Source organism: Staurois parvus, unplaced genomic scaffold (genome assembly GCF_062004578.1).
Source record: "Staurois parvus isolate SC_StPar_1 unplaced genomic scaffold, SC_StPar_1.0 ptg000021l, whole genome shotgun sequence".
NCBI classification, from domain to species: domain Eukaryota; kingdom Metazoa; phylum Chordata; class Amphibia; order Anura; family Ranidae; genus Staurois; species Staurois parvus.
Window position 1 is genome coordinate 7,768,922 of NW_028317817.1, and position 144,179 is coordinate 7,913,100.

At 41.1% G+C, this 144,179-nt stretch overlaps 1 protein-coding gene across 3 annotated transcripts; it reads right to left on the reverse strand.

Annotated features, from left to right (window-relative positions):
- Positions 1-13,394: 13,394 nt before the first annotated feature.
- CMC1 (C-X9-C motif containing 1) lies at positions 13,395-90,395 on the reverse strand. Of its 3 annotated transcripts, none has more exons than XM_089690811.1 (4): positions 90,239-90,395; positions 72,021-72,113; positions 28,895-28,985; positions 13,395-15,815 (listed from the first exon to the last, which is right to left on the reverse strand). In XM_089690811.1, exons 1-4 carry the CDS (start codon positions 90,255-90,257, stop codon positions 15,695-15,697), a joined length of 324 nt encoding a protein of 107 aa, XP_089546937.1. In that variant the 5' UTR covers positions 90,258-90,395; the 3' UTR covers positions 13,395-15,694. The 3 variants fall into 3 exon arrangements, with proteins under 3 accessions (XP_089546937.1, XP_089546934.1, XP_089546945.1); XM_089690808.1 differs by having other exon boundaries at positions 90,192-90,348; XM_089690819.1 differs by lacking the exon at positions 72,021-72,113 and having other exon boundaries at positions 90,239-90,394.
- Positions 90,396-144,179: the final 53,784 nt, after the last annotated feature.

Sequence of the window (144,179 nt, forward strand, 5' to 3'; positions counted from 1 at the left end):
CCAAGACCCTTTGCCTGATCCCAAACTACGCTCCAGTCACCCATCTCCACAATTGTAGTCTACTTGTCATCACTCACTCCATGTTGGGACAATTTTGCAGGTCGCAACCTGGTACCAGCATACAATAAAATCCATCTCCGCTATCAGGAACTCTGCTGAAGACAGGCTGATGCTAAGGCTTTGCTCCTTGGTAAGCCTACATGACTCACCTAGGGGGGATTGTCGAAACAGTTTTTCGTTAACATTAGAAGACTAGCAAGCTGCCAAGTCAGTGCAGCCAAATGAAGCAGAAAAAGATTAAACACCATCTAAGAGGATGAATTTCACCACAGTGCCTGATGCTACTTGAGTCCGTAAAGGATTGTTTTAAAGAGCATTTACTGCATGATAAGAATGTGTAAATATTTGGATGTCCATAGCCTGGCCACAGATTCATATTAAAGTATACATTCCTAGTTGTACCAGTCAATATAATGTACACAGCAAGGGGTCAAGAGTATATAATGTACTACCGGGTTCATTGCTGGTTAGTAGAAGAAAAGATAACTCAGCATCAGTTGAACAGTGGGAGGAAGAATGCCCCATCATTGGTGTCAATGAGCGGAAGAATGCCTCACTGTTGGTGACATTGGGAGGAAGAATCATACCCCATTGTTGGTGGCAGTAGATAATTATCTGAGACAACACTCCATTCCCCACATGGCTAGGTCTGACCAAACCTGTGTTGGTGCATGTATAGCATCTTAGCTGAGAAATGAAACATTAAATATTTCAGCATCAGCTTGCACTTTGTGCTCTTAATGCTCACTCCACAGTGGTTTATAAAACTGGCAATCCTACTGGCCAAGGGTGGGCACATATTAAAGAGTAGGGAGTAAAAATACAGAGTAGGGAGGCCGGGACAGGAAGAGGCAGTGTGCGCTTTGTGTGGCTCCCTGTGTGTCTGCTCCGGGGCCACAAGTGAACAGGAGGGTCACAGCATGGCTGCCAAGGATCTTTTTTGTTTTTAATGTTATTCCATATACCGCTCTGTGGAATCGAGTACCTGGGAGATAGGAGAAGATATTGGAGGGATCTATCCAAACGTTCCATCCTTTGATGATACCTTATTGGGTGTATAAGGTCACCTACATAGCTGTTTGGCCCAGTGGGTCGCATTAAGGAGGTGAGGGGCCATCTTGGCCATCTGTGGATTGACCACACACTGAGTGGCACTGTGATCACCTCACGGAGTTTGCTGTGATTTTTCACCATCATTGGCATTTATGGACTGCTGCACATAGTATTTACTCTATGAGCACTTAACACCGAATATTTACTGTGCATTCTATGTGTGATATTTCCATTTATCTTATTTGTATTTTAGTATAGGTTGCTAGCGCTGCACTATTTTTTGTAATTCACATATTAAAGCCTGCCCATTAGTATATAGTCTAAATGACAAGCACATATGTTTTGAAAGGACTGGTGTATGGTAAATGGTTCTGTGTACTTATGGGGCTTGATTTTGCTGAAGACAATTAAACTGGTCACTTTTAAGTGAAGTTGAATTTTGTAAGGGAATTTTCCCTAGAACATAGTGAATTAGGTGAAGCTTTGTTGACTGCCATAATCTAATCATATGCAAGCAAAATGCTGTTTTTTTATTTTCCTTGCACATGATTGGTTATTCTTTGCAAAGTTAATTTTCACCACATTCACTAAGCTCTGGGGAAAATTCCCCTGCACAATGAAACTTCTTTTGCAAAGTGAACAGCCTATTTGCCTTTAGTAAATCAACTCCATAAAGTGTTAAGGAATTTGTGCTGTAAATCAGTACTATAAATGCTATTTAGCTAGCTCAGAGTACATCAAATGACGTAGATGTACTGCAGCTCAAAATAAAAACATTACAAAAAAAACACATCCACAACTCACGTCATATTTTTGGATAGTAAAAATGTAAATATATTTTCTTTTACTGGCTAGATGATTTTTCATTGTTCTCCATACTAGATATGAATGTTAGAGTTATTGTTATCCTGTGTAGTTATCAAATACTGATGTTTTCTTTAGTATAAGTGAATGATATTCATAAACCATACATTATTGTTCTATTGATATCTTGTAGCTTTCCATTATCTTGCTCACATCTACAGTCTGTAAATAATGGGAGCCGTATGAGGCACAAACGTATTGTGACCAGTGAACACGGCAGACTCGGGGGATTGCAATCTCCAACAAAGTAATAGAACAGAACTCAATATGCATAAAACAAATCCTGTTCACTAGGCTTTAGCTGATAGAATCAACTACCTGTGTAATAACAAAGCAGAAGAAGCCTTTTCTCTTGTGGCTGCAAATATTCTGCCTCTGATCATTAATGTATCTTTTTTTAATTAATATACTGGCCACAATTTTCAAAGGTAATGAGAAAATAAACCTTGATGGCTCTATGATTAAAGCGTTGTTGTATGTATGACTGCACATGTACAAATTCTCATATTCTTTCAAATATCCTTCACGTACAATCCAGTGGACTAGTTAAAACCTCTTTGTAATATTTATTTGTATCATTATAGAAACTAAGTCTCTTTATTCTGTATGGGAAATTGGATTTTTTTCTGCATGGGCAGAAGCAAGAGTCCTTCCAAGACAGTTTGTAGCTTCTGTGTATCTCCTTCTTGGCTGCACAGTCTGAATCTGTGAGTACCCTTGGCACCTGAGTATGAACTTTGGGAGGTGAGGGGCTAAGGTGAAGAGAAAGGATGGTCTGAACATACCCGAGTTCAGTTCACAGGAGTGTGTCTATGGGAATGTTTGACCATTCTTCCAGAAGCTCATTTGTTTGGTACGGCACTGATGTTGGACGAGAAGACCTGGCTCACAGACTCTGCTCTGATTCATCCCAAAGGTGTTCTATAGGGTTGAGGTCAGGACTCTGTGCAGGCCAGTCAGGTTCCTCTACTCCAAACTTGCTCATCCATGTCTTTGTGGACCTGGCTTTGTGCACTGGTGCGCAGTCATGTTGGAACAGACGGGCCATCCTCAAACTGTTCTTCCAAATTTTGGAGCATGAAATTGTCCAGAATGTCTTGGTTTGCTGACGGCTCAAGAGTTCCCTTCACTGGAACGTTTGAGGCCAAGCCCAACCCCTGAAAAACAACCCCACACCATAATTCCCCCTCCAGCAAACTGTACACTTGGCACAATGCTATCAGGCAAGTGACGTTCTACTGGCACCCACCAAACCCAGACATGTCCATCGGATTACCAGACAGAGAAGCTTGATTCATCACTCCAGAAAACACGTCTCCACTGATCTAGAGTCCAGTCGCGGTGTGCTTTACACCACTGCATCTGAAGCTTTGCATTGCACTTGGTGATGTCAGGCTTGGATGCAGCTGCTCAGCCATGAAGCTCTCTACGCACTGTTGTGCTAATCTGAAGGCCACATGAAGTTTGGAGGTCTTTAACTATTGACTCTGCAGACAGTTGGTGACTTCTGCACACTGTGTGCTTCAGCATGTGCTGACCCCCCTCTGTCATTTTACATGGCCTACCACTTTGTGGCTGAGTTGCTGTTGTTCCCAGTTGCTTCCACTTTGTTATAATACCACAAACAGTTGATCATGGAATATTTAGCAGCAAGGAAATTTCACAGATAGGTGGCAACCTATCACGGTACCACGCTTGAATTCACTGAGCTCCTGAGAGCGACCCATTCTTTCACAAATGTTTGTAGCAGCAGTCTGCATGCCTAGGTGCTTGATTTTATTCACCTGTGGCCATGGAGGTGATTGGAACACCTGAATCCAATGATTTGGAAGGGTGTCCCAATACTTTTGGCAATGTAATGTATAAACAGATGACATAACTAAACATATATTTATTAATACTTTCAATAAATTAATTTTAAATAATAAGAAAACATGCCCTAGATCAGACTAATCAACACAGATATCCAAGCAATATAAAATGTCAGCAGAGCAGAGGACAGGGCATCAGAAGGGCAGAGTACGGGGGTCAGCAGGGCAAGAAGGGTAGAGTACAGGGGGGCAAGAGGGTACAGTACATAGGGGGTAGAAGGGTACAGTACAGGGGGACAGGAGTGTACAGTACAGTGCTTAGGAGGGCACAGTGCAGGAGGGTACATTACATGGGGATAACAGTACATGGGGAGGGTAAGTGGACATAGTACAGGGAGCAGAAGGGTATAGTATAGGGGCAGTAATATATAATACAAATATGGTCTCCTCAAGCACAGCAGTGCAGGGATGCTGCTGTCACAGATTAGAACTATTTTGGCAGGCTAAAATTTACAATCAAAATGACATCTCCCCCTCTGCCTTCCCCTCCACAGTTTCTGGCTCTCTTCTGGCACTAAGGAAGAACCCCTGAGGCGGAGCATCTTACTACTGCTGCTTGAGTGGGCAGGATGTGTATTGCGTCAATCACATGGGATAAATAGGAGAGGAGGGTCAGCAGGGATTGGCGCAGTACATCCTGCTCACACACGCAGCAGCAGTAGTAAGATGCTCCACCTCGGGGTTCCTTAACCCCTGCAAAATAATTGGGGGAGGGGGGGCTTGGTGCCAAGCAGGAGAGGGGGAAAAGAGAGGTATGGGTAGGAGATGGGGGAAGGGTAGAGAAGAACTAGAGTAAAACTAGGGGACCCTGGTCTGTATAAGGATAAAAAAGGGAGAATATGTGCTGGCATGAGGGAAGGAGGAGGAGAAGAAAATAGATGGGGGTCAAGGGGACTGGAGGGGGATGGACATGGGGAATACCGTCGGTTGATAAGTATGATAAAAGCAAATGGGCTAGGTGGGGGAAAGGGAGTGATCTTTATAGTAAAGATACAGTGTTGGGGGGGGGGGTGTAAGGTGGATGATACATTGTTGGGGGGGGGTAAGGTGGGTGATATAGTGTTGGGTGGGTGATTCAGGCTATCTGCAGTGTTTGTGTATACCTCCAGAAAAACAAGCACATGAGGACCGAGGGAAGGGAAGGGGAGGGAGTATTGTCAAGAAACCGTCATGAAGAACAGGATTCTGGCTGGCCACAGGAAGAAGTTGAATAATCAGCAGGGCTTGTAGATCTTGGCAAATCAGCTGGCTGGGAGAAGGAAGCGAGGGTTAAAAAGATCAGAAAGAGAGGCAATGTGACAGGCAGAGATGGATGGAACTGTGTGAGGATGAAAGGAAGCAGGACAGGACAGTGGCTGAGGTGGAAAGGAGGATGCCTGGGAGAGAGAAAACTATAAAGACAGCTGGAGATAGTGAGGGATAATGGACCTGACCTGTAGTAAATGGAAAAGAGCCAGCCAAAGTGAAGGAAACTGTTGGCAGGAAACTGCGAGGAGAAAACCGCAAGGGTCCTCCCTGCACCTAGGGGTGCCCATGCATTAAGATGGCCCTGGCCCTGGGGGAAGTGTAACAACGTAAACATTTTTTTTAATACCATTTTGCGGAGGAGAGATTATTTTAATATTGCTTAAAGTGAAACCTTCAAAATGCCAAAATGCACTATTCCTTGTACCCTGCTTGGGAGATTTCTTAAACCTGCCTGAGAAGCGGCGCATTTCTACGATGTATAAATTACTACAGCGGAAGTGATATTTACAAAGGAAAACATGCCATTTAAGTTGCTGGGAATTTACATTTTCCTGTCAACTTCCTTTAATTTATATAAAAAAAAACGACATGAGGACCCCTCAAAATACATACCAGACCATCATCCAGATATATGCAGCCATCTGGGATAATTAAATTACTAGCCAACAGTTTTTGTTTTATGTCAATTTGCTGTAAGAAAGCCCATGGCCATTCCCCCAAAATCCATACCAGAATCAGACCTGCCGGGCCTTGTATGGATTTTAAGTAGGATCCCCATGGCTTGGGTCTCTACAAAATCCATACCAGACCTTAATCTGAGCACACAGTCTGGCATCATACCAGGCCACATGCCTTCAACTTTGGGGAGGGGGGTGCCATGTTAATAATAAGGACTTCTTCTTCACAACTCTGCCTCAGTGTTTGTGGGGGTGCGAGGGAGATTATCAGAATCTGACAGCCCCCTGTAAGATAAGGAGGCCCCCAGAGGTCTGCCCACCCCTACATGAGTGAATAAGGATAATACGTATGGGTTGTGATAAGGTGCAAGACCCTTATAAAATTTTATGTACATAGACCAAACCCAAGCTGTCTCTCAGCCCCCACTATGTAGGTGTTCTTTTGACTGCTGCTATTCTGTTTTATGGTGACTGCGCAGTTGGGCAGCCAGTCTTGGGTACCTTGTGCACTCCTGGTTACTCCAGTGTCTTGTTATCTGAGATGAACAAGGCTCTTTGGGGTAGGGCCCTCATGGCCAGGCATCTCATCCAGACTATCACACATGTTTTGATTCTGAGATTCTGAAAATCGAATGAATCATCTTGATTTGGCTGTGAAACATATCAAGAATTGTCTCCTCCTCTTCCCTCCCCCTCTCTCTTTGAATACTTGAAGACTCCATCTCTGGGAATGATTGTTACAACTGTACAGTGTCAGCGATTACTTATCTCATATATGACGAAAGATCTGTGATAGATGATGAGGGGAGCGTTGTATTGATGGGGACAATGATATCCTGTCCAAATGGACAAAATCTGTTTTAACCACTTCATAACCGGGCACTTATACCCCCTTTCTGCCCAGGCCAATTTTCAGCTTTCAGCGCTGCCGCACTTTGAATGACAATTGCGCAGTCATGCAACACTGTACCAATATGAAATTTTTATTATTTTTTTTCACACAAATAGAGTTTTCTTTTGTTGGCATTTAATCACCACTGAGTTTTTATTTTTTGCTAAATAAAACAAAAAACACCTGAAACTTTTGAAAAAATAAACACTTTTCTTTATTTCTGTTATACAATTTTGCAAATAAATAACATTTCTTCATAATTTTAGGTCAAAATGTATTCTGCTACATTTCTTTGGTGGAAATAATAATAATAATTGAATTTGTATTTTTTTTACAAATGTTTTTATTTTGTTTTTATTTATTACATTTTTTCTTTTTTTTTGTACTATTTTATTTTTCAGCACACTGTGACCAAAGCAATACAATGTTACCATAGTAACTTCTCTGGGCAAGTGATCAGGATTTTTTTTTTAACATATTATGATTGCTAATACCAATGTATTTCATTGATATTTGCAATCATTGTTACTGAATAAAACTGATTCATTCAGTCTTTTGTTGTGCTTAGCTGTGATTGGGCAAAGCTGATCACATGATACAGATGGGCTGTGATTGACCCTGTCTGTATCATGTGACTGCCTTGACAACATAATTGTATATAATAGATGGCATGACAGGAAGCCATCCATTGTATACAATTGACATGGGATCTGCTGTGATTGGTCACAGCGGTGACATGACACTGGCAACAGGCCGGTGTAGTGATATGTCATCGGCTGTGTCCTGTGGACACAACCGGTGTCAGATCACGCCACTGCGCGGCCCGTGGCTGTGTTAGCGGCTCGTTTTGACAGAACGTCATATGACGCCCAGTCACAAAGGCAAGTGCCCCGTCCGGCCATGAATCTCCTATAGGCTGAGTAGGAAGGTGTTAATGTGTATTAGATTTTTACATATTTTGATTAAACATATGAATAAAGGAAGTGAGGGGTGCATACATACAGAGTTTTTGAGCTTTGGCGGTTTTTATTAGCCAATAGAAAAAAAAATCATCTGTTGCATCATTTGTTGCTAGGTTTTTCTGCTTCAGCTTTTCCTTCAGCTTTGATTTCTTTTTTAATTATTATTATTAATATATTATTTTATTATTATTAATTTAATATTTATTTTATTAATTTACTATTTATTTATTTTTTGCTAGGGTGATGATAATAAAAAATTATAGTATTAAATGAATACATACAGTGAAGAACAGAAGTATTTGAACACCCTGCGATTTTGCAAGTTCTCTGACTTAGAAATCATGGAGGGGTCTGAAATTCACATTATAGGTGCATTCCCACTCTAAGAGACAGAATTAAAAAAAAAATCAGGAAATCACATTGTATGAATTTTAAAGAATGTATTTGTCTTGCACTGCTGAACATAAGTATTTGAACACCTAAGAAAATCAGTGTTAATATCTGGTACAGAAGCCTTTGTTTGCAATTACAGAGGTCAAACGTTTCCTGTAGTTCTTGACCAGGTTTGCACACACTGCAACAGGGATAGATGTCAGATTTCGGGCTGTCGCTGAGCAACATGGAGTTTCAGCTCCCGCCAAAGATGTTCTATTGGATTTAGGTCTGGAGACTGGCTAGGCCACTCCAGAACTTTGATATGCTTCTTACGGAGCCACTCCTTGGTTATCCTGGCTGTGTGCTTCGGGTCGTAGTCATGTTGGAAGACCCAGCCACGACCCATCTTCAATGATCTGACTGAGGGAAGGAGGTTGTTGCTCAAAATCTCACAATAAATGGCCCCATTCATCCTCTCCTTAATACAGTGCAGTCGTCCTGTCCCCTTCGGAGAAAAGCACCCCCAAAGCATGATGTTATCACCCCCATGCTTCACAGTAGGAATGGTGTTCTTGGGGTGAAACTCATCCTTCTTTTTCCTCCAAACACGAGTGAAGTTTAGACCAAAAAGTTCTACTTTGGTCTCATCTGACCACATGACTTTCTCCCATGCCTCCTCTGGATCATCCAGATGGTCATTGGCAAACTTCAGACGTGCCTGGAAATGTGATGACTTGAGCAGGGGAACCTTCCATGCAATGCATGATTTGAAACCATGACGGCGTAGTGTTCTACCGATGGGAACAAAGAGAGCAGTTTGGTTGGTATTTTGAGACCAGGTTAGTGATGTAGCTGGGGGCAGAGTTGTAGATGGCTTTGCAAGGTGTTAGAATTTTGAATTTTGTTAGATGAGCAGAAGCCAATAGAGAGACTTGCAGAGGGGTAACAGACACAGTTGGTAAGGTGGATGAGTCTGTCAGCAGCATTCATGATTGAATGGGGGATAACTTATGTAAAGGTAGTCCAATGAGGAGGACGTTGCGGTAATCGAGGCAAGAGATAACCAGGGAGTGAATTAGAAGCTTTTGGTGTCATTGGTTAGAAAGGGGCATATTTTGGAGATGTTGCACAGGTTGAGGCGGCATGATTTGGACAGCAATTGGATGTGGGGCCGAAAGGAGAGTTCAGAGTCCAGGGTTACCTCTAGCACTCTAACTGATAGTTGTGCCAACAATATTGAAAGAGAAGTCAGGGGAAGGGGTATGTGGAGGAGGAAATAATATGAGCTCAGTTTTGGATTTTATCACAGTATCAATTTCTTTTATTCCCTACCAAGATTTTTGTCTCTCTGGTGGCTATGTTCACTAATTGAGTTTCTATGGGGGCCCACTGCAGCATGGACGCTTCCCCCCGGGGCAACACATATACAGTATGTGCAGCCCCTCTGTAGATGCAGAAAGGCCACAATAAAGTTTATCAATAAGCAAAAAAATAATAATCACAAAAATAAAGTGTTTTCACAGTATTTTCTTGTCAACCAAAGCTGTTGTATGAGGGAAGAGAGACCAGCAGTAACTCTCTGAAACTTGCATACAACAATACATACAAGTGCTTATGAGACATATAGTTCCTATCAGAGCTTTGAGGAGAGATAGTGTGCACGTTCCTGACTATTGGGGGAAATGCTGCATTTAAAAGGTACATTATAGTGATTGTAAAGGTACTTTTTTTTATAAAGAACAAATGTCATATTTACCTGCACTGTGCAGTTTAGCAGAGCAGCCCCAATCCTCCTCTTCTGGGTTCCCCTGCCAGTGCTCTTAACTCCTCCCCCCTTGAGTGTCCCCATAGTAAGCCGCTTACGATGAGAGCACTTATGGGGGCTGGATGCCGAGCTCTGTGTGTCCATCGACACACTTTGCTCAGACCCATCCCAGCTCTCTTTTTAAAGTGCTGTGCTCAGGCGCAGTACTGGATCAAGATCAGGCTCATTGAAGTGCAGACAATGCATTAAGGTAAAAAGCCTTCTGCCTTTACAACCACTTTAAAAGCTTAAGGACCACCCTATAGCAGATATACTGCTACAGGGCGGCACCTGTGTGCAGAATCACGTATATATACGTAATTTTGCATTTCCAGGTAGGGGGCACCAATAAAAACCTGATAGGTGTTCGAATACATCTCCACCCTATCCACCCAGTTCCTATCCAAGCAGCCCTGGATGTTGAGACAGGGAGTGCAGCACTGAAGGAAAGGCTCAAGTGCCAACTGCCAAGGTGTAGACACTGTGAGCAGGAACTTGGAAGTGCTGGTATCTAAAGAATACAGGTACAGCTGATGATGCACTGTGGAAACACCAAGTTCAGTTCCTGGTGGAGTCAGGCCCTGAACCTGATTGAGTGGAAGGACACCAGGACATAAGCAGAATCAGAATCAAGAACAGGCAGAAACTGGCAATAATCTGGCAGCGAGGTACAGAGTAACTAGGCAGAAGTGTGGTCAGTAGTCCAGGCCAGGGTTGGTAGTGGAGGCAGACAGCAAACCTGAGCAGTCAAGGGTACTCCGAAGATAAGGTCATAGAGGAAGCTGGGTCAGTAACAGGATCGAGGATGCACATCAAGATTGGATCACAGAAAATGGGCTGAAGACCATACAGCAAAGAACTCCAAAGACATGCTGGTAGGTTAATTGGCTCCTGTCTAAAAAATTGTCCCTAGTATATGAATGTATGAATATGAGTTAGGGACTGTACCCCCCTTGAGGGTTAGGGACTGATGTGAATGTACTATATATGTAAAGCGCTGTGTAAATTGACAGCGCTATATAAGTACCTGAAATAAATAATAAATAACTAGTTCAGACACTTTCACCCCCTTTCAGCTTTCAGTGCTCACACTTTGAATGCCAGTTACTCAGCCATGCAACACTGTACCCAAATGAACTGTTTACATTTTTTTTGAAACAGAGTTTTCTTTTGGTGGTATTTAATCACCACTTGGTTTTTTATCTTTTGCTATATAAATGAAAAAAGATCAAACATTTTGAAGAAAAAAACAAAACGCATTTTTCTTACAAAATATTGCAAATAAATAATCTTTCTTCATAAATCCAGGCCAAATAGTATTCTACCTTTTTTGGTAAAACAAAAAACCCAAATCGGTATATATAAAAAATATAATTTTTTTTACATTTTTATTTTTTGCATTATTTATTTTTTTACATACCGTCACCCTAACATAAGGACACTGTACTACTTATGGGAGGAGTGATCAGGATTTTTTTTATTACACTGATTGCGTTTGCAGCCATGCTGGCTATAAAAGAAATAAACTTTCATTCTCTCTGGCTGAATTCCTGCAGCCATTGAGAAATACTGCGAGAGTTGATTGGTCACAGATTTCACAATAGTAAATAATTATGCCAGGAAATGACATCTTCTTTACTACTGTGCATGTGACTGCTGAATGGCCAACCCATAGCATCCTAGTAGTGATCCGTGTCCGGAGGAAACAGCAGGCACAGATTGTGCATCTATGGGATCTCAGAGAGCACACACAGGAGGCAAATGGGGGGGGGGAGAAACATCCACCCACATTGGCGTTGTTTCTGTCTGGCTGTTTAATAGGCCGCTTGGTAGCAGTGGTCATCCACGCATGCTCATACGTGTGGACAGTGACAAATGTGCAGTCTTTTATGCTCATAGAAATATGCATTTCTATGCCTACAGCCAAACAGCACATTTTAGCCTGATGGCTGGCACTATTTTTCTGACAGCTTTGGATCAGCATGACAGCCCGCCAACTAGCACTTTCAGCAGAGGTCATCAGTGGCAGCCATCATATTTCACTTAACACTGGTTACATTTAAATGGTCCCATAATTCATTTAGGTTTGCTAATCCAGTTACAAATACCAGGGCCCTGATTGGCTACTCTAGCAGATGCAGAAGTGTGGAAAAAACCCCTATGTGAACAGACCCCCTTTAACTACTATTATCCCATGGATATGCATGCTGTCTTGCATGTTGCTACCTAGTCATTGTCCATCTCCTCCGAGAACTTAAGAGCCAGTCACCAAAATCTGGAGAATTTTGTTCCAAGTAGAAATTGTGCTGCACATATGGTTTGAAATTTCTTTTACTTTTCCCTAATTTGGACTGGGCAGTAGAGCATGAGTTTCTCTTGTTTAACCTGTTCACACCTAAGGGTAAAACCAATCTTAATGCCTAAGCACAATTTTGCAACATTAACATGTGATAGTAAAACCGTACATATCACAACTACTTTGTACATCCAGGTGAATTATACATCGTTTTTTTCAGGAAAAATTGGGCTTTCATTTGGTGGTAAATGGGAATGGATATCTCCTGATTTTCTTTTTTTTTTATTATCAAAGGAAAACTGGCCCAAAATAGTAAAAAAAAATATTTGTTTTAATTTAGCTGTGTGTTTTTTGTTACTACCATAACCTACCACCAAAGAACAACCCAAAATAAATTTTCCAGCTCTTGACGATTGCAGCGAAACCATATATGTGTATGTTATTTGTGCCCGTAGTACAACCCAGAAACAATAGTGCTTTGTTTTTAGTTTACCTAAAACACACTGACACTAATACCAATTAAAAAGAAAAAAAAAAATCCTGACCTTTGACCCTGACCCAAACATTAACCCTGGCACTGAACTAGATCAAATCTTGATCTAGGTATTTTTTCTTTGTTTCATTTTATTTTTTAATATTTATCAAACAAACATATTTTCTCCCCTCTATACCAGGAGTTAGAGAGATACAATGTATCTCTCTCCTCAATTCATAGAGAGAAAAGAAAAACAAAGAGCCGGGCTGTACAGTGACTGTTCACTGTGATAGCCAATCAGAGGCTAGCACAGCGATTATGTGACCCCAGAATTGGGAGTCCTGGGTCCCAATCATTAGAACGCGACCCGGGACTCTCAATGACACCCCGCAAGGTGCGCAAATATGCGGCTCCACGGAAAAAAGCCCAGATCAGTGAGGCTGCATATTTGTGTGATGTCAGTGTCAAGGGGTTAAGAAGTGTACATTTAGCAAGTGCTAGAAAGCAGATTGCTGGCCATTGTTTTTTAGCATTGTTTTGTTTATTTTTAGGGAATTGACTGTATCTTTACACTGTTGTAACAAACTGTTCAGCAGAGCATATACTAAGCTAGGGTCTCATCCATCCACTGAAAGGCCTGAACCATTATCTGTGCATCCCTTTAACATGTCCTCACTGTCTGTGTACTGTGCAGACTGCTGACTTCTGATTCACCTTTGCGTTTCTAATTGTTAATCCCCAGCAAGTCAGGTCTGTACTTCAATGCAGCATCAGTCCTACAACACAATTATATAAATAATACAAAGAGAACCAATAATTGTTTGGAGTCAATATTTATATTTTGTTTACGGTTGCAAGCTGTTTACATTTTTAGATCTTTATTATTAATATACAATCTTTATTTTACATACATTTAGTTTTCTGTTTCAATAGATTTTATTGTATTTTACAAGAAAAAAAAAAAAATGCTTTACAGCAGTGTTGCCCACATAGGGCTGCTGTACATAGTGAGCAAAAAGAGTGATAAAATCCATGACTTGATGACTTGAGTTTTGACACTTACTAAAATTTAGTGAGGCCTATCCTGTCCTTTGGGATAGTTTAATGAAGGATGGGGGGGGGGCAGTGACATTAAGATATGTTCTGTAATGTAATAAAAATAGGTATGGGGTATCAAGAATGAAGGGGGGGGGGGGGGAGAAGGACCAGGTGTGTAAGAAATTTAAGGTGTTCAAATTGATAAGTGTTCCACAAACATTTAGTTTCCTAAAAAAAAAACACATCGGTAACTTTTCCTTTGAAACAGGCTTTATACTTTGGCAAAGCTGTGAAGATTACCCTGGTAAACGTGTATAAAAATGAACATATTTAAAGAAATATATTTAGTCCTAAACATAATATATTTAAGACCATATATTTCCTTTAATGATCCTTTCATCATTATTTCTCACTGGAATGCACGCTCTTTAAAATTGATACATTTCCAGAAGAAGTCTTAGTACAATATTATAAGCTATAAAATTCCTAGTGGAATATTCATAGGGTAGTCCATCATATAATTGTGTATTCAAGAAATAGTTTTAACTACAGTGATATGCTCTGAGATGAAACTCACATATAAAATGGAACCTCAAACTTAAAGCGGAGCTCAATCCAAAAGGGGAAGTTCCGCTTTAAAGACTGGTCCCACATTCCCCTAAGGATTATCACCTTTTGGGAGCGCAGTGCGAGCGGGTACCCGAAATGAACAGGTACCCGCTCCCACTTCCGCTCTGATCACCTAGGCGATTGGAAGCGAAAGTTGTCCCCCCTCCCTCCCTGTAGTCTTCTGAGACACGCGACAGGTCCCAGAAAACTACGGGACCATTCAGAAAGCGCAGCGCTACTTATGCTTGCGCAGTAGGCACCTGGTTGTGAAGCTGCAAGCGGTCACAGCCGGGTGCCCACACTGAAGATGCTGGCACTGGGAACACCAGACGACCGGTGAAACGGACTGCGTGGAGGACACCACAGGATCGAGAGACAGGTGAGTGGCTGTTTTTTTTACAGTGTGACTGGAACTCCGCTTTAACAGCTTTCTGCATTTTAGCTGTGGTTCCAAAGTTATGACATTATCCTGAGACCCCAGAAAAATGTACTGTAACTAAAAAGCAAAACTTTTTTCTATATATTGGATAGAGTAAGGGTTACAACCCCTGACAGCTTTTTTTTTGCCATCTGTGTTCCATAGGGGAGAATTCCCTTCACTTCCTGTCCTATAATCAAAACCGGAAGTGCGAGGAAATCCCTCCAAAGTGAGGGAATCCCAGGGTCTCCAGAACTAATAGTCACACTAGATGTTCCCTCTATTATTGTTCTGATGTCAACCCAAAATTTGGGATTTTCCTTTCATTTTATTTTTTATGAAAATGATAAACAGGACATCCCTCTCCACTCTATCCAAAAGAAAAAAGTTTTGCCCTTTAGCTAAATACCCTATAAAATTCAGGCATATGCTCAGGCAATGCTCATATCTTAAAACGCATGAAGCTTTTTTCTGCATAGGTGTCAATGAAAAAAAGATGCAAAAAGGTTTTATTGTTCATTGTTGGTTACTAACTAAAGCTGACCAGAGATTATTCGTTTTTAATCATTCAGCCAGTGGCCTGAAAGGAAAAAAAAACATACAGAAGCAGGTGGATGTCGAACGGAACAGCTGCACGTTGATTAAACGTCGGTCCATCTATGGCCAGCATTAGGCAGCATACTTTTAAAATATGAAAATGAAATTTGAATAGTGTGAGGCTACTGGGGCATTGGAAATATGTGGCCACTTTTGCTTTATTCATATCAGATTGCCAGGGGTCTCCATAAATGTCCTGGGTACTGGTTTTAAGGTTGTACAACTTTTCTCTAGAAAATCAGAAGTAGTGAAATGTTACTAGTTGTAGATCAGGTATTACTGTACGATATATCAAGGCACAGCTGTACAAACCATGAGATTATTTCACATACAATTTTCCATTATCTTCCTTTTTTTTTATTTCCAAAAAAAGTAAAACTGATACACAGGAATTATGGGATCACCATGTAATTTAGATACACATCATGATAAACAGAAGGGCATTATGGTAAATGTTACATGCTGTCTGGTAACTTCTGTTCTCTTTTTCTGGCAGGAATACCAGTTCTTCTATATTCTTCTCTTTCCTTTAAATATTCTTGCTTACATTCTTCATAAAAAACAGGATCTTTGAAGCTAGGAAATAAATGAAGAATGTTTATGTTTTAGTTTTAAAAAAATGCAATCTATATTAACTAAGCAGATTACAGATACAAATTAAAACCAAGCCACATTTTTACAGGAAACACTGGAAGGCAACATTTTGTATCAATTTTTTTACAGATATTGTATATTTGATGCCTACACATGATATAATTGAATAAAATACTAGAAAATTGTGCCCTTTTAATAATTTATTCAACAAAGAAATAAAAAGATGTAATGATGTACTGTGTTAAAAAAAAAAAATGGGAATTTTTACTTAACTATAAAAATCATATCTTTGAATACAGTATAGGACACAGGAAGTGTACTCATAGACCATGGGTTATATGCCACTACCCTTAGGTGATCGGACACTGGCAAAAGCTTTGCAGTGCACCCTCATAGAACCCTGGGTCTTGAGAACTACTGCCCTGTCCTGTACTCCAAAACATGGAATTTATATGATAACATTCCCATTATCTTAATCACACAGTACAGGACATAGGATGTATACGTCATAGACCACCGAATGTCTGTAAGCAACAAACTGAGGGTTAGGCAACAATAGCAAACAAACTCACAAGGAAACAAGGGTCAATTGAGGCAAAACTCTCAGATGACTGCTTGAAGCACTTTGTATCAGATATTCACATCAGCAGAGGCCTAGAGACTTGCTGAAAACTCCTAGAAACATCAACAGAAGAGGTCCATCACCCAGGGGCTCTAGCAAAAAAAACTGGAGGCTCACAGAGCAAGTGGGATCATATGAGGGGGGGGGGGGGCAGTCACAAGAAATCGTTTGTCAGTGTCCAGTCACCTGAAGGTAGTGGCATACAGTGCCTTGAGAAAGTAATCACATCCCTTGAAATTTTCCACATTTTCTCATGTTACAACCAGAAACGTAAATGTATTTTATTAAGATTTTATGTGATAAACCAACACAAAGTGGCACATAATTGTGAAGTGGAAGGAAAATGATAGATAGTTCAACATTTTTTACAACTAAATATCTGAAAAGCGTGGTGTGCATTTGTATTCAGCCTCCTTTACTCTGATGCCCCTAACTAAAATCTAGTGGAACCAATTGCCTTCAGAAGTCACCTAATTAGTAAATAGAGTCCACCTGTGTGTAATTCAATCTCAATAAATACAGCTGTTCTGTGAAGCCCTCAGGGGTTTGTTAGAGAACATTAGTGAACAAACAGTATCATAAAGGCCAAGGAACACACCAGACAGGTCAGGGATAAAGTTGTGGAGAAGTTTAAAGCAGTGTTAGGTTATGAAAAATATCCCAAGCTTTGAACATCTCACGGAGCTCTGCTTAATCCATCATCTGCAAATGGAAAGAGTGTGGCACAACTGCAAACCTAACAAAGAAATGGTCATCCACCTAAACTGACAGGCCGGGCAAGGAGAGCATTAATCAGAGAAGCAGCCCATGGTAACTCTGGAGGAGCTGCAGAGATCCGCAGCTCAGGTGGGAGAATCTGTCCACAGGACAATTAGTCATGCACTCCACAAAACTGGCCTTTATGGAAGAGTGGCAAGAATACAGCCATTGTTGAAAGAAAGCCATAAGAAGTTCCGTTTGCAGTTTGTGAGAAGCCATGTGGGGGACAGAGCAAACATGTGGAAGAAGGTGCTCTGGTCAGATGACCAAAACTGAACTTTTTGGCTTAAAAGCAAAATGCAATGTGTGGCAGAAAACGTACACTGCACATCACCCTAAACACACCATCCTCACGGTGAAAAATGGTGTTGGCAGCATCATGTTGTGGGGATACTTTTCTTCAGCAGGGACAGAGAAGCTGGTCAGAGTTGATGGGAAGATGGATGGAGCCAAATACAGGGCAATCTTAGAAGAAAACATGTTAGAGTCTGAAAAAGAATTAAGACTCGGCTGAAGGTTCACCTTCCAGCAAGACAACGACCCTAAACATACAGCCAGAGCTACAATGGAATGGTTTAGGCCAAAGCATATTCATGTGTTAGAATGGCCCAGTCAAAGTCCAGACCTAAATCCAATAAAGAATCTGTGGCAAGACCTGAAAACTGCTGTTCAAAGACACTCTCCATCCAATCTGACAGAGCTTGAGCTATTTTGCATAGAATGGGCAAACATTTCACTCTCTAGATGTGTAAAGCTGGTAGAGACATCCCCAAAAAGATTGTAAATCCTGAAATCCTGTTCTGCATGGTTTCCTTGCAATAAAGGATAGGTTTACCTTTTAACAAAAAATAATAAATGCACATTTATTATTTTTTTTATTTCCGGAGCCAATAAAGCATTGCACCAGTGATCATGAGATTGCTAGTGCCATGAAGGTGTCCCTCTGACCTGTCAGTGTATCGGCTTGCTTGTACATCCCATATGGACAAGTGGACACTTCATAACAGAAAGGCTCAATTAACAACCACTGCACTGTGGAGAGCTGTGGTAGTTCATTGAAAACTACAAGCCGACAGCCAGAATGGGAAAAGCCGGGTGGGTGGAGCCAAGCACAGCTGCGTTTTTTTTAAATTGTGACAACTAGTGAGGAGCAGAAGATCCCCCGCTAGCTGTCACAACAGGGAATCGGTGGGTGCAGGGGCAGGTCAGTTCACAACATGTAATAGAGGGTTATTTTCTTATACAGTTCCCCATACCTAAAGCCCACTATCTTAGCATTTGCTCAAATCATCACCGCCAGGGGTTCAATAGCAAGTACAACATATTTAGGGGATAGAGGGCACCCTTGCCTTGTCCCCCTGCTCAGCCTGAAGGTTTATGAGGTCCTGCCTCCCTCCCGGTTGGAAGCAACACACGCGTGGTATAATAATTTGACCCAAGAGATAAGTGTCTCTGAAGCCAAAGCACTGCAGTGTCTGCCAGAGATAGGGGCATTCCATGCAATCGAATGCCTTGCTGGCTTCCAGTGAGGGAAGTGCACAGTCACCCATATTGTCAGCCTGTGTTAGCATGTTCAGAAAAACTCTCCAAATATTAATGGCCATGGACTTTAATGGCATAAAGCCAGATTGGGCAGAGTGTATTATAGTAGCAATTTATTTATTCAGGCGAGTAGAGAATATCTTGACCAAGATTTTAACACCTACTGGTAATAAAGAAATGGGCCTGTATGAACTTGGGTTTGTGGGAGATTTACCAAGTAATAATAATACATTGTTTGCTCTGCTCATAGAATCAGGACGGCAGCCCTTTTATTGGGCGGTCTTTAATATCTTTAGCAATTGTGGAGCTAAGGTGTCAGCATAAAGTTTATAGACCTCAATGGGCAGCCTGTCCTCCCCCAGGCCTTGCAATTTGGGAAAGGAGCAATGGCTGCTACTATCCCCTTCTCCTCGATAGGGGAGTCCAGAGAGCATTTGTGTGCCATTGAGAGTTTTGTGAGTGTAACCTGATCTAAGAAATTCAGGAGCTCAGGCAGAGAAGGCTGTGCCTTAGGCAGGTATAAATCGGTATAAAAACGCACCAGTTCGGTCATGATCAACTCTGGGCAGTTGGTCAATGTGCCATTAGTGGTGCATAATGCAGATAGGAGTCACCCCTTGTTGTAAATGAACAATTTTAGCCAAAAGGCGTCCTGTGTGCTCGCCCTCCTAATAAGCTTGTTTCCTAAAAAATCTTTTCTTCTCCAAAGCAGAGACATGTAATTGTTTGAGCACTTTTTGGGCTTCCAGCCACACCTCCTGGTGTGGTGGAGAAGGGTCAAGAATGTACTGGCACTCCACTTTCCCAACCCATTGGGTAACCTGCTGCTCATATTTCATGGTTGCGGTTTGCACCACTTTGATTTCTGAAATGAAAAGGTCCCTAAAGTAACACTTAAAGGCATCCAAGCAAACTAGAGGGTCCCAAAAACCTGCATGCCAAAAGAATTAATAAGCAATATGGTATTCAACAGCAGCTGGGTCCTGGAATAATTTGAGCCAAAATGGATTAAGTTTCAAAGGAGCTTTAGGTAGGGTGGTATTAGGTCTAGCAGTAAGCCACGCAACCAGGGTAGAGTGATCAGATACCGTTCTAGTAGCATACTGCAGTTTGCAGACATGAGCTACACAGTTGGCAGAGACTAGACAAAGATCTATTCTAGATAGGTACATACAAGTCTTGGAAAAGAAAACTGCCATTCTCTAGGATTTCTACATCTATAAAAGGTCCATCTATCCCACTTCCCTCAAAAATCTGCTCAGGGCGGAAGCCCTAAAGTGGGGGCCTACTGCTGCTGGTGGCTGTTTCTTAGGCTTGAAACACATATACCCATTAAAGTCCCAAAAAAAACATTCCAGGCAGTTCAGATTTATCAAGAAGAAATTGGACTAACAGACTATAGACCACCGTAGCGAAGGTAGGTGGAATATACACAATTGCTAAAAGGTGAAATATCTTACAATTGAGGAAGAAATACAGTGCATCCAGAAAGTATTCACAGCGTTTAACTTTTTCCACATTGTTTATGTGGCAGCCTTATTCCAAAATGGATTAAAATAGATTTTTTTTTTCCCCTCAACATTCTACAAACAATACCCCATAATTACAATGTGAAAGAAGTTTTGAAATCTTTGCAATTTATTAAAAATAAAACAAACAAAAAAAATGTACATAATTATTCACAGCCTTTGCCATGACACTCAAAATTGAGCACTGGTGCATCCTGTTCCCACTGATCATCCTTGAGATGTTTCCACAACTTGATTGGAGTCCACCTGTGGGAAATTCAGTTGATTGGACATGATTAGGCAAAGCATAAACCTGTCTATATAAGATCCCACAGTCAGCAGTGCATGTCAGAGCACAAACCTAGCCATGAAGTCCAAGGAATTGTCCCGTAGACCTCCGAGACAGGATTGTATCAACGCACAGATCATGGGAAGGGTACAAAAAAATGTCTGCAGCATTGAAGGTCCCAATGAGCACAGTAATGTACAGAGACATCCTTGATGAAAACCTGTTCCAGAGCGCTCTGGACCTTAGACTGGAGCGACAGTTCATCTTTCAACAGGACAACGGCCCTAAGCACACAGCCCACATAACAAAGGAGTGGCTATGGGCCAACTCTCTGAATGTCCTGGAGCAGCCCAGCCAGAGCCCAGACTTGAACCCGATTGAACATCTGTGGAGAGATCTGAAAATGGCTGTGCACCGACGCTCCCCATCCAACCTGATGGAGCTTGAGAGGTACTGCAAAGAAGAATGGGAGAAATTGCCCAAAAATAGGTGTGCCAAGCTTGTAGCATCATACTCAAAACGATTTGAGGCTGTAATTGGTGCTAAAGGTGCTTCAACAAAGTATTGAGCAAAGGCTGTGAATACTTATGTACGTGGTTTTTTTTTCATTTGTTATTTTTAATAAACTGCAAAGATTTCAAAACGAACTTCTTTTACGTTGTCATTATGGGGTATTGTTTGTAGAATGTTGAGGAAAAAAATTAATTTAATCCATTTTGCAATAAGGATGTAACATAACAGAATGTGGCAAAAGTTAAGCGCTGTGAATACTTTCTGGATGCACTGTATCTACCCTCAATGTCCACCTTACGCGCCAAGACCTCAAAATTGATTTGGCGGTGTACCAAGAGACTAACTCTGCATGAGTAAGATGTGGACTGAGCGGTAGGCATATCCCACCCAGCAGTAGTTTATACAACGAAGAGCATCATTTGTCAGGTGAGTCTCTTGTAAGCAAATAGCAGGCTGATATTTGTTTAGTACTTAGGTGACCATGGTGCATTTTAAAGGATCACGCAGTCCTCTAACATTTCATGATTACTGGGATATCTCTGCCATATTAAGGCGTCAAAGAAAAAAATATAAGCAAAGTCAGTCACAACAATGCTTAGGTGACAAAGTCCAGTGGAATACAGAGGAATGCCACTCTTAGCAGGGAACCATAGGAGATGAGGTAGACGGTTAGCGGTTTCTGGATGCCAGGTGTGGTAGTGAATGATGTGTACTGGAACCCACAAATGGAGACTGAGTTTGCACATGGGGGCAAAGGCGCTAAAACAAAAATTAACCATGAGCAATGAAATAAGCAGTTCAGCATAAGAGCAAAACAGCCACGTAGTGGCAAAGAGAAAGCGGTATATTCCTTCCGATGGCATCTGGGGTGCAGCAATCTCCAACAGAAGGGCTACAAAGCATGCCAAATGAGGCACAGTAGGATGCCAACTCTCCATACAATCTTCGGAGCATGGCTAAAATGACACTCAAAGTACAGTAGGTAGAACCGGCAATGGAAACTAGAGTCAAAAATTATCCAAAAGACCAATAAAAGACATTGGATCCGGAGGTATTATTTGTGACTTCATGCCTCCACAGACTGAGAGGGTTGAGCTCGTAGTATCCAGCCAGGAAGATTCATTAGCGACTGTCTCAAAAAAAAGGGTCAGCCCAAAGGCAGTAATCTGCAGCCAAGCCGGGTATAGCATTGTGTATGAGAGGTGGAGGCACTGGAGTCGTTTTTTGACTTCTGAGAAAGTGGCGCATTGGCGCTGTACCTCAGCTAAGTAATCAGGGTAAAAGGATACCTTTGTCCCATTGTAGAGGATGTCTTGGTACTCTCTTGACAAACGGAGAATAATTTCACGTTCCCGGTAGTTTAGTAGCCTAGCTAGGAAGGGTTTTGGAGGGTGACCGGGCTGGAGAGGGCGAGTTGGGGTTCTGTGGGTCCTTTCAACAGCAAAAAGTGGAGTAAAAAACAAACAGCTGAATCAGCCATTGCTCAATAAAGTCAGTTGGGTCTTTACCTTTAATGCGTTCTGGTAGGCCAACAATTCTTACATTGTGGCGATTCTCAAAATCTTCATTGCGCAGGTTTAGCTTTGGCCAGCTGTGAGGTGGCACAGGACTCCAGGACTAATGGTGGAAGCTTGTCCGCTAGATCAGGGGTCTCCAAACTATGGCCCACCAGGTCTTGAGGAACTGCAAATGCCATGAGGCCTTGCAAGACTGACAGCCACATGCAAGACTCCCAGAGGCAGATGCATGATGGGACTTGAAATACTTCAACAGCTGGAGGGCCATAGTTTGGAGACCCCTGTTCTAGATCACTGACCTGGCTATCCATGGCTGCGGTGCGCTCATGGATCTTCTGCAAATACTGTCTTAGCAGGGAGACTTCAACCCTCAACCCGGCTACTTCATCTTGTACTGACTATACAGAAGCAGTACAACTTTGCACTGCTGTAAGTATATCAGTGAGGGTGGGTTGAGGAGCATATTCTCAGTTCTGGCGCTGGGAGACAAAAGCAGCAGTGTAGTAGTGTCCCGGACCCCTTGGAAAGTGTCTCACAAAGGTGAAAGCAGGTAAAAGTGCCAGTAGCAGGATCGATTAACAGATTAGTGTTCAGAGCTCCCTGAGACATGTCCACTCACATGCCCGTCTAGGCAACGCCCCCCAACTCAGTTTTTTTATTCATCAGCCCACAGCACCTTGTCCCAAAAGGCCTGGTCTTTGTTTATATGTTTAATAGCAAACTATAGTCTTGCTATAATGCTCTTTTGGGACAGCAAAAGATTTTCTCTGGCACACTTCCAATGTGATTTAAATTGGTACCATTTCTTTCTGATCGCACATGCATGCACTTTGACATCAACTCATGCAAGAGTTACCTTCAGATCCCCTTTTACGGTCAGCTCTTGGGCTGAATTTGCTGGACTGATCAGAACTTGACAAGTCAGTGGTAATTTATAATCTATGCTACTTATACAATATTTTCCTTACAGTGGAATTAATTGATTTAAAAAAATTTGCCAATATTTTTAATTCCATTGCTAGATTCACAGACAAACACAACCTTTTTTCTGAAAGTCTATAAGAGCTATTTGAAACTCGACATGATTTGAAATTACACGTCACTAGCAAAAAGAACACCAGAACCTAGATATATGAGGTTTAAATTCCTCCTGTGTACTTCCTAAGGGAGTTCTGATCACTGACATCTAATATGAAACTTTTGATTTCAATTGCATGGATTTGAAGTAGAGTTATATTGTACTTACTTTTTCTAGGTGACAAATCTGCATTTTTAATAATTTTAATTATTGAAATGAATGCATCATGTCTATCATGTTTGTAGGCATGGTTTGTATTAAGATCTAATGTCTGCTGGTTTGAATAGGTGGAAAAAAGTCAACAATTTCCATGGGGTATACATACATTTTTACACGACTAAATACTGTTTTGTAAATATATTCTATAATCACATTTATTTTACCATGTTTCACGTAAAGGTATGCGGTCATTAGAAAATTCTTGTTGAACGATATCCTAACCAAAGGACAAAAATATAATATATTGCATTGCAGCATGCCAGTTCTTAGATGTGGTGGCTGCATTCCTCTTAATTATTTGGGGCTTATACCTTTTCCAGCAAGTACAGAAAATTCCTGCTGATCTTGCCAGAAAAGTGATGCCCTTGTCACTTCCTGTATTTTCTGCCTTCCAAGTTGTCTTCTGTAAACTACTAATAACCATCTCATTATGTAATGAGGATGAATAGAGGACAATTGGATTTTTTTCTGCATACTTACCTGTAAAATCCATTTCTTGGAGTACACCACGGTACACAGAGCAAGCTATTCATGACAGTTAGAGTTATATGACACTTATAGGTGAATGGACACTGGCTGACAAATCAGAGAGGAAGTCCTCCCCTATATAACCCCTCCTACACAGGAAGTACTTCAGTTTTTGTAGCAAGCAATGAAATTCCAGAAAGAGGGGAGGGACCTCTGTGTCATACATCACTGGACAAAAACCAGGCTATTCATGACTATGTGGGACGTTCTAAAGCAATAAAGAAGTTTTGAGGGGAGGGTGACAACATGATGGCCACTCCCAATAATCCCTCAGGACCTACTCAGCCATTTGTAATACACTGTGGCCAAAGGCAGAATCCACCACAGCTCTGACATCCACCTGGTAGAACCTTGTGAATGTATGGACCTAAAACCATGTAGCGGCCTTGCAAAATTGAGCAACTGACGCCTGATGGCGGATAACCAAAAAAGCCCCCACAATCCTGGTAGGGTGGGACTTAAACCTTCAAACCATAGGCTTGAATGATTAACTGGCGGATCCAATCAAAAATAGTTGTCCTGGATGCCACCTGCCCTTTCTGGGCCCTTTTGGCAGTACAAACCCGGATTCCTGACCTGTGCCCCCAACTAAAGTAAATCCTAACCCCTCGAAGTACAACCAAAGTATGCAGCGCTCTCTCCCCTGCCGACTGTGGACTAGGAAAAAATAAAGGCAAGACACTGTCCAGATATAAGTGAAAAACAAAAAAGCATTCTAAGCACGAAAATGGATGAGGACACAACATCACCCTATCACGATGCCAAGAACAGCTCCTTACATGAAAGGGCCACCAGCTTTGATACTCTTCCTGCCGAAGTGATAGCAGCCATAGTAACCACCTTCCTAAACAAAGGATTACGTTTCTTTAACTGGTTCCAAAGGTGGCCTCCGCAAGCACAGCCAAAGTCACAAGGACACAAGGGCGGCCTGGGAGACGGGACCATCTGTGTTACACTCTGCAAGTTTCAATCAAAGAGTGAGAACAACGGTCTCTGGGAAAAAAATTAATATAGACAAAATCTGACCTTAAAAATGGTACTCAAAGTACATTTCATTTCCCCTCCCAATTGGAAAAAGGATAAAACAAAAAAAAAAAACCCTTACAATTGCCAACTTCTGTGGGTGCAACTTCCTGGCCTCCCACCAGGCAAACAAGATTTCCAGGTCCTGTAATGGAAGAGCCCTGACACCGGATTTCTAGCACTCAAAATACAGAAAAAACAGGACCCAAGACCCCCTGATCTAACCAGAATTGGGTTTAAAAAGCCAAGCCTTCAATCCTAGAACTCATATACAGGATATAATACTGGACCCAAGACAATAGGTCTTGGCGGACTGAAGTGTCCCTTGCCAGATACACTATGTCAGTGTATCAAGCCCTCCCGGGCTAGGCTGGGCTACCACTATTAGTGTTACCTCCTCCCGAACCCTGCACAAAAGACACAGCAATAGTTGAATCATGGGAAAGCATAGATTAAGGGGAACTGGTCCCTAAGGTGTTACTAGTGCATCTACCCTTATTGTCAGTGGGACTCTCGACATGGGCACAACCTGTCTAACCTTTTGTAGAACCTGGAAGTCAGTAGATCCACATTCAGAGTTCCCTAACTCTGGCAGATTGCTGAGAACATCTCGGGATGCAGAGACCATTCTCCCAGCATCAGCCGCTGACCTCTGGGGAATGCCCCCCTGCCAGTTTCCTATACCTGGAATATGTACTGTCTACAGCACATGCTGTTCTGCCCCAGACAGAATGTGGTTCACCTTTTCCTCAACCGCATGACTTCTGACGCTGCACTGGTGCCGTGGCATTGTTGGGTTGACCCTGACCACAACCAGTGCCAAGGGTTCATCCAATAATCCAGCGCAAGGCGTACTGCCTGAAGTTCCACACATTGATGGACAGTATTTCCTCCTGTGGAGACAAAAGTCCCCTGAACTGTGGCCACCTTTAAATCAGCCCCCCAACCAGGGAGACTAGCATCAATTATCAGTTACTATCTTCCATATTACTGGAAAGGAAATTACCCCTTCTCCAGATACTGAACAAACAACCATCAATTCGGACTCAGCAAAACCCCGAGGACAAAGGCCTCTGGCAATCCAATGCTTGAACCTTCATGACCAGATAGATAGAATGTTCCTCTACAAAAGACCTGGAGTGGAACCGCACAAGGGAAACAGCTTCAAATGTAGATATCATCTCCTCATGCAGAGATGTACCGAAGGATACCCATTACTTCTTACATTTCGCTTTAAGCTTGAAACCGACTGCTCCCCGAGCAAAAGGAACATTAAAGTAATATGACATTGATACCACGCTGTGTCCTCAGCAAGCCCAACACCAGGGCTAGGAGCTTTGCAAACACTCAGAGGGCTGTGGCCAGTCCAAAGGGCAGTGCTCCACAACAATAAAATGGTGATTCTCTATTGCAATCACAGAACCCCTGAAGGGATTAAAAACTGGCACAGGAAGAAATACGTCATTAGAATTAGGGACACCCGAAATCTCTTGCAGAAAAGCCGCCACTTATTGGACCGATCCTATCCGAAACAGAAGAACGTCTAGACTTATGTCTAGTGCATCAAGATCTAAGATAGACCTCACACCCGTTTCAATTTCAAACGTTCCTGACATATGTTTTCATTACAGCATGTTTGGCTTTAGATAGGCACTGGAAAAACCCAACTCTTCCATCTTTACTTGAGGTCATACAAATCTTAACCTATCTTCTGTATGAAATTTTACCATCTTCTGTATGAATTCCTAAAGCTCATCTAACCACATCTAAACTTCTCCAAACCTGGAATCCCTGGCTTCAAGACTCTAGATGTATATCTTTATTTTGAATACCTCTCATTGAATTATCCCCCTCTGTTAACACCTTTCACAGAATAGGTTACCCACTCTCATGATGTGCACTCATGATCTCCTCTTTATTCTCAAACTTTACTTACTCCTGCTATCTATAGGAATCAGAAAATATGGGGACAGCTTCTGGTTTTGCTATCTATACATACCATACCTTCTTTAGGGGTCCACTCTGGAGACCTATATTTCTATAGTTTGCAACTTTTAAGATATTACTTATCCATCAGTATGCTCAGTGGAGCCATGGTGAGGCCTGTACTAGGTTTAATGCTCACCATGGCACCACATATTCTCATACCTTGTTGATGCATTCCTTAACAGAAAACGCTGTATTATTGTACCTGACAAATCCCATTTCATTGGATTGTGCTTATTTCTGTCTTTATCTCTTTATTAAAAAAATAATAAAGTTAAAAAAAAAATGAGAGTGAAGTGTCAAGTTAGATTTGAAGGATTTCACTGCTTTTCTTGTGAAATTGAGAATGAATTGCTCCACCATGTCTGCAGCTTCAGAAATCAGGGCAGGCTTTAGGTGCATTGCAGTGGGCTGATTCACTTGCTGTATTTTCAGTCAGTAAAATAAAATGGTGGGGAGATCCCAGCAATATCTTTTGGCACAAAGGAACAATAAGTAAGACAATGTTATGTCACACTCGCCCTAGTGATTTCTCCTACAACCTGGAACAGACATTGCAGGAATAATGGCAGCTTTACAGCAGGGAATTCATCAAGCAATAACCCAGCAATATAAAAATCATGTGACTATACATGACTTTTACAAGAAATCTGTCAGGAAGTGAAAAAACTTATAAGAGAAGACTTAGAAAGAAGCATCTATTTTCTGATCCTGGTTTGCATACTAGTTCCTCAATTACCTAGTGAGTCTCAATATATTCAGCTTTACTACCTTAAAACTAGAGGGCAGCTAGCAAGATGCAACGTCCTAGTAACATTTGTAACATACATGTCTAGGGAAACTCCTGCCAGTAAACTCTCCCACGATTGTCTGGAGCAAAGAGAAACACCCACTACTCCTGGGTAAGGGAGAATGCAACTCTCTCTCCTTTATTCCACTATGCAGCAGTGGAATCCTAAGTGTTTTTCGTGCATCTGTGGGTGAACAGACTAGGTAAAGGACAAAAAGGAAGGGAATTATAAGCAGCAGGGGAAAAGGGGATGGAATTTTAATGATCCTTTGTCCATGCAAGATTGCACTTTAAAGATGCTTTAGCTATTCACAGCCATAGCTACACTACCAATTAAATGCGCTATTTGGGCAAAAACATCCAAACATAAGCATAAGATTCCCCTGCAGCCCAGCTACTTAAAATGAGTTGGGGTTTTCTTGCAAAAAAAATCCTGTTTTCATTTTGAAGATGTCACTTTTCATTTGAAAGGCTCTTACACAGTGTCTACCGTGTAATCAGGAAATAATTTTACTTTGCTCTCCTCTTCTTCTCTATTAGGAAAGTAAAGTAGGCTGACTCTGTCCTATTGATGTGCTGTAATTGAAGCCTAGAAGACACTACCACACGTGTATCTGATAGCAGGGCAGTCATTCTTCAAACCAACAAAACACTTGAGTGGTGAAAGGAAAGGAAAATACCACTTACTGCTTTGTGAGACACTCCTTCAGTGCTGCATTTTCATCTCGACATTTTACCACCATGAGAAAACCACTTTCTTGACAGCATTTTGTGAAAGCTAAAGATAAAAAAACCACAATAAATAGTTGGTTCATATCTGATAAATCTCCATTGCTTGTCACGCCTTTCCAATCTGAAGTGGTTAAAATGTTGCATCTGGTATTAAACCTCAGAACAAGAGGACTACACTGGGATATGTTCTGTCATACATAAAGCATAAGGTGAAGATAAGTCTTTTCTTTCACCACTTCAAAAAGCTATTGTAAACACAGCACTGATCATAAACTGAATATAATCACGGAACAAAAGTGGAGCAGATGCCCACAGAAACCAAGTAAAATCAAATATAAAACAAAAAGTTTAAACATTTTTAAGGTTAGCAAAGCAACTAATTTCAAACACTAAAATGATCAAAGTTCCCCTTTAAGTAGAATGGGGGACAGGTAAAACCTATTTAATAGAATGGGCAAAACTGTTTCAGCTAAATGGGGAAAAGTTTTAACACCTGGCAAGTTTATTTTCGATTTGTGTTCCTGCTGGTAAGATTCTCTTTGCTTCTTATCCCATTGACAACGGTCAGGAAATAAGGTTAAAATGTCCATTGTGGTACAGTTAGTTGCCACTTTCAGCTCAATGCTGTCTCTAGCCAGATGCTGGTCAGAACATGCATGTAACAAGTAATGCCAGAGATCCAGACCTGCGTACTTGTTTTAGGCCAGTGATGCACAAAGTCAAATAACTAGTGCTACAGCCAAAGGACTAGCATTTTCAGAAGGAGGCTAGCAATTATAGATTTCCATAAGACTAATAATCTTGTTAGAATGTACAGATCATTCATGAGTTACAGCATTCCAAGCAAAATGGCATTCTGTGGAGGGGTGTGGTCCAGCGATGGTGGCTTAAAGAAGGTTCCCCATGAAGCTCTGGACCAACATGCAGCCATATTCGCCTGTTAACAGTACTGACGAAGCGACAGGGATTCTGCCTGCCAGAACATTGCTGACTTTTTTTCCAAGGCTCATGTGCCTCAGTAGACAGCAGAGAACAAACAATAATAGTGTAACTGCAACTCAGAATATATGGAGTGCTCCTCTGGCACCGGCAGATACTGAAGGTTTCCAATCCCCAAGGGAACAATGTCTATGCCCATATATTCAACACATAGTCTACTGACAAGGTAATAAATTCCCAAGTTGCCTCACAAATAAGGGAAGCTTGACTCTCCCCTTTGAACACTAAAATTTTAATCGACCCTCAAATGTTTGAAAACAAAAAAAAAAGCATCTGGCCCCAGCAGGTTCACCTTACTCTATTAACACTCGAATACACTTATACCAAACTTCCTCAGTACCTAGAACTCACTTTTAAATGGGAACACATTGCTCACCAACTTTCTGGGGGCTCATATTTCTTTCATCCCTAAAAAAGACAAATATGCCTCTCATTGTGCTACCTATTGCCCAATTTCAATGCTGAACACAGATCACCTCAGCTTATTTCATCGATGCCAAAAAAAAACCTTAGACTGGGAATTCCCAAAGCTAACCCTGAAGATAAATGGTCTTGGAGATATGAGAAAGCGGCTTAATGCCATCTACTCTCAACTCTTTTTTTTTTTTTTTTTTTTTAATACCAGAGTCACTCCTGCATTATATTAGAGTAAACCACATTAATGTGTTACTAAACCCACAACAGTAAAATCAGTCTGTGTAAGCTCCACGAGCAGGGCCCTCATATTCCTTCTGTACTGAAACGTATTGTAATTGTACTGTCTCCCTTATATTGTAAAGCGCTGCGCAAACTGTTGGCGCTATATAAATCCTGTATAGTAATAATATATGCAGTAAAGCATGCTCGATATACTCACTATGGAACCCAAGGGGTTAATCCTCCGCACTGTGTAAAAATGCTGTTTGATCCTGACTTCTCTGATCCTCCCCTTCTTTCAGTACACCCCTCTTATCTCCTAAGACATATGTTGTGGAGACATTCTGTACATGCTCAGTTGGTGTGTATTGCTAGAGAGGGGTTTTTTTCTTGGGAGAGCTCATGTGATCAGCACAGGGCCAATCAGCACTGTCCAGACAGAGGCCATCTTCCTAGAGCAGAAAGAAAACTACTACTACAAGCTTTAACCAGTGCTCTGCTGGACTCAAGACTGCTTGTCACGGCGTGCCTGCTCCTCTGTAGGAATCCCTCCACCCCCATCCTGGTGCCTGTGTCCACTCACACACCCCCCTTCTCATCCTGTAGCGGCCTTTGAAGTTGAGCCACACAGGATGAGAAGTGTCAGGTCTCCCCCCTGCCACTGTCACTTCCTCCCATCCTGCGCAGCCGAATGGAAGATGACCCCCCCGTGGCGGCATTCACACCTCTCCGGCCATACAGGTTCTGGAGCAGGGCCGCTGCACACCCCCCGGCGGGAGCAGCGCGGGCACGAAGTTTCCCGCGCCGAAGACAAAGGCCGCGCTCTCGAGAGTGCAGCCCGTGTCAAGGGGGCATGCCTCGTTAACCCAACGCTGGGCCGTCCATTGCCGGGGCAACCGGGAAGTGTCCTGCGCCGGCTCAAGAAGGCCGGCGCGTGAACCCGGCGGGTGCGTGTGTGCTCAATCCCTGCTCGGGACAGAGTGCTGTGCGGGGTCTGCGCTGAGGCCAGACCCCACAGCCAAGAACCTGCCGAGCCCCTGCAAGCCTGCTGTGTCCCTACCTGTTGAAGCCTGCTGTGTCCCTACCTGCTGAAGCCTGTGTCCCTACCTGCACAAGCCTGCTGTGTCCCTGTCTGCTGATCGCTGGTCGTCCCTGGAACGCCGAGTGCCGTGAGGTTCCCTGTCTGCTGATCACTGGTCATGCCTGGAACGCCCAGTGCCGTGAGGTTCCCTCTCTGCTGATCGCTGGTCGTCCCTGGAACGCCAAGTGCCCTGAAGTTCCCTGTCTGCTGATCGCTGGTCATCCCTGGAACGCCGAGTGCCGTGAGGTTCCCTGTCTGCTGATCGCTGGTCATCCCTGGAACGCCGAATGCCGCGAGGTTCCCTGTCTGCTGATCGCTGGTCGTCCCTGGAACGCCGATTGCCGTGAGGGTCCCTGTCTGCTGATTGCTGGTCGTCCCTGAAACGCCGAGTGCTGTGAGGTTCCCTGTCTGTTGATCGCTGGTCGTCCCTGGAACGCCGAGTGCCGTTAGGTTCCATGTCTGCTGATCGCTGGTCGTCCCTGGAATGCTGAGTGCCATGAGGTTCCCTGTCTGCTGATCGCTTTGTCCCTGGAAAGCTGAGCCCTGCGAGGATCTCGGTCCGCTAACCGCTGCTGTCCCTGGAGAGCTGAGCCCTGCGAGGATCTCGGTCCGCTGACCGCTGCTGTCCCTGGAAAGCTGACCGCTGTGAGGGCCGCTGTCCATTGTGGAGTGTCCCTGGAAGCTGTCTGTTGCTGAGTGTCCCTACAAGCCGCCTGCTGCTGAGTGTCTGCAAGCCGCCTCCCGTGAGTGTCCCTACAAGCCGCCCGCTGCTGCGTGTCTGGAAGCCACCTACCGTGAGTGTCCCTACAAGCCGCATGTTGCGGAGTGTCCTGGACTGCCCCTATGGTGGGCCCAGATAACCCTTGCCTGAACTGCCCCTATTGTGTACCCAGATTACCCTCACCTGAACTGCCCCTATTGTGTGCCCAGATTACTGCTACCTGGACTGCCCCCGAGTGCTCGGGCCATTGCTACCTAGAGTGCCCTATCGTGGGCCGGATTACAATTATGTTGGGCTCCTCCCCTCTCTTGCCCTTTTTGGGTACCTGGAAGCTACCTTCCTGCCCTGATTGAGTGCCTTCCACAGTTCAATAAAGCTTTGTGTGTTTACCATCTTCTTTGTGTGTTCTGTCCTGCCTACCCTTCCGTCCAACTGCTATATACTGCTGATGAGAATGAGGTATTTAACAGTTTATATTTTCTAAAATAATTGCACATCCATGTTCTGTGTATTGTGGGAGACCAGATATAGTGAATGCAGGGTGCTGGGTTTAGCAACACTTTAAGGGTATAGAAACTTCCAAACACCACTTTAAAGTCTGCGCTTAGACAGATGACCTCTTTTTCTCACTGAGAAACCTGGAGAGCTCTACCCCAAATCTCATAAGCTAGATACATACTCAGTTCTCCCCAACTAAACAATTTATGTATTGAGAACTGAAGCTCCAAATATCAACACTGCCAGCCACAGAACAAATAACATTAAAGTAAACCTTTTTGCAATCAGTAAAAATCAAATTCTGACAATACCTTTGGACATCTTGACTGAAGTGCATCTCCTATTTACTGCTGCTCATGCCAAAACTAAAAGGTGGACTTGGCTTTCCTGATCCTACCAAAAGCCATCAAGCAGTACACTTATCCAGAGTACTAGACTAGTGCAAACATACTTTATTTAAATGCTGGGTAGAACTGGAACAGGATGAACTTGCAGTTCCTCTCCCTGCTTTACCTTGACTATAGAGGAATGTCCCCACTTTGGACAAACATCACCTGCTTTTAGGGGCCACATTATTCACTATCAAAATGTAGAGTATTATTGCACCAGGTAAATCAGCCATCTTCCATGGTTCCTGTACTTGGACAGCATTTACACAAGGTGTACAGGATACACAACTATATCCCTAACTGGTTCAGTTTCAAAGCCTTCCTGGCAACAGGGGGGCTGGCGTTCAATGTCAAATATAACAAACCTTACCAATCTCTCGATAAAGCTCTGGCAAACAATACAGGTTAAACATTTTCTCACCACTTTGGAACCCAGGAATGTCTTCACTAACATCCAAACATCTTTTGAATCACATTGCCTAGATCAAAATTAATTGCAACATACCCCGTCCACTCACAGCTTTCTTTCTAAATGTAATTTAGGGACCTGGATTGCACTTTCACCAAGGAACAAAGAGATCATACTCTGTTCTTCGCACCAAATCATCCATCTCCTGCAGAGTCCAGGAAAACAGATATAAAGCACCCCTTAAACACACAGCACACCTAACACAACATAGCACCCCTAACATAATACAGCGCCCCTAAAACATAGCACCCCTAACACAACACGGCGCCCCTAAAATAACAGCAGACCTAACACAACACAGTGCCCTTAACACAGCACCCCTAAAACACACAGCACACTTAACACAACACAGCTCCGCTAACACAGAGCCCCTAACACGACACAGCGCCCCTAACACAGCACCCTTTAAAACAACAGAGCCCCTTTTAATGCAAGACTTCCCCTGGTACCTTAGGCAGGGCAGAGACACTAATCCTTCTGGGGTGTCCTCTCCTGGGCCTCTGGCCCGACACTGGTGTCGGCCTCATGGTGGGCTAGGTGTGGGGGGCGGGAGCTGCCTAGGTTGTTGTGTTGGCAGGTGGGCGATTGCTTGCCTTGCTGGTGTGGGCGGGCTCACGCTTTCTCTCTCGAGCTGCAGAGAATGGAGGTCTTTGCATATTGACTGGCTGGGTGGTTGCCGGCTCCTGCCCCTTGGACTTGATCTGCAGCTTCTCACGCTCCACCCACCAAAGGGCGGTCCTGTCCAGACCGTAGCCATGCCACTGCTGGGTGTCCTCTTCTGGGCCTCCCACCTGGCCGCCCGTGTCGTCCTTATGGTGGGTGGGGTGTGGGGGCGGGAGCTGGTCATTGCCTGGCTTGTTGGTGTCTTCCGCTCTCTGTGGCTCGAGGCGGGGGGCAGGAGTCTTTTCATGTTGGCGGGCCAGGCGGTCGCCCACTTGTCATGGTAACTTCCGCAGGTCCCACCCCTCAGTCCCGATCTACAGATCCTCGCACCCCGCCTGCTGTGGGGATGGCGTCGGTGGCTGGGTGGGGGGACCTGACGGAGGTGTGGCTGCAGTCCGGATAAGACTGTCCCTCCGTCCGGTTCCAGACCGTGGTCTGCCATTTAGTGACCACTGGTCTAGAGGAAAGAGGGGAGACATGATTGAAACCTTTAAATTAATCAAGAGGATGAATAAGGTTCAGCAGGGCAGTATTTTCAACAGGAAATCAAAATCAATAACATTGGGAAATTACCTTAAGCTAACTGGAGGAAAGTTCAAAACTAATCTCAGAAAGTATTATTTTACTGAAAGAGTATTTGATGCTTGGAATAAACTTTCAGCAGAAGTAGTGAGCCAGTCAACAGTACATAGCTTCAAACATGCTTGGGACGAGCATAGATCTATAAAAGCGAACGAAAAAAAAAATAAAATAAAAAAAGACAAAAACTCTTACATTGTAAGCTCCAAGGATCAGGGTCCTCCTAATCCTCTTGTACTGAAGCTGTATTGTCTCCCGTTATATTGTAAAGCACTGAGCAAACTGTTGGCGCTATATAAATATTTTATAATAATAATAATAATAATAATAAAACAAAAAAGGGGCGGACTCGATGGACCACTCGTTCTTTTTCTGCCGTCACTTTTCTAGGCTTCTACAGTCACATGGTTGACAACAAAGATCCTTATTCTGGTGATAATGCTTTGTGAATTGAGACTGGTCTTCAAAATGTGAAAAAATACAACTTCTTACCAAGTTAAATTAACTCCTTAACAGTGACAAAATCCACAGAATTCTGTAGCTGAAGAAAGCTTGTTCTATTAAATGAAACCTAAAAGATTTTACTAACAGAACCTTTATACTTTTGATATTCTTCAATGATATATGTAAGAGATGCAAAATACAAATATAGGATGCAATTAAATGGAAGGACCAATACATTCTGCATGATGGCACAAGCTGAATTTATAGCTTCTGAAATTAGTTTACACATGACTAGGGCTTCTAATACAACGTTATAGCTTTGTGATCAACAAATTAATCCTTCTTGTAAGCATTTTCTCACTCACTGACCAAATCGGATCTTCAAGTCTCGCCACGGCTGGCCTGCAGCCACATACTGTTTGTAAGGTCTTTTTCGTTTATTTAGCACAAGGATTTAATTAGAATCTTTCCTTTCATATCAGATAATAACTGCACTCTTATTTGTTTCGATTGATGCAGGCCTTTTACTTTTTTTTTTTTTCTTTGTAATGTTAGATTGGGCGTACTATGTGTCACATTATTTTACTTAAACATTTATTAACATGCTTGCTGATACAAAAGCATATACAGTATACTGTATTTTTTTGTATAGTGCATTTTTTGGACACAGCTGGCCACAGATCGCAGTAAAGGGCCAATCACAGCGACCCTTTACCATGTGATCAGCTGTGTCCAATCACACTGGTCACAAACAGAAATGCCGGTTATCGACATTTCATTTCCTCACGCGTTGTATCTGTGTGATGGAAGGAGAGTCGATCTCTGGCCAGTCTGACCGTACTTTGTTTACACTGATAATGAGGCCACTTATCACCAGTACCCAGATTATCAGTGCAGCCTCATCACATCAGTGCAGATTATTAGTGAACATCAGTGCAGATTATCAGTGCCCATCAGTCCATGTTATCAGCGACCATCAAAGCAGCCTCATCAGTGTCTCCTCATCAGTGCAGCCTCAGTGGCCATCACTGCACACTCATCAGTGCCCATCAGTTCACATAAGTGCAGCTTCAATAGAGCACATCAGTGAAGAAGCAAAATTACTTATTTGCAAAGTTTTATAACAGAAGCTAAGAAAAACTTTTTTTTTTTCAAAATTACTATTTTTTAGTTTGTTCAGCAAAAAACAAACCTCAGTGATGATTAAATTCCACCAAAAGAGAACTTTATTTGTGTGAAAAAAAATTATAAAAATGTCATATGTGTACAGTGTTGCATGACGCAGCAATGGTCATTTAAAGTGCAACTGCGCTGGAAGTTGAACATTGGCCTTAGCAGGAAGGGAAAGTGCCTGGTATTGAAGTGGTTAAAAAAAAAACCTACGTGAGCATTTTTAACATGGAAATAGCAACTACTAGCTGTGTACTGTCAGTGTAGACTGGTTTGCCATTTGGTAATTTTAGAACTGGCCATTCAGATATTGCAAGGGTTGTGACTGTGGTACACAATTAAAGGGGCCCTAGAATCAGGCAAGCTTGTTCAACAATGTGAGAGAAGTCAGTTGTGAATAATAAAGCAGATACAGTACCTTGAAAAAGTATTCATACCCCTTGAAATTTTCCACATTTTGTCTTGTTAAAACCAAAAACGTACTATATTTTATGTGATAGACCAACACAAAGTGGCACATAATTGTAAAGTGGAAAATGATAAATTGTTTTCAAAAATGTTTACAAAGAAATATTTGAAATGTTTGGTGTGCATTTGTATTCAGCCCCCTTTTCTCTGATATCCCTAACTAAAATCTAGTGGAACCAATTGCCTTCAGACGTCACCTAATTAGTAAATAGAGTCCACCTGTGTGTAATTTAATCTCAGTATAAATACAGCTGTTCTGTGAAGCCCTCAGAGGTTTGTTAGAGAACATTAGTAAACAAACAGCATCGTGAAGGCCAAGGAACACACCAGACAGGTCAGGAATAAAGTTGTGGAAAAAGATTAAAGCAGGGTTAGGCTATAAAAAAAAATATCCCAAGCTTTGAACATCTCACGGAGCACTAATCAATCCTTCATACAAAAATGGAAAGAGTATGGCACAACTGCAAACCTACCAAGACATGGCTGTCCACCTAAACTGACAGGATGGGCAAGGAGAGCATTATTCAGAGAAGCAGCCAAGAGGTCCATGGTAACTCTGGAGATGCAGAGATCCACAGCTCAGGTGGGAGAATCTGTCCACAGGAAAACTATTAGTCATGCACTCCACAAATCTGACCTTTATAGAAGAGTGGCACGAAGAAAGCCATTGTTGAAAGAAAGCCATAAGATGTCTCGTTTTTAGTTTGCGAGAAGCCATGTAGGGGACAAAGGAAATATGTGGAAGAAGGTGCACATGAGACCAGAATTGAACTATGAGTGGCGGAACACTAACACTGCACATCACCCTGAACACACCATCCCCACCTGGTCGCAGCATCATGTTGTGAGGAAACTTTTCTTCAACAGGAACAGATAAACTGGTCAGAGTTGATGGAAAGATAGATGGAGCCAAATACAGGGCAATCTTAGAATAAAACATGTTCAAGTCTAAAAAAGACTTCCAGCAGGACAACGACCCTAAACATACAGCTTTTCTTCAGCATGGACAAGGAAGCTGGTCAGAGTTGATGGAAAGATGGATGGAGCCAAACTTTTCAGATATTTATTTGTAAAAAAAATGTGAAAACCATTTAGCATTTTCCTTCCATTTCACAATTATGTGCCAATTACGGTCTATCACATAAAATCCCAATAAAATACATTTATGTTTTTGGTTGTAGCCTGTCAAAATGTGGAAAATGCCAAGGAGTATGAATACTTTAAGGTACTGTAAGTAGGCATCCTGCAACTGCTCTTTTGACCAGACCCACTTTTTACCCATTGTACACTGTCTTTGTGACTCCACAATAGAGCTCTTCCTGTTCCTAAGCCATGTCCCCTGATGCCATCATCCATGTTATCTAGTAATCAGAAGCAGTGCAATTGCAGTGAATGCCCAATAGATGGCTCCTTACTTAACACAATGATGTGAATACAGAACACACAACTCTCTACTTTTTTAGTTCAGGGCCATATTAAGTGACTTTAAAGTATAACTAAAGGCAAAACGTTTATTTTGTTTTGAATAGAGTGAAGAGGGATTAAACACATGCCATTTTGTTTTTGCTGCCTGTGCCCCCATTAGGGAGGTTCATCCTATTTTTCATATTTACCATTATCATTGAAAGTGAAAGTAAAAGAAAATCCCAAATGTTGTGTTGTCCCTAGAACAGTAATCTTCCAATGAGGACACTAGTTCCATTGACCCTGGTGACAACCAGGGAATCCCTCAGTTTGGTGGGATTTTCTCTCACTTCCTGTTTTGGATATGGGACAGAAAAAAATGTTCAAACTATTTTTTATCTTTTTTTATATTACTTACATTTTATACAAAAATAATACAAACTTAATTCATTGTGGGTTCTTGAAAGTCACAGTGCAGCAGCAGCTGCTCCCTCTGTGACTGTGCCTGCCTAAAAGACTCTCTATATAGCTTCATATGAACAGTGTGTATTCTGAGTGTTCGCTATTCAGCTCTGTAAATAGGAAAGCAAAGCAGTTGAGAGTGGTTTTCAAAACATATAAAAGGGAGCCTAGAGTTGCTCCACCTGCACACTAGCAATAATATATATAAAAAAAAAAAAATCATTAGGGGCCATACACACGCATGCAAGGAATCCCACTGAACTAATACTATGCATCTGCTATGCACTTTGGCTAAAGTGAATTATACACAAGAAATACAAAACAAATGAAAAAAAACAAAACAGACACGGTGTCAGATGCTTGGTTTAGCAATATACATTTTTGCAATGAAAAATGTCCAATGCAAGAAAGAAAAAAAACAAACATTTTTGCATATAAACGGTTAATACAAAAATACATTTATTTATATATATATATATATATATATATATATATAAATATATATCACATTAAGAATGAAAACGAAAAGGATGGATGGATATAAAGTCCTCTCACATACAGTATACAAGTACTATAATAAAAAGTACAGTACACATTCTTGAGCTGTAGTCTAGTGAAGTTATGATGTGAGGTCCCTACTGGAAAATGACTGCTGAACTGCTTTCAGTAAAAAAATAATTTCTCTTGACGCTTCTGAAGGCTGCTTTTATTTAGCAAAGCCATCGGGAGGTCCCTCTCACTTGTTAAGTCACCAGTCTTGTTTGGTTAAAAGGTGCGATATCCCAGGAAGAGACCCTTAGATAAGGCAGCAAGCTTGCTTCAGAATGGTGATAAAAACAGCCCTACTTCAAGAAGAGCGGCAGAATCATTGTCAGGTGATAAAATGAACCCTTATGCTATGGAGCTACAGACTCTATGCTTATACCCATAAATAAAACAAGGCTGCAGGTTTTATCCATATTAATTTCTCCTCATAAATCAATGCAAATTGCCATAGTTCAGTCACACATTTTTAATTGCATTAGCTCTTTACTACTTTATCTTCTAACCAACAGAATTAGGTTAGAATATTGCAGACAATTATATTTAGAGTGCATCTGCCATTTCGGTATAAAACAGGTGCTACTTTTATTTTTTTCATTTATGAAGCTTTTTTTTTTTAAGGTGATATTAAAAACACCATTTTAGCAAAGCATGTTACCAGTTCTGGGACCTACCTACAAGATAATTATTTGACTCCTTGAGGTTCATTTATAAAAAAAAACTGCTGTGTGAATGTGTCAGCATGCACACAAAATTTGCTAAAATTATTTTAACATGCAAAATTGTATTTTCTAATATTTAAGTTGACGAATGTAACATTCTCAGCATTCAACCCTAAGTGAAAACAGTCTGAAACATTCACCAAATAGTGAATATCCTAAAACAACATGCTAAGGAACTGCTGACCAGAAGAAAAAATATGTTGATAAATTGAATCTAGGGACATCATCAAAATGTTGAGTGTTTAATCAAAGGCACCACGTGTGGTGGCGGGAGGCCAAAAATTCTGAGGTTTTGAACTAGTTTTCCCTGTAACTTTGATAAAGCTCAAAAAATCCCTTCAAGGAGCCCTGCAGGGGGTTGCTGCCCCCAACATCCCGAGGTGAGCAAGAAAAAGTCGTACAGGTTTCTGACTGCTAGATTAGCTGTAGCTATGAGTCAGTGATCCCCTTGGACTTGGTCAAGAACAAAAGTTGACTGGATCACAGTGAATTATAGGTTTGTCTAGTATTTTAATAAGTCATAGACCAAATGTTTAGCAAACAATTTGATATCTGTATTAATGAGAGATATGGGTCTGTAATTTTGGGACTTTTTGTGGGTCTTTCCCCGGTTTAGGTATAGTCGTTATGGTTCATTGTAGCATCTCTTTGGGTATAGTACCCTTTGAGGCTGCGTCATTGAAAAGGGTGGTTAGATGTCGGGAGAGGATATTAGCAAATTGTTTATAGAATTCGTTAGTATACCCATCGCTATCTGGTGACTTGTGGAGTGGTAGGGAACGAAACACAGATTCAATTTCGGTGGCAGTAAATGGGTCAGAGATGCCTCGTAACTGTTCTGCGCACATAGTTGGGAGTTTAATTGATTTTAGAAAGGCTTGTATACCCTCTGTGGAGGGTTGGGGGGTGTTGCGGTCATCTTGAAGATTATATAGAGTTTCGTAGAAGTCCGCAAATGCGTTTGCAATATCTAGGGGGTTAAAGTTTTATTGGAGCTTGGATGCTGGACTGTTCTGATTTTTGTTTTAATGCGTTGGTGTTTGATTGATGTAGCAAGGATTGAAGTTGCCTTATTATTTAGAGAGTAGTATGTGGCTTTTACTTTCTTTAAGTTCAGGTCATACTTATAGAGGAGGAGAGATCAAAGTTTTTCTTTTGTTTTAAGGAAGTCCGCAGAGTTTTGCTCAGAAGGATTTTGTTTAAGTCTTCTTTTGTTTTTATGGCGTCTAAGAGTTCATCAATCTGGCGTCTTCTCCGAGTTGAGATGATAGTTTGATGAGAACTCCTTGTATAAAGGCTTTGTATGTGGCCCAAAGTGTGCTGACAGAAATTTCAGGAGTAGTATTTGTTTCGAAGAAGAGATCATGAGCATCTGCTATGATCTTTTTGTGGTTAGGATCTGACAGGAGGGTAGAGTTAAGCCTCCACGGTTTAGGAAGGGAGGTTCTGTTTTGGAGAGGTAAAGTGATGCTGACTGGCGCATGATCTGAGCAGGTTATGGAACCTATAGAGGAAGAAGAGATACGCTGTAGGGTCCATTTGTCTGTGAGGAAAAAGTCTATTCTAGAGTATGACAGTTGGGATGGGGAGTAATAATAGTACCTTCTCGGTGCCGTGCTGGCATCTCCATATGTCTTATAGGTCAATTTCATGCAGGAATTGGTTGATACTTTGTTTAGAGGATCATTTACTAGAGGTGGTACATCTCCTGCAATATTGAAGTCTCCTCCTATTATCAGTTGTCCTTGACTATTGACAGTAATAGTTTGTGGAAACGGAGTTGGTCTGAGTTAGGACTATATAAGTTAACCAGCGTAATAGGGACATCTTCCATCTTGCCCACTAGAATGTGGAAGCGTTCGCTTGGATCTGCATATTCTTCAGGGAGTAGAAATTGAAGGGAATCTTTGATGGCTGTCATGACTCCGTTTATTTTTTTATGGCGAGAGGCTAGGAATTTTGTAGATACATTTTTGATGTTAAGGGTTGTTTTAGATATTGCAAAGTGAGTCTCTTGCATGAAGACGACGTTGGCTTTCTGTGTAGCAATTTCTTTGCTTAGAAATGATCTCTTAAAAGGGGGAATTGAGTCCCGTGGCATTGATTGATAGGATATTAATCATTTGTGTAGTGAGGAGTGATGGTGCAGGCGTGAAGGCGCCTGTGGTTGCATAGGTAGTTTAAGGCTATATTAAGGCTGTTTGTGATCAGGAACGTGTTAGTGCAGAAGGGTAAGGAGGAGCGCCTGAGTGGGCCATTAGGTGTGTGAGACCATGGCGAGGCTCTGGCAGTTCGAGATTTTGAGCTTGAGGATCTTTGTATATGGTATGCAGGATTAGCATGGAGTATCAGCGACTGGTGGTGGTAGATGATTTGAACAAAGGAACAGGTAACTAAAAACCTCTTGCAAGAAACATGGGTAGTTTGAAAAACTACTGTCAAACTGGGGCAATGGAGAACAAAAAGGAACCGGAAGGTATCGCCAGATATCAGCCAAACTTGTATGGCTGGCATACACTGGAAGGGAGAATAACAATATAAGAGCCAAAACTCTGCAGCTGTAGGTTTATGAGGGATTGGTCAGGATCTGACTGTTGGTAGGGGAATGCTTATGTCCAGTCCCCCTCCATTTGTTGGTGGTGCTGCTGATTAGAGTGTGGTCGGCGATCTTCCACTTGGAGCATATTCCACTCTTTTAGAAGGTGTATGACATCCTCTAGGCCTCTGATGATGAAGGATCTTCCTTGATGTTTAATAATGAGTTAAGTGGGGAATCCCCATTGGTAGCCAATACCATGGTTTCTCAGATTTTAGGTGATAGAGACCAGCTTCTTCCGAGTGAGAAGGGTTTCTTTAGATAAGTCAGAGAAGAGCTTGATACCTGCGTAAGGAGTAGGGAGTACTGTGGGATTTCTTGCAGCTAACATAAGCTTTTCTTTGATTTGGTAAAAGTGAACTCTGATTAGAACGTCTCACGGGGTTGAAGCTGGTAGGAATGACGATTTGGGAATTCTGTGTGCTCTGTCAACCGCGGCTTCCGTGGGTGTAATAGCTGGGATTAGGCGCTTCATAAGTTGTTGGATAAATGGTAGAAGAGCTTCTTAAGTGACAGTTTCTGGGATCCCACAAATTTTTATATTATTTCTCCTCAAGCGGTCTTCTAGGTCCGTTATTTTATATTTCAGCATGTTAATCTCAGACTCTTGGTCAGCGTAGGCATCTACCACAGTATTGTGTGCTGTGAACATGGCAGACATCTTGTTCTCAATATGATGTATGCTTTTGGCGTGGTCAGATATAGCGTTAGAGATGGGGGCTACCACATTAGTTATATGCTATTATCATTGTAACAAACACTACACAGCAATATGTTTCATTGCTAATTCAGAGACCAGTTGGTCAGAAGCTGGGAATTCTTCTATGGCAGATTGATTTTGTAGTGTAGGAGAAAATAAGGTATCTGACTGATGGAAATCATTTAATAGGGGATCTTCAATCCTGGGCCTAGATTTAGCAGGGCTTCTGGATGTAGGAGAGTGTGGATGTGAAGACTCACCAGGGTCCCCGTCGTATAGTGGAACGCTCAGCCTGGGATCTGGAGTGTATGAGCTGGATTCTGCAGCAGGGATGGAGCACCTATGTAGGGATGAGCCGGCGCCATCTTGACCATGTGTGTCCTGGGCCAGGTAGTCCGTGAGCCACTGGGGGATCACGGGAGACTTCCATCTCCTCGGCATGGTAAGTGCGGGTGTCAGGGAGGTAATCCCCTTATTTATGGGTGATTATGTCCCATTTGTCGGGTTGGGTGCTGCTATGATTGCAGAGTGGCAGCAAAGCTCAGCTACGGAGCGGCCATCTTGGGTTCTGGCAGCGCATGCACCCCATTTTTTCGCATTTACTGTCTATGGTTCCAGCCTGTGGTCCCTGAAGCACCCATCAATATTGAACAACCATCTTCAGGAATGTGAGCATTGGGAATACTGTGATTAGCTTCAGGCCTAGGTACTCCAATCTGCGAGAAGGATCCATCTGACTTCAAAAGACTGAGGATACAACCAAAGCTTTGCAAAGTCTGCACTGTTTGATGGATGTTGGCTGACAGGGATAGGGAGGACTGCTCCTTTTGCTCCTTTAACATGAGAGCAGAACTAAGACTGGGGCAGGCACCTTGGGTGAAAACACGAAAGGCTCTAGAAAGGCTAAAGGGGAGGGTAACAAATTGAGAATGCTGATCGCCCACTATAAAAAAACGCAGTTAACGCTGAGGAGGAGGAGGAGGAGGAAAGATGGGAATGTGCAAATAATCATCTCAAATGTGTACTGATGCCATAACATCCTCTGGAAGGAGAGGCAATGAGCATCCTGGCAATTTCAATGCTGAATTTTTGCACCCGTAGAAACAAAATTAGGAGGAAAGATGGGAATGTGCAAATAATCATCTCAAAATGTGTACTGATGCCATAACATCATCTGGAAGGAGAGGCAATGAGCATCCTGGCAATTTCAATGCTCAATTTTTGCACCCGTAGAAACAAAATTAAGAGTCTTCAGGTTCAGAATGGGCTTGACTCCCTAATTTGGTTTGCGAACTGTAAGAAGGTTTTAGCAGAAGCCTTGAAAGTGTTCTTCTGTTGGTACAGGGAATGACACCTTGACACAAGATGTGTTCACCGTAATGGAGAGAAACGTAAGTTTAAAAGCTTGATGTGGGGAGGAGGCAGAGCGCAAAACTGCAGTTTATAGACCCAGAAATGATACTCTACACTCAAGCGATGGCTCAATAAAAGTGTCAATTGTAAATAACAGAGATAAGTCTATGAGGTGTCATGCACCTTGTTGGACTTAACCCATAGTAAGCAAGCAAATTTTGCACAGTGTCTAAATTCTTGAAGTTCAGCTTTATGACTGCACTGACATGATCTACCCCCGCTACCCAATTTTTCAGAAAACTTCCTTAATAGGATATTTCTGAGCAAAGCGTTTTGGAGTAAAAATCTTCTCTGAATGAGGCCACGTACTGCCAGCTAATCAGGCCCACACTGTGGGAATTGTCACCTTGTATTGTGAATGGTTGCAGATGGAAAAAATGCACTTTCATTAACAAAAACACTCTGGCTATTGTACTTGTCCAAGATAGTCTAGTGTAGTACCTGGATTGTGCTGTTGTCAGTTTGTGCATGAAATCTCTGCAATCATTCAGCATACAATTTGACAGTTTCCACTCTCCCCATTCCCCTGGACTGTGTGGACTAAAAAGAAGACAAGGCGCTGCAGAATTGAAAGGGAGTGTGGCTTAAAGGTGTTTGCAATTTACCCCCATAGGAAAGCTCATATTCTTAGGCTTTTTATTGATTGATGGATTTTAATGGAGACAAGTTCTATGTGCACAGGAACCCCTGGGGGCATTTAACAAGCTTTCCTTTTTTATTCTTGTGATAGTTCCACTTTCTGCTTAAACTTGTGCTCCTGCCTACCCCATACTCCAAGGGGGGGTTTCGGAGATTCTCAGGCACCCTGGGCATTAATGTTTGAAGGGCTCCAGCTCTGTACTCACTACTGAAGCTCTGACAGACCCCCATCCTGGCTCTGTCCTACACATTGGCCATACCCCCACAGGCATTTTTGGAAAAAAGACTCTGCCACTGGCAGTCCATTGCCCTCGGTCTGTAAAAACACCCTGTAGCTAATGCTACCTAATGCACTACATGCAAAGCAGAGCACCTACAGCAGGATCCAGTGTATTCTTGCAACCTTACAGGCTGGCTACATTTCTTCTATACTTCTATCTAGCCCCAGTGGCTATAATGTAGACAGGGAGAACAATCATTAGAAACAGAAAAGCTCCGTAGGAAAGAGAGAGAAAAAAACACCACACAAACACCACATCTACACCCTTCACAGTCTCATCAAGGACCATGTCCACAATGCAAAACATGGAAAGATATTTTCCTATTTTGTGGACTTTAAGAAAACCTTTGACTCTGCGGCACCCAGGTCTGTTCCTCAAACTACTGGAAAGTGGAATAAGAGGAAAAGCATATGATGGCATTAAAAGTTCATATACTGAGCACAGATGCAGCATAAGATGGTTGGGAAAAGAACAGAGCGCTTCCAACAGACTCGTGGAATCAGACACGGCTACAGCCTAAGTCCAACCCTCTTCAACATCTACATAAAGGAACTGGGCTGCAGCTCTAGAATCCTCCCTAGCACATAGACTGACTTCTGAGGTGAAGTTCACTGAGGTGAAGTTCCTGCTGTATGCGGGTGAACTCTTACTACTGTCATCAACAGAGAGAGGCCTACAAGACAGCTTGGAAGTGCTAAAGAAATACAGTGCTACATGGGCACTACCCAAATCAAAGAAAACATCATGGTTTTCCAAAGGAAGAACACAAAAACAAAGAGCCCTTCCTTTACATTAGACAACTGCACTCTTGGTGAAACAAACAGCTACACATACCTTGGCCTAGAAATGAACCAATCAGGTGGTTTCCAGCCAGCCATAGTGGCTTTAAGAGACAAAGCATGCAGAGCTTTATGTAACATCAGGAGACAGCTGTACCACCTAAAACTACCAGTAAAAGTCTGGCTTAGATTCTTTGACAGCATCTTCACTCCAATCCTATATGGCAGTAAAGTTTGGGGTCCTCTCACTTACCCAGACCAATCCAAATGGGACTCTAGCCCACCAGAAATATTTCATCTAGAATTCTGCAAGCACCTTATCCAAGTCCATTGAAGCACCTCCAACAGTTCTTGCCGATCTGAGCTGGGAAGTACAGAAGAGGGCGCTATCATACTGGGATCACCTACAAAACAGCAGTCCTAACTCATACCACCTCAAGACCCTAATGACCAATAAGGAGCAGACGAAGCCACGTGGCCTGCAACAACTCATCAGCGCCATGTCTATCCCAAACACCGAACAACCTGGACCGACAAAATCTCAAATAAAAAACATAATGAATGATTCCAAAAAAAAATATGTTGGGGAATTGAGAAATGAAAAACTCCAAGAAACTGTTTACCAGTCACTGCAGAGACTACAAACTGGCCTCATACCTGGAGGTGCTACATGACCCCAAAGACAGACTCTAAGCCTGTACAGGCTGAGCACCCACAGCCTGGAAATCAAATCAGGATGGCACAGACAGACCTACAAGCCCAGGGAGAGTAGACTGTTCCAGCAATGCGACAAGGGGGACCTGGAGGATGAAAACGACTCCCTGCTACAGTGCCCCAATTACTCATCAGTGAGGGACACTCACTTCCAGAGACTCTCTGCTCTCATCCCGGAATTCAATTCATTAGAAGAGAAGAGGAAACTTCAAATTCAACTCTGAGAAGAGGAGCCAATGGTGAAATACAGAGAAATCTCTCACTGGAGGAAGAGGAGAAAGAAAACGTCTAACTTTACCTACATCACTGAATGTTTTCGGCCTTGAGTTCTCCTTTTAATCAGTTATGAAACAGTTTAGCGCAACCTAGTTTTTTTACTGCAACTTGTTTCTATCGCTTCACCTTACTGGTTTTATACTTTCGTAGCAGTGCTATCTTTATTTACTGCTTAAGGGTGTAGGAGTTACTTCTGTTATCTGATAGCTACACTTGCCAGTAAGCCATGTCATGTTTCGCATCATAAGAAATGTTCTAAGTTACAAGCAATGTATTCAACAGCCACTGAGATATAGCAGCAAGGCTGAAACTTGTTAAAAAACATAACTACAGACATCAGCATAACTTTGCTAGCATTGCCCTGGCTGCGGCTCAAAAATCTTTACAATTTTTCTACTTAGTAGCTGGCCCTACTGAGGTGTCATCTCACCATGTATATTATCACAACACTTAAGATATTGTGATCACACTCTTCAAATAAATGAAAGTGTTTGCCATGAATAGGGAGGGCTACTTTTATTTATTTATTTTCTGTATGCTCAACACTTTGCAATGATATGATTTGCAGGCGTTAAAACAAAGAGCAGCTGAGGTGGAGGACTGTGCTAAGTGCATAGGAGCACTGAGAAGGATGCAGCGTCATTGCAAGCTGCCAGCAGGGTACAACGTGTTAAAAAGGTTAATTTTCTTTTTCTTGGAAGCCTAAAGTGACTTAGAAAATCAAGACAAATGCTGTCCAAATACAGCTGTTAATGCTGACTGTTAATAAAAAGGTCCTGTTTTATAAGGCTCTGCAAACTGCAGTAACCCCTAGCAACCAAAATGCATATTTCAAACACAATAAATTAAAATATGGTAGGGATGAGATAAAATGTGATTCTGTGTTAACTAGTTGATACCCAGGTGCTATTTTAAAATGCTGCTGAAGTTGCAAGTCTTCGTTTTAGAACTAAACTACACCCCGGTCACACCGCTGCAATTTAAAAATCGCACGATTTGTGTGCAATTTCAGTGCAATTTCTGAAGACTATTACTATTTGTGAAGATTTTTAACAATTTTTTGCAATTTACAGAGCGATTTCCATTCTGCAGAAAAAGTAATGCAAGAACTACTACGCAGAGACACGTACATGTTAAGACACTGACATTCACATTCATTAGATGCGATTTCAATTTGCAAATCCCACCAGTATGACCGGTCACTAAATATACACTGACCAGCCACTTATTAGGTAGACCTGTTCGATTGCTTAGTAACACAAATTGCTAATCAGCCAATCACATGACAACTCAATGCATTTAGGCATCTAGATGTGCTGAAGATCAAACTGAGCATCACAATGGGCAAGAAAGGGGATTTAGGTGACTTGGAACGTGGCATGGTTGTTGGTGCTAGACAGGCTGGTCTGAGTATTTCAAAAACTGCTGATCTACTCGGATTTTCACATACAACCATCTCTAGGGTTTACAGAGAATGGTTCGAAAAAGAGAAAATATCCAGTGAACGGCAGTTGTGTGGACAAATATGCCTTGTTGATGTCAGAGGAGAATGGGCAAACTGGATTGAGATGATAGAAAGGCAACAGTAACTCATGTCAATACAGACCAAAATCTCTGAAGAATGTTTCCAACACCTTACTGAACCTATGCCACAAAGAATTAGGGATGTTCTGAAGGCAAAAGAGGGGCCAACTTGGTACTAGCAAGGTGTACCTAATAAAGTGGCCAGTGAGTGTATATGAGAGTTGCTAAACCTGGCAAAGGAATTGTATTTCTTAAAATCCTGATATTCACACAGCTCTGCCACACAACCATGTGGATGAACAGCGAAGGTGCACAAGCAGGCTGAGTAGGACATCTGTTTGCTCATTCTGCTCTTTTCTATCAACAGGTTCCTTATCCAAACAATTGCATGCAGTGCACCTAACTGGCTACCAGTCCTGCCTCTCCCTCTTCCAGTCAGCGTGCTGCTGTAGAAAGGATAACAGGAGACTAATACTAAATAAAATTCAGGAACTTACATTAGCTTTAAAAATAAAGTAGGTCCCTCCTAACCCTTTTGCCTTGAATAGTACTGTAACTATACTATCTCCCTTTACTTTGTAAAATGTTATGAAAACTGCTGCCACTATTTAAATCCTGTATAACAAAGGTATAATAATGCATACGAAGTGGCATTAATATGTGTCTTTAAAGGCTAAGTTCACCTTTAAAAAAAAAATAAAAAAAAAATGAATGCACCTTTTTGTAGATAACAGAGCACTGCACCTGATTAACAGAGCATGGCTCCTGCAGACTCTCAGGATAGCTGCCTGCACGTACCTCGTAGGGGCAGGCAGTTACTCAAAGATCAATGAACATGAACTACCAGCACCCTCTTAGTTCATTGAGAACTAAAAGCAGTAAGCTGTAATGGCTGATGGTACTTGCAAGCTATTCATTCGCAGGAAACTGTATGAATGATGGGGCCGTGCTGTTTTCAAACAGTGACAGTGGGTGTGGGGAGAAGATCCCCTGCCCGCTGTCACAGCAAGGGGGAGGGGGGAATCACAGGTGCAGATGCTGGACCATGTTATATGTTTCAACATAAAAACAGGAACTTATCCTTTATTATGTACCTTGAAATCAACCTGAAAATTTGGACTAATTTTAAAGGCTGCATGGAATTCCAGCAGATAAGATGCTGGTACTGAATAAAAGTCCAAGGCCCAATGCTCAGCACAGGAGCTGAAACCATTAACGTCTGGACTCACTATCTACTACTCTACAGACCACTGTAATAAAAAAAAATATGAATAAAGTGCTTCCAATATTGTGGTTAGAAGTGACAGGCAAATTTCCCTGCTCACATGAAACAGCATTACTCCACAAATGTATTTTATTTTAGCAAAAACAAGTCTCAAAAACTCACAAAATGTTAAAATTGCTAATGCAAAAAAACATTAAAGGCATAAAAACAGTATTGTGGTACTTGTGTTGATATCCTTGCTGTGCCCTAAGGTTTATTATTGCTTGAATACATGACCCTGTTTTGATGTTTCATATGCATTTTAAATTCATGTATGTAAAAGGTTAATAAAGCGGTTTAACTTTTTGGATCATGAAGTGAAACACAGAAGGGAACTTCAATTGTGCACTTATTAATGTCAATAATCTGTTTTCACTGCATACAAATGCAACCAGGGTTGTATTAAAAATAGTATAGAAGCAGCAAAGCAAAATCTAAAATGCTAGGTTGGCTCCAGCACCATGTATTTGGCTTTGTTAAAGGCTAATACAAGAGTTTATTATTTGAACCACATCTTACAGTATATCAGCATGCGGGATTTGCTTTTTTAATTGGAGTATTATAATTTTTGTCTGGCCTTCATTTAAATAACTGGTCTGCCTATCGAGTAATGTTATATGTTATTCAGTGAACTCAATTACTATAGTTTGAATCTTATAACTTTATGGAATCAGTCTTTAACCACTAGCCTACAGGGCACTTATACCCCCTTCCTGTCCAGGCCAATTTCCAGCTTTCAGCGCTGTCACACTTTGAATGACAATTGCGTGGTCATGCAACACTGTACCCATATGAAATTTATCATTGTTTTTGTGACAGATAGAGCTTTATTTTGGTGGTATTTAATCACCTCTGGGTTTTTTATTTTTTCTTAAACAAACCAAAAACCACTGAAAACTTTGAAAAAAAACCCTTTTTTTCTTAGTTTTTGTTATAAAATTTTGTAAATAAGTGATTTTTCTCCTTCACTGATGTGCGCCAATGAGGCTGCATGATGGACACTGATGAGGAGGCACCGGTATGTGGCACTGATGGGCATTGACAGGCATCATTGATGGGCACTGAAAGGCAGCACTGATATATGGCACTGACTGGCACTGCTAGGCAGCACTGACTGGCACTGATATGCGGCACTGGCTGGCACTGATTGGCAGCACTGATAGGTGGCACTGATTGGCATTGATAGGTGGCAATGACTGGCACTGATGGGTGGCACTGAAAGGCAGCTCAGATGGGCACTGATATGTGGCATGGATGTGCACTGGTAGGCACTGAAATGTGGCATTGATGTGCAATGGTAGGCACTGATATGTGGCATTGATGTGGCACTGATGGGCACTGGCAAGTGGCATGGATGAGCACTGATGGACACTGACAGGTGGCACTGCTGGGGCTACACTGATCATCAGTGCCCTGATGATCAGTGTACATGTCCCCTCCAAGGAATGCCGATTACCGGCTCCCCTCTCCTCACAAGCTGTGAGTGTGACAGCTCGTGAGGAGAGAAATGCCGATAACCGGCATTTCCCTGTTTACATGCGATCAGTTGTGATTGGACACAGCTGATTACATGACCGAGCCGACATCTTCAGCTCATACCGTGGATCGGTGATCCACTGTGTCTGAGGGACACAGCGCACTGCAGATCGCTGCGCATGCACGGTGAGAATGGGAGGACGTCATATGACGTCCTCCCAGAACGAGAGAACCACCTTGCGCCCGTCATTGGACTATATGGCGGGCGGGAGGCAGTTAAAAAGACCAAGAGGGTTAAAGGATAAGTTCACCTTTTGACAAAAAATAATAATTACACTTTTTTTGCAGGCAGACCTGTCAGTATATCTGCTTGCCTGTATGGGATATACGGGCAGGCAGATATTCTGATAGGAGGAGTCAATGAACTACCACAGCACCCTACAGTGCCATGGTAGTTCATTGAGAACTACAAGCTGACAGCCGTTAAGTCTGTCAGGACTTGTAGTTCATTCATTCACATAACTCTGTGAATGAATGACGTGGCTGTGTGGGCAGAGCTCCACACGGCCGCGCTGTTTTTAAAAAGTGACAGCTAGTGCAGGGAACTTCTCCTTGAACTTAGCAGCTGCAGCATAGGGTACATGTTACATGTTGCACCCTAAAAACGGATGGAGATATAACTTGTTCGCAAAGGTGAACTTATGCTTTAACGTAGATCATTAAGTGGTCATAAAAGTAACACAATTTTAATATTAACAGCTACAAAATTGTATTTTTGCCTTTTCCTTTGTCATCAGTTGAGGTACATGTTTTTATAGGCATCTGCAAGCTAAATTTGCCTGGTTTATGAATTCTACATAAGATGTTTACTCTAGTGGTGTGGTTTCTATAGAAGGATGGGTGGGGAATGCAAACTTACTGAGAAAAAAATTGTAAATATAAATGAGAAACTTATATAAAGTAGATGTAATAAACAGTAATTGTTTAGTAACAGCCAGAGAGCAGAAAGTTGTATTTTTAGCAATAAAATTTGCTCTCATATACGGTATGTGGAGTTGTAAAGAAGCTAAGGCAGATTCCAAAAACCCATTTCGTCACAAAGCTAGCATGCCTTTAATTTTGTGCCAGATCAAGGTTGATTAGTTTGCTATGATGCAGCCTACAATGTGCAAGTGCTCAGAGAATCTTTAGCGGGTGCATGTAATGAGCCAGGAAGTTGAGAAGATGAGCTTGAGAATGAGATTACACACTGCCGTGTATTGTTCTATGCTGGGTGCGTGAGCTACTTGGAATTGTCATAGTAATGCACAAACCAGCCTGGCCTAGACTGATCATGGTTCAGTTAACATCAGTGAATATCTAAGACCTCAGACTCAATTAATTCTCACCTGATTAGGATCAGTCTGATATTCCAACTAAATCAAGTCTCCAGTCAAGTAGAAATCAATATTTCTGATTTTACTTTTAAATCACACTTATAAATAATAAAACCTCTGCCTCTTCGGTTAGATGCAAGGCATTTGTCTTTGTTTTTTTATTAATTCTACTGCTATGGCATGCATGACAATTGATTAGAAGGAATTATTATAATTTGAGCAGGAGTATATAGAAGAATGAGATTAATTTAAATATTGTCAGAAGAAACAATATAATTAAAAGGGAACTAAAGTTGAAAGCAATTGCTAACAGGCAGGCTCTTTACTGCAGGAGAGACAAGCTGTGCTTCTTCTGCAATAAAATACACTCACTTGCCTATTCGCAATCCTCTGTAGAATGTATGCTGCATGCGAAGCTCAGCTTATGTTCGAGCACAGTGCCTATATCCCAGGATGCGCATGAGCAAAAGTGAAGTCATCCCATACTTGCCAATCAAGATGGCTGAAGGCCGACACCTGGAAGAAGCCAGGAAGATGTCAGCAAGGAACTTTGCCGGTGTCAGACCATTGGAACAGATGGAACTATTTTCTACAGATAGTTGCAAAGTGTTATATAGGGGTGTGATGTCTAGATCAGTTAGATAATACGTCTCTCCAGGGTATCATCCCATGTACATATAAGATTAAAAAAAAATATAGAGTTGAGACTTTAGATATACAACTGGTAGCCAATATAAAATACCAAATTTACTCTATATATAACAAAGCACAATTTTTATTCCAAACATTCAGTTACAAATTCACACATTTAACAAAAGTTTAATAGAATACCAATTCCAAAAGACAAATTATTCTTGATGGCTGTCATATGTCCTTTTAGTGGTCAACTCGGTTGGTGGGTACCACCGCTTTTTCAAGACCAATGGTGGTTGCTTTGAGACAAGAAATTAAACAAAATATAATAGGGTTAAATTCTAAAGAGAAAAACAAAAAAGTGGATTATAAAAAAAACTTGCAACAAAGTGTGTATATATTACCCCCTCAAGAAGGGTCCTGAAGAAGCGGGGGGACCCACAAAACGTGTTGACTACTATAAGGACGTATGACAGCAAATAATAATTTGTCTTTTGAAATTGGTATTTTGTTAAACTCATGTTAAATGTGTGAATTTTCAACTGAATGTTTGTAATAAAAATTATGCTTTTTTTTTTATATAAAGTAAATTTGGTCTCTGATATTGGCTACCAGTGGTATATCTAAAGTCCCAACTCTATATTTTAACTATTTTTTTACCTTAGGTCTGCTTTAAAAATATGTGTAGGTGGGGTGACATTGTCTTATCAACTCCTACACTTTCAGGGTTTTGAAAAACAAATTATTGGTTTTGCCTACAGTGTACAGGTATTTTATGAGAGATATGTAGCCATCATTATACAAATTTTAGTTTCAGTTGGGCATTCAAAACAGATTCCTACACAGATTAATTTAGGAGTCAAAAGTAAAGCAACCAGCAACCAAATAAAGTTTATCTTGGAGGTTGGAGGAACCTGTCTGATGGTTTCCATTCTGCCAACAGAAGTATCAGTGTATCACCAGTTTAAAGAGGTTGTAAACCTCAAACATGAAAAGTGAACAAAGCACATCCCTGTATAGTGTGTGCTATCCTGAATCCAAAGCACCAAGTCTAAACCTGCTCTGATCCCTCTGTTACGAGTCACTAACCCAAAACGTCAGCCTGCACCCCCCCCGCCCCCCCAGTACTTAGGTGACTCATAGATTCAGCTCTGTGTTTTCCTCTAAGAGCCTGTTAGAGGGGGGGTCTGTCCCTTCAATCAGCTATCAGATTTCACAGAGCGCTATGCTCTAGCTGCGCAGTGTGTGACATCAGATTCCCACATCTTGCTTTCTGCTGCTGAAAGATGCTGCATAGAATGTGTGTTTTGGAAGGCTGTAGAGAAGAGTCTGCAGATAAACATGTACAATTTATGTTTAAGGATTTGTTTCAGCTCTGTGCATCACCTGAGGCTTGTTACTTCATTGGGTATATAAGGATTTACAACCACTTTAACAGACCTTGATCAGACTGCAGATTTCTAAAAATTGCAGGTTGAGCTACCATCTCATTACTAAGGGCTATTGATGTGTTTTCGATGTGTTCCCATAGACTTACAATGGAAGGGTCTTTTCGATGTGCTTTTGAAAAACTGGAATTATAACCTGTCAGGTTTTTATTGCTGTCTGTTCCCGTTATGAAGATTCACCCTATTTGTTCTGTTTACTATTATAATTGAAAGTGAAAGTAAAGGAAAATCCAGAATTTTGGGTTGTCCCCAAAAAAGTAATTGAGGGGAAATCTTCCAATGGGGACATTCGTTCTGGTGACCTGGGGGTCCCCAATAAATTCCCTTAATTTGCAGGAATTTCCTCTCACTTCAGGTTTTGCTATGGGAAAGGAAGTGAAGGTTAATCTCCCCAATGGAACAAAGATGGCAAAAAAAAATCTGACAGGGGTTATAACCATCCTCTGGAACTCACTACCCCAATCCATCAGACTGTCATCTACCCTCCTCACCTTTAGGTGCACCCTGAAAACCCATCTCTTCAGGGAAGCCTACCCTGCCCTCACCTAACAGCCGATCTACTCCACTCCTCCTACCACTCCATCCCCCACAGCCATTTCCTCCTGTACCACTATCCCCTCCCTCCTAGATTGTAAGCTCAAAGGAGCAGGGCCCTCGAACCCCTCGTGTATTGTATTGTTACTGTATTGTCTCATGTAATGTCCCCCACTATAATGTACAGCGCTGAGCAAACTTTTTGGCACTATATAAATACTGTATAATAATAATAATCCCTTGCTCTATCCAAAATGAAAAAAAAGTTTTACCTATAGTTCTACTTTAATGGGGAACAGTTTTCATGTGCTTTTGTAACCCTGGAACAGCATGGCAAAAGCACACCAGTGTGAAAGGTGCCTAAATACAGAAAAAGTGACAGCTGGTACATTCTGTGGCATAATGGACAACATTGCTTATAAATTAAACTATATACTACTCTACCTTTTGAATATTAAACAAATAAAAAAAAATGACAAACATATATACCCAACCTATTACACTATAAACTCTGGTAATACATTCTTAAATAATAGGTTCAAAGGGCTGTGAATATCATAAGCTGGAAGAAAAAACCCTTCCTGCGTGAGCGCTATTAAGAATGATCATAATCATTACCCAACAGTCAGTTATTAACACCTAAGCACCTAAACCAGTTCCTCCTACTACTGAGCTTATAACTTCATATTTTTATCTTCACAAGGAAACAAACTTTGAAACACACTGAACCCAATGGGCTCCCATGCTGGGTTGTGCATGGAAAAAAGTTAAGAGGCTTCAATCGCTTCAGTAGCCTCAAATCTACTTAGAGGGTAAAAATGATGAAATCATTTAAACACAGAGTGGAGGGTTTTTCCACCTACTTCATATATTTAACTGAATGATCTCTTATGGCCATAATTTAGACTTTCTTTTATATAAGCTGGGCAAATAGCATAGACAAGATAAATTCACAGGTTCACTATTTAAAAAGGTTGTTAAGTATCTCTGTTTGGCACAGTTGCACGCCATAATACACAGCTGAGAAGCAAGCTTTTTCTGCAAAGTCCCTTTCAAATTCTAGGCACCGTCTGGTCCTTTATAGAAACAATGAATACTTTCAAAGCCAGCGTTTTTGAATTTCTAGGTAATAAGAAAAGCACATACAGTAAGATCATTATGAGAGATTATCAAGTGAAGTGTGCTACTTGTGAAATGCAAGTCTGCCATTGAATGATCTATAAAACCAAGCTGGTCAAAGGTACACTGAATGATATTTACTTAGCACAACAGAAATTGACTTATGTTAATATACAAGTGCTAGGCTCCACAATAATAGGCCAAATTCATTTTTCTTTAATGTGGTATAATTAAATAATATTAACGATTAAAAAAAAAAATCAGAAAGCTGAACTCCAGGGAAAACTGCTAGCCACTAACCCCACAGCTATACATATATGGGAGCTTTTACTTGCCAAACAATCTGAATTTTTGTCTCTCCAATTTTAAAATTTACACAGACTTATTACATAGCACAATCCTGTCTGGCACTCTCTCTGCGTCTGCTAAAATGGACCTGAATACTAAAAGTAAATATCTGCAATATTATGGGGACATTTTGAAGTGGTACATTTGGCAAAGAGTGCTTTCATACGGCTCTGCTGAAAAAACACATTAAAAAAGCATATGCTTTTTTTTTGTGTTTTCGATGCAATTTCTGGATGGCACGCACTTTGAAACATAGACCTGGGACTCAAAAACACTCCAAAAGTTCAAACGTGGAGCATTTTTGATGTGTTTTCTATTTATTTCAATGAGGAGCTACATTTTTGGTAGTTTTGAAAAGAGCACAAAAGATGCAGCATGCAGGATTTTTGAAAACACAGTGCATCTGCAGTGCAGCAGTGTGAAGAGCCCCATAGGATTTCAGGAGAAATATTTTTGTGTTTTTCTTAGATTTTTATAAAGGCAACACAACAAAATTGCATCAGTGTGAAAGGGCCCTAATGGTACCTTGAAAAATATCTTTTTTTCCAAATTTCCAAATGAAAGAGAACTATGCACTACCTAGTATATGAGGGTGCCTAGGCACTCCCTGAACCTACATCCAAATAGCTATATCTGCATTGCAGGATCTAAGGCACTGGTCCTCTCACTGTTAGACTAACGTCACTACTGTGCTGCTCATTGTTTTACTTGCAGGAGACGCTGACATCAGGAAGCAAAGCACGGTGGAAGACTGCCTCAACACAGCGCAGAAAAGAGCATGGTAAGTCAGTAGTGGGAAAAGATCAGCAGAAGGTAGAACAGTGTTCTATGCCCTCTGCCTGCTTTTTCTGAGGGGGCACTGCTTCACAAGTTCAGCTTCTCCTTAAAGCTCAACTTCAGACAGTTCTTTTCCATTACCAACATTTTTCATTTGTATTAAAAGCAATAAATGCAATTTCTATGCTACTAGTGCCTGTGTATGGCCAGCTAATACCCTGAAAAAGAAGTAGCTGTGAAGTTAAGGCAGGCTATCAGACATGCTGTGCACAGAGAGGAGATATGTGTGGTTTCCTCCTGCCACTTTCTAGTGATGTGTGCCTGCTGGGAACCTACATCTACCATAATTCCCACCTATATGTGGGCTGAACAAGAGAAAACCAGATGATTCCCCTCTCTATGCTAAACAGCATGGATGAAGGAATATCCACAGCCAGCTATTGTATTCAGTAGTTGTAGGACCAATGGTTGCATGGATACCTAAACAATGGCTGCATCTAATTTGATGCAGTCACTGTTTGGACAATATTTTTTTTTTATTCAGCTCAGTCGATTTTAAAATACCTTTCGTCAAGCAGGGTAGTGTTTGCAGGGCCACTGATGGCTGGGCTTTCAGCCAATTCAGAAAGAGTCAGACAAAATTTGAGCATTAGTATAACATTAGTATGCAAGATTAGTTTAGTACTAAACATATATGTAGCACAGTGATATTGAGGATCACATACAATCATGTGATGAAATGCTACCATCAACACTTGTTTTACTACTGGGCACTTTTCTTACAAAAAAAGGACATTTCCATAACAAAAGTAAGTAATAGTAAAAGTAAAACATATGCAGTAGTGACATTACTTGTGAGGATATACTTTCAGGATGGATATAATGGTGATTGTTGGCTGAAGAAAAGTGCAGTTCTCTGTAAGTACACATTAATACATAAGGTCCAATCACATCAGCCTGGTACACTTGGTGCATTAAAACATGCACGTGTTGTGTTGCACATTAGCATGTTCTGTGTTAGAGCAGCCCATCCTTTTGGGCACATACACGAAGTGGGGCCATACAAGCTGGATCGCCTTGTCGGGCTTTTAGGTGGGAGTTTTTCCATCTGCTCCTTATGGAGAGTTTCCAGATATGCTAGTCTAGTTCCATTTGTAGCTAATGAAGAAGTGGATGTAATCCAGGAAACACATTGAGCTGTGTTTTGACAAGAATATATGACTTCTATATATGGGAAGAGTCACGCTCCCGGAAAGTCGAACTTACAGTCAGGTCCATAAATATTGGGACATTGACAGAATTCTAACATTTTTGGCTCTATACACCACCGCAATGGATTTGAAATGAAACAAACTACATGTGCTTTAACTGCAGACTGTCAGCTTTAATTTGAGGGTATTTACATCCAAATCAGGTGAACGGTGTAGGAATTACAACAGTTTGCATACGTGCCTCCCACTTGTTAAGGGACCAAAAGTAATGGGACAGAATAATAATCATAAATCAAACTTTCACTTTTTAATACTTGGTTGCAAATCCTTTGCAGTCAATTACGGCCTGAAGTGTGGAACGCATAGACATCACCAGACGCTGGGTTTCATCCCTGGTGATGCTCTGCCAGGCCTCTACTGCAACTGTCTTCAGTTCCTGCTTGTTCTTGGGGCATTTTCCCTTCAGTTTTGTCTTCAGCAAGTGAAATGCATGCTCAGTGGGATAAAGGTCAGGTGATTGACTTGACCATTGCATAACATTCCACTTCTTTCCCTTAAAAAACTCTTTGGTTGCTTTTGCAGTCTGCTTTGGGTCATTGTCCATCTGCACTGTGAAGCGGCGTCCAATGAGTTGTGAAGCATTTGGCTGAATATGAGCAGATAATATTCCCGAAACACTTCAGAATTCATCCTGCTGCTTTTGTCAGCAGTCACATCATCAATAAATACAAGAGAACCAGTTCCATTGGCAGCCATACATGCCCACGCCATGACACTACCACCACCATGCTTCACTGATGAGGTGGTATGCTTAGGATCATGAGCAGTTCCTTTCCTTCTCCATACTCTTCTTTTCCCATCACTTTGGTACAAGTTGATGTTGGTCTCATCTGTCCATAGGATGTTGTTCCAGAACTGTGAAGGCTTTTTTAGATGTCGTTTGGCAAACTCTAATCTGGCCTTCCTGTTTTTGAAGCTCACCAATGGTTTCCATCTTGTGGTGAACCCTCTGTATTCACTCTGGTGAAGTCTTCTCTTGATTGTTGACTTTGACACACATACACCGACCTCCTGGAGAGTGTTCTTGATCTGGCCAACTGTTGTGAAGGGTGTTTTCTTCACCAGGGAAAGAATTCTTCGCTCATCCACCACAGTTGTTTTCCGTGGTCTTCCGGGTCTTTTGGTGTTGCTGAGCTCACCGGTGCGTTCCTTCTTTTTAAGAATGTTCCAAACAGTTGTTTTGGCCACGCCTAATGTTTTTGCTATCTCTCTGATGGGTTTGTTTTGTTTTTTCAGCCTAATGATGGCTTGCTTCACTGATAGTGACAGCTCTTTGGATCTCATCTTGAGAGTTGACGGCAACAGATTCCAAATGCAAATAGCACACTTGAAATGAACTCTGGACCTTTTATCTGCTCATTGTAATTGGGATAATGAGGGAATAACACACACCTGGCCATGGAACAGCTGAGAAGCCAATTGTCCCATTACTTTTGGTCCCTTAACAAGTGGGAGGCACATATGCAAACTGTTGTAATTCCTACACCGTTCACCTGATTTGGATGTAAATACCCTCAAATTAAAACTGACAGTCTGCAGTTAAAGCACATCTTGTTTGTTTCATTTCAAATCCATTGTGGTGGTGTATAGAGCCAAAAATGTTAGAATTGTGTTGATGTCCCAATAATTATGGACCTGACTGTATGTAATGCTGTTAAAAAAAGTGATTATAATTTAATCTTTGTTGTATTTGCTGACAAATTTTAGGATTGTGGATAACAACTTTAAATTTTAATGGAGGTTTAAGTTGTGCCTTAAAAATGCCACCAAACATGCCCAATTTTTATTAATTAGGGGTGTGGCACATACATGCCTTTTGCTTTAGCTCTATACATTTGAATTGGCTGCACAATGGTACCACAAGATATCATTCATACAGCATATTCTGCAGCATTCCGCAATGTACATCTGTCAGCAAGGTGCATTGGGGCACCTCAATGCACAAACACATGTAATGTGCATTGCCATGTGTTCCCACAATGCAATACTTTAAATGAGCCCTTAGATTTTCTGAACTGCATGATTTGACGACACTAAACGTCCCAGATGTCCACCGGCTTGAGCTATTCTTAAATATTTTGCATAAAAACGAATATAGCAAAAGTTACCTATAACCCCTTGGAGTATCAGGAAATTATTGTGTTAAGGTATAGCCAGGAATTCTGGAGTTCTTGAGAGATAAGCCAGTGTGCTATTGAGTCTAGAAGTATCCACCCATAACTCAATTTCAGATTTAGATATGTTTGGGCTTTAAAATAATTCAGAAAGCACTGTGACATGCAAAATGCAATCTAGCCCTTTGTTAGTTTTTTTGCTGCCGATTATTATAAGGTTAAAGTTATTATCCTATCTACGTAAACCCAGCTCACAAGATAAAAATTAAAAAAAGAAAACTGCTCTTTATTATACAGTATACTGATCCAGAACACAAATACATTATTTTTGTAATGTCATTTTGAAGGCATAAGCATGTTTGGTAAAAAGAAAACCTGTCAGCTTGCTGAAATTGATATTCATTAGGGTACTTTTACCTGAATAGGGAACATTTGGGCTTTCTGGTCTTTATCATAGCCCCAGCTGGTTATGGTAGAAGGTTAAGACTTTACCACATTCTGTTCAATTCTGTTTCCTAATTAGTCCTATGAATCTATAGTTGTGAGCACCAAGTGTCCATGCTCAAAAGAAACTAATTAATGCAAGCAAATTAGATCAACTCCAAAGATCCAACAGCCAAACTCTTAGTTAAATGCTCCTTGTTAATAGGAAGTGTAGCTGTCAATAACTGCTGTTGGTGGCTTTAATGAGGCCTGCTTCTTTCATTGAAAGTCATTTCATGTCTCTTTGTCCTTGTAAAAGCTGCTCCTTCCCCTTAAAAACACCCTACATAGTAATGGTGGTGCTAGTGTGCTCTCTCTCTCCCTCTCTTAATTCTGCTGATAAGCTGGGTTGAGATGACATTGAAAATCAAATGGAATAAAAGTTCACTCCCAAATTATATTTTACATGCTGCAGTAAAAGTCTTGCACTGAATCCGCGTGTTCATTCGAAAGACAGATACAAATCTTCTTTGTATCATTTATGTTTATTTTTTTACTTTAGGTTTCCTATATAAAAAGGAGAGAGACAAATTCTAATATTAAATCAGTCACATATAGATACATTTACATATAGGTGTTTGGGGGGGGGTCTACTTATTTATATTCAACTACAATGTGTTAGTTATCTGGAAAGAAAAACACGAACAAGTAATTCAAGATGCAATATACGGGAGTAATTATCTTCACATAAAATACTGTGGAGCAGGTTCAGACAGCAGTGAAAGAAAAGGCTTAACTTAATTTTATACTGAAATTAAGATTTTATTGAAATGTGTTTAGAGTACTAGCAATTAACACCATCCCAGAAAAATAAATGAATGAGAATAATCACCATGATCAAGAGATACTGGTAGCTTAAGGTTTATGCAAATCTCTTTTTCCTGTACATGTCAAGGCTAGGTTTCACCCGCTCCCTGCTTATCCCTAGTGCATCCTTTAAAAATATTAAAGTGACCTTAATGCTAAAAAGAAAAGAAAATCTTGCAACGGAGCATAATTCTTATTACGCCTACCATCCCTCCCTCCAATCTTGGGCCAGTAGTATCTTCAGCATTCAACAATGTCAGGTGTGGGATGCCTGCATCCCCTGCTCCATGCACTGGTTCCATATGACAGCAGCCATGTAAACCAAGATTTAGAAGAGCTCAGAAGACTGGTTGTAGATGAATGGTTTCCTGTGTGGTGCATTTGCAGGGACAACCCTTTTGAATATTTTTTTCTCTGTACATTTTAGACTAAGGTTTAATTATTGATCAGGGCACGTGACAAAGCAGAATTTATTATTGGGTACATTGAAGTATTCTTGGAACTCCTGTCCTCATTGCTACAAGCATTACCACGAAGGGAAGTCTATTTTTAAATTATGTTTATATACTGTATAGCATTACAATATTATTTGAATTCAGCATATTTAAATATGTTACACCAACATCATTGATGTAATTATCATTGTTGTTCTTCAACATTGAGCTCTCTGTGGAATCCTTATTTGCTAACAACTATACATATGAGTATTTATTTTTATTGAATTCAAGCAATAAAGCAATTCAGAGGGCCTAGCTATACAATTTCATCAGGTGCCAGCCTCAGTTTACCTCTTTGAAAGGTCACTACCCTTGAAGCCAGTTGGTTTTAAGTCACTACAAGCCTGGATGTTTGATATCATTGAACCTAAAACTCCATAAATTGTGCAGAACAATAAGATACAACCACAAATGACGCTAGATGAAACTCACCAGATGCTAACTTCTAATATGTTGGTACATACATTTTACAATAACTTTATTGTAGAGTTTATTGTTACTAGAAAATAACCATAAATATGTTTTCTAGAGAAAGACAAAGGAATAAAAGGTAGAACTGTACAAAGACATACTAGTACCTGATGAGTAAAGCAACAAAGAAATATGCCCTAGGTATCATGAAATACATTTGACAAACTGATTCACTTAGACACAACCTACCCATACTTTAAGGTTCTAAAGCCGCCAAGTATCTCACACTTCTCTCGTTACACCATCTCTCATAATAGACCATAACTATTCCCCTCAACTTATTCCCATCAAATGTCATTTTCATTTGTCCTTGGGCCCTACAAATGTATGGTGAGGAGCTAGAAACGAGCCTAGTTCTTCGCATATGGGTCTTTTCTTGTCACTTGAAAATGTCCTAGTCTTAACCTACTGCAACCCTTGAGGGACACAGTGCTCCTTACTGGTGAAGTATTGTTGAACAAGCACATGTTACTGAAACCATGCTTGACACTGGCCAGCCTTTGAAGAAGGGAGGCCTGAAGTTATGTTGTGGCCAATCATTTCTACTAAATATCATTGTGTGCCCAGAGGAGAAGTACTATGAGGAAACCTGGGTGTTGTCAACAACCTTTATTCTTATACCTACCAAAGACAGTAATTTTTGTTAAGGTGTATCACAACAGTTTTAAGCACATTTTTTAAAATACTTGGTCATATAAAGCAAAAAGGCAAGCGTGCTACAAAGTAAGAATTTGTCGTATACTAAAGACTTAATGTGGCATTAAACCCAAAAGTAAACATTATATTGCAGCTTACCCATTCTTTGATGTTATGGCTGCAATAGGTTTCTTTTTTAGGGCTCTCTTTCTTTTTTCATCTGGAGATCCAGCCAGTAAGTCTGTTTTTCAACAGAACAGGCTGTCCTGCAAATATATCAGTTAGGGGGTTGAGACAAACCATTTACCACTGACAGGGGTGCTTACAATGACTGGCTTTGATTTATTCATGCAAAAACCTTTTTCCCAAAAGAAAAAAAAATATGCTGTAACTGCAGTGTGTTGGAGCTTGGCTTCCATTTGTTACTGTATCCAAATCTGCTAGTGCATCTAACACGCCTCTCTCCGCAGGATGAGAATACTGCTCTCCAAAAGGTTCTCCTGTGCTCCTTCATCCAGAGTGAGGACGCTCTAAAACAGGAGCTGTGTTACTGGCTAGGTCACCAAGTGAAAACAGAGGGAAAAAAGCCTAAAAATTAAACCTAATGAAGCCACTGCATCTAAGCATTGGCAAGCTGCAAATATATATTAGTTTTAGTTTTGTGTTTAATACTGCATTAAGAGTCAAATTTCAAATATGATAAAACCACAAGCTGAAAAAAATCAAGAAAATCACACTATGTACTCAATTACCTATTCTTCAATATGTCCCTGTTATGATCTGCTAATTTCTCCACCTAACAAACTACAAGATAGAGAAAAAGTTGTTCAGCTCAGTGGAGATCATTTCGGTAGACATGCTCTTAGGAGTGGTCCCTGACTATTTTCTCACTTAGAAGACTGTGTTCTCATATATGACCCCTACATTTAACAGTAATTTGGAATTAGTATTATTATATAGGATTTATACAGTTAGGTCCATATATATTTGGACACAGGCACAATTTTAGTTTCTTTCAGGTATTTACCAAAACATATTCAAGCTATAGTTATACAATGAATATGGGCTGAAAGTGCACACTCTCAGGTTTAATTTGAGGGTATGTACATCCAAACTGGAAGGGTTTAGGAATTACAGCTCTTAATAGCAGCCATCCCCCCTTTTTCAAGTAGTAATTGGACAATTGAATAAAAAGCTGTTTCATGGCCAGGTGTGGGCTACTCCTTCGTTATTTCTTAATCAATTAAGCAGGTAAAAGGTCTGGAGTTGATTCTAATTGTGGTATTTAGATTTGGAATCTATTGCTGTGAATCTACATCATGTATTCAAAGGAGCTGTCCATGCAAGTGAAACAGGCCATTTTAAGGCTTCAAAAAATGAAACAAATCCATCAGAGAGATAGCAGCAACATTAGGAGTGGCCAAATCAACAGTTTGGTACATTCGGAAGAAAGAACGTACTAGTGAGCTCAGCAACATAAAAAAACATGGATGTCCACAGAAGACAACAGGGTGGATGATTGCAGGATCCTCTCTATGCTAAAGAAAAACCCATTCACAATATCCAGACAAGTGAAGGGCACTCTCCAGGAGGTGGGCGTATCATTGTCAAAGTCTACAATCAACAGAAGACTTCACAAGAGCAAATACAGAGGGTTCACCACAAGATGCGAACCATTCATAAGCCTGAAGAATAGAAAAGCCAGATTAGACTTTGCTAAAAAAAATCTAAAAAAGCCAGACCAGTTCTAGAAAAGTATTCTTTGGATGGATGAAACTAAGAATAATCTGTACCAGAATGATGGGAAGAAAAAGTGTGGAGAAGGCTTGGAACAGTTCATGATCCAAAGCACACAAAGTAATCAGTAAAACATGGTGGAGGCCGTGTGATGGCATGGGCATGAATGGCTACCAGTGGCACTGGGTCATTGGTGTTTATTGATGATGTGGCAGAAGACAGAAGCAGCCGGATGAATTCTGCAGTGTTTAGAGATATGCTGTCAGCCCAGATTCAGCCAAATGCACCAAAGTTGATTGGACGTGCTTCAAAGTACAGATGGACAATGATCCAAAACACACTGCAAAAGCAACCCAGGAGCTTTTGAAGGAAAAAAAGTGGAATATTCTGCAATGACCAAGTCAATCACCTGATCAATCAACCGAACTGAGCATGCATTTCACTTGCTGAAAGCAAATCTAAAAGCAGAAAGACCCACAAAAAAAGAACAATTGAAGACAGCTGCAGTTAGAGCCTGGCAAAGCATCAGAAAGGAGGAAACCCAGTCTTTGGTAATGTCAATGAGTTCCAGACTTCAGGCAGTCATTGCCAGTAAAGGATTCTCAACAAAATATTAAAAATGAACATTTTACTTATGATATTCATTTGTCCAATTATATTTGAGCCCCTGAAAATGGAGGAACTGTGTATAAAAACGGTTGCAGTTCCTAAAATTTGTACTTGATATTTATGCTCAACCCCTTGAATAAAAGCTGAAAGTCTGCACTTCAAATTCAGTTGGATTGTTTTGTTTTAATTTATTCTGGCGGCATACAGAGCCAAAAGTATGAAAATTGTGCCCGTGTCCAAATATATAGAGCCAACAGTTTGAGCAGTGCTTTACAATATAAAGGGGGACAGAACAGCCACAATATAGTTCAATACAAAAGGGTTAAGAGAGCCCTGCACCTGAGAGCTTACAATCCAATAGGGAGGAGTTGCTGGAACAAAAGATAATAACTGTGAGGGAAGAACTGGTGGGAGAAATAAAAGATTCAGTTGTTAGCAAAAGGCAAGATAGGCTTCCCTGAAGAGATGGGTTTTTAGGGATCACCTAAAAGTGGACAAAGTAGGAGATAGGAAAAGGGTCCAGTGGACAGGTGGTAAGGCGGGTTTCTGAGATAGGTTTGGCAACCTATCCTGTATTAAGGAGAATTAAAAGAGGAAGGTGCTGAATGTGGTTTTGTACAGGGCATGTGAAGTGGGAATAGATATCTGTGCAGTGGAGATGCCCCCACAAATCACATCTTGTTTTTGAAGTGATTGGCAATCTACTGAGCAGTAAGTGAGTTACTGGGTGGAGGTTGAGGTGGTGAACAAAGCAGAGAGTTAACCACTTGCCCTCCAGAGGATTTACTCCCCTTACTGACTAGGGCATTTTTTGCGATATGGAGAAGCGTTACATTAACTGACAATTGCGCAGTCATGCAATGCTGCACCCAAATGAAATGTATGTCTTTTTTCCCCCACAAAAAGAGCTTTCTTTCGGTGGTATTTCATCGCCTCTGCGGTTTTTATTTTTTGCGATATAAACAAAAAAAGTCTGACAATTTTGGAAAAAAAAAAAAAATTTTTTTGACAATTTGCTATAAAAACTTTTCAATAAAAAAATGAAAAAAAAAAATCAAATTGCATCATAAATTTAGGCCAAAATGTATTCTGCTACATGTCTTTGCTTAAACAAATCCCAATAAATGTAAATTAATTGGTGTACGTGAAAGTTATAACATCTACAAATGGCGGTATATATACACTGGAATTTTTTTTCTTTTTTTTATACTAGTAACGGCGGCGATCAGCGACTTACAGCCGGACTGCGGAGGGCATTCTGACACTGGGGGGGAACGGACTGTCACTGACATCCCAATGACAATAATACAGTGATCAGTGCTAATAAACTGACACTGTACTAATGACACTGGGCAGAAATGGGTAAACATCTGGGACGATCAAAGGGTTAACTGTGTGCTGTTTTACTAACTGTGCTGAGTGTGTTGTACTGTGTAAGCATTCTGCTTTGTATTGCTCTGCTATGCAGGGTAGTAATAAGAGTGATGAAGAAGGGCTGTTTAGCAGCATGGAGGGCATTGTGTTTTCCTGGTTCCTTAACCAAAAAAAAAGTGATTTTTTTTTGCACTAGGTACTCCTCAATACCCACTAAAGGAAAAATTACACACACAGTTTTCCAAATGGCTGTGGAAACAGGAAGGGGAGGGCAAGCAGCGCTTTCCTTCATAGCCACAGTCTTCCACTCCAGCAGTGTCAGAAGATCACAGCTGTGGAGAGTATCAAGCATCGCTGATGGAAAGAATAATATACTTACCAACAGGACCTGGGATACTCTTCATTAGTGGTACTATATTGGACTGGTGCTGTATGACCAAAACATTTTTCTCAATAGACTTCAGCTTTAAATGCTGGATGACCTTCCTATTGTTTATTTGATAAATATATTTATGTGGGTTAATATACATTTTCTTCCAAGCTGAAGAGACATAAGGACGGGAGTGGGAAAAAAAGGTATAAGTAAGGAGCCAGGCAGTCCATACTAGGTGCCAACAAGACACTTTTGATGAGCGAAGTGAGCATGTATTCAGTAGAATAGTTCTAATCTAAATGTTTAAGTGACTAAACGTTTGACTTATATGCATAAATCCATTAAAACAACCAAAAGTAGTCATGCAGTATATAACAGTATGTCTTGGGAGTATTTCTTTAGTTCTTCCACCATCCGCTTTTACTGCAATATTCATCTCCTCCACTGTGTTTTTGTCTACTGCTAGATGTCCTCATTTTAAAGGCTAGCGTTATTCAACCCACATCCTTAAAGTGGTTGTAAAGGCTGAAGGGTTTTTACCTTCATGCATGAAGGTGAAAACCTTCTGTGTGTTGCTCCCCCACAGCCCCCCTAATACTTACCTGAGCCCCCTTCCAAACCAGCGCTGTGCACAGGAGCCTCAGCTCTCTCAGGTCTCTCTCTCCTCATTGGCTGAGACACACAGTGCCGCCTCTGGAGCAAGCACGTACCAGTGCTCCCTTGGCAAGCGGCTTGCTATGGGGGCACGAGTGCTGGCGGGTGAGCTTAGAAGAGGAGGATCGGGGCTCCTCTGTGCAAAACCATTGCACAGACCAGATAAGTATGACATTTTTTTATTTATTTATTTTTTTTAATTCGAGCCCTTGTTATCACTTTAGGTCATCCCAGAACCCACTCCAGAATATGACTGAACAGTAAAAGGAGAAGCAGCACAACTCTTCTCTGCCTTATCTTCCTATCAGCGTCTTGAGCTGATTGACTACTTATAGTGCTTCTTCCTCCCACACTGCGGTACCACTGAAAAAGGGCTACTAAAAGCCAATACCAGGTCAAATAAAGGTGCTTGCATTTCAAAAATAAATATATGGTGAAGGATTACAGAGCTGCACTAAAACATATGTCTTTTGTATCTGTGCAGAGTTAAATTATATAAAGCAGTCTCAAATTAAGACAGCTAAACCAAATGACTGGACAGAATTTTTCACGGTGGCCACACCTCGTCCATCTAAAAAGCATACATGATCGGGAACCTCTATTATCTCATAAATCTGATCCCTGCCCAAAGTTACAAAGTCATCAGTGAGATGAAAAGTCTGATTGGTTACCTGAACTGTCAGTGTGGAGATGCCTATAGCACCACTTATCAGTAAAGCTTTTTCAGAGCAGCAAAGAAAGATTAAATGAAAAAATGTGGTGCGCTCAGGGGTTAAAATTTCGAGTCCAGACCTACTAGCCAGGCACAAACCTTACTCGTGTCCCCCAAGGCGGTGGAGAGCGAGCCTCGTGTCCCCCAAGGCGGTGTACAGCGGGCCTCGTGTCCCCCAAGGCGGTGTACAGCGGGCCTCGTGTCCCCCAAGGCGGTGTACAGCGGGCCTCGTGTCCCCCAAGGCGGTGTACAGCGGGCCTCGTGTCCCCCACGGCGGTTGAGAGCGGGCCTCGTGTCCCCCACGGCGGTTGAGAGCGGGCCTCGTGTCCCCCACGGCGGTTGAGAGCGGGCCTCGTGTCCCCCACGGCGGTTGAGAGCGGGCCTCGTGTCCCCCACGGCGGTTGAGAGCGGGCCTCGTGTCCCCCACGGCGGTTGAGAGGGTGTCTCTCCTCAGCGTAGGAGAGCGGACCTCTCCTGCACGTGCGCATTTGGCGAGGGGCTTTTTCAAGCCCTGCACTATCTCATCATAAATATAACTATAAGCTTTAGAAACACAAAGTGACAGTCCAAGAAAATTTCAATAATAAATGTCCAATCCAGTATATGTTGTGTTATCATCCAGCAATAATAAACAACGTGCTCGACGTGTGACCCCCCCACTCCCTGCTCACCTTCACCCTGAAGAAGTCTTGTGATCTGTGATGAAACCTGTTGGGTGGAGCCCGGTGATGTCATATCCGGTTATGCCCAAACCGGCACGAGTGATGTAAAGAACCATTTTGATTGATGGCTGTGAAATGCTTTTGATTCATTACTTTTGTGAGTGCATTTTTTTATTTGAATAAAGTGTTCATATTTTATGGGATTGTACTATGATCTATTCCCTTTATTTTGATCATATACACTTTAATTCCACTGGATATCCGAGAGCATGTTCCCTTAAAGGGCCAGAACTAATGAAGCAGCTACTAAGGATCGGCAGTGGATAACCAGAATTTGGTTTCATCCCTAATGTATGACCTATTTGTTAGGGGAGAAGGTGAGTGCATGGTGCACCTACCCAGTGATGGGAAACACCACAATATAGTATGCATGGTGGAGTAATGCTTTTATGTTCACTATAATTCGGAGTTACATATAATTTGTTTCATGTGAGTGGATACCGTAACACGTTTAATTTTTGGTTATATAAAAAGGTGTTGCACTATGGTATGTTTTTGTTTTATTTTGCACGGATCTGGAGTTTAAAGAAGCATAATACGTGGAAGGAATACATCACGGATTAGAAATTTGGAGACACATTATTATTATTATTATACAGGATTTATATAGCGCCAACAGTTTGCACAGCGCTTTACAAAATAAAGGTAGACATTACAGTTACAATACAATTTGGTAACAGAGGGCCCTGCTTGTTAGAGCTTACAATCTAGGAGGAAGGGTTGAGTGATACAAAAAGGTAATAGTTTTGGAGTTGATGGAGGAAATAAATGGCGGTTTACTAGGTAGAAGCAGGATAGACTTCTTTAAATAGAAAGGTTTTCCTTATAAAGCGAGTTTTTGTCCTATTATAATCTATAGGTCAATGGTGAAGGTGAGCAGGGAGTGGGATCACAAGTCAAGCACGGTGTTGATTATTGCTGGATCATAGCATAACATATACTGGATTGGACGTTTATTATTGAAATTTTCTTGGACTGTCACTTTGGGTTTCTAAAGCTTCTAGTTCTATTTATGATGAGATAGCGCACCACATTTTTTTCATTTATGTAATTTTGAGTGCGAGTACACCATAGTAGTGAGTGCAGCAATCTTCTTCCCTGATATTATTACTATAGTTGGAACATAGCAGCGCATAGGTCTTTACCATTTGCATTGTTCAAACAACAAAGATTGAAAACCCTGTAATCGCAAACCAGATTCCGCTAAAATGAAGCGGGGGGGGAGCACGGTAAGCACCACCAAAAGCTGTTTCCAACTTTTGAACTTACATGCAGAGTTATATCATCTAATCTGATATTGGTAAATTTGAAAAAAAATGCGTGATCCAAAAAGCTTTTCTTAAAAAAGAAAAAGAAATGCCATACAGTCAAGAACAGTATGACACTCATACTGGGACATGCAGTTCTGGGAGTTGCAGCATAGATAGTTCGGCTAACTGTAACATAGCCCCATTGCATTGTCTTTTTCAGTATTACCTTCTACTTGTTCAGCACATAGCACTTTGGATTTCTCTCTCATTAGCTTTGGAATAAGCACATCTTCTTCTACATGCCGCAGATGTGGTTCCTCTGCAATGAGATAAAAGCACTTATAGAGGCAACAAAGTACTTGTACATATAGGATACAGAACTAAAAGAAATCCAGAAACTAGCAAGTCAAAGCTTAACATTTTTCATTACTCTTCCATTGCGTAGGAATTAATTTTCACCTTCTTTACTGACTGAATTTGTTAGGCTTTACTTTGCTTTAAGACTCTACTGATGAAATGTGCTAGCAAAGAATAATGATATACTGCTCACATCATAAATACCTAGTGGCTAAATAACTCTGAAACAAGATTCACCTATGGATTTTGAATATAAATTAGCCATAAAACATGGCTGCAGTTAAACTGGCCTTATCAGAAAAGAAAGAAAGGTTTTAAATATACTTTACTTCTACTTATTTACTAGGTAATCATTTTTACTAAAATTTCCATAAATATTCAGTGGAAATATGGTGATTAGTTATTATGCAGAGCCTGATTAATAACAACTGAAGTATTTATAATGAACATTGTGTTTCATATTAACTGTTCTATTAAAAAAAATGAAATACCATTACTATATTTCATATATTTAAAGTTAATCTAATGTCAGATAACACACAATCATGCACACAGAATAACGGTTCAATCAGTTATTTTTAACATGATGGACAGAAAAATGTACACCATTACCTACCAGTATGGGTCATTTCATGATTTCCCCCCAGCAACTATCACTGAGAGGTTGCTCATGCAACCCTTAACCCTTTCACGTCAGCCCTTTAAGGGGTTTCTGATGTCGGGAGGCAGGTTTGGAGTCATGTGACCGCCGTGATTGGCTGTCACGGCAGTCACATGATCGGAAAAGTCCCAATCGCAAGGAGAGATCAGAACCTTTTCAAGGGACGCCGAAACATGCTAGGAGGGTGCACCCTCAGCAGGTTTGTTTACAAATGGTACGCAAATATGCGGTCGCTCGGAGTCAAGGCCCAGCTGCTGAGAGGCCGGAATGAAGAGGTTAAAAACCACAGTCTTAGTGTAATTGTAAACGTCCCTAATTATAGAGCGAGAATACAGTCCTACTGTGGAGGAATCACAAAAGATGTAAGTAATGGTACACTTTTTTTCTCTACAACAACCATGACATTTGTTTAAAGTGATACTAAACACACACTGTTTAATTTACATTATCCCTGAGCTTTCTGTATGTGGATGAAGGCACTGTAATTATTTTAATTAAAAAAACAAACAAACAACTAAGTACCTTTTTCCTGATCAACATACAGCTGTCACATGACTCAGCTCTTTCCCAGCCTGTCTGCAGGGAAACATAAGCAGGAGGAGCCTCCAGTCCTCTGCTGCTGGTCACAAGTTAAAAAAAAAATAGCCTCAGGGATACAGAGTAAAAATTAATAAATATCAATAAACTGTTTTGAATCATCAAATATATATTTTTGAAATAAAATCTTTATTATTTTGTGGAAATAGCATGGTGAGGGCGGATTTCTGCCAGTCACAGGCTGTGTCACCCCCCCCCCCCCCCCAGCCTGTGTCTTCGGATAAGAGGGAGGTGAAGCAACCATTAATCTACATGTAATACCCCGTCCCCATTGTGTTTAGCTGGTTAGTGGACATGAAGAAGGAGGAGGAGGGAGGGAGTGGGCTGTCATTTACCACTGTGCATATGCCCACATATGTGACTCCATAGTCACATAGGCTGCTCAGATGTGATCGGGAGCAAATGTTCAGCATAGAAACTCACTGAAAACTGAGCGTGTGCAAAGTTGCCTCTATAGCTGCAAAATTTCTAGCTAAATTGGGGACAGGAACAGAAGTTGGCAAAAAAGAGCAGCAGGATCAACCAAATATTTTGCAGAATACAGAAAATAATCTCATAGTGACTGAATGAGTATGAACAGCATGTAATGCAGCATTTGATAGTTTTTTATGATATGGGTTTAGTGACACTGTAAGGGGAGAATAACCATCTATAATCCTTAGGATCTGGAAGAAATGGTTTTCAGGTAAATACCATGCAAATCTCTTCTGCTGAAAACTCTGCAGAGGACAAGGAAACTATTTTGGCTGAATGGGCTTTAAACATTTTCTTGCCTATGGCCACATACACTGACGTTCTAAGAAGAATATCCTTTGAGTTCCCACTGTTATTAGTAACTGGAAGGACATGGAGGACATAGTGGTAAGGGGGCTTTAAATCTCTCTGCTTAGCTTTTTTATGCAGGTGCAAAGAGCAATCTTTCAAGTGGAACTTCACTCTCTCAATCAACATTGACTATTTTAAAAACTTATCCTGCTAGCATTAGTAAATAGAGTATATCATATGAACTTGTTTTACATTTTTTTTCTAACATCTTTTTCAGTTTCCAGGCTTAGATACATTTTGTCAAACATCCCAGGAGTCTTTAGGAGGGGAGGAGGGGTTTTCTCAGCTAAGTACACTCTCTTGCCTGCATGCCTGAGCTAAGGGCAGATCGATTCCATGACGTAAACACTACATGAATCATCTACTCTTACTCAAGCCTGCCACAGCCAGAAATACTAGGGGGTGATTTTCAAAGTGATTTCTCAATAAAATAAAGCATGGAGACATAGATGGATGGGGGAGTTTGTAATTAATTAAAATCGCATTTTTGGTTTGTGGTGCTCAGAAGCAGTGTGATTCTGCTTTCAGTAATGGCTGTTCTGTAAACAAAAGAGCAGATTTTGGAAGATGGGCGGATGTATAGGTAATTTTATTAAATATTCTCTAATGGTTTGATATAGGGGTCAGGTTTGTTGACACATACCCTCTTGAGCATGAAGAAATGCAGGCAAAACCATGAAAGGGTGGCAAGGAGTATGCCAAAAGTTTATGATTAAAGATGGCACAAACAACCAGAAGTTGTGGATAATCACATTAAAAAATTTGGCACAATTTGGATCAATTCTAAGTTTATGTGAACCGGTTTCAACTATTTTAGTTTTCACAGACTCCTTCAAGGTCAGTCTACATAACTAGTCAATGGTTTTTTGCAAAGCTGTCAAAGGCAGACAGTCCGCAAGTCCAAAGGAAATAAGAAATGTTACAGTTTAGAGATAGAATAGAAAATGATGACTTAATTAACACATAACTTTAACAAGTAAGTTTACCCTGGCTTAGTTACAAGGTGACCCAGATCCATTAATTTCCGTAGAGTGCGGAGTCAGCACAGCCCATCGAATCTAACGTTGCTCAAATTCATTCCTATATTGCAACCTATTTATGACTTGCATGCTTTAAAACCTGTGCCTGTGAAAATGAGGATTAAACAACTGTACAAGTAGAAAGTGTTGATTAGAGAAAGTCAGATGATGCTAATGAAATTTAACTTTAAAGCCCAATTACACAATGTAAGGAAAACCATATTTTCCAGATAGTGGATCCCACGCAGAATACAGTATGCTGCTATAAGTTAATGTGTCTATGTAAGCATTAGCAACTATAATAAAAAGAACAAAAATATATTTCCATACTCATGATAACATATACAATTATTTGTGTTGCCATATATTTGCTAACAAGGGTTATCTAGATTTGATCCTCCCCAGAACTAGTATGTCATGGGGAGCCCTTGATACACAGTGAGACTAAAATACAAAGCCTGGCCCAAGGAAAACTGCAGCAAACAACTATTAACTTAAAAAAACTTCAAATATTGAACTGACCCTACTGAAAAGGCTTTCCTTTTTTATGCTTAACTATTTGGCATCCAAAAAGTTTGAATGTTGAAACTTGAGTCAGGAGTCTTGATGGAAGAGTCCCTCTCACTTCCTATTATTTTTCAAGTGAACTATGCTGAAAATTAAATAAGGGTCATTGAGCATCCGCTCATATGCACTGATCACTTGGGTCTAAATAGAGAAATAAACAGGTTGAGAAATTACGCATGCGCAAGTCAGTAATGGTCTCGTGCTAGACTGCACTATCTAAGATGTAAACTGAGAATTTAAAGTCCATTTCCGGGCTAAAAAAAAAGAAAAAAAGAAAAGAAAAAAGTTAACTGCTAATTTTTGTCTAGGAGAGAGGAGAATAGATTTACTAACCTAATCCTCCAATCCTATCAGCACAAGACTGGTCTGGCAGAAACACGTTCCAAGCAGTCTTAAGCTGAGTACTGTTCCTGACGTCATCAAGCTTAGAGCAGGCTCCACAGACCAGGAACAATCCACTGCTGGACTGTGGAGGAGAGCTGTTTTCCTGTGGAATGAAAGACCAGGTGCATATAAACGTTCTCCTCACCCCTAGACAAAACAAGCAGTTGACCCGAGCAGTGTGGTGCATTGGAAAACTTTATTTTTTTTGCCCGGAGATAGGCTTTCACACTAACATACAGCAGTTCGGCTCCACAAGATCCCCGATTCCACCATCAAGCCTCTCATGTTCTGGTATCATGTCCAGTGTCTCTACAGTGAAGTCCAAGCCTGCCCACTTATCATTGAAAGAAGCCCTGGCTAGTGCCAATGCCGTGATAGCCACAGCAAGCCTGCAACATGATATGCAGGCTGGGACAAACGTGAAAGATTAAAATCCTTCTTTAGATGGGATCCCCCCTATTCTATCTATGCAGACTAAAGATGCAGGAAATTCTATATAACACCGTAAAGGCAACATCACGGAAGATGACAGAAAAAAAAACCTGTGAAATCTGTGAACTGTGCTACCACACTCAACAAATATTGTACTGGATGGCCATGACATACACATTAATTCCCTCAAATCAGAAATTCAAACACCCCAGTATAAGAGGCATCTTGGGCCTCCTGGTTGATTTGAATGCCAAGACCATGGCACTATTTAAACCAGTATTAAACTCAAAAGCAAACATTTATTTTATTGCAGCTGAGCAATTTTATATGTGATGTATTCGCTTTATTTTTGGTTATTCTACTTCTATTTTCCCCTGGTGATTCAGCCAGCAACTGTGCTGTTTTTCAGAAGTTCAAAACACTCCAGCTGAATGTATCAGCTTACATGGATGAGACCTTCCATTTACCACTGGCAGGGGTGATTAAAATGATCAGGTTTTATTTATTCATATAATACCAAAAGGAAAAATGTTTGATGCAACTGATCATAACATGTTGTCTGGAATTTGTCTTCAATTTGTTATTTATATTCAAAGTGTTAACTGAGTTTGGCTTCAATTTATTTATATTCAAATCTGCTAATACATTTAACACTTCCATCCCCCCAGACTGACAATGCTGTCTGTGTCCTGGCTAGAGATGTAAAATTTCCAGAAATTTTGAAGCCATGAAAAAACAATCATTTTGTGGTTTGAAAAAAAGTCATGTCTGGCTTTTGAGCAGTGCGTTCCGGTTCAGGTGCGGATTACAAACTATTGACTTCTATAGGAACCGTTTCTAAACCACATATGTGTGAACAGGATAATCCTGAGAGCTAATCCTGTCCTGAACCTGATGTAAACCTGACATGAACTGGTGAACAACTATTGTATCAATTAGCTGTGAAACCTGAGCTTCAATCCACACCACACATGTAAGAATCAGCTCTTAGGCTTGAAAAAAAAGTACAGCCTATTCAGTAAAAAAACTAAAATTGCTTTTTAAAATTTTAGTTTTTCTTACAAATAGAATAACAAGAACCGTATGTGTTAAGAACATTTCTACTATGCAGACCAGGTAACCACTTACTTTCCCTCATAATTTAAGAGTTTCCTGCCAATATGCATTTTCAGTTATTGGCAATGCTGATCCTGAAGCATATATTGCTCTTGCAAGAGCTTGATCAATTTTGTGGACTTGTGGTGCTCTCTTCCAGCTCCTGTCAGCCAATCTTCAAAAGGTAAATATACAGAGTGGCACCCACACTGCAGATCTTCACTGCTTTTTATTATGCAACAGTAAAAATTTCCAAACTATGTCCCTAACATTAACGTGTTTCATCCCCATATGGGCCTCAGTCATGACTAAGGCCCATACAGGTCTGAAATGCGTAAGCATTTGGGACAGCATTTTGTAACTTTTTACTGTGAGATAATAAAAAGTATTAAAGATCTGCAGCATGAGTGCTGCTTTCTATATTTACCTTGCTAGTTTAAAGGTACCTATTGAAGCCTAAAATTCATATCAATATTGAGGTATTTTGCTTCTATAGGGATAGTGCCATAGGGTGTCTGGACACAGGTGTGGGGGGAGTCCCCTCAACCCTGATAGAGCCGTTGCCCGCAAAATAGAGCTTAGCTACTGTTGTTCATGTAATTTTCTTCCTCTTGTGGAAAGTTGCTCAGGTAGAACTATATATTTTAGATGGGCCAGTTTCAGAGATAAATCTAGTCCTATTCATTGGATCTGCTTCATATGTAGGGAAAATTGTCTTTGCTCTGGCGTGGCCTTAAGGGCCGCATACTTGAGGTTCCACAGAAGATCCAACTTCACCCCCAAGGAGGCTCCCTTTGTCAAGGCTTGTTTTATTATATTACAAGATTTGGTTGTCCAGATATGTTAGCTTCCACTTCTACAAATGATCATCCCCCAGCCCCCCTCCCCATTAGGGAATGGTAAATTTTGAGCCCACCTGTTACGGTCTCCTGTCTGGAATCCAGATTGAGCCGACAGCAGGCTAAAGTCTGGCATCTCTTAGCTGGTTCAGACTGTGGAGGGATCCCAACTTTAATGTCAGGGTCCACCCAGAAGCCTGACTGTCAGATGGCTCAGCCTCTCTGAACGATTGAGAGCTTGAGGCAGCCACTTCCGCCCCTTCCACAGCAGCTCCAGTGAGTGCTGGAGGGGCATAGCAAAAAGGTGGTGACTAACAGTCACCACTCTCGGCTCTCAAACTGAGCAAAAAGCGGTCTTTTATGACTCGGTTCTTGCTCTTGGAGGCGGTAGAAGACAGATGCAAAATTGGATCGATGCTGTATCCACCTAATTGAGTTTTTTAAAACCCATACTTCTCTTTTAAACCTTCTTTTCTGACTGATAAAACTTACCAACATTTAGGAATTTGTTTTAACCCCTCCCCTTGGTTAACTGACATTGCCAAGTCAAGGACATTTCTCACAGCACCAATTTCAGCTGAGTGCTCACTTTCAGGGGTGCCTTCAGGTCCATGTCATGTGTTCTGCTCCTTTTTTCTCTCTTTTGTCCTCTACTTTCTGGTCTTTCCCTTCCCAGATTCATGTTTTCCCTATCCCCTTTCTCTTCCCCATATACGGATACCTGTTCCAAAAAGGAAGTAAATCCTTGGTGCACAACATGCAGGGCACATGTGGCTCAGCAGCCCTCTGTGTCCACCCCGTGGGTTGTTGAGCACCAAGTAGATAACAGTGGCAGCAGGGTGCTGGGTGTTGAAATGTTCTCTGTGTTCCAGCACCTACATTTAAAAAGACAGTACTGTGGATAGAATTATCTTTGCCCACAGTACAAGTAAAGTCCGGGCCTGGGGAAAGAGCAGCATGGAGTGTGTGATCATGTAAGGGGGATGGGGGTTGCACTTTCACTGTCAGGGCCAGCAATGCAGGGAGGAGGTGGTGGTGTTAAATTGCACTGTCACTGACCACTAACTGCAGGGGGGTGGGGGATGGAAATGGGGGAGTAAATTTTCACTGCAACTGACTCCCAGTGCGAGGAGGGGGATGGGGGTTAACTTTCACTGCCATTAACCACCAATGCAGGAGTTCAATTTCAGTGACCACAAATACAGGGGCGGGGAGGGGGTTAACTTTCAATGCCAGTGACCACCAATGTGGGGGAGTTACATTTCACTTCCATGACCACCATTGCAAGGGGAGGATGGGGTGGTTAACTTCCATTGCCACTGAGCACCAATGTAGGGGGGAGGGTACATTTCACTGCCAGTGACCACCAGTGTGTGTGTTTTAATTGTAAAGTTACATCCAAACACATAATTTCCCCTAACAAAGAAAAAAATTGAGGCCCCCCTCCCCCACAAGTGCAAATGTAAAAACACATGCTGGGGCACCAACGCATGACAACATTGATTGCAATACACATTACATATCACTGCGCATGTCAGAATGAGGGCAATAATTCTAGCCCAAGACACCCTCCATAACATTATACTGATGTCCTATAAGGGGCTTTAAAAGTGTCGCCTATAGAAAATATAGAGTATTGAAGTTCGTTGCCATTTCACGTGTGCACGTAAATTTAATGTTTGACATGTTGCATATCTATTTACTCAGGGCAACTTCATCTTTTATATTTTACAAAAAGATAGGGTAATTTATTGCTTTTTTGTGCCCTAAAATTTTGTGTATTTTTTACTGAAATTTTGCCGTAATATCAGTAATATCATGCGACATAAAAAATTTAAACTGACACTACTTTATTCTCTAGGGTCTCTGCTTTCAGAAAATATATACTGTTTGGGAGGTTTGTGTAATCTTCAAACCTAAAATGAGTTTTTAAACTTCTACAAAAAACACAAAAACGGATCTGGCAGCAAAAGGGATAAAGGATACACTTCCATTCCCCGATGAGCACCCAATTGGTGCTCATTACACTGCAAGGTCTCTCCCCTCCCTGCTAGTCCCGGGTGCAGTTCTAGAGAGAGACGGGGGGGGGGGGGGAGATAAACAGCGCAATGTATTAAATGTATTAAAATATTAATAATTTCAAGTTGCCATAAAGCCCCTTTTGATTTTAAAAGCCCCAGACATTCCTAAAAGCACCTCAGATTTAAAAATGTTTTTTTTTGGTTAAAATTTATTTTTTTTATCTGGACAAGCAGATTGTCATGAGGGACAAGTAGACTGGGACCTCAATTTAGTCCATGGAAAAGTAGTTTTTTAAAAAAGAAATTCCACACCCCTGCTGGAGAAACATCTATAAGATCATTTATGTTCTATTCACTGACTTGTAGGTATGAGGCAGCAATTCTCTTAAAATTAAAAATTCTCCATAGACACCAATTTCTTCTCTTCAAAAGCGAGATATGATTTTGTTTTCAAATTTCCGAGAATGGTTTCCCCAGGTTTTGGCTTTTATTCCAAAATTCCAAAATAGAGCAGCCTCCTCTCTAAAAGGTAATTTGACTTGTGAAGAGAAAATTCTGTTTTTTTTTTTTAATGTACTACTCAGTATAACATCAGATATTTTTTCTCTTTTATCTGCCAACACATTCAAACCTAAAGACATTTCACCAGTCTCATGAGAGTCCCGCCTACCACAACAACATTCTTTTTATTACCACAGTGGTTGGCTTTCAAATTAAATGTGGTTGAGCAGCTATTACAACAGCACATATACTCTATCTCTGATCTCCACTGAATTTACAACTTACAAAAGGTGGCTATGACTACTAATCTAAAAACCTGGAATAATGACTTTTTTGACATAGACCTGGTAGGCAAATTACTGGAAGGCTAGAAAAAGATACTTGTCAACAAACCATTGTAAGAGATTCAGTTTAAAATAGTTCATGGAGCCTATATCCCATTCCTTGTCAATAATCCTTCTCCCACTTTCTCAAACTGTCCAAAATGTAATATTAATCAACCAACCCTACCCCATCAGCTATGTCAGTGCCCGAATATTTCTACCTTTTGGACCAGATAGTGAATTATGTTTATGGTATAACAGGGATATACATAAAGGACCCATGTTACTTTTATTCAGTGAAAAACCAGGGATATTTACATAGTCAGATATATTGCAAAAGTGTCTTCCACAATGGATATACATATTTTTATCGACTGCAGCAGGACCAATAGTTATCATCCTTGCTGCCAACTCTAGCAGAAATTAAAAAAGATCTCAAAGTTCCTATAAACTGAGACACATTGAATGCTGAACTGCTTAACTCTATCCATACTAAACAATTCTTTGGGAGATAAGAAAATTTCATCAAATGAGTATTTAATCAAGTTTTGCACAATAAGATGTTAACATTTATAATTAGTTTAGATTTACAAATTATGCAGCTCAAGTGCCTACCTAAACAATCCTCTCAATTTATAACCAATCAGGCAGTTTCTCACAATACCTAGCTGTTGGTAGACCTATAGGAAGACGTAAAACTATATGTTAAAATGTGTTCCATCTTAAAGAAAACCTTTCCACCGCTCAAGCATGTTAAAATAGTGGTACATTCATAATTGCTTCACTGAGTTTCAAATGCACTCCTCTTTTCCCAAAAATGTTCAGTGCATCCACACCAAACTGTAAAGATACTGATATGTCTATTTTTATCAAAAATCAAAACCTAAGCTAATCTCTAACCACTCTCCCAGCCCAAGTATAAAAAAAATCAAGGTCACATGACTTTCATAGTAAGTGCTAAATGTCCCTGACAGCCTAGCATCACCTTCTCTAAAGTGAATGAGAGCCAAGATGTCTGTGCCCAATGGGGGAATAAGTGGGTATCAAGGAACAGCATCGTTTTAGTGACCGATTATATACTGGTAAGTTGTGTAAACCTAATGGTTTATATTTTCTACCATCAAAAGAAAAGGGTTTCTTTAAAGTGAACATGCATTTGACAATGAAGAGCAAAGCAAAAAGGTTTATTATAAAGTTCGGCCTCCCCAAAAGCACCTATTGACTTTCCTTTCACTCCCTGCTGTTATGATCAGCAGACAGAAATGAAATGGACTCCCCGTGTGACAGCACTAATTAGCGCAGCACTGTCACGCAGAGTGAGTCACAAGCTTTTTTTACCCACTAGTACCGGATATTTCTGTCAGCTCCCAGAGCTAAAAAAAAAAAAAAAAAAAAAAACAGTGGGTGAGCAAAAGGAAGGTAACTATATGCTAATGGAAAGGATTAAAATAGAATTCCAAATTTACTTTGGCTTTAAACAGTTCGTTCAGGCCAACGTGGCCCAAAGGAATTATTTACATTACTAACTAATGGGGCCGCTGTACTGTTCTGTAGTAGCATCATCTACATAAGTCAAGTGGCGCAGTGTTCCACAGCAGTAGGGGCGACCTCTCTGCTGACAGAACTAAATCAAGTTGGTTTGCATGCTTCTCTGCCATTCAGGAGAATCCTTGTATGAAAACAAGGCTTCCTCTGATTGGCTGAGGTGGAGACTGTAAAGCCATCCATCTGCCTCTTCACCTCAGCCAATCGGAGAACTTCACTGATAAAAATACAACTCCAATTCCAAAAAAGTTGAGACATGGTGTACAATCTACATAAAAAATGCAATAATTTGCAAATCTCAAAAACCCATATTTTACAATAGAAAACATATCAAAAGTTTAAACTCAGAAAATGTAACATTTTAAGAAAACAAATAGGGTAGTTTTGAAGACAACACGTCAAAAAAGTTGAGAAAGGGCAACAAAAAGCTGGCAAAGTAAGTGGTAAAAACACAGAAGACCTGGAAGAACATTTTGCAACTTATTAGGATAATTGGCAAAAGTTCAGTAACATGATGGGTTATAAAAAGTACACCTTAGATCAGGGGTGGGCAAACTTTTTGACTTGAGGGCCGCAATGGGTTCATATATTGGACCCGGGGGTCGGACCAAGAGTAAATGAATGATGTGTATGTGTCATCCATAGTAAGTATAGTAATATTCCCCCATAGTAAGCATAGTAATTAATCCCCCATATAGTAATTCATCCCCCATAGTAATTCATCCCCCATATAGTAATTCATCCCCCATATAGTAATTCATCCCCCATGGTAATTCATCCCCCATGGTAATTCATCCCCCATATAGTAATTCATCCCCCATATAGTAATTCATCCCCCATATAGTAATTTATCCCCCATATAGTAATTCATCCCCCATATAGTAATTCATCCCATATAGTAATTCATCCCACATAGTAATTCAACCCCCATATAGTAATTCATCCCCCATATAGTAATTCATCCCCCATAGTAATTCATCCCCCATATAGTAATTCATCCCCCTATAGTAATTCATCCCCCCTATAGTAATTCATTCCCCATATTAAGTCCCCAAGTCCCCCCTGTGTCAATTCACTTACCTTTGCTCCGCGCGTCCCTCTCGCCGTGTTCCCGCGCTGTTCCCCCTCGTAGTATTTGCGCATGTGCCAGTTTCAGGCATTAGCAGCCGATCGGCGATCTCCGGCACATGCGCAGATACGTCGAGGGGGACAGATCCTCATAGGAGACAGATTTTCATGCTACACCGGTCTTCAGGGCGGACTGTGAGAGGAGCCTAGCGGGAGCCTAGCTCCATGGGCCGGATTAAAAGGTCCGCCGGGCCGTAGTCTGCCCATTGCTGCCTTAGACAGTCAGTGTTTCAGAAGTAAATATGGGCAGAGATTCACAATCAAAAAATTTTTGAACAAATTCAGAATAATGTTCAACGTAAAATTGCAAAGACTTTAAATAGATCATCATCTACAGTATATATCATCAAAAGATTTTGAGAATCTGGAGAAATCTGTGCAAGGATCAAGGCCAAAATGCAATATTGGATGTCTATGATCTCTGGGCTCTCAGACGGCACAGCATTAAAAACAGACCTGATTCTGTGATCGACATCACTGCATGGGCTCGGAAATACTTCCAAAAATCACTATCCATGAACACAGTTTGCCATGTTATGCAAAAATGCAAGTTTATACTTTTTTGCTAATAACCTTGCTTCATAAATTTAGGCCAAAATGTATTCTGCTACATTGGAACTTTGGTAAAAATAACCTTAATCAGTGTATATTTTTCAGTCTGTGTGAACGTTGTAGAGCCTACAATCTATGGTATAGATATTTGAAAATTGATCAATCCTGATTATCTCATTTCTTGAGGCCCTAAAATGCCAGGACAGTACAAATATCCCCCAAAAGACAGTAGACAGCCCAAGGTACAGTACTGAGTAAGAGGCATGGTGAGTTTTTGGAAATTAATTAATAATTTTTCACAAAGTTATTTTAAATTATTTTTCACACAGAGCATAAGTTTACTTAAATTACACCCCAAAACATATTCTGCTACGTCTCCTGAATATGGGAATGCCACGAGAGACTTTTTCACAGCCTAGATACATAGAGGGGCCCAAAATCCAAGGAGCACCTTTGGGTTTTCAAGGAGCAAAAATAACGCATCTATTTTCTTACCTACCTATCACATTTCTGGAGGCCCCAAAGCGCGAGGATAGTTGAAACACCCATAAAATGATCTCATTTTGGAAAGAAAACACTCCAAGGTATTTTCTAAGAGGCACAATGAGTTTTTTTAAAAATTAAATTTTTTGTGCCATGTTTTAGGAAAATGCAGAAAAAAAACTGAAAACGTATTTTTTTTTTTTCCACACAAGGTTGTCAATTAATAAGAAATTTTTAACACTATTACATTCAATTAGAATTACACCCCAAAACACATTCTGCTACACTGTTCAAGTGTGGCGATACCACATGTGTGAGATTTTTTCACTACCTTACAATTTTTTTAGTTTTGTGTGAGTGCATATTATTTACTCCTTTTTTGTTCTGAGGTGGCAATTGGGTTCTGCCAACCTATGAACCTTGCATTCTGGTACTCTAGTTACACTACTGTCACCCACTCACCTTCACTCACTGCTGGCTAAATCTTCCTTTCATCCCTCCCCCCCACCACCTAGTTTAAAATTTCTTCCAACTTTTTGCCCATCTTTTCTCCGAACAGAGCTGCACCCTCCCCATTTAAGTGCAGTCCATTCCTGCTATAGAGCCGGTAACCAACCGAAAAGTCAGCCCAGTTCTCCATGAAGCAAACCCTGATTAAAACACCTGTCAGGTTTTTGTTGCTGTCTGTGCCCATGTTAGGAAGACTGACCCTCTCCGTTTGTCCTGTTTACCACTGTATAAAGTGAAAAGTAAAAGAAAATCCCAAATTTTGAGTTAACACTGGAACAGTAATAGAGGGGAAATCTTCCATTGGGGACACTCGCTCTGGTGACAACCCAGGATTCCTCACTTTGGAAGGATTTCCTCTCACTTTCTGTTTTGGCCATGGAACAGGAAGTGAAGGGAAACCTCCCCTATAAGACACAAGTGGCAAAAAAAAAAACATGACGGAGCTATAACCCTCCATTACTCTGTCCAAAGTGAAAAAATGTTTGCCTTTAGTTTCACTTTAATTGCATATTATTTTTTTTTTAATACAAGTAGGGATGTACTGAAATATATGAATTTACTGGCTTTTTTTCTTCAATATAGCTCAGAGAACGAGCTGTCACTCCCTTTGGGGCTAAAGGAAACAAAGGGGTGGGAACACTGGGTGACCTCACCCATTTGTTTCATTTAGCCCTCCAAGAATGACAGGTCCCTCTCAGAGCTATAGTGAAGAAAAAAAAAAGCCGGCAATTGCAATTAAAAACAATACCATTTTTAAATGTTATTACCGGCTTTTTTTTCCGGAGAGTGACAGCTCATTCTCTGAGCTATAGTGAAGAAAAAACAAAAAAGCTGGTAATTACATTTAAAAATCGGCACTGACATATAGTGACAGCCAGTAAAGGAGCCTCTCTGTATACACTGCCCCTCTGCTGCCCCCCCATCCCCTCCCCCCTACAAAGAGGAGCTGTCACGTATACACTATCACATGGGGGACTATTGGTCCCCTATGTGATAGCAATAAAATCATAAGTTAAAAACTATATATATATATATATATATATATATATATATATATATATATATATATATATATATATATATATATATACACACATATATATACATATACAGTCAGGTCCATAAATATTGGGACATTGAAACAATTCTAACATTTTTGGCTCTGTACACCACCACAATGGATTTGAAATGAAACAAACAAGATGTGCTTTAACTGCAGACTTTCAGCTTTTATTTGAGGGTATTTACATCCAAATCAGGTGAACGGTGTAGGAATTACAACAGTTTGCATATGTGCCTCCCACTTGTTAAGGGACCAAAAGTAATGGGACAATTGGCTTCTCAGCTGTTCCATGGCCAGGTGTGTGTTATTCCCTCATTATCCCAATTACAATGAGCAGATAAAAGGTCCAGAGTTCATTTCAAGTGTGCTATTTGCATTTGGAATCTGTTGCTGTCAACTCTCAAGATGAAATCCAAAGAGCTGTCACTATCAGTGAAGCAAGCCATCATTAGGCTGAAAAAACAAAACAAACCCATCAGAGAGATAGCAAAAACATTAGGTGTGGCCAAAACAACTGTTTGGAACATTCTTAAAAAGAAGGAACGCACCGGTGAGCTCAGCAACACCAAAAGACCCGGAAGACCACGGAAAACAACTGTGGTGGATGACCGAAGAATTCTTTCCCTGGTGAAGAAAACACCCTTCACAACAGTTGGCCAGATCAAGAACACTCTCCAGGAGGTAGGTGTATGTGTGTCAAAGTCAACAATCAAGAGAAGACTTCACCAGAGTGAATACAGAGGGTTCACCACAAGATGTAAACCATTGGTGAGCCTCAAATCAGGAAGGCCAGATTAGAGTTTGCCAAACGACATCTAAAAAATCCTTCACAGTTCTGGAAAAACATCCTATGGACAGATGAGACCAAGATCAACTTGTACCAGAGTGATGGGAAGAGAAGAGTATGGAGAAGGAAAGGAACTGCTCATGATCCTAAGCATACCACCTCATCAGTGAAGCATGCTGGTGGTAGTGTCATGGCGTGGGCATGTATGGCTGCCAATGGAACTGGTTCTCTTGTATTTATTGATGATGTGACTGCTGACAAAAGCAGCAGGATGAATTCTGAAGTGTTACGGGCAATATTATCTGCTCATATTCAGCCAAATGCTTCACAACTCATTGGACGCCGCTTCACAGTGCAGATGGACAATGACCCAAAGCATACTGCAAAAGCAACCAAAGAGTTTTTTAAGGGAAAGAAGTGGAATGTTATGCAATGGCCAAGTCAATCACCTGACCTGAATCCAATTGAGCATGCATTTCACTTGCTGAAGACAACACTGAAGGGAAAATGCCCCAAGAACAAGCAGGAACTGAAGACAGTTGCAGTAGAGGCCTGGCAGAGCATCACCAGGGATGAAACCCAGCGTCTGGTGATGTCTATGCGTTCCAGACTTCAGGCTGTAATTGACTGCAAAGGATTTGCAACCAAGTATTAAAAAGTAAAAGTTTGATTTATGATTATTATTCTGTCCCATTACTTTTGGTCACTTAACAAGTGGGAGGCACATATGCAAACTGTTGTAATTCCTACACCGTTCACCTGATTTGGATGTAAATACCCTCAAATTAAAGCTGACAGTCTGCAGTTAAAGCACATCTTGTTTGTTTCATTTCAAATCCATTGTGGTGGTGTATAGAGCCAAAAATGTTAGAATTCTGTCAATGTCCCAATATTTATGCACCTGACTGTATATACACACACACACATACACTAAAGTATTAAAAAAAAAAGCCTCCCCATATACGCAGACATTTCAGTTCGGTTTTCGGTCACGTGCATTCTGAATTTTCAGTATCGGTTTCGGCACCAGAATTTTCATTTCGGTGCACCACTAAATACAAGGCATGCTCTCTTTGGACAAGGTGAGGAGTCTGATAGGCTGCTTTGGAGGCCAGAGGAGAGATCTGGAGTCCAAAAGACCCCAGATCTCTCCATAAAGTGAACCTGTCATGGCCCATGCTCTTCAGAATAAAATAGATTTAAAAAAAGAAACAATGTAAAAAAAAATTTAAAATAAAATATTAAAAATTTAAAGTGGTCCTGCGCAAAGGCAAACTCGCATGTAGGTTACGTACGCATATGTTAAAGGTGTCCGCACCACACATGTGAGGTATCACTGCGAACGTTATAGCAAGAGCAATAATTCTATGACCAGACCTCCTGTGTAACTTTAAAATGGTAAAATGTAACAGCTTTTAAAACATTCCCTATAAAGATTTTTAGGTATTAGAATTTGGCACCATTCCACAGGCGTACACAATTTTAAGGCTCCAAGTACACTGCAGCTGATAAGCTCACGTTCAGGAGCTTTTCTGCGTTTTTTCAGCAGCCCCTGAACTCTCCCTAAAGTTTTCCTATGTGACCATGTACACTATGTCATTTACCGGCAGTTGAATTTACAGTATTTTTTTTTGAACGCACCAAACTTGCATTCAGGAGTATTATTATTATACAGTATTTATATAGAGCTAAAAGGTTTGCTCAGCGCTGTACATTATAGTGGGGGACAGAACATGAGACAATACAGTAACAAAACAAAACACAAGGGGGGAGTAGATTTTATCGGCATTTCAAACGCCTGTAAATGCGGCTAATCACGTTTATAAGCGTTTGCGTTTAGAAGGTTTTTTTTAACTGTTCCATATCCAGATGTTGTCCAGAGCCTTTTTTCATCATCAGAAATGCATGCAAAGTGTTTGCCATGTATTCAAATGGACCCGGTACACCAGCACAGTCAGTTCAAGGTTTTGCATGAAGGAAAAAAATGGTAGAACGTGCCACATTATGCTCACAATGGGATCCATAGTGAATACAACCAGAAAAGACAGGTCATCTCAACACATACTGCCCTCTCTGCTTCTCTTAAAATGTCTGAAGTAAATTTTTTACTGTTTTTCAGTACATTCTGGGCATTTTGGAAGGTCTCCTGAGGTTATCTTAAACGAACGCTTCTAAACGCAAACGCTCATAAACGCGGTATGCAAACACGGCTAAACAGACTTTTTTTAACCTACGTTTTCCACTGTTAAGAAGTGTACAAATATTCTGTGTACATGGAGCCTGAAGGGTAACATGTTTGGTATCTACTCGGTGTAACATCATTGTTTGCATTTTACCAATTGGGTATTATAGTGTGTTTGAGCAATAAAACTCATTAAATTGTATTTTTTAAAATGTGTTTGAAATACCGCTGTGCACATATCGTGTCACAAAAATATGCAGCATTTACCATTTTATTTTTTTTTTTTTTTTTGTGCTTCTAAGTAGTTTTCTAGAAAAAAACATGATTTTGTAGGAGAGAAGCATCAGGATGGGCTTGGGAAGCAAGCAGATAAACATGATCCTCAATCAGCAGGGTGAGCTGTACAGTGGAAGATGTCATGAAGTCACAGAGCTGCAGCAATGATCACCCAGGATAATTATCAGGAAGTCTTGTAGGTTGGTCTGATTATAAACCGCCTAAAACACTCCTTTCTGTGTCCCCTCACCTTCAATTCCTGTCACAGACATTTATTCAGTACGTAGCAGGGCTTACCCGCTTTGCCAGAGTCCATGGCAAGGAAGACACACTACTTTCTATGGAGACTTCAATACATTACAGGCTCCCTATACATGCAGAGAAGCTACACATAACCTTGCTAGAGTCACACAGCGTGCAAGCACAACTACTTCCGGGGCAGAGAAGGGGGCGGGCCTGAACTGTGAGCGCGAGAGTTCACACAGAAGGCAACCCCGGCACGCCTTTAGATGAGAAGGCTACTTCCTTGCTGTGTAACGGTTTCAGCTGTTTCCGAACTCATAGTCATAGTGATAAATACGGTCACTCCGGTGTGTGGGAAGACTCTCTCCTCTGCCGGAGTCGCTATGCGGTTTTACTGAGAGACACTTTGGCTGCATGCCCATCTGTCGAAGTCGTCACTAGTGAGGGCGGAGCTTAGGCCTTGCACGACTGGAGAGATGCTAGGGATGTTTCTTTTCATGTAACCAGCTTAATTTGCTGCCTGTAGTTCTCCTTATGCAGGCCATAGATGGGTCGAAAATCGGCCGATTTTCGGATCGTTAGTGGGCTAATTGTTCGGCCGTTTTTCGGTATTTTGACAGATTTTTTTATCGGTAAAGTTGGAAAAAGATCGGCCGATTTTGCCGATCGGCCGATCTTTTTACCGATAAAATAATCTGCGCATGAGCAGTGACCTGCAAGAGGAAGACAAAAAGAAGAAGAGGATGAAGAAAAGGAAGAAGATGAAAAAGAAGAAGAGGATGAAGAAGAAGAAGAGGATGAAGAAGAAGAGGAATTCCAGTCCGGCAAAAAGTGTCCCTGCAGAGAGCTCCCCTATTTCTTTGACAGTTCCTTGACATTTATAGCGGTTGCAACAATGTATCTATTTGTTTCCGAATAAAAACATCTGTATCCTAAATGGATACAAATAGATACATTGTTGCAACCGCTATAAATGTCTAGGAACTGTCAAAGAAATAGCGGAGCTCTCTGCAGGGACACTTTTTGCCGGCTGTAGACGGTATGAAAATCAGCCGATTTTTTTTTACCGTTGCTGGTAACGTCGGCCGCTTGAACGACCGATTTTTTGTTTTTTTAAAGAAAAATTGGCCGATTTTCGACCCATCTATGGCCTGCATTAGGGTCTGTGTGGGACTTTTATTTAACCACTTGACCTATGGAAGTTTTTACCCTCTTCATGACTGGGGCATTTTGTTTACTATTCAGCACTGTGCTACTTAACTGGTAATTGTGTGGTCATGCAACACTACCCAAATAAAATCAATGTAATTTTGTTTACCACACAAATCTAGTATTCGTTTGGTGGTATTTGATCACCACTGGGTTTTTTTATAATACCCAAAATGTTGGGAAAAAAATATTTCATGCTTTCTGTTTAAAACAATAAACAATAAAAACACCGCCTATGGGCAGTCCTAACTGATAGTAAATCCCCACCCTGCGATAGGAAGCTTAGTTTATTTTCTTCCTAGTGTAGGAAGTAAGGGCCTGGCTCCCTGCTGGGACCTGTGGTTCCGTAGGTTTTTTTATTTCCTTTTGCTTTCCAAGTTGTCCTTTTTGGCTGTAGTTCTTTGGCGAGTACTTTGACTTAAGTGCTGGTCGGTGGACCAAACGTCCAAAAATGCCTTGGCCGATTTACCCTTCCAGGGCAAGCGACTATTTGGAGCCACTCTGGACAACATTATTAAGGATCTTGCGGGAGGGAAAAGTACCTTCCTCCTATAATCTAGAAAGAACAAGGAGCCACGCCACAAACAGGGCCCCTCATTCTAGACTCACAAACGATTTTTTAATTTGCCAGGTTCGGATGACAAAGGTTCTCAACCCACCAATGCTTCCACAGGTGGAACAAAGTGTCCTGGCTTCACAAACCCACCAAGCCTGCGGACAAGCCCTTTTTATCATGAAGGTCTGCTCCCACCCTTTTGCCAGGTGGGGGGTTCGCCTTCATTGGTTTGCAGACCAGTGGACCTCCCTACTTTCTGACAACTGGGTCCTCAAACTGATTTTGTCCAGCTACAAAATAGAGTTTCTGTCCTGTCCGCCAGACATTTTTTTTCCTTCCAGTCTTCATCTCTATCCATTTCGTCTGAAAACTCTGTGTGGGGCGGTAAAGGACTTGCTCCTTCAGGATGTGTTAGCCCTGGTACCACCTTTGGAAAGGTTTTGGGGGGTTCTACTCCAACCTTTTCACGGTCCCGAAAAAGGAAGGTGTCTGATCTATCCTGGACCTCAAGGCCCTCAATTGTTATGTGAAAGTACAGAGGTTCATGATGGAATTGGTTTGTTGTTTGGTGGCCACCCTCTATCAGGGGGATTTCCTGGCCTCCAAAGACATCAAGGACGCATACTTGCATATTCCCATTTGCCCCAGACACCAGTGCTTTATGTAACTTGCAATTGGGGACATACACGTGGGCACATGCATCAGTTTGTGATACTACCCTTTGGCCTGGCTTCAGCCTCATGAGTGCTCACCAAAGTGCTGGCTCCAGTTCTGAGACAGCGGGGGATCGCTATCATAGGTTACCTGGATGATCTTCTTCTGTGAGTGGAGTCAGACTCTGCACTGACAGACAATGTGGTGATCACTGCAGAAGTTCAGCTGGGTGTTGAACCTCCAGAAATACGTGTTGCTCCTGACCCAGCACTTGGAATACTTAGGGCTGATCCTCGATACTCAACTCGGTGCAGGATTAGGTTTTCCTCCCGCTGGACAAGCTTCAGGCTCCTCGCACTGCGGTGTGGTTGCTGCTGTCCCGCAAGTGGTCATCTCTGCATGTGGGTTCTGGGCCCCACAAGTGGACACTTCGATGCAGTTCCCTATGCCCAGTTTCAAACCCTGGCCCTGCAGAAGGAGATCTTATCCAGGTGGGACAGATCTCCATTGACCTTGGACAACTAGATCCACATGGGACGCTTGACCAAGGCCTCTCTTCTCTGGTGGCTACCGTCTCCTGCTCTCCGGGTTGGAAAGACTTTTCTCCCTCTCCGTTGGATAGTGATCATGACGGACGCCAGCCTAACTGGCTGGGGAGGTGTTCTGGGTCTTCAGTTGGCCCAGGGTATTTGGACGTCGGAGGAGTCTCACCTACCGAACAACATTCTGGAGCTATGTGCGATCGGACTACCTCTCTCCCATTGGACAGAGCTGCTGCGCAGGCATTTGGTCAGGATCTAGTCAGACAACGTCATGGCAGTGGCCTATGTCAATTACTAGGGAGGGACAAGGAGTTCAGCAGCAACACAGGAGGTGTCTCAGATTCTTTGGTGGATGGAACTTCATGTGCTGACTTTCTCTGCCGTCTACATTCCACGTTTAGAAAACTGGCAAGCAGACTACCTCAGCCTCCAGATGCTAGATCAGGGAGAGTGGTCCCTGAACCCGGAGGTGTCTCATTACATCTGTCAGTGGTGGGATCTGCTGGACTCCTGTCTCAACTGGAAGTTGCTGAGATTCGTGGCAAGAGTGAGGGATCCCTGGGCAGATGCATTGGATGCTCTTGTGGCGCTGTAGAGTCATTATCAACTCATTTATGCTTTTCCACCTTTCAAGCTTTTCCCTGTTCTACTACACAGGATAGAGGCCGAGGGGATACCAGTTATTCTAATAGCGCCGAATTGGCCTCGGCGACCCTGGTACGCCAACATGGTGAGGCTGGTCGCAGATGTCCCCTGGCGACTTCCGTTGCTCGAGTATCTCCTGTCTCAAGGGCCAACATTCCACCGTGCTTTGCCATCTCTGGCTTTGACGGCTTGGGTATTGAAAGCCAGATGCTGAGGGACAGGGGGCTGCCGGCTTCTGTGATTCCCACTATGTTAAAGGCTCGTAAAGCCACTTCCTGGAGGATCTGTCATTGCACCTGGAAGGCTTACATTTCATATTGCAGGGCCATGGGTTGGCACCTACGCTCCTTTTCTGTATCTTGGATCCTGGCTTTTCTACAATGGGGTGTTGATCAGAAATCAGCCTTGAGCACTATTAAGGGCCAAGTATCTGCTCTTGTGATCTTTTTTCAATATCCCTTGGCTATGCACTCTTTAGTTTGTACCTTTATTCAGGGGGTTCGACATGTTGTTTCCCCTGTGTGTCCGCTGTTGGTGCCATGGGACCTAAACCTAGTTCTCTCGGTCCTTCAGAAACCACCATTTGAGAACATTAGGGATCTCCCCTTGCTCACGCTCTCTCAGAAGGTCGTCTTTCTGGTCACTTTCACCTCTGCTTATCTGGTGTCTGACCTGGCAGCCATGTCTTGTCAGTCTCCCTATCTGGTTCTCCACAAGGATAAGGTGGTTCTTCGTCTGCCTCCCTCTTTTCTTCCAAAGGTCCGAAGGCCTTTCACCTAAATGAGGACATTGTCCTCCCTTTCAGAGGTCGGATTCGCTCTTTGTGATTGTGGATGGTTTGCCAAAGGGTCTGGTGGCTTCTTCAGCCATTATTTCTCATTGGTTCAGGCAGACATTTGTCCAGGCTTATGCATTAGGGGTCGGGTGCCTCCTTTCCCTGTCATGGCACACTCTACCAGGGCGATTAGTACTTCCTGGGAGTTCCGACATCAAGCGTCCATGTCTTAAGTTTGCAGGTCTGCTACCTGGTTGCCTGTGCACACTTTTACCAAGTTTTACAAAGTTGATGTTCTGGCATCTTTGGATGCATCCTTTGGCTGCAAAGTTGTGCAGGCAGTTGTCTGAGGTTTCTGGGGCCTTTTTTTGGGGGGGGGGTTCCTTTTGGTGGTTGTGTGGTTTTTTTTAGTTCCCACCCGTTGTTGTGACACTGCTTTGGGACGTCCGTACAGTCAAGATTGTGAAGGCTGTGTCATCAATGAACGAAAGAGAAAACAGGATTTTTTTGTTACTCACCGTGCACCCCCCATGTTTGTACTGCTTTGTGGCGTACTGAGCTGCCTATCACAGATTGGGGGCTTACCACCCATTAGGACTGCGCATAGGGGGTGCTGTGCTTGTCCTTTTTTTCTGCCGAGTCCTACACCTGAAGGTGGCGATATAACCCTACGGTCAAGATTGTAAAGGCTGTGCCCGTCAATGAACTCAGAGAAAGACATTTTATGGTGAGTAACAAAACAATCCTGTTTTCTTCATAAATTTAGGCCAAATGTATTCTGCTACATGTCTTTCATAAAAAAAAAAACAAAAACAATAAATGTATATTAATTGGCTTGTAAACACAGGGCTGTCTGCTGTGATTGGCTACAGCCAATCAGCAGATCTCACACATAAATCATTGGCGGGGACCTGCTGCCAAAATTCCGCTGTAGCTAGTGACAGTGGGGGTTAACAGCATGCACGTGCATTTGTACCCCTAACCCAGAACAGGCTGCATGACGTACATGTACATGATTCAGCCTGCCCATGCTGCCTGCCCACCGTAAATGTATGGGTGGGCAGATGAGAAGTGGTTAATTGCACATGGATATGTCATTTCAAATGGCCCTTTATTTAAAGCAGAACTAAAGGAAAAACTTTTTTTTTTCATTTTTGATAGCTTAAAAGAGGGATATAACCCGTCGGGGGGGGGGGGGGGGGTCATATTCCATATTCCACTTTCCTATTCCATATTCAAAACAGGAAGTGAGAGGAAATCCTTTCAAAATGAGGGATTCCCTAATGTCGCCAGAGCTAGTGTCTCCATTGGAAGGTTTATCATCTATTACTGTTTTGGGGAAAACCCAAAATGTGGGATTCTCTTTTACTTTTGAGGATAATGGTAAATATGACAAATGGAGATGGAAAAGCTCCCTAACGGGAGTCACAGACAGCAGACCTGACAAGTGTTCTAATCCATCTCCACTCTATCCAAAACTAAAAAAATAAAAGTTTTGCCCTTAGTTATGCTGAACATTAAGCTTTTTTTTTTTTTGCATAGCTACATTGGTCCTCTTGGACCAATGGAAATATTCATTTTCCATGCCTTGCTGATCCCTTTGAAAATGGAGAATCCATGTAGTATCCGCTACTGCTCACTGCTGCCTGGTAACCATAGGGTGTTCCCCGCTAGTGACAAGCATCATTCAGAGAACACTTGCAAAGCATTACCTGACTGGATGAGGCAGAGTTTGAGACATCACTGACCCTTTTGCACCTCATTAAATCAGAGACCACTTTGCATTTACTGAGAAAAATACAAAGCATTCTCAAATTTGTTCATGCCAAGTGGGCAACCTCCTGTGTATACACTAAGAAGCAGGGCAGCCACTCAGAACAGACCCAAGAGTAGTGACGACTACTACAGTGAATCTCTACTTCCACAAGGATCCTCCAGGTATGTAATATGTATAATTACGTTGGCCCACGTTGGACCAATGTAAGTATGCAGAAAAAAAAAACATACCTGTAATTCGCTGCCAGAGCCGCTTTTGCATTTTTTGCACACATGCTTAAAAATCATTTTAGGCTTAAAGATTACACAAAACCCCCAAACATTATATATTTTCTGAAAGCAGACACCTTAAAGAATCAAATAGTGGTAGCTATAATTTTTTATGTCACACAATATTACCGCAAAGGTTTCGGAAACTCAAAAGTTCAGTAAAAAACACACTAAAGTGAATTTCAGGGTAAACAAACACAATAAATTACCCAATTTGTTGTTAAAATATAAAAGATGAGGTTGCGCCGAGTAAATAGATACCCAATATGCCAAACCTTATATTTTTGTACGGCTATAAAATGGCGACAAACCTCAGTATCCTATATTTTCTATAGGTGACGTTTCCAAAGCCCCCTATAGGGGTTTTTTTGATCTGCTCTCCTCTCTCCCCTCCACTTGCCAGCACCCGGGACATGGCGGGAGCATGCATGCAGGGGGTCACCCGTACAGCCGCTTGATTGCTTCCACCTGACATGCAGAAGTCTGCCTGTCAGTTTTATATAAAAATGTTAATACCTCTGCGCTCAGGATAAACTTGATATAAAGTGACCAATCAATTTTAAATATATAACTCAGCGACTGCATTAAACATAAATATGATACCGATCCTCAGAAAACAATATATAATGTCCCAATATATAAAATTCATTTCATCAGATGAAACCAGTCCTTTAAATTCAATAAGTAATGTTCCAATCAGTGCAAAAAAGTGCCAGTGCTCAAATGATAATAAAGTGCTCCACTTGACAGTGCTCCTGTGCCCCACATGGACTTACACTCACCCTGTATTATTGAACACCTATCTCTAGTATGGTCAACAGCACTTGTTATATTGTTACATAGATAGTCTGGCTGAAAAAAGACAAAAGTCTGTCCAGTTCAACCATAAAAAAAAAGGTTATAATCCTACACCCACAGTTGATCCAGAGGAAGGAAAAAAACCCAGCAAAGCATGATGCAATTTGCTCCTGCAGGTGAAAAAAACTCCTTCCTAATCTCCCAAGAGGCAATCAGACATTCCCTGGATCACGCTTACCTATAAATGTTAGTAACCAGTTATATTACGTGTATCCAAGAAACAATCCAGGCCTTTTTAAAGCAATCCACTGAGCTGGCCAGAACTAACTCTTGAGGAAGTCTATTCCACATTTTCACAGCTCTTACTGTGAAGAAACCTTTCTCTATTTGGAGATTACATTTCTTTTCCTCCAGACGTAATGAGTGGCCCCTTGTCCTCTGTGATGACCTCAGGATGAATAACTCTACACCGAGTTCACTATATGAACCACTGATGTATTTATACATGTTGATCATATCCCCTGTTAACCGTTTGCCTACAGGGCACTTATACCACCTTCCTGCCCAGGCCAATTTCCAGCTCTCAGCGCTTTGAATGACAATTGCGCAGTCATGCAACACTGTCATGTAACCAGTGCCCTGGTGATCAGTTTACATGTTCCCTCCATGGAATGCCGATTACCGGCTCTCCTCTCGAGCTGTCAGCGTGACAGCTCATGAGGAGAGAAATGCCGATAACTGGCATTTCCCTGTTTACATGTGATCAGCTGTGATTGGACACAGCTGATCACATGACTGAGCCGACATCTTCGGCTCTTTCCGTAGATAGGTGATCCGCTATGTCTGAGCGCTCCCTGAGCTACGCATGCGTGGTGAGAATGGGAGGACGTCATATGACATCCTCCCAGAACAAGAGAACCACCTTGCGCCCGTCATTGGACTATATGGCAGGCGGGAGGTGGTTAATCTCCTCTTCTCAAGAGAGAATAAATTCAGTTCCTCTAATCTTTCCTCATAGCTGAGCTCCTCCATGCCTCTTGTCAGTTTGGTTGCCCTTCTCTGTACTTTTTCCGGTTCCCCAATGTTCTTTTTGTGAATTGGTGCCTAAAATTGAACTGCATATTCCAGATAAGGTTTACTAATAATTTGTACAGAGGTAGAATGAAATATCTCTCTCTCTGGAGTCTATACGTTTTTTAATACAAGAGAGGATTTTGCTCCCAGAACGCCCAGATCCTTCTCCACCATTGATTTTCCCAGTTGTACTCCCCCTAGTATGTATAATGCATGCATATTCTTAGCCCCAAATGCATAATCTTACATTTATCAACATTACACCTCATCTGCCACATAGTTGCCCAATTAAACAGTGCATTGAGGTCGGCTTGTAAGTTGGAGACATCCTGTAAGGACGTTATTCTACTGCACAGCTTGGTGTCATCTGCAAAGACTGAAATGGTATTTTTAATCCCAGACCCTATATTGTTTATAAATATATTAAAACATAAGGGTTCCAACACTGAATTTTGGGGTACACCACTAACAACCCTAGACCATTCAGAGTATGAATCATTAACCACTACTCTCTGAATATGATCTTTTAGCTACTTTTCTATTCATTTACATATGGATTTTTCCAAGCCTATAGACTACCTTACACATTAGCCGTGTGTGGGGAACTGTGTCAAACGCTTTTGCAAAATCCAAGTATACCACGTCCACTGCCACCCCTCTGTCCAAGGTTTTGCTCACCTCCTCATACAAATCGGATTTGTTTGACAACTTCTGTCTTTCATGAATCCATGCTGTCCCAACTATAGAAGTTAAACTAACAGATCTATAATTACTTGGTAAAGATTTTGACCACTTTTTAAATATAGACACCACATTGGCCATACGCAATCCAGTGGTACTATGCCAGTCATTAAAGAGTCCCTCAAAATGAGAAACAATAGCTTTAAAATGACAGAGCTCAGTTCTTTAACCCCTTGACGCCGACGTAACACAAATATGCGGCCTCACGGACCTGGGCTTTTTTCCGTGGGGCCGCATATTTGTGTACCTCGCGCTCGGCGCGCTCCCAGCACCAAGATCGCGGTGTCACTGAGAGCCCCGGGTCCCGTTCTAACGATCGGGACCCGGGACTCCCGATTCCAGGTCACGTGATCGCTGTGATAGCCTCTGATTGGCTATCACAGTGATCAATCACTGTGCAGCCCGGCCCCCTTGTTTTCTCTCTCTCTATGAATGGAGAAGAGAGATACATTGTATCTCTCGAACTCCTGACATAGAGAGATAAAAAAAAAGTTTGTAAAAAAAAAAAAAAAAAGATAAATAAATATTAAAAAATAAAAGAAAAAATAAAGAAAAATACCTAGATCAAGGTTTGATCTAGTTCAGTACCAGGGTTAGTGTTTGGGTCAAGGTCAGGGTCAAAGGTCAGGGTCAAGGGCAAAGGTCAGGGTCAAAGGTCAGGATTTAAAAAAAATTGGCATCAGTGTCAGTTAGTGTTAATGTCAATGTCAGTGACAGTGTGTTTTATGTAAAAAAAAAATAAAAAAAAGACAAAAACAAAATGCGCACTGTTGTTTCTGGACTGTACTACGGGTACAAACAACAAATAACATACACATATATGGTATTGCTGCGATCGTCAAGAACTGGAGAATGTATTTTGGGTTGTTCTTTGGTGGTAGGTTATGGTCGTAACAAGAAACACACAGTTAAATTAAAAAAAATGATTTTTTTTACTATTTTGGCCCAGTTTTCCTTTAATAATAAAAAAAAAATTAGGAGCTATCCATGACCATTTACCACCAAATGAAAGCCCAATTTGTCCTGAAAAAAACAAGGTATAATCCACCTGGATGTACAAAGTAGTTGTGATGATATATACGGTTTTACTAACACGTCAACGTTGCAGAATTGTGCTTAGGCATTTAGATTTGTTTTACCCTTAGGCGTGAAAGGGATAAGGATCCGTGGGTGTATGCCATTCGGTCCAGGTGCTTTATTCACCTTTCTTCTGTCTAAATATTTCTGGATTATATCAATTGTGAGCCAAAATGGATCATCTGGATCTGTGTCAATACCATGCCCATTATGGACAAGAGCTCCCCCATGCTCCTTTGTATACACAGAGCTGAAGAAGATATTTAATAAATTTGCCTTCTCTTTGTCCCCAGTCACCCACTCTATTATTTTGTAAAAGGCCTACATGCTCGGACCGGACCTTTTTACTATTAATATATTTGAAGAATTTTTGGGGGTTTGTCCTGCTATTTTAGCAATCTGTCGTTCATTTTCAATTTGTGTGGCCTTTATTTCCTGTTTGCATATTCTGTTATATTCTTTGAAATGTTTAAATAATTATAGCGTTCCTTCATTTTCATATTTAATAAAAGCTCTTTTCTTATTATCTATAGCTTTTTTAACTTTGGCCGTAAGCCACATAGGTTTGATTTTTAGACTTTTAAACTTGCTGCCCATGGGAAAATATTTTGCAGTATGTTCACATACAGTCTTTTTGAAGAACTCCCATTTCTGCATTGTGCCCATTGATGCCAATATTCCCTCCCAGTCCAAGTCTTGGAAAGCAGTTCTCAGCCTTGGAAAATTAACTTTCTTAAAGTTGAGCGTGTTTATTTTTCCCATATGTGCTTGATGTTTACAGCTAACAATAAATGAAATCATGTTATGGTCACTGCTACCTAGATGTTCTTTTATATAGACATTCGTAATAAGCTCTGCATGGTTTGAGATTACCAGGTCCAGCAGAGCATCATTCCTAGTTGGGGCCTCTATGAACTGTACCATAAAATTGTCCTGTAGTAGGTTTATATATTTTTGCCCTCTACCCTTGTGGGGTAAACCCCTAAATGATCCACTCCGGTGATCTTTCAAAGCCGTGCAAGCTGGGAAGGCAAGAATTCTCAAATAAGAAGAGACGGCCCCATAGCGTAAAACCACATACAAATTTTATTGAGTAGACATATCAGATTCATGCACATAAAACAGTGCCCTATGGACTGACACCCAGTATGTTCAGCTCGTGTATGGGTTGCAAGATGGCCGCTATGCACGTTCGACGCTGGAACTCCAGATGCGCTTCACTGCCCAGAAACCATGTGACTAGAAGTGTATCACTAAGCCTCGACATGTTTCAACCTAATTGGTCATCCTTAGGAACTTCCGGTTCCTCTTCCCACACCAGCTGTCACATTTTAAAATCGGCTTGGCCTATACAGCTGTGTCATTCATTCACAGCAATCTGCAAATAAGAAAACTGTAAGTCCAATTTGCAACCACGACAGACATCTTTCAGTTCTCAGTGAAGAGGGTGTTGATGAGAGCCTTCGTAGTTCATTCACAAGCTCTGCACTCTATTACTGTCACACACTTCATTCACTAGAAATAGCTAGCTGATCCTGCCAGTCCATCTTCTACAGAAGAACTGTGCTTCCGTGGTCACTTTGGAGCCGAGGGCTTTCTTTTTGGTACAGGTTGCTGTTCTGATGCATGGTGTGACTGTATCTTCTGTTTACTCACCATTCCTCATCTCTGCCCTGCTCAACATTGTTATATGACAGCAGCTCCCAGCTGGATCCTTGCTATCAAACCCATAGAGCTGCAGAGTTTCCTGTCTTCCTGTCATAATGAACTGCCCAGCTGCCTCACAAACTGGACTTTTCATCTGCATTTGATACAGTTGACCACCCCCTCCTCCTCAAAAAATTCCTTTGGTCTCCATGACTATACTCTTTGTTGAATCTCATCCTACCTATCCCACTGCACCCTCAATGTCACTTACAATTCCACTTCCTCCTAGGGTTGCCATCTCTTTCCTTTAAAACCAAACACTTATTAATTACACAGGTTCTGTGGCTGATTAAGTTGGTAATTAAACTCAGTTAGTACCTTATCTAAATTAATTTAGCCTCAGAACCTGTGTATTAATTGAGGTGGCAACCCTTCTTCCTCCTCTTCTCTTCATTTCTCTGTCGGAGTCCCCTAAGTTTCTGTTCTTGGACCACTCCTATTCGTGGTCTACACCTCCTCCCTGGGTCAGCTAATAGCCTCCCATGACTTTCTTTATCATTTCTATACTGATGAAACCCAAATCTGTCTCTCTACCCCTCAGCTCACAACATCAGTCTCTTCACGCATCACTAACTTACTGACTGACCTATCAGTCTGGAGGTCATACCACTTCCTCAAACGCAATCTATTCAAAACCGAGCTCACAATATTCCCACCCCCCGTGCCCCTTCACCTGACTTCTCTGTCAAGATCAGTGGCACAACCATCAACCCATGCACCCCATTCCATGGTGCTAGGTGTAATCCTGGACTCTGAACACTCCTTTTGGCCCACATTCAATCACTGTCCAAAGCTTGCCACCTCAACCTCCGCAACATTTCCAAAACCTAATGACACCAAAAGCTTATAATTCACTCTCTTGCCATCTTTCACCTCAGCTACTGCAACTCTCTGCTCATTAGATACCTTTACATAGGCTATCTCCCCTCTCAGTCCATCATGAATGCTGCTGCCAGATTTGTACACTTTACCAACCATTCAGTGTCTCCTACCCCTCTCTGCCAATCCCTTCATTGGCTGCCACCCACCCAACAAATTAAATTCAAAATACAAACGATAACTTACAAAGCCATACACAACTCTGCTCCCAGCTACATCACTAACCTAGTCTCAGAATAACTAATCGTTCACTTTGTTGCTCCCAAGACTTCCTGTTATATATCTCCCTTGTACCTCCTACCATGTGCGCCTACAGGACTTTTCTTGAGGATCTCCCATCTTATGGAACTCTGTACCCCAATCTATCTGAGTATCTCCTACTCTGTCTTATTTTAGACAATACCTGAAAACCGTTCTCTTCAGAGAAGCCTATCCCACGTCCACCTAACAACTGTATTTCCACTTTCTCCATCAGCTCATCCCCCACTGTTATTACCTTTGGTATGACTTGACCCTCCCATTTAGATTGTAAGCTCTAATGAGCAGCGTCCTCTAATTTCTCCTGTATTGAATTGTATTGCAACTGTACTGTATGCCCTCATGTTGTAAAGCACTGCGCAAACTGTTGGCGCTATATAAATCCTGTCTAATAATAGTAAACACTAAGTAGCTATTTAAAGCATAATGTACCCTTAAAAACTGACAAAAACACTCTAATTTCTCCTTCCTTGATTACTTCAATATATTTTGTAGAAATGGAGAAAGTTAATTGAAATCTTCCATTTTTTTTAAATTTAGTGAAAATTAGATTTCTACATTTTGTTCATCTATACTAATTTGTTTGTTTTTGTAATAAAAAAAGCCTTTGGAAAGCAACTGTACATATGGCTAGTATAAGGTCTAATAAAATGGATTTTATAAAAGAGTAATTTTCACTTCAGAAATAAGTTTGGGCTCAGAGGGATTCCAAAAATGTCTCATGAATCGAACGTGAAGGTGATCACAGCCTGGGGGAAAGCTACCCTTACTTTAGTTTATCAGCTATAATTTGTTAACAGAATGGATTTCTATTTTTTTTAAAGTACCCTGGATTATTGTTATGTGACCTGATTTTTTGTACTGGTACTTCCCAGTTCTTCTCACTAAGCACTTGCTTGAACCCTTTCTCGATCCAGGACAGAGAGGCAGCAGTAGCAGCCATTGACTCCAGTTGCTTTCAATCTAATCTTATGGGGGGGGGGGCTAGCTGCACTGTGTGTGTCTATGGATGCATACAGCCTGGCTAGGGAGAGCACCTGGACCTGCTTGCCCCCATAGCATGCTGTGGTGGCACACAGAGAGAAAGAGGAGCAGAGAGCACCAGCAAACTATCCTATAGAACCACTTTAAACCAAGCTTCTTGCTGAACTGAGTTAATCTACAGTGGCTGATCTGCCAGGGCCAACCAAACCCATAATTTACCAGTTGGTAAAAACATCCTTTGGGCTCTGCATACATTCATTTTTTGGCTTCATTTATAGTAATGTTTCCCAGCATGGTCAATATTTACCCTCAAGTTTCAATGGGACATGATTGCAGGGCAGTAAATGTCTGGGGATCAGCAGGTATTCAGTAAATAATGAAAGGCTGAATGTGGTCAATTGATCTCTTGAGGTCTCTGTAGCACTCCACTACAGTTCCTAGTCCAGAAGGTGAGGTGTCTAGCGGTAAGACGGTTTTAGCTAGGACTTGATGATCAGCAGCCAGTGAGAAAGGCTTGAGTTGTCTCTCTTAATTGTGTGTTGTTACTGGCCTCATTTACTGTAACAGCATGTTTTGTGTTGTGTGTCTGTGGCCTGACTCACTCCTCTTCCAGGAATGAGCTTATGTTTTCTTCCAGAAATGAGCTTATTCCCATATTGCATACTTTTTTGCAAGAGCCAATGAGTACACCCTTCCAAAACTGTGTTGGAGAGCCTGTGAGTGCAGGAACCCCAAACTCTACTGGACAGCCACTGAGTACACTCATCTCAAACTTTGTTGGAGAGCCAGTAATAGCGATACCAAAAAGTCAGCATTGTGACAACTATAATGGCAGCTGCTGATCTCAAGAGGTTGCCAGTATTTACATGAATAATATTATTTGTAATACTGTTATTTAAAGTAATATTTATGAAAATAGATTTTATGTATAGGGTAAGATGAACATAATGAAACTTCATGAAGGGGTTGACAGGGACTCCTGATTTATAGAAAGCATGTGGTCCATCCAAAATGTTAAATTTTGCTGCTGACCTGTGGACAGGAAGCAGTAGGAATCTCCCTTTTATTGAATGGAATGGAGTGCAGGGGATTATTAGATTGGATTTCCCTTCCCTCTCATATCATTGCCCTAATGCTAATGTACAGTATTCCATATCACTGTAAATGCCAAACAGTAAAGTAGCATAGTTCCTAATTAGGGCACTGACATTACGGAAAGTGAAAGGACAAATTTCTGCATATCCAAAATAAGCACAGGGCTTTCAGGAGTAATGTTCAGCCACCAAAACTCATGATGCTGACTGTTAGTAGGACCCAAGTGTCTAATAAACTATACTATACTGTCACCCTGCCTGACATTCTTGCCAGGTCCTCAATGTTTCCCCCTCTATGCTCAAATTGTCAATTTTTGGTGAAATAGTGTACTATGTACCAGGGGCGGACTGACAACTCATGGGGTCCCGGGCAATAGGGGATCATGGGGCCCCTGTGTCCTTGCTCAAACTCAAAAAAAGTCTATGAAAAAGGTACCAGGAGCATCTCATGGGGCCCCCTACTGACCCCGGGCTCTCGGGCACTGCCCGAGTTTCCAAATGGTCAGTCCGCCCCTGCTATGTGCTTACAGTTCACCCATTCTAGGTCCTTACCTAGAATCACACTGGTAACAGGATAGGTTTTCACTGTGTGCTACTCTTCTGCTCATTGGTTCTAGGTGTACTGGCATGGACTGGTCCACTCCAATCATTCTGCCTCCAGCCTCAGAAACGTCTTGAATGGCTCTGATGTCTGATCTTTTTACTGTAATATTGAGGTTTTCTCTTGACTGGGGTGTGGTAGGGGACATAAACTTGGCCTGGGGATGTGGGAGAACTTTCTCTGAAGATCTTGTACTTCTTGACATTGAACAAATGTGGGATCCCAACCAAGTCAATTTCAATGCTCCCCTGATGTCAACAATGAGGGGTGGCCATAATCTATTCCCCAAGTCAATCAGTAAGGGTTGGCTTGGGGACCAAACACCAAAGACTGCTTTACTAGCTCACTAAAAACTAGGTAGATAGTTACCATCATTGCCTCGGTAAGTTTGTTCCTGCCACACCAAATCTGCCAAGTTTCCCTCATCACTAGTCATATATTTAGAAAAAAAAATACTAACGTGCATTTTGATTAAATGTTTTATTCAGTTTACAAGAAAATTACTAGTTCTGGATCTCTCAGTGCAGAATTCATTCCAAAGCTCTAGTCAAATATCCATATTGTCATTTGATTAGCTAATCATCTGTTTTGTGAGGTGTGAATGTGTTTTTACACTTTTAAGACAGTGTTAACTATGAAACTATAGATAACAACAGAGATTAATTATCTGTTGCAGAAATCCCACACCTTTTGGTTATCAAAAAAGAAAGAGAGGTTATGGCTGCCTACAGGTGTGATACTTGATTAAAAGGATTTTTTATTTAAATGGCGCCTTTAAAAGACGTAAACTTGACATTGCGCCTTTCATATTTTTTCATTAAATATTTGATCTACAATTCAAAATTTTGAAATATATTGGCAAAATCTTTCAAGCGGTATTTATTTTGATGAATATGGCAATGGTTATATTGTTTCTTTTTTTTTCTTATGTTCTGTTTCCCCAGTAAGAAATACCTGCTTTGTCTCTCAGCAACAATCCAGATCCAGATGTGCACAGGAAAACGACAACTGGAGAATGAAAGTTTAAAGTTGATCGGTAGCTGAGAAGTAACACAGTTCTAGTTTAATCCAGAACTCCTGCTAGGCATCTAGTTTAAAGTCATACTAAAAGCTCTGATTTTTTTTAAAAATAACAAACATGCCATACTTACCTGCTCTGTGGAATTGTTTTGCACAGAGCAGCCCCAATCCACCTCTTCTCAGGTCCCCTGCCAGCACTCCTGGCTCCTCCCCCCTGCTAAGTGCCCCCAGAGCAAGCTGCTGAGAGGACACACCAAATGTGTCTTGGCTCCACCCCCCACTCCCCCTCACTGGCTGTGATTGACAGCAGCTGGAGCCAATGGCTTCTGGGGCTGTGTCTCAGTCAATGAAGAAAGAGGGACCTGAGAGAGCCACTGCTCTCTTGCACATTGCTAGATCGAGATAGGGCTTAGGTAAATTTTCTTTTTTTTGGGGTGGGCATATATAGAATGCATGAAGGTAAAAAACCTCCAGCCTTTTGAACCACTTGAACAGTTAAAATATTTGATATTATTATTATTCTTCATTTTTAAGCATCAACATATTACATTCTGCACATTACATAGTAGAAGGGTGAAAATACAGACTCCAGGCAAAGCAAGTAAAGGATATGGTGCATAAATAAGTATAGAACCTCACTCATTTAATGTGATACTAATCTCTGGTTCAAACTGGCCAGTGTCACAACAGTTTGATAACACAGTTTGTGGGCTTCCTTTTCTCAGTGCCACACTGCATTGTCTTAAATGTTTATCAAAATGTCAAAACAGAATGCACAAAAAACACTTCAAGGCCAAAACTTCACATTTCCTGAATTCCCTCCCAGCCCCCTGTACCTCTAGTTATTTCCAAAATATTCAGAATATAGACTTTAGGCGTATGGTTGGTAGAAATGACTGCAAATAAAGAGAGTTCAGTGCAGTTTATTAGCCATGATAAAATTAACAGCCATTTGGGTAATACATGCATGCAGAAACATATGACTCTACACTACAGGGCTCAGTGGGAGCAGCACATCAATTGGACAAGTTGGCATTAAAAGGCATGTCCTCTTCATTCCTCGGGGCACTTAGCACCAATATTTTAGGACTACTGCTAAAACAGCCTTTTCTTCCTCTTCCTAATCTTCTGTCAATCCCACATATTTGGAAGAGGTTTGGCGTGCTGGAGGTAAGAATGTAACCTTATCAAAAAAGAGAACATCAAAGTATATTATCTCATGGAAAAAAGCCTACAAAATATTGTACTGACTTTATGCACAGTACTTAGGCAGTTTTACTAGACCATTTTTTTAAATGCTTTATTTAAAAGCATTATGTATTGACAACAGGTATTCCGACTTCAAAATTACAAGTTGCATCACAAGTACATAATAGGGTCAAATACCATAACATACTCATACATGAGCAGAGAACACTTATCGAACATAAGTTACAATGAAAAAAGGTGGAGATAAGTAAAATAGAAAAGAAACTCAACAGGGAGCACAGACCAAAGTACACCTAACAGGGAGATACCAGGAATCATTTATAAAGAAAAATAAAAAATAACATTAAACTGTAAATATTTTACATAGTAAAAGCCATACATATTGTGCAGACTCAATTAACCATAAGTAAACATTTTTTTAGATCACAATTTCAGAAGGAAAGGCCAGACATGCTTTATTGAGAAATCAAAATTAGACTGTACTGTGCAAGGTCTGGACAGTGGTCCAACCTGGACAACCAATACTCCATCAGGTCCTCACTTCGATGAGTGAATCATATACTTTAGGTGTCATTTTTATTTGCAGATGCAGAACCTGTTTGCCCCTTCTAGCTGTGCATGTATACCTCGACCTCTCCCTTCAAGTCTGCCTGATATAAATACAGGAGACTCCCTAACTTTATTAGCAGCTGTGGCAACAGTTGGGTTGAGGATGTGGTGTTTTGGTGCTCCTAACAGTGTGGCGACTTGGTGCACTAAACTGTATTGCACAATTGTGCAATCATATGCTGCAAAAAAGACCCTAGATAAATTGTATTAAAATAAAATATAACCTAAAAAAAATGAAAACCCAAAATAATAAATCTGAACAGTAAACTAAACGCAAGTCTTCTTTTTCAAATCTAACTGAAAATTAAAGAGAATTAAAAAAGCTCAAAAAATTCTATAAGAATAGCGCCAAAATGTACCTTACAATATAACCAAACTAAAAAAAGCTGCAAACCTAACCCAAAAAAGGTGCAAAATAAAGATAAACATAGGAACGCGCTTATAAAATAATCATAATATCTCCCACTGTGAATAAATCAAACAAAACGTCCATCACATCATAAATAAAATGTAAATTATATCTCAATAAAATTCATAAAAATAAGAAATGTGTGTAAAAAAATTCCAAAGGAAATTCGTGATGATCATAAATAAATGTGAAAATCCGTGTTCAACAAATTCACCGTGATTGAATCCACCACCAAATAAAATGAATAAACTCACCAGAGCTATAATGAAAGTTGTGATGATAATAGGATCAATTCACAAGACCTCATTGGACTCAGCCTAAAACCATATTTTCAGAGTTAGGGATCTGTATCCTGGTGTGTTAGCTTTGTAAAGTATTACATCATATTAAACAAAAAAAAAAAAATATTTCTCTTTCTGCTGGCTGTATGCCTCTATGTGGAAGTACAGAGGTGGGCTTTATTCCATGCTACACATATGCGTACAGCCAGCATACTGTAATGATTTTAGCACATTCACATTGCATGCACCCAGCACTGTGACTGCTTTGTCACTGACAGCTCCTGTTCACACAGTGAGAATAAGAGCTGGTGAGAAAGGTTCCTGTTCACATGATCACTCTGAAAGCTATTTACAGTGATCATATGATTAGGAGCCCATCCTAAAAGCCCCCAGAATGAAGATCTCCTTAAGGAAACCTTGCCCAGCCAGTAGAAAAAGTGGTAAAAAAGTTGATTTCATTCACCCAGTTCAGATCTCACACCTATACACCCCCTATGGACTAGAGAAATGTTTACATTTCTGCTATGGGTCTATTGATTTGGCAATAACTTTATTTATTTAGTCATTATTTAAGAAAACATAGTATTGCATATACCATTTTTTATCACATACAAAGTTTTCTGGGCGATATTGTCTTCCAAAAATATTTTTATTTTCCGTGAAACGTATAAAGACAGCGTTAGTTTAAAAATAGTGTTATTGTAGAGAAAAGTATACATTAAGGTGTCCTTTTATCATGCAGCGGTAAATGACCGCTGCTCGGTTCTCCTGCATTCTCAAAGGAGAGAGTTCTCCTCTGAATGCCTTTTTATGAAGCGGTGTAGATCGCTTCTCCGAATGAAGAGAGAAGCGATCTACAAACACTTTGAACGCTGGAAAATGGCTGCTGTTACTGTAATCTCACGAGATTACAGTAAGAGATCAGTCAAACACCATTTTCTAAGTAGTGGTAAATTACCGCTGCTTCGTTTGCAGTTCCTCCGATTCTCCAGCTCTGGGCTGGAGAATCTGGAGGGAGAACACAGATCGCCAGTGAAGGGCTGACATCGCTCCTTCATACACTGGCAACCTGTGTGCTGAGATGATCAGCGGAGAACATGTTCTCCACTGATCATCTCTGTTTCCTAAACCACTAATGATCGAAGATCAGCAACGATCCGTAGGATTGCTTCTGATCTCTGTTTCATAAAAGGACACCTTAATTCAATAATTGTCCCATTTTAAATAACACAGACATTTTGATTCTGGTACAAAATACTGCAATGATTTGTTTTTCACAAATGAAATAAAGGCTTTTTTCCTGCAATTCTGCACATTTTTAATGTAATACTGAAAAAAATAACAAATGCAACCAATAAAAATGAACTATTATTAGTTAGAAAAAACAAATAAATTTTATCTTCCTGCTAATTTTTTAAGAGGAGAAGAGCAAAGAGGAATTAAAGTGGTTGTAAAGCCTGAATGTTTTTGGCCTTCATGCATTTTATGCAAAAAAAACTTCAGTATGCAACTCCCCCCGCAGCCCCCCAATACTTACCCGAACCCGATCTTGATTCAGCAATGTGTGCAAGAACAGCTGCTGTCCCATCTCTCTGCCTCCTCATTGGCTCAGAGACAGCAGTGGGAGCCATTGTCTCCTGCTGCTGTCAATCATTGGTGGGGTGTCTTGTAAACACACAGAGAGGGGCTTGTGAATGAGCACGCACGAGTGCCCCCTTTGCAAGTGGCTTGCTCTTGGGGCACTCAGCAGGGGGGAGGGGCTCAGAGCAGCAGAGTGTCCCAAGAAGAGGAGGTCAGGACTGTTTTGTGGAAAACCCTTACACAGAGCAGGTAAGTATAACATGTTTGTTATTTTTTTTAAAAAATAGGCCTTTAATATCACTTTAATTAGGGCTGATTATTGTACACTAAAGACTAATAAGGGGTTAAATAACAGGTTTTATTTAAAAAAAAAACAAAAAAAACTTTTTTTTACTTGTCAGGTTGCTTTATCTGATATTTTATGCAGATCTAAGCTCATCCCCTTGCTCTGAAAATAAATGATACAGAGTAAAAGTAACAATGTTACCTTGTGTCTTTCTATATCTGGTCTGAACAGTGGTTATAAACACTGTGTCATATAGTCTGTTTTTTGACAGCAAATGAAATAAAGGCTTTTTTCCTGCAATTCTGCACATTTTTAATGTAATACTGAAAAAAATAACAAATGCAACCAATAAAAATGAACTATTATTAGTTAGAAAAAACAAATAAATTTTATCTTCCTGCTAATTTTTTAAGAGGAGAAGAGCAAAGAGGAATTAAAGTGGTTGTAAAGCCTGAATGTTTTTGGCCTTCATGCATTTTATGCAAAAAAAAACTTCAGTATGCAACTCCCCCCGCAGCCCCCCAATACTTACCCGAACCCGATCTTGATTCAGCAATGTGTGCAAGAACAGCTGCTGTCCCATCTCTCTGCCTCCTCATTTGCTCAGAGACAGCAGTGGGAGCCATTGTCTCCTGCTGCTGTCAATCACAGCCAGTGAAAAGGGAGCATTGGTGGGGTGTCTTGTAAACACACAGAGAGGGGCTTGTGAATGAGCACGCACGAGTGCCCCCTTTGCAAGTGGCTTGCTCTTGGGGCACTCAGCAGGGGGGAGGGGCTCAGAGCAGCAGAGTGTCCCAAGAAGAGGAGGTCAGGACTGTTTTGTGGAAAACCCTTACACAGAGCAGGTAAGTATAACATGTTTGTTATTTTTTTTTAAAAATAGGCCTTTAATATCACTTTAATTAGGGCTGATTATTGTACACTAAAGACTAATAAGGGGTTAAATAACAGGTTTTATTTAAAAAAAAAACAAAAAAAACTTTTTTTTACTTGTCAGGTTGCTTTATCTGATATTTTATGCAGATCTAAGCTCATCCCCTTGCTCTGAAAATAAATGATACAGAGTAAAAGTAACAATGTTACCTTGTGTCTTTCTATATCTGGTCTGAACAGTGGTTATAAACACTGTGTCATATAGTCTGTTTTTTGACAGCAGCAACTTTTCCAGCTATTGTATTTACAGCAGTGCGCACATCCTGTGCACTTTCATAGAGTTTTGTGGGTGTGTGTGTGGGTTTTGGTTGTGTGGTTGGTTCACACCAGAATCACACAGGAATGTTGTCTGTGTTCCTGTGTAATTCCTGCATGTTCTCCTGTAGTGCGATCTTGCAACCTATTCATTTGAATGGGCTGCTTAATGCACCGGAATGCAAAAAAAAGTAGTGCATGCACGACTTTTGAAAAACGTGCCACACCAAATCACATGGTTCTGTGGTACTTTGCAATCTGGTGCCCGCAAATGCATTGTGGAAGACTGCCTACTCTAAGTACTCCTTTCAGTATTCTAAAGTGCTGCGCAAACTGTTAGCATTATATAAAAATCCTGTATAATAATAATATAATAATAATAATTAATAGCCCCATTCTGAAAAAGCCCAGTGCCAGCTATAGATAAGTATTCTGTGTCAGAAAAGGCAAAGTCAAGCTATAAAGCCAATGAACAAGAAATGCACTGATCTGTAAGATGCTTCCTCTTCATAAGCTTTTATGCTTGATTCATGGACAGACATACAATGTGTACTTGGAATCTGATTTGAAAAAGATTTTGTGGAAGAAAAAAAAATAAAAAATAAATATATATATATAGATATATGTATAGTATATACTGTATACATATATATATTTATATATATATACACACACACAGGGCTTTTTTTCTCAAAGAATAGGTGCAGGAACTCCCCCTTTCTGCCTCCACTCTACCCACCTCCAAGCACCATCCCTTGGTTCCACCTCCTACCCACCAGATCCCCTAGCAGCAAGCATCAATAGACCCTCCAACACACCCCAGCACCCCTTGCCATTGCATACATCCAGTGCTGAAGGTGCTGGAACTGCATTCCCCCTTGTTCCCACTGAAAAAAAGCCCTGTACATACATACATTTGTTTTTGAGAGTTTAAAGTGGTATTAAAGGATAAGTTCACCTTTTTGGGCAAAATTTCACTTTTCATAATATATAGAAGCATTTTCCAAAGACATTTCTGGCACAGTCATCCCTGTTTTGCTTTTCTCTCACTTACCTCATCTACAGGACATTTAATATTTTGTCAGTTTTTTGTGTGAGATTTTGAAAGTATTTTCAGATTGCCTAATTTCCTGTAGATGATCTCTCAGCATTCACTTCCTGTAGGCCACTTCCCAGAATCCTTTACTTCCTTGTTGCATCACAGAAGATGATGTGATAGGGTGTGTTTTATTGGATATGTTTTATATCAGAAAGTAAAAAAAAAAATTTTTCCCAAAATGATTGGTCTTTTTTTTGTTTATAACGCAGAAAATAAAAAGCCCAGTGGTGATCAAATACCACCAAAATTTCTATTTGTGTGAAAAAAAATGATATACATTTTGTTTAGGTACAGTGTTGCATGACCACACAATTAGTAGTTAAAGGATAAGTTCACCTTTGGGAATATGTTACATGTTCCACCAGCTGTTCCCATAGCTGCAGCTGTACCTGCCCCCTCCCCCCCTCCCTCTGACAGATAGTATGGGGAGAAGTTTCCCAGTACTATCTGTTAGATTTGAAAACAGCGTGGCTGTGCGGGGTTCCGCCCACACGGTCACAGCACTCATTCACAGTGTGAATGAGTGCCCACAAATCCTGGCAGCCTTAGTGGCTGTGGGCTTGTAGTTTTCAATGAACTAAAATTGAACTACCAATGAACTACCATCTGACCTCGCAACGGCACTGCCCCCCACCACACCCAAGGCCCTGCCTACCGTAACCCCCCCATCACTGCATTCCTTCAGCCCTACTACCACTGAGGAAGTCACCAGAGTCTTCTCAGAAGCCCGCCTCACTACCTGCCCCCTGGACCCTATCCCCTCTCAACTCCTCCGGTCACCCCCCTCTTCCCTCATCCGCTCCCTTACCCACATCTTCAATCTCTCCCTCTCTACTGGCGTCTTCCCCTCCCCCCTTAAACATGTGCACATCACCCCCATACTCAAAAAGCCCTCCCTGGACCCCACTGACCTCAACAACCTCAGACCAATTTCCCTGCTGCCACTCACTTCCAAGCTCCTTGAGCGCTTGGTCTTCGATCGCCTAAGCGCCCACCTAACTGACAGCAACCTCCTTGACCCACTACAGTCCGGCTTCCGTTCCCTACACTCCACCGAAACTGCCCTCCTCAAAATCACCAACGATCTACTAACCGCCAAAGCCAAAGGCGACTACTCTGTCCTCCTTCTCCTAGACCTCTCCGCGGCCTTTGACACAGTCGACCACCCCCTCCTCCTTAATCAACTACTCTCCCTTGGCATCAAAGACACCGCTCTCTCTTGGTTCTCGTCCTATCTATCCCAACGCTCCTTCAGCGTTTCCTACAACGGTGCCACCTCCCCTTCCCTCCCCCTCTCTGTTGGGGTCCCCCAGGGCTCTGTCCTTGGACCCCTTCTCTTCTCCATCTACACCTCCTCCCTTGGCAAACTCATACACTCCCACGGCTTCTACGCTGATACCACCTCTACGCTGATGATACTCAAATCTACCTATCCACCCCTCACCTCACCCCCACATTCTCCGCCCGCATCACTCACCTCCTAAACGACATCTCTGACTGGATGTCGCTCCATTTCCTCAAGCTCAACCTCTCCAAAACCGAGCTTCTCGTCTTTCCCCCTTCCCGCGCCCCCCCCCCATCCTTTCCATCACTACCAACAACACCACTATCAATCCCGCCCAGCAAGCCAAGGTCCTTGGCGTCATTCTGGACTCAAACCTTTCCTTTCACCCTCATGTCAAATCACTTACAAACACATGCAGGCTCCACCTCCGGAACATCGCCAAGATACGCTCCTTCCTTACCCCAGACACCACTAAACTACTCGTACACTCCCTGATTATCTCACGCCTTGACTACTGCAACTCCCTCCTCACCGGCCTACCCCAGTGCAAACTCTCCCCGCTTCAGACCATCCTGAACTCAGCGGCCAGACTCATCCACCTCACCAGGCGCTCCACCTCTGCCACCCCCCTCTGCCTCTCCCTCCACTGGCTATCCATTGCCCAACGCATTAAATTCAAACTGCTCACTCTGACCTATAAGGCCATTCACAACACTGCCCCTAACTACCTCACCGACCTGATTCTCAGGTACCACCCTACCCGTACCCTTCGCTCTTCACAGGACCTCCTTCTATCTTGCTCCCTGGTCTCCTCCTCCCACGCACGACTGCAAGACTTCTCCAGGTCCTCCCCCATCCTCTGGAACTCACTACCCCAATCCATCAGACTGTCACCTTCCCTCCTCACCTTCAGGCGCTCCCTAAAAACCCACCTCTTCAGGGAAGCCTACCCCACCCTCACCTAACAGCCGCTGCCCTTCCCTCCTCCTACCACTTCATCCCCCACAGCCATTTCCTCCTGTACCTCTACCCCCTCCCTCCTAGATTGTAAGCTCGAAAGAGTAGGGCCCTCTTACCCCTTGTGTGCTGTTTGTTGTTACTGTACTGTTTCATGTATTGTCCCCCCCTATATTGTACAGCGCTGAGCAAACCCTTTGGCGCTATATAAACTCGATAAATAAATAAATAAATAACTACCACGGAGCTGTGGAGCGCCATAGTAGTTCATTGAAGCTTCCTGTCAGAATATTTGCTTGCTCGTACATCCCACATGGCAAGCAGATATTCTGACAGGTCTGCAGGAGACCTGCATAGCATCAGCGATCTACTGATCACTGGTGCAATGCTTTCCAGGCTCCTGCAGACAAAAATAATAAATGCACATTTTTTTACCTGCAAAAAATGTGTATTTATTATTTTTGTAAAAAAGGTGAACTTATATTTGAAAAGTAGCGCAGTGCAGTATAGCAAAAAATGCCCTGGTCATGAAGGGGGTAAAACATCCCGGGTCCGAAGTGGTTAAAATGGTACATTTGACATATTTTCTATTGTGAATAAAATATGGGTTTATGAGATTTACAAAGCATTGCATTCTGTTTTTTATGTAGATTATACACAGCGTCCCAACTTTTTTGGAATTAGGGTTGTTCCAGTAAATACAGTTTTTATTGAAATGAGCATCCAAATCTGGTAAATAAATTTTACATTTCCACATATTAAAATGTGCATGTTTTATTGTTTGGATTATTATGCCCATTTAGGTGACATATGGGGATAAAATATTTAGAATAATGTTATGGAGGGGGTTACTTAATTCCAAGTCTTCATTCCACACCAAGCATCATTGATTCCAAGTCTGCCAATGCTGTTTTTTTCTGTCAAAGGTTTCCACTGAAGAATCTAAATAAACAGTGTTAAATTGTTATATTCTATAGTGCAGATACATGCCTTGTACCAAAATAATATTAGCTCTGTTACCAAAATGCTGGAGCCACTGTACAGCTGTGTGGGCAGCTGAAGAGAAATCTCAGACTCACACTTAACACAAAATCAACTTCTGATGTCTTAATCAGAGATTCTGATGTATGTTAGCTAATTGCATTGCAGTCTTCATGTTCCAAATTTAAACTTGACACCTAGATAGAAACCTGAGAAACAGGATATCAGAAGGGAGGAAGAGAATCTTCCTGACACACTTGATATGATCTAAACACTTTCCTCCATCTTCTGAAGGTATTTAACTCTTAAACTGCCAGTAAACCTAAATTAAACCAATAACACATTTCACAAATGTGTATGTAAGGAATACCTTTTCATGCACAGAACATTAAATATTTAAATCTGTACATTAGTAATGCAGTTGTGCTTAACAAATTGTGTAATATAAATATGGAACGGTTAAGCCCCTGCCTTTTATGGCCCATATATTTCTTTGTGTAATGCATGTTACATGTGCTGCTGTGTCGCAGTGCCATTCATTCTTGCATTACAGTGTTACAAATTTTTTGACACATCCAATTTTCAGGGCGTTTTGGTGCATTGGCAGCTCATTTTTTCTTTGAGCTGCTTTAACGCAAAGCACGTTAACCCACAACACGTGTATGTTAATACACCACAAAAATGTAAATGGGTACTTAAAGTGGTACTAAACGGAACACTAGATAAATAACAAACTGTGCAGCGCTATAGACCACCAGGAATAAAAATAACACTTTCTACAAAATTATATTCCAAAATGAATGTGAATAATCTAGTGAAATGAATATACTCATAATCAACAAAATTACGCCATCAGGCATTAAATGCTTATAATCTTGAATATATAACATGCATATATAGATGAACATCAAATCAAGTGAAAAGTGCTGAGTGCCAATTAAATAGATTATTATTATTATTATTATTATACAGTATTTATAAAGCGCCAATAGTTCGCACAGCGCTGTACATTACAAAGGGGGACAGAACATGTGACAGAACAATACCAATACAATGCAAAACATGAGGGGATTGAGGGCCCTGCTCTTTCGAGCTTACAATCTAGGAGGGAGGGGATGGTGGCACAGGAGGAGATAGCTGTGGGGGATGGGGTGGTAGGAAGAGTGGAGGAGGTCGGCAAGTTAGCAGGGGGTGGGGTACGCTTACCTGAAGAGATGGGTGTTCAGGGTGCGCCTAAAGGAGAGGAGAGTAGGTGATAATCTGATGGGTTGGGGCAGGGAGTTCCAGAGGATGGGTGACACCCTGGAGAAGTCCTGGAGGCGGGCATGGGAGGAGGAGACCAGGGAACTAGAGAGAACTAGATAAACAGTTCATGTAAAAGAAAAAAGTCCAATAACTGTTATAGATAAAGGAACCAGTGGCATCAATCCAGCAGTGACACCTCTATGCACTCACCAGATAAAAACAAGCCCACAGTATTACTGCAATTTGTGATAGCCTCCTTCACTCATTCCTCTTGATGGACCCGATCAGAGGTAACCAGGGCCCACCTTAATAAAAATAGCTGCTCTGGTGTCCTGGGCCTGTCGCTCAGCATCCCTGCCATCCCTCTCCCGGGATCACAATCCTGCCTGTCATACAAGTGTATATTACACATACAAGTGCACCTATGACCAGTTATTTGTGACAATAACATTGTGTGGCCGGATTTCTGCCAGTCACAAGCTTGTGTCATGCCCCTCCAGCCTGTGTCTTAGAATAACAATGTCATGTACCTTACAGCAGAGTCTGATGTGTAGAGGGAGGCCTCTCTTAAAGCCCTGGCTCAAGGGCCACTGGTCATGAGGCAATAGCACAGTGGGGTACGAGTCCCTGTAAGGTATCCAGTCGACCATATAGATAGTAGCAGGTGCTTCACCAGAGATTTGTCAGATGGCCAAAACAGCAGGTGGTAGTTGCTTGACAAGATGACTGGTCATAGGTGCAGAAGAGGCTGGCAACACATAGCAGGTGAAGGACTAGCAGGGACCAGGAAAGTAGCATGCAGAGCTGACCAGACTGATAACTGAATGCATGGCCAGATGAGCCAGGTCAGCAACAGACGTTCAGGTATAAGCATGGACAGCAGGCTGGAGAATGGTTAAGGTACAAGTAGAAGTCAGCAACACTGGAGCAGGCAGATGAGCAGGAAACAAATCAGAATCCAGAGACAAGCCAAGGTCAGGGCAAGTAGCATTCAAGAATGGTCAGGGCAAGCCTGGTCAATCACAGGAGTCAAAACCAGGAACAGATGCAGAAACACAGGGAGATCTGTAGATCAGACAGCATCGACTAGTACAACTGCTGTACTTAATTAGTCCATTTGATGCCACTGTTAGTGGCAGGTGCGCGTGCACACATGCATGCGCCTGTGCATGCACATATGTGCATGTCTATGGACAGCCAAATGAGCACCTGCAGGCCCGGGTCTGTGCATCTGTATGTGTCTTGAACCTTCATCTGTACTGTGGCCAGTGCTTTCCTGACAAACAAGGAGATGAAGCCTCCATCAGTCAAGTTGTAATATCCCACCCTATAGTGTTTAGCTGGTTAGTGGGTATGGAGGAAGGGGGAGGCAATGGGCTGTCATTTGCCACTGTGTATATGCCCACATTCTGGCTCTATAGTCACATGGGTTGCTCAGATGTGAAAGGGAAGAAATCCTCAGGGTAGAAAATACACTGAAAACTGAGCATGTGCATAGAACTGGCAGAGAAGCCAGATACCAGGAAGAGCAACCAATTTTTTTTCTAGAATGCAGAAAACAAATCCCATAGCAACTGAGTGAATATGAACAGCATGTAATACAACATGTATTGATAGTTTTTAATGATGTGGGTTTAGTGACACTTTAAGGCTATTAGGCAGCCCACACACTAGTAATTTTTTTTCATTCAGCCAGAGGGCTGAATGAAGAATAATAACCCGATTGCCCCATCATTTAAGGTGGATGGGGGAAACACTCCTGCTGAGCAATTGTGTTCTGACAGCGAGGAGACTAGAATAGCAGGTGGAGCTGATCATGCAGAAATTTTCCAACAGGCTGCTGAACGAATTTTGATTCTTGTATGCCCAGCTTTATTCAGACCTTTCTTCCATGATTATACAATGTACTGTGTGTTTTTGATTTCTGAACTTCACTAATCAAACATAATGTAACCTTGTTAAAATCCCAAAACAAAGGTATATATTTCCCATGTATCTTGTTTTACCATATCCATTTAGTACTTCTTTAGCCTGAATCAGTAAGTCAAATTTCCCATGATGCAATAAGTGCTTCACCTGTTCTGTTCCCTATTATCCTTCAATCAGGATGATTTAGTAGTGTGGGTGGGCACAAACCCAAAGTATAATAAGGTGTCAAGTATTGAACCGCAAGTTAAAATAAAAATCCATTTGTTGCTGTCAGTAAATGATGTAGATGCAAATCCTCTATAAATGACATTTATTTTCCTAAAAAAATGTATGACACAAGCAGTTGCCGTTGTAAATAAAATACTTTGTTTAATCTGTTTTTATTCTTTGTTCTATTTCTGCACTGCTTTTCTTCCAAAGCCTGTTTGCAGTCACATTCTGGCTACATGCATGCACTCAAGCAATGTCTAAATAGCATTTTTCAGTACAGGTTTCATATTGGTAATAACAGAGGACCATGTCTGCATAATGTGCGTGGAAATAGACACTTGGGGGTTTATTTACTAAAGCTGGAGAGTCCAAAATCAGACTCCCTGCTGCATAGAAACCAATCAGCTTCCAGGTTTCATCGCCAAAGCTTCATTGAACAAGCTGAGGTTAGAAGCTGATTGGTTTCTATGCAGAAGGGAGTCTGATTTTGGACTCTCCAGCTTTAGTAAATAAACCCCTTGGGGTTTGATTTACTAAAGGTAAATATACTGTGCACTGCAAGTGCAGTTGCTTTAGATCCGAGGGGAAGCTCTAAAATGAGGCGATGCTCTGCTGATTTCTTTCATCCAATCATGTGCAAGAAAAAATGCTGTTTTTTATTTTCTTTGCGTGTTCCCCTCAGATCTAGAGCAACTGCACTTTCAGTGCATTTGCAGTACACTTCCAAATACACTTGCAGTGCACAGCCTATTTGCCTTTAGTCAATCAACCCCTTGCTGTCTGGGAGATAAGGAAAGAGAATTGTTACCCTGGAGCTTTATGACCAAATCACCAGGTATAATATTAAAGCTACATAGTAAAAAAAAAAAAAAGATACATTACGTAAATTATATTAACAAGTTAAAACCTTTATGAAATTTGAGTTTTGGGGATTACATATGATTTAGATATCTCCTCATTTTAAAACAATAACCTTCTTTTTAAAATGTTCTACTTTAAAAAAGCCATCAAAATGTGTTCTTCAAATCCAAAAACAATGATTCCTTTGAAATTGTCTGTATAGTCAAACATGTTTGATTATTTAAGAGAACATATAGTTTAGTTTGGGAAATTCCTATTGTTTTCTGTAAAAACAATGAATGCAACGATTGGCAAAATTACTAGATATAGCATGGTGAGCCAACCTAAATTTGTTTAATGGACAGAGTGGACATTTGTCTTAGGTCCAGCATGACAGATGGTCTGTTATATCTCTTAGCCAGTGGTGGATTACAAAAGAGGCAGCGGGTGGTAAACTAGAGGGCCAGGGGCTGTAAATTGAATCCTAGACCTTTCCCATGAAGATGAGTGTTAAATCTATGGCTTGTACAAGAGAAGAAATGAGAAAGTGCTAAGGGCTGGTTATTGAATTTGGGAAGATGATCTTATTTATTACAAGTACGTACAATACAAGAATATTGTGAATGTTGATAAGTAAATAGATCAGTGAGTAATGAAGCTCAGCTGATGTGTTCACAATGGGGAGCCATCACAAGTGCAATGCCCAGGGAGCAAGGGGGTAATACTTAGTCACTGCTCATAGAAATGGATTCTATATTAAAATTTTTTTTTAAAGGAATGTATATTCTTATCACTTTTTTAAAATATATGTAAGAAAAGATCAGATTGCATTTGACCACCACCACTCCCTGCTGTCAAAATGCTGCATTAAGTGTAATTTAAAAAAAAACAAAAAAAAAAACATGCTTTCAGTGGGCTCCCCTAGGCAAGGTGATGACAGTCAGGCTTCTTGTGGGTTTGTGAGTTACTTGGTAAGTTGAGGAACTCAAATATGGGAGAACATTCACCTGTGCAGGGCAGTAGTGTGCTCTCTCTTTACTGAGCTTTCGCAAGATCCCTGTTAGGTCCAGTGGCATCAGCGATAAAAAACCAAAATTGGTCTGAACCTGGGAGTAAGGTGAGTATTTAATGCATTTTCCTTCATTTTTTTTCTTAAAGCAGAGCTCCATACAAAAGGGGAAGTTCCACTTTAAGTACTGGACCTCTGCTCTTGTGAGGAATTGGCACCTTTGGGGAGCGGGTACCTGATTTTGACAGGTATCTGCTCTCATTTCCGCTGCTTCTGCCTAGGCCAGTGGTGGGCAACCTTTTTTTTCAACTGAGCCAAATCTCGCCAAAACCACGATTGAAATTTATTTTGAGAGCCACATTTTTAAAACTGAAAATACATCCCCCATATAGTAATTCATCCCCCATATAGTAATTCATCCCCCATAGTAATTCATCCCCCCTATAGTAATTCATCCCCCATATAGTAATTCATCCCCCATATAGTAATTCATCCCCAATAGTAATTCATCCCCCATATAGTAATTCATCCCCCATATAGTAATTCATCCCCCCTATAGTAATTCATTCCCCATATTGTGTCAATTCACTTACCTTTGCTCTGCGCGTTCCTCTCGCCGTGTTCCCGCGCCGTTCCGGTCTTCAGGGCGGACTGTGAGAGGAGTTTGTCACGCTGCCCCGCCTACATCCTGACAGCCAATGTTTGCCACGCTCCGCGGGCCGGATTAAAAGGTCCGCCGGGCCGTATGCGGGCCGTAGTTTGCCCATTGCTGGGCTAGCTGCAGAGTCCTGACTTTTGGGGCGGCCGCCCAAGAGGAGGGAGGGGAGCGGGCGCCCGGCACACAGAAGAGCCGCATTAATGTGTGTAAAGAGCCGCATGTGGCTCACGAGCCGCGGCTTGCTGACCACTGGCCTAGGCGATCGGAACAGGAAATTGTCCTCCCTCCCCGGAGTCTTCTGGGACATGTGACAGGTCCCAGAAGACTATGGGACCATTCACAAGGTGCAGAGCTACTCGTGCATGCACAGTGGGCACCCGGCTGTGAAGCCACAAACTGTCACAGCTGGGTTCCCACACTTAGGATGCCAGGACTGGGGAGCAAGGACATGGCAAGGAAACCGGCTGCTGTGAGTACATCACTGAATTGTAGGACAGGTTGACAGGCTGTTTTTTAAAAGTCAGCAACTACAGTTTTTGTAGCTGCTGACTTTTATTTATTTTTTTTTTAGGTTTGACTGGACAACCAATTTAATGTAGCACTTTGTGAACAGGGGGTAGTGGCAGCCACATATGTGGACCTTGCACCAAAATGCAAGGTCAGCAAATGTGGCTGCCACTTTGATAAACTTATCAATATGTGTGTAGCACCCTCCTAGGTAGGCTGCTAGGCTGTACATAGTCTAGTTTAGTATAGTGTGGTGTCCTGCTTAACAGGAGACTGATAGCTAAGACAGCAGCTTATCTGCTTAACAGGAAGCTGCAATTGTTTAGTGAGAGATCCTGTGTGGCTCACAGTGCTGCTGTGATTGGCTTGGAAGATTCTGGGTGAACAGGAGCGACCCATGCAGATCAGCAGCATGAATATGGATGCAGTTCCAGACAATTTTAGGGAGTAGTTCCCCTGAGAATGCTGGGTACTAGTATTTATATTTGCTGAGCACATGTGATCTGGGATCTTCCTCTTCCTGTGAGAAGGGAGTTCCAGCCAGGGGAGGCAACTGCCACCCTGGCTCATGCTGCCAGGAGGCCTCAAGTGGGCGACCTGAAGGCCAGAATGCTGAAACCCAGGATGTTTCTGAGAGCTGACTGAGGGGGATGTCTACAGATCTTACTGTATCTGGTATGACAGAGGAAGGTGACCTGCAGCAAGGGCCTCGTGAGTACAGACAGGGATGCTGGGACTTGTGCTGTTTGTGCTGCTCCCCTCAGGGGCGGACTGACAACTCACGGAGTCCCCGGGCAATAGGGGATCATGGGGCCCCTGTGTCCTTGCCCAAACTCAAAAAAGCCTATGAAAAAGGTACCAGGGGCATCTCATGGGGCCCCCTACTGACCCCGGGCCCTCGGGCAGTGCCCGAGTTTCCAAGTGGTGAGTCCGCCCATGGCTCCCCCTTGAGATCTTCATAGTCAGCTGCTGGGCGTAAGCTAGAGGGGACACTGGCTGGTGTCCAGGAGAGCAATTGTCCACTAAGTCTGCATATCCATAGAGCGACTGTGCTCCATTCTTGTACAGTCTACTACACAGTTCCACTTAGAAAAAGCTGTTCTTAATTGTGCATAGTTTGATTCGGGGTATACTACTATATCCCTTCCCTATCCCAGTTCCAAAAAAACAAATAAAAACAAAAAAATTACAACCATAGACAGATCATTAGAGTAACAAGTAGAAGTTGTGTGCACGTGACTAAGGAAATGCTGTGTGCTTGGCCATGGGTAGAAATCTAGGGGAAAGCCTGGGCAAGAGCCGGGGGTAGCGCTACATGTGTTATTGTTTTCAAGACAAATTCCAATGCAAAGCATTGCAACCATGATCAAATAATGAATTTAAACAGAATTATATAGCAATGTCATATTGCTTTAAACGTAAATGTAACGTAAATGTATAGCAATGTATTATTTCTCACTCACCTAGATATATCAAGTGATACATCAGTTAAAAAATACCAAAGCAGTGTATTTTAGATCTAGGCCAACTTGCGGATGTGCTTTTTTAGGTTTCTGTTGTGGAAACAGTAGAACAGCCACAGAAGCTGCCTTTAAATGTGGTCTGAATTGCACAGGCATAGAGACTATCAAGATTGCTGAATGAAGGCAGATGTTTTATTAATTCAGCTCTGTCATTTTGACTGTAATAAATATAATGAAGGATTAGTACTCATGTAAATGTGCTTGACTATCTATAGAGAAGAAACAGCATCCCAAAATATACATCATGTCAATAATGTACATGACTACATTTTCGCACTTGTTACAAAACAGTTGTAATGCTAACACAGTGATTCATGATTCTCACACAGACCAGGAGAGTAGTAAACTGCTGCAAAGGACTCAGAGCTTTGTACTCAGGATCACAATCACCTGACATTTTGCCACCACCCTGCACATGAACCTTATACTGACTCGAAAAGTGCACATGCTTTTTTTACAGTGTTGACACCATACTCAGTGATATCACCCTGGGAGAGCAGCTTGTAGAGTAATACAGTACCAGCATTGGGCATTACTTTAACCACCTGCCCTCCAGAGGATTTACCCCCCCTTCCTGACCAGACCATTTTTTGCTTTACAACTCTGCGTTATTTTAACTGACAATTGCACGGTAATGCAACACTGCACCCAAATTAAATGTACGTCCTTTTTTTCCCACGAATAGAACTTTCTTTTGGTTGTATTTGATCGCCTGTACGGTTTTTAATTTCTGTGCTATAAAAAAAAGACCGACAATTTGGAGAAAAAAACAATATTTTTGACTTTTTGCTATTAAACATGTCCAGTAAAAAAATTTAAAAAATCAACTTTTGTCATAAGTTTAGGCCAAAATGTACGTCTGCTACATGTCTTTGCTAAATAAAATCTCAATATGTGTAAATTAATTGGTTTACATGAAAGTTATAGCATTTACAAATGGCGGTATAGATACTGGAAATGTTTTTTTTCACTAGTAATGGCGATCAGTGACTTATAGTGGGACTGCAGTGGGCATTCTGACACTGGGTGGAACTGACTTGGTGTTACTGACATTCCCAGTGACACCAATACAGTGATCAATGCTAATAAAAAGCACTGACACTGTACAAATGGCACTGGGCAGGAAGGGGTTAACTTGAGGGGCGATCAAAGGGTTAACTGTGTGCAGGGAGTGTTTTATTAGGAGGCTGTGTCAGTGTGCTTCACTGTAAGCACACTGCTTTGGATAGCTGTGCTGGACACAGCCATCCAAAGCAGTGTACCTGAGCTGACAGGGCGGAGATCAAAGGGTTAACTGTGTGATGTTTCACAGTAAGATGTCTGTGCTTTCAATTGTAAGCACACTGCTTTGTATGGCTCTGCTATGCAGAGCCATACAAAGCAGTGTGCTAGAGCTGACAGGGGAGAGAACTGTATTGTTTACATACAGTTCTCTCCCCCCATCAGTAATACTTGGTGATCACCGGGTGCCGGTGAGTAATCACCGGCTGGGACCCGGAGATTGACAGCTGAGACCGCAAATAGTGCACGTACCCCTACCCGGAAATGAAAAATTACACATATATATATATACACATGATTTTGCGCACCCCGGCCGCCCTGTAGCAGTATTTCCCCTATAGGGCGACAGGAAAGCGGTTAATGTATAAGGGAACTCCGGACATAATAAAAAACCCTTGCAGTGCTGACTGTGTTGACTTTTCAGTGTAATTTCTGTCTGCTGCTTCATTCCTCTGCTATCAGCATGAGTCACTTCTGACAAGTTTTCCTGACACCAAGAGAAAAAGAGTGATGGGGAGGGATCTCTAGCACACAGCCTGTAATTGGCAGCCTCTTCTCTGTTCCTGGGTTCTACGTGAAGGGGGAGGTGGGGTGTCCCTTATCTCCAATCAGCTCTCAGAGCTCTTCTCACTGAGCTTTGCAGTGTGTTATTTCAGCTCTCTGCTCCTGTTTTCTGAAAGCTCAGACAAGCTTTATAACAGATGTAGAGAAGAGAAGACAGCAAATAAACATGTACAACATATGTAAGGGAATTTGTTTTTTCTCTGTTTATCACCTGAGGCCAGTCACTTCACTGGGTATGTGTAAGGGTTTACAACCACTTTAAGTCCAGGGGGTTGTGGAAGATGCAGTATTACTTACCTTCTCCTTGCTCAAGCAGTCTAAACTTGATTTGTAACCCTGGAACCTTCTTTTTAAGCCACTCCACAGAGATTGCAGGTCTATTAGCAGGTCCACAGGCCAAAACTTTGGGCAGGGAAGAGGGCAGCACTGGAGTCTGCTGGAGTGGAGTGTTAAATAAGTAATTCAGTCTTTCATCCTAACCCCTGGACATAACCCTTTCACTGCCAGAGCCATTTTTACTTTTTTTTTTTTTTTGCACATGTTAAAAAAAATCATTTTAGGCCCATAGATTAGTTATAACTCCCCAATATTATATATTTTGTAAAGCAGAAACCATGAATAACCCAGAATAAAATGGTGGCAGTTCCATTTTTATGTAGCACAGTATTTGCACAATGATTTATCAAATGCAAAATTTCAGTATAAAATACTCTGAAGTTTTTCAGGGCACACACAATACACATGTTTTACACACATTTTTAAAATCATTTTAGGCCTAAAGATTAGTTAAAATTGCGAAACATAATATATTTTTTGAAAGCAGAGATCCTGAAGGATAAAATGGTGATAGTTCTAGTTTTTCATGTAACATAATATTTGCTTAACAGTTTATTACGCGGAAAATGTCATAAAAAAATACAGTCAGTTCAGTTTAGAGCCCAAAATGCAATATATTACCCATTTATAAATATAAAATATGAGGTTATGTCGAGTAAATAGATATCTAACATGTCAAGCTTTAAACTGGGGTGTGTCTGCAAAATAACAATGAATTTTGGTAACTTACATTTTTCATAGGCAACATTTTAAAAGCCCCCTTCAGGTCATCAGTTTAGAGTTAACTGTGAATAATAGGCCTAGAATTATTGCTCTCATTCTGGTGTGAATGGTGGTATGTAATATAAGTATCGTAAATGACGTTTTTGTGCGTAGGTGCTTCAACGGGTGTGTTTACAATCTTTTGTATGCGTACGTGGGGCGAGGTGGGCTAAACATTTTGGGGGGAAGTTTTTAAGTGCTTGGGTGTAACGTTATCACGAAAACTTTATATCACATAGGGGGACAATAAGTCCACATGTGTGAAATATTTTTAATACATGTTCTCTATAATGAGAAATCATGGGTATTTTAGATGACAAGGCACATGCTGACTCTGATCTGTCCGGATGCCCTGTAGAATGAAGAGGGAGAAGAATGGTGATCTTAAATTCCCAGAATGCTACACTGGCTGTGTGGGCACGTACAGTGCATCACCCACGAGAGGTAATACAGCAGGGACCTGGGGGTGGGGAAGGTGGACGGCGGATTTTCACCGTTTCATTTTTCTGAAAAGGTGAACTAACATTTTAAAGAAAATAAAATAGCATATAAAATTGCCACACAAGCCATTTTGTAATCAAATGTTATTACAAGTTGTCTTTCCATTTTAAACTGAAGTAGTTGTAATTTTCTAAAACTGCCAAAACATTCAATGCAATACGGCAACCTGGAGGCATTCTGTACATCGTTAGTACACAGAACACCCCCAGGAATGTAATGTCCTGCTTTTGTGATTGGCTCACTGATTTTCTCAGACTTCTGCACTGTGGTACAAGTCAAATTTATCCTGTGCATAAGTAATTTCATTATGAGTGAGATTCCATAAGTAATAATTACTTTTAAAAGGAAACAGACACTGCAACTTTCCTAATTAGAACACTGAAAGTGCATTGGGGGGGGGGGTAAAATGGGTCAGACCGACCCATTCAGATATCAGTCTTGCCAGGACATAGTGGAATCAAAAGCTTTTTTCTTCAGAAGTAGAAAAAAGAAGTACATATGAACATGGATTTCCCAAAGGGGATTTTTTTTCATGACAAAGTTACACTTTCAGAAAGGGATATCCAGATTTCACTGTCAGCAGTGAATGAAAGCCATTAACCCTATATGCAAATGTGAAGTGAATGAACAGAGTATGACAGATGAACCAATAATTTGCTGCTTTATGAATATTTCCAGTAGCTTTGCTGAGATTGTGACACAATGCTTGCATATACTGTATACAGTCAGGTCCATAAATATTGGGACATAGACACAATTCTAACATTTGCAAACTGTTGTAATTCCTACACCGTTCACCTGATTTGGATGTAGATACCCTCAAATTAAAGCTGACAGTCTGCAGTTAAAGCACATCTTGCTCGTTTCATTTCAATACCATTGTGGTGGTGTATACAGCCAAAAATGTTAGAATTGTGTCAATGTCCCAATATTTATGGACCTGACTGTATGTACAGGCATGAGTCTTTGGGCTTTTTATTCCGGCTCCAGTCTGGCATTGTCTTTATACCAAAGGAACTATAAACCACGCATGATCACTTGCTTTTAAAATAGGATATTGTAAAAAATAAATCATGCAATTTACCTATTGTTAATAATGCCAAACTTCAGGCACTGGCCAGAAAATTTAAACTAAACTTTGTCTAAGGCAGGCCATACATTATGCAATTTTGTTTCCTTCAACCACCAGTTGAAGGAAAGAAAATGCATAGATTCCCCTATCAATACAGTCAGTGTTAATGGGGGAATCCAGCAGCACTATTGTGTTCTACTGGTGGGGAGCGCAGGGAGCCTTCCCCAGTGGCAGAATACAATGTTCACTGCTGGTGGCTAGAGCTGCCAGCAGATATTGCATAAAAAAAACCCAACAGGCTGGTTGTACTGAAGACAATTGATAGATTGACTTCAGTGCAACTAGCCTGCCCATAGATGAATCAGAATTCATCTGGTTCCTTCTGAACTGGCTGGATTTCGATCCATCTATGACCAGCCTAACATACTGGAAAGCAGGGCAGTATAAAGGAAAACTGCACCTTATCTGAAGTTGATCTCTGGGTAGAGTTGAGTAACATATACTAAGATTTTTATAAAACTATCCACCTACACTTTAAAGTACATAAACTAGTTTCTCAGTTCTAAATAAGACTGTCTTGCTCTAGCAACAAATCAGATTGTTTCTTGCATTGTTCTAGAGCAGGTTATAACACTAAAGAGAGAATTAGATCTGCATTGCAATAGGAAGCGTGGGTCGTTCTTACAGACAGTAATAAATAAGGTCACTAATGAAGTAAACTAGTGAAAACAGATATTACATCAGTTGCTGTGATTTACTAAATACCATAAGTTCCTATCAAAACCTGGATCACCTGCTGGTGGCACTGTGCTTCCCAGAGCAGGGGGGCTGTAGTTCTGGTGTTCCCCAGTGGGTACTCCCAGCAGCCAGCAGTTTCTAGTAATCAGTCTCCACCTGATGCTTGCTGCTGAGAGGGTAATTGGTCTGTCCTCTGCTAGTACACTTTGCGTCAGTGTTTTGCTTTGCTTGCTGCCAGATACTGTGTGCTATTTATCCTGCTCCTGATCTTGCTCTTGCCCTACATCCTGTACATCCTGCTTTATTTCTGCTCCCCTTGTACCTGATTCCAGTCCAAGTTCCCTCTTCCCATCTGTTCCCTGCTTCTTGAGTTTACCTTGTTTATCTTTGTTCCCCATTTTTGTCCATATTGTATAGTTAGTTTGTAGTTAGGTTTCCTGTTATATGGTTGTGGTTCACTTGTAATTTTATGTTTGCTATGTCTTTTGTGCTTGGATGTCTTTTGTAATACTGTTAGTAAATTTACTTTACTATACATAGTCTGGTCTCAGTTTCCTAGGGTAGCTACGCAGATCTGACCATCTCTGCTCAGATTCCTGACAGTGCCATTGCACATTTGTTAGTACATTTCACTTCCTTGCATTGGGCCAATATACCAAGTACTGTGTTAGAAGAGTTACCATGTGTCACACTAAGTGTCACTCAGTTACTACAGGATTTGTTTTCTATATTCTGCAAAAAACCTGGTTGATCCTGCTGTCCTCTATCTCTCCCTTCTGTCCATGCCCCCAATTCAGCTGGAGATTTTGCAGATCAGTATTGGCAGCTAGTGTATATGCTCATTGTTCAGTCAGTTCTATGCTGAGCATTTTCTTCCAATCACATCTGAGCAGCTCATGTCACTACACATGTAGGCATATACACAGTGGTAAATGACAGCCTACTCCCACCCTCTTCCTCCATGCCCACTAATAAGCTAAACACAATGGGGGGGGGGGGAATATTGCATCTTGATTTATGGAGGCTTCAGGCTGGAGGGGCGTGACACAGACTATGATTAGCAGATATCTACCCACACCATGTTATTGACAAAAAAATATTAAAGATTTGATTTCAAATATATATTTGTATGCTGATTTAAAACAGTTTATTGATAATTATTTATTTTTACTCTATATTCCAAAGGCTGTTTTTTTGTTTTGAACTTATGACCAGCAGCAGTGGACTAGAAGCTCCTCCTGTCACTTTTTTCCTGCAGCCAGGCTGGGAAATAATTGAGTCACATGACAGCTGTGTATCAATTAGGAAAAAGGTGCTTAATTTTTTTTAATTTAAAATACTTTAATATTTTCCGTTTGTCTGACATTATTTAAAGGTCAATATATCATATTTTGGGTGAAGTTATAGGGTCATTAAACCTTATTTGTAAGAGTGAAAGGTGCCAGCTAATAAAGTTTACATCTTTTTTGCATTCTCTGTTACAAATATGGCCCAAAATTTTTTAGAAGCACACAATCATACCTTCCTCAGTGTATTAATATAGATAATTTCATCAATGCACAGTTTCTTTTGTAAACACATGAGCAAGAAAGATAAAGGTTTAGTGGACTAAAGCTTGAGACAAAATTCTCACATTTCCTTGTGGTAGAAATGGCCCTGCAAAGCCGAGAGCAACACAAATGTTCATAAAGGCAACATTCTGTATCGTATTCTACTCCTTGTTCTGGCGTTGTGAACTGTTAATTGTGAAAATAAGGTAATAATTTTCAGATGCTTGATTTGATTTATTTTGACAGAGTAAAGGAGGTGGATGCCTGAGAAAGTGTAGGAAGTAGCTATGGTATTTCAGATTATACTGTATGCAGAATACAGATCTCTTCACGCCTCTCTAAAGGTGCTGATACATTGCTACACCTACAACAAAGGAAGTGTGAAAGTGTTTCATTTGCTCTACAATATTTTGCTAATCATATTGCATCTGAATCATTAAAATTGAAAAGAAGACTTGACTGATAAGTTATGTGGCCTTTGTTGGATTATTTATTGTTCCCCTCAAAAATAATATTTGTTTGTTTACAAACTGGGTTCAATAACTCCCTAGATCTTGCTCATTTGGGTTTTTCATAAATGTACGAGGAACACAATTTTTAGTTTTTAAATAATTTTCTGCTGATAAGATGTATACTAGCAGTATATTAAATAATGTTTATTATTATATTATGTACACCTGAGTTTCACCACGCAGATACATGTTTCCTCTCATGATAACTCCAACAAGGTCACCAGGTTTTCTGCAAAAAGTCTGGCATGTAAATGATACCTGTTATTAGCTAATTTAAGTTATAGCTGATCCACGTTTTTAGAAAATGTTAGGTTCCTTCAATGTAATAATTGAAGAAGGAACTTAACACGTTCCCTAAGCTTGCATCTTTATTTAAGTTAGCCCATGAAGGGTATCATTTGGACTCTAAACTTTCCACAGTAAAACGGGCCCAGATATTGATAAAACCTCCCTGCAGACCCCCACCTCTATTGTACCATGGATGTGGGAATGAGGCCTTTGTCCTTGTCAACACCAATCAACATGCAAGGTATCTTCCCCATGTTGAGGATATGTGGTCTCTTTCTTTACTGGCTGTCACACTGGAAACCTAGATAAGGGTCTGGTATAGATTTGGGGGAGATTGCTGTTTTTTTTCTTTTTGCATGGGGTTCACATTAAAAATCCATACCAGACCCCTATCTGGGATAAGGGTTTGATATGGATTCTGGTGAGGGACCTAACATAATTGTTCCCCTCTGTTTGAGGTCTAACTCAAAATGCGCACCAGGCTCTTATCCAAACATGCATCCTGGGTGGCCAGAAAAGGAGGGGACAAGAAAGCATGTGGCCCTTCCTGATCCAAACTGGGGCACATGTCTTGCAGAAGAAAACATGAAAAAAATAGTTGTGGGGTCAATTCCAAATTCTTTCTATGCCTTTATCCTAGATAGGGGTCTGGTATTGATTTTTTTAAAGGGACCTCACTAATAAAAATACTAAAAATAAAACAGTGTAGGGTCCAACTAAATGCATTCCAGACCCAATATCAAAGCATGGGGCAGCAAGGTCGATGACATTGATCTAATGTGGCCATATTAGGTCAATGATGTCTCAAGCATTCACACCCCTTTGTAACATCAGCTGGCGCCTTAGCCATCAGAATACAAGAGCCCAGCTGGGGGATACATTCATAGATTTTTACCATGGATGTTTAGTATGAGTGAAGGATTCTACTACATTTCTTTAGTTCAGCCCGCAGGCTGAATGAAAGAAATCTGACAGTGTATGGCAGATTAAGAGTTACCAACCTTGTTACCAAATAAAAATAGAGATAATAGTCTATGAAGTTATATCTGGAAAATTTATTTTAGTGCAAAAACGCAAGCTACAATTTCATATAGAATATGTATTCATTAAAGATTGTACCAAAAAGGTACAATATAGATGGTACAATTTATGATATACAGTATATTTGCTTTTCATGTCAAGTAAAAAATATTATATTTAAATGGGCAACTAAGTGTAATCCCTTCCTTTTTATGGGCACATGTACTGTATCTAATATACTGTATGTAAACTGTTCAGCATAAATTAGTACACCCCTTTTCAAAAGTAAGATTTGAATCAATATCTCAATGAACACAAGAACAATTTTCAAAATGTTCAAAAAAATTAGTTTTATAGAACATTTGTTTCGCTCATTACATGAAAGTAAAGTTAATAATATAACTTAGATTACAAAATCTTCAGTTTTACTCAAATTAGTTAACGGAAAAATGAATATACCCCACAACAAAAACTACTACATCTAGTATTTTGTATGACCTCCATGATTTGGACAGCACCAAGTCTTCTAGGCATGGAATGAACAAGTTGGCGACATATTGCAACATCGATATTTTTCCACTCTTTAAGAACAACCTCTTTTAGAGCCTGGATGCTGTATGGAGAGTGGTACTACAGTTGTCTCTTCAGAATTCCCCATAGGTGTTTGATTGGGTTCAGATCAGGAGACATACTTGGCCACTGAATCACTTTCATCTTGTTCTTCTTCAGAAATGCAACAGTGGCCTTTGATGTGTGTTTTGGATCACTGTAATGTTGGAAAAGTGCACGATGACCAAGGGCACAGAGTGATGGTAACCTCTTCTCTTTCAATATAGAGCAGTACATCTGTGAATTCATGATACCATCAATGAAATGCAGCTCCCTGACACCAGCAGAACTCATGGAGCCCTAAAGAAAGACACTCTTACCACCGTGTTTCACTGTAGGCACCATGCATCTTTCTTTGTACTCACCTTTGCGAATCCATACAGTTTTGAAGCCAGCTGTTCCAAAAACATTTATCTTGATCTCATCTCTCCAGAGTACAGAGACCCAGTAGTTGTCATCTTTTTCAGCATGGGCTCTGGCAAATTCTAGGTGGGCTTTTTTATGCATGGGCTTTAGGAGAGGCTTCTTTTGTGGATGACACCCATCCTGTATTGTGTCCCAGAAAAAAATCACCCCAGTTTGGCTTTCTACTTCTTTAGCTAATTGCAGTGAATTTCAACCCTTCTCATCAGAAGACGCTCCTGTTGAGGTGTTAACTCCGTGGGCGGCCTGGAATTCTCTGTGAGATGGTTTACTTCCATCTTTGCTAAATTTTTGTATCACTTTTGCTACAGTATTCTGACTGATAAGTAAAGCTTTTCCGATCTTGTAGCCTTCACCTTTCTTGTGTAAAGAAATTATTTTCTTGCTCAGGCCTTGTGACATGTCTCTTCCATGTGGTGCCATTGCTGACAGCATGAAATGGGAAGGGGTTTTCTTGTTAAGTAACACCCTTTTATAATCAACTGTCTGCTGGACACCTGTTTAATGAATAATTAGACTCACCTGCAGTTGAATTCTTGCTAATTAGGATTTTGTTGTCTAAAATTTAGCTTTCCTCCTAAGACTTTCGTTCGGGTGTATTCATTTTTGCAACATGGTCTTGAATGAACTTGTTAGGAAAAATACTTTTTTGTGTGTGCAAATTAACAAATCTCGTTTGCAATCAATGGCCTGCATTTGTGGTAGCATTTTGTAGCATAGTGTCCCATAGAAAATGTTGATTCTGAAAGGAAAGGTTTTCTGACAACTCTGTTGGGGTGTACTCATTTATGCTGAGCACTGTATGTCATGCTCTGAATCAGTTGATAGCTGTTATTATGGGTATACTTTAACATAAAGTAGTTTAACCAACACAGACAGCACAAAAAAGGGTCAGTGTTAAAAATGGTTCCATTCTAAAAAAAAAATTTTGGCTTTAAATACATTTTTAATTTTGCCATTACTATTCTGCTAGTGGCTACTGCAGTAATAATGAAATGGTTAAAAACTTCTAACAATGATTCTCAACCTGAGCAATCAACTGACAATGTATTCGTTACTAAAATCAGCACTGTCATAAATGTTAGCCTTGCTTAAAAAAAATAAAAAATAAAATAAAAAACAAAAAAATGAAATATGTTTTATGGAAACCGTATAGTAGGAATGCCTAATGCCTCATGCCCATGGTCATGGAATTGTTGAACTATAACCAAGTTAAACTAGTTTTTGTTTAATAATTTTATCTATTTTTAATTTATTTTTGCATTCATTCAACTTTGCATTCTCCTGCCTATTATTTTTCATGTTTGTCAAAATATATAAAAACAATTGATTGAAATAAGTAATATGGTCTTTGGGCTGGGAAAAACAGGCCCTGTACATCTGCTGTGTACAGCTGCCATGGTTAATAATAAAATGAGTCACACAGTGGAGCAGCTTATAATGCTTCAGCAGACCTCCTTCATATATCCTTCATTTCTGCTCCCCCATTTCCCCTTGCATAAACTTTGGCTGCTGTCCCAAACTCCACTGAGACCTCCAAAACAATGCTGTTGAAGGACAGCTACAGTAACTAGCTCAGTGGATATTAAATAATAAACATGAAACGATAAATATAAAGATAAATAGCAAACAGACACAAACACAGGCAATAAATAACATGGAAACAACAAAATTTAACATTAATAACTAAGACACAAAGAGCCACACAAATGTAAACGTTGCTGTTATGTTACAAATCATGTTAGAGACAGAAAAAAAAATTAGCTAATGCCCAACTTCAGCCAAAACGTTTTAGAACACCTATTAGGCATTTTATTCTGTGGCCCACTTGGGAAGTTGAAAAGAATTCCTTTCACAGGGTTCTAGTGACATTCTGTTACACCCTGACCTATAAGGTGTCACCTGGAACTGAGCAAGAGCTCTGGAGACACTGGCAGATATAGAAACCCACCAAGTTATAACTCTTCCCTATTCTATTCCCATTTCACAAGCCTTGGGGGTTATGTACATACAGGCTTGGATGACCTGAGGTCTGTTAGACTTTGACTCAACAAAGAACCCAAACAACAACTTAGACCTATCTCAGAGAATTAAATAAATCCTACAGGCAATGCCTTCATACATAATTGAAAATTGTAGGTAGCATTTGAATGTAAACCAAGTCCAATGCCTTTATACAGCCTTTAAATTCCTCCCTTGGCATGTTAACCAGAATGTTTGAAACTGTTGCTGGGCACTGAAAGGCTTTGGGCGCCGCTCCAAGACATAAAGACAAAGATTACTCTACCGGTATACAAAAAATTGGAGTTGGCGTTCCAGTATGGTTCCAGAAGCACAAGTCATGAGAAAGGACAGATGCCGCTCAACCACCCAGCCATGTCCTCTGATGTGTTTGGCCCGCTCAGCGGGACTTGGTCGCAGAGGTTGCTGCTGCTGGGTGCTGCCATTTTTGATGTTATGGCAACTAATCCATCCTAATCCATCAGACTCACCACTATCGCAATGCACTGTCTATACCTCCCATATGTGCAGTATTATAAGAGCTGGTTGCATGCTCCCAACTCTAAAACCTGCTTGTGCGCTCATTGTGACAATCATGTGACCTCTGATAGGTACACAATACATAATTGAAAATTGTAGGTAGCATTTGAATGCAAACCAAGTCCAATGCCTTTATACAGCCTTTAAATTCCTCCCTTGGCATGTTAACCAGAATGTTTGAAACTGTTGCTGGGCACTGAAAGGCTTTGGGCGCCGCTCCAAGACATAAAGACAAAGATTACTCTACCGGTATACAAAAAATTGGAGTTGGCGTTCCAGTATGGTTCCAGAAGCACAAGTCATGAGAAAGGACAGATGCCGCTCAACCACCCAGCCATGTCCTCTGATGTGTTTGGCCCGCTCAGCGGGACTTGGTCGCAGAGGTTGCTGCTGCTGGGTGCTGCCATTTTTGATGTTATGGCAACTAATCCATCCTAATCCATCAGACTCACCACTATCGCAATGCACTGTCTATACCTCCCATATGTGCAGTATTATAAGAGCTGGTTGCATGCTCCCAACTCTAAAACCTGCTTGTGCGCTCATTGTGACAATCATGTGACCTCTGATAGGTACACAAGGCTAAGGTCACACATGTAAACAGTGACATCGTCCCTAGGAGGAGGGAGAAGCTGTTGGAGCTGGTGCAAGCTAGAATCTAACACTCCCAAAAGTGACAGGCTTAAAAAAATAAACAAAAAATAATTTTAACAAACCAGAGATGCTACCTGCAAGTATGTGTTAATACCTTATGCAACAAGGCTTTAATTGATAAGATCAACTATGGTGACAGGGCCCCATTAAAGCAAACCTTCATGCAAAAAGGAAACTTCAATTCATCCTCTTTCTCTCCACAGCCTCTAACATGTTAGCGGCTTTTTTTTTCTTTGGACAGACACTGTCTCCTACTTCCTCAATTCTTGCCTAGATATAAATGATGCACGCTTGGCTCACCTCTGCTGCCTGTAGCCTCCTGGGACATGTTACACATCCCACGAGGCTACAGGACCACTCTCTATGCACTGTTCTGCATTGTGCATGCACAACTCACTGTTGTCTTCGAAATCCAAGATGGCGCCACTGGAGAACTGAAGCTCAATGAAGAATCGGCTGCAGGGAAGACAGCGCTGGACCCCATGGACTGGAACAACTTGTTTCCTAAAAGTTAGCAGATACAGTCATGTATACAAAGAGAGTGAAGTTTCTCTTTAGGCCTCATGCACAATGGACATTTTCCTCTTGATAGCAGCATTTTTGGCAGAAAAGCGCTTGAAGCATGTAAACGTGTACAACATATTTAGACGTGTTTAGGTACATCAAGCACTTGGAAGTTAATTAATTTAATTGGCCAGAATAATAATTTATTATGGCCATTAAAATGAATTAACACTCAAGCACTATGCATGCCTAGCTTTAATAGTAATTTAGACAGGTTTACACGCGTTTAGGCGAGTCAAGCGTTTTTCTGATAACATGCCGCTGCTTCTGGATGCACTGGTAGTGGATTTCTTTTTTTTACCTCTAAACACCCCTGCCTGCTTATTTTTGTAAATTTCCAACATATAAATACATGCAAAATCTGTTAAAATTTAAAATAGAGAAGCATTGCTGAGAACAAAGTGTGTTTATTACAACTTAGGCTTGTTTATTTGCTGGCATGTCCTTGTATCAGATACAAAAAACTAAGCACGCAAGGCAAACTGCACTTGATGTGTTATAAAGTATTAAATGTTTGTTTGAGAACTTTCCAAATAACAGTACTATCCAAGGAAATGACTTGTGGCTATGTCTAGCAAACAAAGCAATTTATGAAGACATAAACAGACCCGTCTGTACATTAGTGCCATACTGTATCACACCTGAATGACAGCACTAAGTGTTTATTCACGAAAAAATGTCATTTTCCCCTCTGATAATACAGCACAGTTTTAGCATTCTGTTCTGCTTCTCTGGGATAATACAGAGCGACTTCGAATTCCCAAACATTTGAAAACCTTGGAGTGTCATTCTTTATATTCACTGAACGGGCGGCCCATTTGGACTGATTTCACACGATAATGCATTTATCTTCCTTTTAAAGTCCTGTCTGTAACTGCTTTGGTTTTTAGGGAATATGTACCAGTCCCCATGTGGGACATGAAAGGTAAGGGACTTATTAAATGAAACAAAAATAAAATAGAGAAAAAAAACAAGGATAGAACAGATTTAAAAATGTGCTGAAGTAATTTTCATGTTATATGCAAAGCCTTGGAGAAACCAAAGCCTTGAGGAAATGGTAGACTGATCAAGAATGTTCTATACACTTCTCCAACTTTTAAATGTAGTGGTTTAGCTATTAAGGTCTTGAGTGCCGGGTGAAATGAATTGCTTGTATTGTAGTGTTATTAGTTGTCTTATTTGACCCAGAAGAAAGTACTCTCCGATTTTGCCCACTTAGCATATAGCATGTTAAAAGGAACCTCCAGACAGCAGGCCAACCTGTTTGCAGCCAATGCATCCAGGAAACATTGCAAGCATGCAAAATTGTCCTCAGAATTTACCGTAATATGAGTTATACAAAACTCAGCCTTAACAAAGCTTTGTTGGAATCACACAATCTAGCACAAAGATCCCTTATATGTTTGCAAGGTCATGGCTATGATAAAGGTGCACACTAAATAAATCTAATATAAACTTATTAGGCGCCTTGCCAGCAGATACACATTTTGTGAATTTAAAGCTCCACTTCTTCTGGTTCTGTGGATCTCCATTAGAAAACAAAAAAAGCAAAATCCACATTAAGGCATTCAGTGGTTACTAATCTGCAGTTATTTAACAAACTTTCCAGGGTATATTCAATAAAAAAAACTAAGCACCTTGCCTTGTACCTGACAACAAGGCACCCTTTCCCCCACCAACTTCATCACTATCACTGTAAAGGCAATGCAGGAATCAGTGAATTTGCTAACCACTTATTTTCATAGGTTCAGATATAAGGTCTGTTAGAAGACAAGGAATAAATAGGGATTTAGTTGCACAACAGAAATGGGGTGGGACATGCCCCATGAATAAGTTTATTGTTTAAATGTGGATTCAAGTTTGACCAAAATATACCTTTTATATAGACTTGTGGAGCACCCTCCTAGATAGCTAGGATGGTAGGTAAATGTAGTTCTTTTGGCTACTCTGTAATCATTGGAACAGGTATTAATTGCTTTTGGCTTGTTTGGAACTCACAGGCTGCAGGTTTGATTGCTCCCTCTTGCCTTGAGATTTCTAGAACATAGTGGGCTAGAAAGTCAGATGAACAACCTGAATATTTATGGTTCGTCAGCCAATCCCTGTGGAGGTGTGCCCATTAGGGGCTGGAGTCGGATATAAATAGTCTGAAGCCTGGAGCAGCCCTGTTCTTGTCCTACTGAAGATGTTCCACAGCCTTAAGGACTCTGCCCCTATGAGGCTGTTTTTTTCTGGCATTTGCTAGTGTTCATCGAGGTTCCAGCTGTTGCAGAGCTGGGGGGGGGGGGGCTGTTCCTGATCAGAGCTAATTAAGCAGTCTTGCCTAAAGGATCTGGTCTGTAGAGCTCACTGAAGTTGTAAAGGGTCTAGTTTTCCTATGGCATTGTGGATATTGACTTATTCCTCACTGAAGATTGTCTGGTGGATACTGGAAGGAGGCATCAGGTTATCCTGGGGCATTAGGAGTACTGATCTAAGCTCTAGGTCCTACCGACTGTATGCTGTTTTCCTTTGGGTGAAAGTGCCAGTGGTAGCCCTTAGCCATTATTTTGTTCTCTTGATGAGACAACTGTTCAGAGAAGTTTGGACTAGTGAAGTTTATTCAGCAATAAATCATAAAAAAAACCCTAGACTGTTTATTTGAGTTGGAATGAATGCACTGTTGCTGTACCTGGCTGCCTCTGCTCAAGTTTGGGAAAGAACCAGTTATATTACAGTGTTTCCTTTGCAATACCTGTATCAAAGTGTATATAAACCCTAAAACCCTATGTCAGCTGATATCACAGAGCAGCTCCAGGCTCTGGAAGGATCCCAACACTAATATCCAGTCTAATGTGCTTCTGAGAGCCTGAGCCCCTCTCGCCCCCTCCACAGCCCTGTACTTGGGGGGAAGAGCAGAGAGACGGTGACTGACAGTCACTGCTCTCTGCTCAGAGAACTGAACGATCAATGGTCATGTGATTGCTCAGTTCTTGGTGTTAGAGCCGGCAGAGGACAGCTGCAGCATCACATGAATACTGCAGCAGGGAGGCATGTATGTATGTTTAATTTTTATAAACCCCAAACTTCTCCTTGAAAGGAGATTTTTCAAGTACGCTAATGCTGGATTGTAAAAAAAAAAACACAGAAGGGAAGAAAAATGGGAAAATGTAGTAACTATTATCAACCAGAGATCAGCATTAGTTGCTCTGACTATATCAATTTTACTGTTGATTTCCAACTGGGCGATAACTGTTATGTCATCTTTATAAATATTTAATTTAGCACTATCACCTTATTAAAAAACTAAATGCAGCTTAATGAAAATGTGCACAACACAGCTTTAAAACAATACTATACATCACAGATAAAGCACAAAAAAGTGATTAACCATTTGACGCCCGGCCAATAGCTGTATGGCGGCCGGAAAAATGCACTAGCTTTCCGGGAGGCCGCCATTTTGCGCACTTGCAGAGCCGCGCAGCGGCGCGATCTGTCACCGGCCGTGTACCTCGGACACGGCCGATGACAGATCTGAGTATCGGCCCCGTTGCAGGTACCATGTGACCTGCTGTGACCAATCACAGCAGGTTACATGACAGTTGTATACAATGGATGGCTTCATTCATGCCATCCATTGTATACTAGTGTCTAGCTGTGAATGGTCACAGCTAATCACATGCACATGTCATGTGATTAGCTGTGGCCAAATCACAGCTAAGCACAAAAAAAAAAAAACCCTGAATGAATCGATGTCATAAGCAAATTGTGTGAAAAAAAAAATACTGATCACTTCCCCAAAGTAGTACAATGTTACTATGGTAACATTGCACTACTTTGGACATAGTGAAATATAAAAAAAAAATCTTAAAAAAAGAAAAAAAATGTAATAAAAAATTTAAAATAATAAAAAAAAATATATATTTTTTTTCACACTGTCACCAGTCAGTGTCCCTGATCACCGCCATGCCAGTTATATGATGATGCTGTACTGCACTGGTGACAGTATGTAAAAGAAAAATAGTGAAAATATTTTTTTTTATTTTTTCATTTTCCAAAAAATTATGACAAAAAAAATACAACTTCAAAAAATTTGCCATGCCTCTTATGAAGTACGTCGGACTGTCTACTCTGCAAAAAGGGGTCATTTGGTGGATATCTGTACTATTCTGACATTCTTGGACCTCAAGAAATTAGATTGGCTGTCAGTACTTCAGGATTGATCAATATTCAGATCTATACCATAGTTTGTGAACTCTATAACTTTCCTACAAACTAAAAATTACATCCTAATTTGGGTTATTTGCACCAAAGACATGTAGTAGAACACATCTTGACCTAAATTTATGAAGAACAATTATTTATTTGCAAACTTTTATAACAGAAACAAAGAAACATGTTTTTTTTCAAAATTTTCGGTCTTTTTTTCTTAATTTAGCAAAAAATAAAAACCCTGGTGATGATTAAATACCACCAAAAGAAAGCTCTAGTTGTGTGAAGAAAATGATAAAATTTTAGTTTGGGTACAGTGTTGTATGACCGCACAATTGTCATTCAAAGTGTGAGAGCGCTGAAACCTGAAAAATGGCCTGGGCAGGAAGGTGTAAAATTGCCCGGTATGGAAATGGTTAATGCATAAAAACCTCTTATCTTATAAAAACGTCCATATAAAAAAATCTTCATTACATAAAAATGAAAAATTCAGAAAAGAAAAAAACAATAATTGTAACTTTTTGACTTCTTTATAATCCATTGCTGTGAAAAATTTCCAGAAACAGTCTATCCTCTATTCCCAAAACAACAACAAAACACCACTATGTTAAAATTCAACATCCACCGGGTCATGCCCATGAGCATATGAAAATAAACAGCATTTTATTTGCCAGAATTTGGCAGAAAAAAAGGTAATATTACAATATGTATACGTGTTTATGCAAGTTTATGTGTGTATAATATTTGAGCATAAATGCATTCTATTGGCCAAATTATTAATTTATTCTGACCATTGGAATACATTTATACACATACTGTGCATGCATATGAGCATTTTTTTCTGCTCAAAAGCTCCTCTTCAAATATGCCTGTAAACACCTATGTGTGCATTTCCACATGGGCTAACATAGAGGTGCTTGTACAGGCTAGGTCACTTCATGCTTGCGCATTTTGCAGGTATAGCTATGTAAAACATTAAAAATAAGTGCCTATTCTGTTTAACCGCTTAAGGACCGCCCTATAACAGATATACTGCTACAGGGTGGCATCTGTGCGCAAAACCACATATATATATACCTGATTTCGCATTTCCGGGTAGGGGGTGCATGCGAGCCGCACGTGCACCCTACCCGTGCCGCCATTCGCGACTGCGGATCTCAATCACTGGGCGCGTGATGATTACCAAGCATCTCCCATGGGGAGGAAGATTGATTTGTTTACAATCTTCCTCCCTGTCAGCATGAGCACACTGCTGGGGATGGCTGTGCACAGTACAACCATCCTGATCAGTGTGTTTACAGTGAAGAAAACCCCCCCCCACCCCCTAGTAAAACATTCCCATCAAACAGTTAACCCTTTGACTGCCCCTCACCCTAATCCCTTCCTGTCCAGTGCCATTAGTACCTTGTCGGTGCTTTTTTAAATGTATTTATTTATTTCAGGCACTTATATTTTGCCGTCAATTTATGCAGCGCTTTACATATATATTGTACATTCACATCAGTCCCTAACCCTCAAGGGGCATACAATCTAAGGTCCCTAACTCACATTCACATATTTTTTAGCACTGATCACTGTATTGGTGTCACTGGGGTGTCAGTGACACCAAGTCAGTTCCCCCCAGTGTCAGAATGTCTGCAGCAGTCCTGCTAAAGGTCCCTGACCGCTGCTATTACTAGTAGAAAAAAAAATCCCATTATCTGTACCGCCATTTGTAAACACTATAACTTTCACATAAACCAATTTATTTACACGTATTGGGATTTTTTTATAGCAAAGACATGTAGCAGAATATATTTTGGCCTAAAGTTATGACGAAATTTGATTTTTTTAAATTTTTTTACTGGACATGTTTAATAGCAAAAAGTCCAAAATATTGTTTTTTTCTCCAAATTGTCGTTTTTTTTGCTCATAGCACAAAAA

Bases quoted from the DNA above. Each gene is read 5' to 3' on its own strand.
- CMC1 (XM_089690808.1), bottom strand. From the start codon at position 90,213: ATGTCTGTGACAGGAATTGAAG. The intron at 28,986-72,020 runs GTAATACTGAAA...TTTTATCTTTAG, and splicing joins ATGTGCTGAACAAGTAGAAG to CTTTCACAAAATGCTGTCAA. The intron at 15,816-28,894 runs GTAAGTGGTATT...TTTATTTCCTAG, and splicing joins AAGGAGTGTCTCACAAAGCA to CTTCAAAGATCCTGTTTTTT.